Source organism: Pantherophis guttatus, chromosome 2, assembly GCF_059756535.1.
Source record: "Pantherophis guttatus breed Tessera chromosome 2, ASM5975653v1, whole genome shotgun sequence".
Classification (NCBI taxonomy): domain Eukaryota; kingdom Metazoa; phylum Chordata; class Lepidosauria; order Squamata; family Colubridae; genus Pantherophis; species Pantherophis guttatus.
The window spans coordinates 31,172,246-31,316,424 of record NC_142064.1 but is presented as its reverse complement, the minus strand read 5'-3'; the positions used below and the strand labels follow the sequence as shown (position 1 = coordinate 31,316,424).

At 38.5% G+C, this 144,179-nt stretch overlaps 1 long non-coding RNA gene across 2 annotated transcripts; it reads left to right on the top strand.

Moving 5' to 3' along the window:
• The first annotated feature begins 62,901 nt into the window (after window positions 1-62,901).
• Window positions 62,902-118,356, top strand: LOC148115064 (uncharacterized). Of its 2 annotated transcripts, XR_015731880.1 has the most exons (4): window positions 62,902-63,034; window positions 66,052-66,345; window positions 96,898-96,991; window positions 115,987-118,356. It is a non-coding gene; the product is annotated as an uncharacterized LOC148115064 (long non-coding RNA). The 2 variants fall into 2 exon arrangements; XR_015731879.1 differs by lacking the exons at window positions 96,898-96,991; window positions 115,987-118,356 and adding an exon at window positions 71,783-71,914.
• Window positions 118,357-144,179: the final 25,823 nt, after the last annotated feature.

The following is a 144,179-nucleotide window of genomic DNA, read 5'->3' as shown; positions in this document are numbered from 1 at the left end:
AAAAGATGTAACACAACAGATTTAAAGAAATGCATTAACATTTTAGCAGCATATGTCTAAATAATTATCCACATGAATCTGGTGATGGATCTTTATAAGCAGTTAAACCTGGAATATTCCTTGCCATGGTTGTTAGTGCTAAGCCTTTAGCTCTCTAATGAGCTCTGCGTACATATGGATATGCAAATCTGCAACTGGACTACCATTTTCAAAAAGGTACATTATTAATCTGTTCCCTGTTGTGCTTGCCTTTTCCTGCTGTTTGCTGCCAAACAAATGTTTCAGCTCCAAAAGACCTACAAAGATCAAAACACCTGCCTGGCTGGTAACAGACAGATTGGCTATCCACTATTTGTTTCTTATATTTTCAAATTCGTGAAGCTCACTTAGAATAATTACATGAAAAACACAGAAAATCAACAACCAGATGTTCACTAGCTTATGTCACAATTTTATAGATTTAGCCACTGAAAACCGTGTCTGCGGGTAAATATAATAGACCTCCACTCTTAGTATTTTTTTTTTTTTTAATGTGCAGAAACTCATTATAAGCTACAGGTAGATCTTGACTTATGACCACAATCGAGCCCCCTATTACTGTTGTTAAGTGAGACATTTGTTAAGTGAGTTTTGCCCCATTTTACGACCTTTCTTGCCACAGTTGCTAAGTGAATCACTGCAGTTGATAAGTTACTAACCTTGTTGTTCAGTGAATCTGGCTTCCCCATTGACTTTTCTTGTGAAAAAGTCGCAAAAGGTGATCACATGACCTTGGGACACAGCAATGGTCGTAAGTTTGAACCAGTTGCCAAGCATCTGAATTTTGATCACATGACCATGGGAATGCTACAAAGGTTGTAACTGTGAAAAATGGTTATAAGTCACTTTTTTTCAGTGCCGTTGTAACTTTGAAAGGTCACTAAATGAACTGTTGTAAGTCGACGACTATCTGTTCGTTTGACTACCGTGGCTTTTTTTTTTATTGCTCCCCATAAACCCTTCCCTGATTTAAAACCAGTTTGCCTACTAATTCTACAGAGAATGCAGTATGATTTATACAGTTGATAATTTTTCCCCATCAACATTTCAAAACATTTGGAAGATTTTGACATTTTATGAAAATATTATGTAATTGTATAATGATTTGCACTTGCACTGCTATGTGATAAGACTGACAATGATAATTCCTCAGGAAAAATGTATACATTACAAATTAGTAGCTATGGTTCTTTCACCAAACAAAATATCAACCGATTCTAAAGGAACCGGCATCTTGATAATTTAAAATTATTTTTTGCCTCTCTTTTCACCTGACTAGCTTATATAACATTAGCAAATGCCCACAAAAGCAACACATTTAAACCAATGGAGCCAATCAAACATATGGGGGAAAAAAACAGTACCAAAGCTGGCACATCAGTTATTGTAGCTTTATTTTAATTTATTCAGTTTAGCCACTGCTCAAACTCCAAACTAACTCTGGCTGGTGTATAATAAAATCAAACAAAGTAAAAAATACAGAGAATGCAAAGGAAGAAGAAAAGGAATAAAGAACTAGAACAGATAGTGAGTTGTGCAAATGAAAAAAAAAAACTTTGATATCTTTATTTTGAATTCCAAGAATGATGGTGGTATGTGTTGTCGTTAGTTTGGTCTTTCTAGTTAATTTCAGTTTTATTTTTTTTCACTATCTTCCATCTCCTTCATTACTAGAGTGTGCAGATCCTGTCCATTTTTCATTCTTGAGTTATGTTACCAAGGGATGTTATCAATTGATTGATTGAGCAGATGGGCATTGATGTTCCTTCTTCCAGTTTTAACTCATCTTCTTCCAATGCTCATCTTCTTCCAATCCAACTTCCTTTAATATATAGGCTGAATAAATTGGGGCAGAGCATATAACTTTGCTCTCGTTCCTTTGTCAGTCTGGACTTGGTCTGTTTCACCATGTTCTCTTTTTAAATATAATTGTATTGAAAAAATTTTTAACGAGGTTAAAAACAATACAAATATTAGCACAGAAACCAAGAGATAAGGAATAATAATGAATAATTAAGAAAGAAGTAGAAAAAATATATATAGAAAAGAAAACATGAAGAAAAAAGAGAGAAAATATTACAAAGAACAAGCTTTGGATCTTTTTGACAGCAGTTATAAATGCATTTATTTATACATTTTTATCTCTCTCTCTCTCTCTTCTAGGATTACATAATAATTTCTTTCTTTCCATAAGATATCCCTTTTGATCTCCAGATCAAAAAATCTTAAATTCATTTGTCTTCTTTTTTAAGATCAGTGCCATTAGTACTCCAAAAGATCCACAACTCATTGACAGTGACAAGCCATTTTCATTAAAGTGATCACCTGCCTCTGACATTTTCCTATATTGCTATTGTCCAATATAAGTGCCTGCTTGCTTTAGCTGGGCAGCTGGGATAACCTTCACAGTCAAAGTCAGAGGTGTCAAACTCGATTTCATTGAGGGTTGTGTTTGACCTCAGGGGGGCATGGTAGGCCAGGGTGGGTGTGGCTAGCTTGATGTCACTTGGGCCTGTGGTGGCTCAAGCACTCTGCCAGTGCAACCGGGCTCCTGAGTTCCATTTTTGGCTGCGATGGCCTCCTGCAACCCTCTGCCAGTGAAAATTGAGCTCTGTTTTTGCTGGCAGAGGCACCACAGGCCAGTCCTAGCTGTTTCCAGGGCTCCCGTGGCTCCCCCCCCCAGGCCAGATCTGACCCACTGGCCCTGAGTGTGATACTCCTGGTCTAAATGATTCTGCTGTGAATATATATCCTTGTCATACATTCCTTACATTCTTCACTCATCCTCATAAGTATCCCTCTTGCACAAGGAGGTCATACAGTGGGATTTGGGGGAGAAATAAAAAAAAAATAGCAGAAAGAAATCAGAAATATTTGCGATGATAAAAATGTTGAGATGACAGCCATGATCATGACTTTCTTTGTGCCTGCATCATGATGCACCTAAAAAGAGGGCTGGGCTTCGTTCATGCAGTCATCACCACCATCGTAACTGGTTTTACCCCCCACAGGGGAGATCCTTGAAAAAAATATAAATAATGCATCAGGTGAATCTTTCTGGAAAGATCTTATAAAGGCAGTGCCAAAAATGACAGAGCTTGAGAGAGTTAGTGCAACAATCTCATTTATCCCATAACATGTTAAGCTAAACATGCATGATCTTTGACCTAGGTTCAAGGAGGTTGGATTGCAGCATTGTTGGCTTTATAATCTGTTGTTTCTTTTTTGGTCAAAACCAGTGGTGGGTTGCCCGCGGTTCGGACTGGTTCTCAAGAACCAGTAGTAAAACCAGTGGGAGGCTCTACCCACTGACCCAGACATCATCATAAGTGATCTGCACATGTGCAGAAGCTTCTGTGCATGTGCAGAAGAGCGCGTGCAGGCACGATGCGAATCAGTAGTAAAGGTAAGTGGAACCCACCTCTGGGTCAAAACTATATTTCAAAGTAATGTAGACACTTAACCATTTTAAACACCGTTAAGCTACCTTGCAACTTATGATGCAATCAAAATAGCAAGCAACAATAATTTCTTAAAACTAGGCTATGATCTTGTATAAGATACAAGGGGCACATTTCCAGGCTGTGCGCTGAATGTATCTTGCTCTTTGCTGGGTTTTCCTTTGTAGTCTGTTTCAATTTCCTTCTATGTTTTGAATATGTTTCCCTAATCTTCTCTTTTTTTCCTCACAATGTTTTTTCCCCTTAACTTTGAAGACTCCCAAATTATAACACCTTATTTCTGTTCTGTCTTCTTATTTCTTCTCTTCATCACTCTATTTTATCAAAGCTCCCAGGGTTAAAATAAGAATAAGAGCTTTTTTTTTTTAAAAAAAATAGATGTCTTCCTTCCACTTTTTGCCTCTGCAAAGCTCCCCATCTAGCCAGTGTAGGGCTTAATTTGTACCAGTGCTCAGAATCAAAATCCTTAGAAATGCTGTTGTATTGAATCGCCTGCTGTTTTGTTCCTCACAGAGCACTAAGTGCTCAGAATAATTAAATACAGCACAATGCTTTTATTAGTTAGTATTCTCCTGCCAAAGAATATACAATTAATTGTGGACCCTCTCATCACCACTCTGGTCACCAGAGTCCTGCCCTATAGTACTACAGTGGCAATCTGGTGTAGTGGCTAAGGCATTAGTGAGACTCAGGTTTAGTTCTTTCTTAGATGTAGAAGCACACCTTGGAATTTTAGGCTTGTTACTTCTCTTTTCCCAATGTATCACATATGGATATTGTCATAAGAGAAATAGGAGGAGGCCATTTTTATTTTTATTTAATTTCTATAGCCAGCTATCTCAATCAAGCAACCAATATAAATAGAATTCTTTATTGGCCAAGTGTGATTGGACACACAAGGAATTTGTCTTGGTGCATATGCTCTTGGTGTACATAAAATAAAAGATATATTCGTCAAGAATCATAAGGTACAACAGTTAATGATAGTCATAGGGAAACAGTCAATATAAATCTTAAGGATACCAGCAACAAGGTTACAGTCATACAGCAATATGGAGTGGCATATAAGCCTCCCATAAGTGGGAGATGGGTAATAGGAACGATGAGAAGATTAATAGTAATGCAAACTTAGTAAGTAGTTTGACAGTTTGAGGGAATTATTTGTTTAGCAGAGGAGAATATAGAGGAGAATATTTGTAGCTCAGGGTTGAAATGAGAGGTCCTTTATGTTTTCTTGCCGACATTTCATTAGCCAGTATCATGATGATGTTATATAATTTAGTTAATGAAACGTCGGCAAGAAAACAACCAAGCTAAGAGAGCACCAAAGACCCCTCAGTCAAGTGACTTTGGGTGACGAATAGTCATTCAAGTGACTGGGTGGAGCAAATGATTCTGGACAACGAACTCCTGAAGAAAAGGTAGAATAGTAAAGTAATAAATAAGCATAGCCAAAAAAGCAAAGATATCAACTGTAAAGGGGCCTGACAGCCAAGTGGTTAAAATGCCAGTCTTGTGGACTGGAAGGTTGGCAGTTGAGACTTAAATACTACGTGATGGAGTGAGCTTCTATTATTTGTCCCAGCTGCTGCTAAAATCTTGTAAATGCAATTAGACATTTTTCCCACCACTTTGGTGGGAATGTGCACCTTCAGCATATAGTTATATATAGCATATATCTGGTGGTACAGTGGTTAGAATGCAGTATTGCAGGCTAACTCTACCCATAGTCTGGAGTTTGATCCTAATGGGGTTCAAGATTGACTCAGCCTTCCCTGCTTCCATAGTCAGTAAAATGAGGACTCAGATTGTTGGGGTGTCAACTTGCAAAGCATCCGTGGCCTGCTTTCGAGTTGCCTTAGGCAAGGGGATTGGGAAAACGGCGAAGCAGCACAGCAACGAAAACAAAATCACATTCCAGATATATATCTCTCAAGGCTGTCTCCCAGGGTTACCCACAGCGGCCAGAGGGGAGTGATCTCTACAACCCGTGAAATTGCTCCATTGGCGAATGTGACTGATGACACACCCTGGGGGGGAGGGGGGAAACAGGGTCATGCCTGGGCTGTAAATTATGTGGGATCAGAGTTGGCTTCACTTGGAATGTGCCAACATGAAGCTCCTATAAATAACTGGATTTCTTTTGAAGATTGACTCGAGGCTCATGATTTAATTAGCGTATCCGTTGGAACCCTGACAGCAAAATATCAGTAAAATGAGGACTCAGATTTTTGGAGGTAATATGCTGCCTTTGTAAACCACTCAGAAAGTGCACTATGGAGTGGCATCTAAGTCTAAGAGCTATTGCTATTGCTATAGTCATGCCGGCAACATGACCATGGAAGTGTCTTTGGATAATGCTGACTCTTTAGCTGTGAATAGGAGATGATTATAGCATCATCCCCATGGGACTATAAAAGTCCCATATCACAAGCTAACATTTAGTTTTTCTGTATTTTAAAATACAGAAAACTGAATATGGGTTTCACTAATTTTTTAAGTCTGTCACTTTCTACATGCAGAAGGATTTCAATTTCCGTGCTGGCTAGGTGTCAAAGTAACAACATAACTAGAGAAAGTCAGAGAAGGTAGGCAACGCAATTGGGGTATATACCGAGTAAGTTTTAGAGACATGGAACTTCTGTCAGGTCAGAAAAATAAAAGGCCTTTAAAGGATTCTTTGAGCATTGGAAAGGATTGTTAAATGCTGAGCTGAATTCCTTTTGATCAGTTTGATTGATTCTAAAGGTTATTCCTAGACGAGTTTTCTAAAGCAGTGTTTTTCAAGTTGGCAGTGTGCTGGCTAGTGAATTCTGGGAGTTGAAGTCCATCCATCTTAAGCATGCCAACAACAACCCTTTCTAAAGGGTTTGTAGGATTTGTAAATTTATGATCCAAGCAAAAAAAAGAGTGTATATATTCTTTTCTTTCAGACTTTTTACATTATTTTTTGTTGGATGCTAACTAATGATAGCTAGTCTCTGCCAAATACCCTTGATTCAGTAGAATTCTAAAACCCATCTGGTTTTTTAAAACATCTTAAGAACTACCTGCCATTTTCTTTCCACAAATATCCTTGAAGTATGCATGTTTAAGGCATTCTAGTTTAAAATTTCCTGCAGTGAAATGACATCAGTCCTTTGGCTCTGATTTCTGGTCATAATTCCAAGCTCCCAATTTTCCCCTTAGTGCTGCCAAAAATATGTGTTATGTAGGTGTGGTGTAATGAATATGATAGCCTCATTATTGCACTGGAAGATAATTAGGAGAACTAGAATTAAAGTCCTAAAAAAAGAGACCAAAGGAAATGGGGATAATTTAGCCTTAGGAAGAGAAGACTGGGGGACATGGATATGACAATCTTTTCAACTACTTGAAGACAGTAAAGATCTACAGTATTCTGTACTATTTCATAATTTAGGACATGAAGGTATTAGAATTTTGGAAACTGGTTAGCCTGAGATGTTTTGCTGCCTGAGGTAAAGTGTGAAATATGTGTTCCCAATTGTCTATGTAGAAGCTGATTAGACATTACCATGAGGGTAAAGTAGAAAACATACCAATGTCCATGAGGTTTGACCTCTGAGAGAAATATGAAAAAGCTCAACAAGAATATGTGGAAGGAGTGGATACAGTTCTGTTTCTGCTGCCTAAGACAGGTATCTTTTTTGTTCTGATGGCAGGCCCAACACTGCTGGGTTATCCAATACTGTACCTATTGCCTATAGCTTTCTCAATTTTAGCAACTAGTGGGGAATTCTGGCTGGCAACCTCTGGGAGTTGCAGTCTCATACTTTCAAGTATGTATGTTTCATCTGATTTAATATGAAAACATGATTTTTTTTTAAATGAAAAAAAAAATCCTGTGGATCTCATAATATCTTATCAATCTAGTTTGAACATACTTGATGACACATTACTTTGGATGTAGTATTTTTCAGGCACAGAAATCTTTCTAGCATTTTGTATGCCTTCTGCATACAAAGTACATTGTGTATGCTGTTTGTGCACATACAAAAAGTAATGCATTGTTAAAGAAATGGGGGAATACTGTAGTGATTATCATGATGCTAGATTTATGACACTATATATATATTTCCTGAATACATATTATTTTAAGCAGGCACTTGCAATAAACAATCACTTAATGAGTTCTATGTGTGCTGCAAATTACTTTTTATGAGGCTTGTTTGAGATGTTTTAGGCTCCAGAGGAATCTACCAGAACTACTTGTGCTAGCAATGTGGGTTGCAACTAGAGCCCAAGGCAAAGCAGACATCTGCCACCAACTGTCATAAAATATGCTTTGCAGTTATGAAAACACCATAACAGGGTTGAGAAGAACTTATACATCACACATTATTTATGTCTTTTAAGAGAATCAGAACAATGTATCTTAGACCTTCCTAGACCATGAATGGGAACAACTGGAACACACAGTGAACTTGTACATAGGCTGTCTTGGCCACAGCTGCTATATGATTCTTGAGTATGAACCATGAGTACAAGTGGATACCCAAATTAGGTACTGCTCTTCATGGTGAAGTACAATTCATTAAAGATTAAAGATCGAAGATTTTTAGAGCTAGAGCCAAACAAAGCTACTCAGACTTGTCAGGATTGAGCCTGAGTCTTTTCCTCCCCATCCAAACCTATAGAGCCTCCAGGCACTGGATGAGGACTTTGTCAACATTGACACCACCACCCCTGGTTCTGTCATACCTAGCTAGTCCCTACCCTTCATAGTCCCAGTGCTCCTGCCTACCTCCTATCCTGCCCTCAGTTCTTTGCTACCCCTCACATTTTCCTCCAAGGCCAACACATCTACTCACCCATATATATATAACATACCTACCACCCATGCCACAAAACACCCACTATTCCATTCACTTTTATTTCAGATATGGCTAGCGATGACCAGAAGATTGGAATTTACAGTAATTGTCCTTCTCTCTTGACAAAAGCCTTGTTGTTGTTGATTTAAAAACTACATATTTGCTATGTTTCCAAAATGGGTATAAGAGTCTGGCTGACAAAACTGCTTTCAGCACTGATATTTTATGTGGTTGAATTAATTTTTGCTAAGATTTGAATTATATTTTTACATAAATTTCTTTGACAACATCTAATCTAGGGAAGACATGAGAGCAGTCTTCCAATATCTCAGGGGCTGCCACAAAGAAGAGGGAGTCACGCTATTCTCCAAAGCACCTGAGGACAGGACAAGAAGCAATGGGTGGAAACTAATCAAGGAGAGAAGCAACTTAGAACTAAGGAGAAATTTCCTGACAGTTAGAACAATTAATCAGTGGAACAACTTGCCTCCAGAAGTTGTGAATGCGTCAACACTGGAAGTTTTAAAGATGTTGGATAACAATTTGTCTGAAGTGGTGTAGGGTTTCTTGCCTAAGCAGGAGCTTGGACTAGAAGATCTCCAAGGTCCCTTCCAATTCTATTCTATTCTATTCTATTCTATTCTATTCTATTCTATTCTATTCTATTCTATTCTATTCTATTCTATTCTATTCTATTCCAATCTTGACAGCTCTCTATTTTAGATGTAACTGATAGACAAAAATCAATTATCCACCCCATCAATCATCATTCAATAGATTCTATTATTCCATAGATAAGAAAATAGTGGTGAACACCACCCATAATATTGTAGGCTAATACTATAAAATACAACATTATCTCATTATTAACAAATAACTAAACAAACAAACAAATAAACAAACAATAATATTGAAATCTGAAGTACATTTTTTTTTAGGAAAAAGCCCCTTGAATATCTAACTCAATATGCATGATTCATATTTAATCTAGCAACAGATAGTTTACAATGTTGACAACAGACCTTTAGGAGTAATGTACTTCCTCTTGGAGAATGAAATGTTTCTTATAAGCATTACTTTATTGGTCTTTGAATACTGTACAATTGTTTTATTATGAACCCGACACACAGTAAGCAAGAAGTAGAGGGCGTATGCAGCATTAGTGCTTATGAAAGAAAGAGATAACCATTTAATCTCCAAAACAGTAGCACCTTATATCATTACACATGGTATGAAAAAACTGAGCTACTATTGTATGTCTACATTGCAAAGATCCAGAGGAAGTTATTGTTTTCTGATTCTTTTTGTTGCCATCTAGGGGTCATCAAGATTTTTATTGCTCAGCCATATGTATCTAATTTACACTTTTAATTTACAGGTGGAAGAAGAAAGTTACTTGAAATTCTGATATCCATGGGGACTTTGATGAACTTGAGTTATTTGTTGAACTTTCCATTTTAATTTAAACATATAGACATTGATAAGATTAGTTGACTTTAGCTGATTTCAAAAAGGGAAACAGGATCAGTTCTGGTTTATTCTTGGATGAGAGACCAAGAGAAAATTCCAAGTTAGACTGTTTTTTTTTTTTTTAATGAAGAAGGAAAAGAAAACTACATGGATGATCATGTAGCCATTGAGGCATCAGGATTCTAGCTTTATTCAAAAATCTCTTTGGATTTATATGTATCTTTTTATAAGAGTTACAAACAGTGGTGGGATTCAGCCAGTTCCCACCACTTCGGGAGAACCGGTTGGTAACTTTCTGAGCAGTTTGGTGAACTGGCTATTGGAAGAAATCATTAGGGTAGAGAACCAGTTGTTAAATTACTTGAATCCCACCACTGGTTACAAATATAGGTATGAAGCCTTGAACAAATCAGTCTGTACCTAGTTTCTGTGTCAGTTTAAATTCCTTATTTCCTTGCTTCATCAGTAAATATCAATTATTTTCATACACATTTTTTTCCTAATGGATGCACTGATATATTTATAATTCATTCTTTAGTAAATTACTTTGAAGCAATTTTCTCTAATATATGAATTGGAAAATAATAAAGAATTAGCTTGTAAGCAAGTTTTGAGCTGAGAATTGGTTTGCAAAATTTGAAGCAGCTTGCTTTCTAAAAATTAATTTGAAGAAGCTTCAGTCTAAAAGTTAATTCACACATTAATACAGGACATATAAATAAGATTGGTTTGCTTAAAAATAAATTATATCTCTGCCCACTAAATCTAGCATTATTTCATGACAGAAGTGTGACTTATGTGAGTTGAATATTGAATGGGTGACCATAGGTATGAAAAAAGTAAAGTGGATAGTTCATATTAATAAAATGAAGAGGACAAGTTGTAAAATACATATGTGAAAGAAGAGAGAGAGGGGGGAGGGAGGGAGGGAGGGAGAGAAAGAGAGAGGGAGAGGGAGTGGGAGAGGGAGAGGGAGAGAGGGTAATTGCCACCATCATGTATTTTGGTTCTCTGTTGCTGGAATTATGGCTGCTTGGAAAAACAGAAGCAACAGTCATAGATTTCCTACTCATTAAATAGGTAAGAATGAGATGAAGCTATGAGGAGGCTGCCAGAACTTGAGCATCAACCCCAATAGTGGAAGTGATGTGCTCTCATCATTTACCTCAACTGTATGTCTTTCTTTGGCTCTTCCTTTCCATCCTCTTTGGTGCAAGGAGGAGGTGCAAAGTGCTTTTTAAAAAAAAAAAAAAAAAATTCCCCTTCACACATTTCCTACTTAGCCTTTGGAAGACAAAGCCACCTTATGAAAGAGCAACCTGGGCATGGAAGAGGTGAGCAGTAAACAAGAAGCCTCTCTTGGTAAAAGGAGGATCTGATCAGAAACTTTCTGTAGGGGAAGTGTTGGTGATGGGGGTCAAGTGGCTAATTTTTTCCTTCTAGTTGGGTATTGAGAAGAGTTTCTGTATTGGGTGTAAGGACTCAAAAGATGGAGGTGGGAGAAGAAATCCTTCACTTGTTCCAGTTCTGCTTCCAGTAGCAAGGGGTTTGGAAGTGTGACCAAAGACAGTGTGCATTGCATGCATGTAAAAAGGGGCAGAGTTTTGATTGCACATTTACCTTGATTTTCTTGACTTTTTGGATTCTCCTCTGGGAATGCCTGTCTCTGTTGATTTTGCACCTGCTGAAGAATGTTTCTCCAGAAGGAATGTTTCCTTCTGGAGAAACAGCTGTATTCAGTATTTTCTGCATGTGCAACTGTGGGCAAAAGAAAAGCCTTCTTCTATTTATTAAGACTCATAAGGCCTTCAAACTTGATATAGAGAATGAGGTGGCATATAAATTTCATTCCTTCTGCTTGCTTTAGGCTATGGAAATCTTGGCAATTAATATGTTGACTTTAGGACCCAATACATCCTTAAGTTCAGTCAGCTAAACGGCTAGATCATACCTGCATGCATGTTGAAGGTTTCCTTCGTGAGCAAGGCCAAGGCCGACTTTAGGTGGGGATTTTAAAGAGTGAAATCAATGTCTTGAACATCTAGTGGTTGCAAAGAGCCCATTTTGCTCTTTAAGGCCCTCCAAAACTTCCAAAAGGCAAAAAAAAAAAAAGGCCTGCATATTGATCACACATTGTATGATCTCTGGGATACCAAAGGGTTTTCATTTCAGTGTTCTTCTTAGTTTTGCAAGTCCTTTATCTAATTTCTATTTTCTGTGGAGTTGATTCAATCATTCATAGGAAGAGCTCTTTTGCATTTTGAGAAGGGTTTTTATTTTACTTTTCATTTCAGAGGTCAGTGGCAGAATACTGGTCTTCTCTATCATCCCATTCATCAGATTACTCTCTTGGCAAAAAACTTATTTTATAGTCAACAGATAGAACTAAGGTTGGGGAATGGGGACAGAACAAACAATGACTTATTTTCTTTCGGCTGGTAGATTTGTAAGCAAAGATTGTTTCCTGCCTATTTCCCAATTCTTTTTTCAAAGTGTGCAGCAGACAGCAGAGTTATATGCATATGAAGTAAGAGAGACTTAGAAAAGCAGGGAATTCTAAAGGTTAATGCATTTTCAACCTGTTGAGATCTAACCTTTGCTACTATTTACCCACGAATTTAAAGTTTCATTAAAAAAATCTGAGACAATCAACCAGTCATAAAGTGTTCATTTTTGATGTGTTATTTCCACAGGGTTATTTCCAGGTGTAATATATATTTATGTAGTCAGGGCCTATGCTGTTTCATTCACGGACATTTCCTTGATATAGACATAACTGGGAATGGTGATTGAAGGCAGGCAATTTGGAAAATTCCTGAATTCTTTTTCCCTAGACACTACAACTCATGTAGTCCCAAAGCAGTTTTTTTAAAAAAATAATTAGATAGATGGGTTATTTCTTTAAGCAAAAATTAGGTAGTTAAATCTCTCTTTTGGTTCATGGAAGCATGATAATGAAAGGGATTTCTCTTGATCTTCTATTCATTTAAATGGAAATTATGTTCAAGCGAGTTTCTGTTTGAAAATTGGACTTTAACCATTCAAAAATTGATCCAGATAATACCCTTAAACTTTGCAGCTTTGATATTCTGCTATCAGATAAGAATGAAATGTACTCATTTGTCTATTCTACTTACTACCAATATATTTAGTTTCAAAGTAATCATGACCATAAACTTTGAAAATAGGAAAGATAAGGTGAAAATAGATGAAGATAAACAAGACAAGACTGATTAAGGACCAAGAAAAGTAAGTGATTAAAAATTAAATATGTGCACACCTCTTAATAAAAATATATTGTCAGTAATACATTGTGTCAATGGATTTGGATTCTCTAACATCAGAAGGAGCTTTATTGTAATGGACTATGAGAATAACTTGAGGAATAGGAGGAAAAGCTGCAGCCAAGATAATGGTTAGATAAGAGAAATCTGAGTTCAAAGCAGAAATGTAATTTGAGAAAGTGTCTCGGAACTGACCCTCCCTAGTTCACATGTAGATAAAAGCAGGGCACTGGGAAGGCACTTTCAGTTTTGCAAGATAATAGCAGTAGCACTAGCAGTAGCACTTAGACTTATATACTGCTTCACAGTGCTTTACAGTCCTATCTAGACAGTCAATCTAGGCAATAATCTAGGTCCTCATTTTACCAATCTTGGAAGGATGGATGCTGAGTCAACCTTGAGCCTGCTGAGAATCAAACAGCCAAACTGCAAGCAACAGACCATCAGCAGAAGTAGCCTGCAGTACTGCATTCTAACCACTGAGCCACCACAGCTAATTATCAAAATAGAGCTGGAAAATACCTTGGAGGCTTCTACTCCAACCCCCTGCTCAAGCCCTATATCATTTCAGACAGGTGGCTGTCCAGTCTTTTCTTAAAAACCTCTAGTGATTAAGCACCTACAGCTTCTTAAGGGAAGCTGTTATAACTCTATAATAAAAGTACTTTTACTATTCATAACTTTGGTTTCAAGGCTTGGTGTACCTCCAAAGCCTGACAATTATAATTTGTATTAGTGCTTTTTTTTCTTTGTTAAACTATATATGTGTGTGTGTATTCCAGTCTCCCTTGAGAGGTGAAAATACAAGGTATTGCTGTTTTTGTGTTTTGTAGTTTCCTCCAGTCTATTACTGGAGGAAATGAGCTCAGTAAGTAAGATTCATTCATTCATTCATTCATTCATTCATTCATTCATTCATTCATTCATTCATTTATTTATTTATTTATTTATTTATTTATTTATTTATTTATTTATTTATTTATTTATTTATTGGTTTGATTTATATGCCACCTTTCTCCGGAGACTCAGGGTGGGTTACAATGTGTTAAGCAATAGCCTTCATACTTTTGTATATACCTGCTTAGTAGGGCTTTCGCCCCCCCCCCCAGCGGTGTTCTTTTTTATACAAAGTCAGCTTATTGCCCCCACAGTCCAGGTTCTCATTTTACCTACCTCGAAAGGATGGAAGGCTGAGTCAGCCTTGAGCCTGGTGAGATTTGAACTTGCAGTAATTGCAGGCAGCTGGCATAACAGCACTTTAGTCTGCTGCGCCACCAAGGCTCCTCAGATTTACTGCCATTGGTTCACTTCTCATCACACCCATCAAAAGAAAAAGAAGTTAACAGTGCTTAGAGACATTCTCTTTAAGGAGTACCTGACATACAATCTCTGCTCTGCTTTCACCTCATCTTTACCCATCTGTCTTCATTTCCACTTTCACTTTCATGGCCATCTCCATTTCCAGCTCTATCACATTTATCAAGCACAGCGCTATTCACAAAGTGGTAGTGGGGGGTGGGTAAAAAAAAAATAAAGCGGGTGACCATGACTCTGTGACACATGTACAAAAGGAGTGGACCTCTGATTGAATGTCCATGGCTGCCATCTTGACTGTTTCTCCCCACAGATGTCCCTGTCAACCACTATACCTTCCTCTTCCTTAATGCTTATAAAGAGAAGAATGATCTGAATTGTGAAGTATTTGGGTCTCTATGAGTATATATTTTTTTCTAAGAAAAGTTCAATAGCAATAGCACTTACACTTATATACCACTTCATAATGTTTTACAGCCCTCTCTAAAACAGTTTACAGAGTCAGCATATTGCCCCCAACAATCTGGCTCCTCATTTTACCAATCTCGGAAGGATGGAAGGCAGAGTCAACCTGCCGGTGAGAATCGAACTGCTGGCAGAATTAGTCCGCAATATTGCCTTCTAACCAGTGTGCCACCACAGCTCTCAAAACATCTGAGCTTGCAGACGCATATTTCTGTGATATAATATAATTCCCTGTCCTCAAATAGGTTCTGAAGAGAGCAGGGAGCTACCCCTATTTTTCATCATTCAGAAATCTTTCCCTTTTGATTCTGAAATCTTTCAATTTTCCTTCTAAATGTAAGCAATGGAACTTAAAATATTTATAATTTGGAATTCATGGGTTCTCATTTTACATACAAATAGAAGGTTTTATGGATTTTGATATTTGCCTCTTTTGTTTTTTGTTTCTTTTTAATTTAATTTTTAATTTAATTTTTTTGGGGGGGGTTATTCTAATCTATTTAGTGCTCTTTCCCTAAAATATTGATCATCATGAATATAAGAAGCTCAATAAATAAGTAATTAAGACATAAAATGTAGTCATGTTCTTCTATCAAAAAAACAAATTGTTTCATGATGTTCCTGAAGTTATTCAGAGCAGTTCACAACTAGTTCCTCTGAAGAATTTGAGGCAATGAAGCTACAAATCTTAATGCCTAATTTTTCAGAGCCCGGAATGTAATTTTCCATCTTAGTGACCTTTAGCTAAATATTGCAAATGCTCTCCAAGAGCCACAACTTGTTTTGTGCAGAAGCTGTTCTAACCTTTCAAAGCATTATTTCAATAAATATAATCTTTTTCAAATAAAGATTTGTTATAAAGACAATAGAAGATGAGAAAGAAGCAGACTGGAAAGAGGAAAACCTTGCATCCTAAAAGAAAATATCTCCCTCACCATCTTCTATTCCCATTCGCCAAGTATTTGTTCTCATCAGTAGCTTATTATTTTCCATTAACAGATTATAGACAACATAAAATGCTAATAAAGAAAACAAATACATGTTAAGTGTCTAGCAGTGAACATTTAGCTAAGTGGATGCTTTTATATTGCCAATATTTTTCTTCACATCACAAAAAGAGATGCTTGCATTGAAACAGAGGTCTTTCTTTGTTTGCTCCGTCTCTAGGAAAATGGAGAAGAATTTCCTAAATTTGTAAGATATAAAACAAGATGGTTTCCCTCCGAGGTTAAAATAGAAGGAAACTTTTCCCCAAGGAGAGTCTGTAGGAGGAATGTAAAAAATGTAAAAGGCAGCCCTGATTGCATGATTGAAGCTCTTGGTATGCAACCCAGGGGTGAAATGCTACCGGTTCGCAGCAGTTTGGGCGAACCGGTAGCGGTGGTGGTGGTGGTTCGGAGAATTGGTAGCGGCAGCAGCCTGAGGCTCTGCCTGGACGTCATTACTTCCTGGTTTTAACCAGGAAGTAACCTGTTTTTTACCCTTTGCACATGTGCAGGAGGCTTTGCGCATGCGCAGAGGGTCCAAAATCACACGTGATGCACGTGCACACTTCTGAACTGGTAGGGAAGGTAAGGAGATTTCACCCCTGATGCAACCCATGTAAAAACAAAAACAAAACAACCACAAAAGGCAGGGCTTTAACTATAGAGGTTTTACTTAATTATTTATCAAATTTTGGTACTGTCCATTTCACAGCTATCTTCTTGATATTTTTACCCCTCTCTTCTGCTCTCAGCTGCCCTTGCTTTGAAATGGATATGGAAAAATACAGGTTTGCCATGTTCACAGGATATGAGTTTCTATATACCTTTTCCCAAGAATTGTCATTAAAAGCAAACGCCTTCACTGGGATGGATAAAAGGTTAGAAAACGGATACATACAAGGATGAAATCAGGATAATTGGATGAAATAAGCTGCATGGTCTCATACAGAGTAATCATACAGAATGAAACCTATTTAGATGAAGACCAGCAGGTAAGGGGCCAGTGAATGGAAGTTCTTTATACAATCAGCTTGCAAAAATTATGGGGAAGGCACACTCTACACTTATGTAATATAGTGCACTGTGAACTTGATCATCAGCGTATTACATTTTCAGTTTGGTCTGGTTCATGTAAAATGGATTGTTGGTGGAAAAATGACAGGCTGGATGTAAGGAAAGACTGTGCCAAGTTAGGGCAGAGAGTGGTGAAGGGTATTCAGGCACAGAATTAGGGTAGCAAAGGATTTGGGGGAAGGGAGTGTGACATGCTTGGGGGTTGCCATTTCTCCCTGCTGGCTCATCATGTATCCAGACATCTATATTGCAATCCAAACAAATGTTTTGGCACTTGCCTGTGTCAGCTTTAGTGATAAAAAGAAACTGGGGGAATTATTTATATTCCCATAGGAAAGCTTCTTTCCCTAGGGACAGAAGGAAGTACTGTTGGACTGAACTGGCATCAAGGATAAAGTTGTAAAAAAACTGCAGACATAACTCTTGGGTACGAATTGAAGTAGAAGCTTGAAAAATGGCCGGCAAGTAAAATAGAGTAGACAGAAGATGGATGTTGAAGATGTACTATTAGTTTTAGGACAAAGAGAATTTAGCTTGTGATCCTCAAATGGACTGGCAGTTTTTATACTTCCGAAAGCGTGTTAGTTCCGGAGTGGTTAAAAATCCATGAAGGAGAGTTAGTCATGATAGAGACAAGATCAGAATGGCATGAAGAACAGTGAGAAACAAACACAAACCAATACACAGAGCATATGAATGAATGCCGGAACTTACCAATCAATGTCATTTTGAATTATGATTTTTGTACTGTAAAGTTCTAGCTAGGTCTCCTTGCTTGGTGCCAGCTGCAAATTTGATAATACCCCTTCTGTTTCATGATGTAGGTTTAGACAAGAAAAACAGGAAGAAAGAACTCAACAAAGTGTTTCAGAGAACTATTAAAAGAGACAAGAATTGGTGTTGCAACACTATCTGTAAAGACTTTGAAGATTGAAATAGACATGGAGAAGCAGAGAAAACAAAAGATCTGTGGTTGTGCCCCTGCCTTATAGAATACCCTTCCCCTATCAATCTGGCAGCCCCCACCCTGTTAGACTTCCAGTAGTCCATTAAAATCTGCCTCTTCTACCCAAACACTGGAGTAAAGGGGTGGAACCTGTGGAGGGTTGTATTTTTGACTGAGAAAGGAAGGAAGGAAGGAAGGAAGGAAGGAAGGAAGGAAGGAAGGAAGGAAGGAAGGAAGGAAGGAAGGAAAGAAAGAGAAGTTCCCTGAAGATGGGCTCAGACATGAGTTTGAAAGCTCAAAAGAGTAAACCTCTGGTCCAGTTATCAACCTAGATTTGGTACACATGTATTTGTCTTTATTCATAAAAGATCTCTGAACTAGGAGGTTCCAAGTACAAATTGGTAGGCTAAAGGACACCATTTAGAAAAGGCTAAGGAGCATGAGACATTATTGCTGATGACCACTGGATAATGGAAAAAGCCCAGGAATACCCCAGAATAGTCAGTTTGGTTAGCACCAGGTTAGAAATCAGAGAACTGTGAGCTCTAATCATGAATTTATACAGGAAATCCAATTGGGTCACTTAGGCCAGTTACTCATTCTCAATCCAAGTCATCTCATAGGATGAGAAAGGAGTACTAGGTATGTTCACAGCCTTGAGTTATTTATAAAAATATTATCTAAATTTTATAATTTCATTTAGGATATTTTAGGATAAAAAATAATCTATAAAAAGGAAGCCACTGGTTATTTTATTATTTTTTTTATTATTTTTTAGATTTGTATTGCTGCCCATCTTAAAAAAAGTCTGGATGGCGCATAACAATAAAACTATAAAAAAGCATAAACATATATAACAAAAACTAAAATCCTGGCACCTCAGTCAACCTAGTACAGTCAACGTAACCTAACAACCCTCCATAGGTTCCAGCCCTTCACTCAGGGGTGAAATCCAGCAGGTTCTGACAGGTTCTGGAGAACTAGTAGCAGAAATTTTGAGCAGTTCGGAGAATCGGCAAATGCCATCTCTGGCTGGCCCTAGAGTGGGGTGGGAATGGGGATTTTATTTATTTATTTATTTATTTATTTATTTATTTATTTATTTATTTATTTATTTATTGGTTTGATTAATTCGATTAGTTCGATTAAGGATTGATTCGCCCTTTTCCGGAGACTCAGGGCGGCTCACAATGCGTTAAGCAATAGCCTTCATACTTTTGTATATACCTGCTTAGTAGGGCTTTTGCCCCCCCTGCAATATCCTTCCCCCAGGAGTGGGGAGGGAATTGAGATTTTGCAGTATCCTTCCCCTGCCACGCCCATCAAGCCATGCCCACCAAGCCACACCACGCCCACAGAACTGGTAGTAAAAAAAATTGGATTTCACCATTGCCTTCACTCCAGTGTTTTGATAGAAGAGTCAGTTTTTAATGGCCTTCTGGAAGTTTAACAGGGTGGGGGCCTGCCAGATTGATAGAGGAAGGGTGTTCTATAAGGCAGCGACAGCCACAGAAAGGGCATGCTTCCTAGGTCTCATTAGATGGCAATATTTTAGAGAAGGGACCTGGAATGTCCCTAACTGATTTAGTAAATTGGGCAGAACATTGGGAAACAGACTAGCACCAATTTAGTAAAGTCACAAAACAAAAGGCTGCACATCCTCCACTTTTTAAAATTTAATCTACAGTATTGTTGTGATCTAGGCTTCCTGAGTCATTAAAACACATGAGTAGTCCCAAAAACCTCTTTTATTGCAACAGCTGTGAATTACGTTCATTCACAGCTGAGTCCCAATTAGTTGCAAAAAGTCCTTTGGGAGAAGTTCTTCGGGATAATCACCAACCTTTATCTCCCTTGACACGCTGCCAAAGATCTACTTGGCAAAGCCACATGGAGTCCAGAATCAAACAGAGATGCTGACTGGGAAGAGAATTAACAACGTTGCTTTCCTGCAAAGGGCCCATGTGCCTTTGCTCCTCTTTTAAGCCTTATAGGAGGGGCCAATCATCTCCTGGCCTTACTCCCGATAATTTCTTTTGTTTTAACTATTCTTGCCTTCTGGCAGCTCAGCACATGCGCACACTAGGAACAGGCTCCTCCTGTTCCTCTGCCTCTCTGATGCCCGAATTTGGAGGCTCCAGAATCTGAGCATAACTACCAGATGGCCCTGGCCCCATCTCTGCCTCTGACGCAGAGCCCTTGTCCGAGCCTTCCCCTGACTCCAGGATTGGCTCATGTTCCTCCCCAGCTTCCTCACTGTCCAACTCCGCTGCCAGCTCCTCAGGCTGCTGGCGGACCACAACAAGTATATGCTGAACATACCTTAAGGGAAGTAGATTAGAAGATGAGCATGGTTTACAATTAGAGGAACAGCCATCAATAACTGCCTCATACTGATAACTACTAGCTGAAAATGCAAAGGATCTGCATGTTCCAGTAATGAAAGACAAGGAAGACAGTAAAAATTGGGCTAACATTACATATTAGAAAGCTAAATTAATGATAACAACCAGTTTTAGAAATGACAATGAAGATTTCAAAGTACTAAATGGATTCCTCCCTTTAGGAGTCACCATCAACAGTAAAGAAACAAGTAATCAAGAAATATGCCATGGACTAAATGTCTATGGAGATTCTCAGTCATCCAGAGCTGAAGAAACTTCTAGGATGAGAAGCAAAACGTCTTTTAAAAAAAACATCTGTCTGACAGCTCATCTGTCTGGAACCTGCACTGCATATCAGACATAAATACAATTGAGAGAGTCCAGAGATATTTTACGAGAAGAGTCTTCCATTCCTCTAACTGCAATAAAATACCTTATGCCACCAGACTCCAAATTTTGGGCTTGGACAACTTAGAACTATGCCGACTTCAGTCTGACCTAAGCATAGTACATAAAATTACCTGCCACAATGTTCTTCCTGTCAATGACTACTTCAGCTTCAACTACAACAATACACGAGCAAATAATAGATACAAACTCAAGGTAAACCATTCCAAACTTGATTGCAGAAAATATGACTTCAGTAACAGAGTGGTCAATGCCTGGAATGCACTACCTGACTCTGTAGTTTCTTCCCCAAACCTCCAAAACGTTAACCTTAAACTGTCTACTGTTGACCTCATCCCATCCTAAGAGGTTTGAAAGGGGCGTGCATCAGTGCACCAGCGTGCCTACCCTCCCTGTCCTAATATTCCTTTTTACTTGCTCTTTTCATGTATTCAAATTATGTTTACTTTTACCTGTTATCTTATACTGTATATGCTTGACAAATAAATAAATAAAATAAATAAAAATAAATAAAGTCCAGTTGCCACTTGAAAAAGCACCTTTGGTGGACTAACACTTGGTAGAGAAATCATAATGACCTTGGAAAAGATACTCAGATACTGTGAGATGTCTATACCTAGATTAATATAATGCAAGCAATGTGACACTAAACGGAAGTGAAAGTTGGACTTTGAAGAAGTAAGATAGAAAGAATATTGATGCTTTTGAACTTAACATTGAGAAAACTGCTGAGAATACCATGGACATGGAAGAAAAAAATGGATCATTGAACAAATCAATTCAGCATTCTCACTTGAGGCACAATTGACCAGGCTCTTAGAATTCATGGGTTTTTCTTTGTGTTAGATTTCTCTATGAATAAGAGATATTCTATCCCACTTGACCCCCTGCTCAGTGTAGATGGATAATCTAATGCGATTCCATTTTTAAAATATAACTTAGATAAATCAGACATAGAATACAAAATAGAAGAGAATGAACTTGAAATTCTCTATTGTAAAGAATTTGAGAGATGATGAGAGTAACAGATTTGCTTCCATAGAAAAAGCAAGATTCTGCTCCCGGATCCTTATATTTTGTAATTACTTTGCCCACCACTGAATCCTTTCTTTGACTACAAGTAGTCCTTGACTTACGATCACAATTGAGCCCAAAATTTCGGTTGCTAAGGGAGACATTTGTTAAGTGAATTTTGCTCCATTTTATGACCTTTTTTGCCCCAGTTCTTAAGTTAGTAGCATGGTTGTTAAGTGAATCTAGCTTCCCCATTGACTTTGCTGATCAGAAGATTACAAAAGGTAATCCGTGACCCCAGGACACTGCAACCATCATAAATACTTGCCAGTTGTCAAGCATCTGAATTTTGATCACGTGACTATGGGTTCCTTTTTTCTTCTATCGGCAACATTTGTAAGTGTGAAAAACGGTCATAAGCAGTAGTTGGTTTCACTTACTTTCGCTACCGCTTTGAAACTGTGAGTGCGCATGTGCGTGCGCTCGCCTACGTGTGGCACTTCTGCACATGCGCAGAATCTTCTGTGCATGCGCAGACCGTCTGTGATGACGTCTGGGTGGGCGGGCGGAGCCTCCCGCCGCCGTCACTACTGGTTCACTGAATCGGGGCAAACCGGTAGAAACCCACCACTGGTCATAAGTCACTTTTTTCAATGCCGTTGTAACTTTGGTCACTAAATGAAGTGTTGTAAGTCAAGGACTATCTGTATTAGCAAACAATGTTTCCTTAGAAACAATGATGCCATTTAAGATGCCCAGGAAGGACAGATAGTTTTACTGTACTATTGTTCTGCCGCAGCTATGGACCCCAAAGAACACAGCATACACAAAGTCTGTACCAAATTTAAATTTACTAAAATAACTCAGTCTTTTCCAAACAAAGGCTGTTAAGAAACTTTCTTAACAGCCTAAAAGAAACCAAAGATAAAGTAATCACAATCTTACTATGGTTGGCAGAAAGCCCAGAAGCAATTTGCAGAGAATCCAGATACGAAGGAGAGTGAACTAAAGTTGTTCCCTACAACTTGCTTCAGTCGGCGTTCCTCCTTAAATAGGCTAAGGGAGTGGCCAATTAGCCCCAAGCCTTACTCTCGAGGAGACCTCCTCCTGAGGAGCCACTCCTGCCTTTTGGCAGCTCTGTGCGCCCGTGCATTGAGAAGAGGCTCTTCCTCTTTGTCCTCTTCACTTAAAGGAGCTTCTAGAGGTTCTGGCCGAATCCCTGCCTCTGCCACCCATCTTCTCCAGCCTCCTCATTATCTGACTCGAGTGCCAGCTGCACAAGTTGCTCGCGCAGCACCACACCAGCCTCCTCGTTGTCAGAATCAACTACAATCCACACAGGCCGCTGATGGGCCACAACAACTATGTTAGGCTTTGTAAGAATGTGTGAGATGGTAAAATAAAAACAACGTATGTATTTATAGATTTATTTTGGGGGTTTGAATATTGCTGTGAAATCTCTTTTCCTTCCATCCTAGCATTAAGTGCCAGCTGTTCCTGGCCAATGTAGTAGGATTGTATATGTGTTAGATAAAACAGGCCAAGGAACAGAAGGAGTTTGGGTTGGTTGTAATTTTTCAGGTAATTTAACTTGCCAGCAATTCAGGCCAAATGAATTAACTTGCTCCTCTAATAGATAATCACCACCTGCCTTTAAGAAGCACTACCATTCTTCTAACAATAAAACGGTAGTAAATATACCCAAGCATGCTGTTGAGCTGCACTGTATATAAAGGCACAGCACAGTGTTTCTCTTAAGGTTTCAAGAAATAATTTGTACTTTCTTCTAAAATGGGAAGAGTTGCATTTGACCTTAATGACAATATACATGCAATTGAAAATACTGTATACATGAAATATGTATTAAGGGGGTTAAATGAAATTACTTGGCCCAAGGCATTAGGATAATAAATCTGTGAAAATGGAAAGCAAGCAATGCTTGGTTGATCTCAGTAGGGAAGAAACATTTTTAACAGTTTATTTTAAGAGTCTTAGGGAAGAATAGGGACACTGATTCTTAGCATATAAACTATGGGGAAAACAAAAGGGCCTTTTGGGTGTCTTTCTGAAGTAACAAGCTTTATACAAGAATGCTGATGCAGGTAAATTATGTTTCCTGGCATTGTTCTAGAGAAATATCCTAGATTATCATGGTACCCTCGAGCATGTTTTATTAAAATGCATCTTCCTCAAGGAACTGAATGCTTTTTACACAGGCAATATGTGCATATAAATTAGATAAACTAAAACGGGTTGGTTTCAATGGGAGAAGTACATTACATCTTTTATACCTGGGCAGTTACCGTATTTCTCTGAAAATAAGCTCTCCCCAGAAAATAAGCCCTCCCCAGAAAATAAGCCCTCCCTGAAAATATTTAAATGCATGCGCAGCTGGTCCCTGCCATTTCCTCTGGTTAGGGTTAGGGAGACAGAGCTGGAAGTCAGGTAAGACGGCAAGAAGATCCCCGTCTTGCTTCACGCACCCCAAAATAATAAGACCTCCCCGAAAATAAGGCCAAGCGCTTATTTTGGGGTTCAAAAACAGGGTCTTATTTTCAGGGAAACACGGTATATTTGTAATCATACATAGTCCTCAACTTACAACCACAATTGAGCCCCAAAATTATGTTGCTAAGTGAGACATTTGTTAAGTGAATTTTGCCCTGTTTTACGACCTTTCTTGCCACAGTTGTTAAGTGAATCACTGAGCTGTTAAGTCAGTTACACGGTTGTTAAGTGAATCTGGATTCCCCGATGACTTCGCTTGTCAAAAGGTCACAAAAAGTGATCACATGACCCTGGGATGCTGCAACCGTCATAAATATGAGGCAGTTGCCAAGCATTTGAATTTTGATCACGTGACCGTGGGGATACTGCAACGGTCATAAGTGTGAAAAAAGGATCATGTCACTTTTTCAGTGCCCTTGCAACTTTAAATGGTCACTAAATGAACTGTTGTTGACTATTTACTTATTTATTTATTTATTTATTTATTTATTTATTTATTTATTTATTTATTTATTTATTTATTAGTCGCATTTCTATGCCGCCCAACTCCCTAGGGACTCTGGGCGGCTATTTGTCTATCAACTGACTGTAGTTATCCTAGAAGACCTAGTCGTACAAAATAATTGATAAAACAATTAAATGAATGCTCCATTAGAATAGATATATCAGTTTAAGCCTGGCCTGCATTGCTGTGCAGAATTTTTTGTATATTATTCTCTTCTGTCACATTTATTTTATTAAAAACAAATGAAAAAAAAAATCCATACACATTGTCATTCTCAGATTTCTCAGATTTCTCTAAAAAGTATACATTTATATACAACCTTCTGGGTTATATGACATTTTCTATGCATGATTGATAAATACTGTGTATGAACAATTGTATGTGAATTTCCTGTGAAACACATTTTAAAACACATTGCTCCTAATACAGGCTTATTTTAAATGCATTTTCCGAATATGTACATGCTATACATTTCCCCCATAAGAGAATGTACCATTTGATTTCTATTGATATTGACTGGCTGACTGACTAATTAATTAATACAGAATGGAGAAAAGAATTTTGACTTTAGAATAATTCAAGAATATGATAAAAATGCATTCAGAATCTTAAGATCCTCTGCTACCATAAAAACTGATTTAAAAGAGGAAATAGAAGAGGATACAACTGAAAACCAGGCTGTTTTCAATATAGATTTAAAACTACAGTAACTAGTTACACGGATGATATAAAAAAAGTATTATACAGGATTTTCCAATGAAACCAGCTGATTTCTTAGTACTTTAAAAGGGTATACAAATAGTAAATCAGAAAAGACAGAAGTTATTGATATAACACCTTAATGGAAAGAGTTCTCTTACTGAACCCTAGGGTTGTCATAGGCCAGGGGTCAGCAACCTGCAGCTCTGGAGCCACATGTGGCTCTTTCACCTCTCTGCTGTGGCTCCCGTCACTCAAAATATGTGTCACAACTGCTAATATGCGACACCCACCAGCTTTTCAACCTCCGATAGGCCAACCATGGATAAATCCAAGAAAATAAAAGTTTCAGAAGAAAACAGAAGGTTTCATTCAACTACATACGCTAGTTTTGTGGCTGCTCAAGAAATAGTCAGGCACAGGAAGGGTTTTGTGGCTCCCAGTGTTTTCTTTTCTGTGGGAAATGGGTCCAAATGGCTCTTTGAGTGTTTAAGGTTGCAGACCCCTGTCTTAGGTATTTATAAGTCATTTAAACAAGCAATTAATAAGTCATTAACTTTAGGCTAAGTGTAGTATATTGGGCAATGGACAATGTTCAAACAATATACCGGTATATATGTCCATAAATTCGTTATCTCTTTCTCTGAGTCACATATACAAATACCCCAGAGATAAGAAACCTTTTCCTTCTCTTGAGGTCTACGTTCTGTTGAGTGCTGAGGAACATGGAAAGCTTAGAACAACTTTTTCAGTTAGCCAAAGGAATAGGAACATGTTGATCGTTTGAAAATAGGCCACAGTCTTCAAAAGGAGATTGGACAGGAGTAGATGGAATTTTTAAACCTGATGGGAAAAGACTGATAGCAGTGTTCTATTTTTTTTTTTTTAGAGAAATCTTATCACACAGGCCATTGGGCAATCTAGTATTTTCTATTTAACTGGCAGCAGATTTTTAGGGACTTTATCAGATTTTTTTTTGTACAGGGCTGCCTGGCATTATACTTGAAACTTTTCTGCATCTCAGATGTGCTCTGACTATTATTGAACGCTGTTGGCATCTTAGGCATCAACAAACTGAGATGGACAGGAATTAGACAATGGCTGTCAGAAGATTGGACTATTCACTACTCAGGGAATTAAAAACAAAGAAGGAACATTCTTGATTTTATAATCAGGAAGAATATAATACAAATAATACTAGGATACAATGCAGTCAGTGACCAAGTAATACCGATTAGATTTTCCAGACAAGTCTTTATTATGGTGGCTATTTATTCTTCAACTACTGATGCAGAAAAAGAAAAGGCTGATGAATTGTAGGATCAAGGTCAATGAAATCAGAAGAACATGTAAGATGTGCTGCTTGTGACTGGAGATTGGAGTGTCAAATTTGGAAATATTAAGGAGGAACATGTAATTGGATTGTATGGTCCAGGAAACCAAAGTGAAGCAGGCAGTATACACAGTTTTCAAACAACCAAATATTCAAACAATCAAAATGATATACTGTATATATGGAATATATATTGTAGAAAGCTGTACTGGAAGATTAATATACTGGAAGAAGATTAATGTGGTTTTAAAACTGGAGGAAGAAAAATAAATAACCTGTGCTATACTGATCAGCTGTTCCATAATGATGAAAGTCAAGGAGCACAGTGAAAATATGGGGCTAAAATTATATATAAAGAAAATCAAACTAATGATAACAGATACAATAACCTGCCTTAGAATCAACCATGAAGATATTGAAATAGTGAGTAGCTTCTGCCTTTTAGGCTCAATTATCAATAGGAACAAGCAGTCTAGAAATATGCTCACCCTAGCACTTAGGTGAGTTGCGATGAGGACCTTGGGAAAAAAAATTCAAATGTTGTGACGCTTCTATACTGTATCTACAAAGATCAAAATAGCGCAAACAATGGTGTTCCATGTGATAAACTATGGAAGCAAAAATTGGACTTTTGAAGACGTAGGAAAGAAAGTATGAATGCTTTTGAACTTTTTAATTGAAGAAAATTGCTGAGAATACTACAGATAGGCAAGAAAACAAAGAAATGGATCCCTGAACAAATCAACCCAGAGTTTCCAGTTGAGCTCCAATGATTAGGTTCAAATTATCCTACTTTAGACACATTGTGTAAAGAGCTAACTTTCTAGACAAGGCTCTATGTTGGGAAAGATAGAAGAAAAAAGAAAAGAAAAGAATGACAAACAGCAAGAAGGATAGACTCACAGTGGTGATGAGTGCACTGTTGGTAGACTGAAAAAACAAACAAACAACAGTTTAGAGGCAGATTGCCATGGAAAAAAATTATCTGTATGGTTGCCAAGGTTTAACAATGATTTGAGGGCACATCATCATCAATCATCAAACATAACTGTGTGTAGATATATTTAGTACTTTGAGAATTAGATTACAAGGAATTTCACTCTACCTTCTGTCATCTAACCGAATAAAAATTGTGGAGTTCTTGGTCTTGAAGATATTACCTAGATTGGTAACAAAACATCTGTAAGGAAACAACTAAGCTCAGAGAGCACTGAGGACTCTGTTCAGCCCTGAGCGACATATATTCTCTTCTAAAATTAGTGTTCACCTAATTATTAGGAATCAGGCTTACCTCTAGGAAGTCTTTACCTTTATCATGCTTGAATGCTCATCCCTATCATCAGTTTGCCTAACAATATTAATATCTGAAATGAGGCCATAGTTTATTTAAATTCAGTGCACAGCAGGATTGACAAAGTTCAGTCCTTGCAAATAATAGACCTGTTTCCATAATACCTTTAGCCCAACCAACACTGACTCAGTCAAATCTTCTTACTACTGTTAAAAATCATTGTTTGAGAGACCATAGAATCCTTGTCCAGTTTTTCAAGGAAGTGCCTAATACAGTATATTGTGGAGTAGCATATAGTGGTTTATACTAATCATAGAGCAGTATTACAAAATCAGTAAATATGTCCATATAAATGTGCACTGAGAAATATAAAATTTAAAAATACTAAAAATGCACAAATAAATGGTAAGTAGAATAAACTTTTCTGTGGTACAGGAGTCTGAACTATTAGTTTTTGTATGGTAACACCAATAGCAGATAACCAAGTTGTGAGTTGAGAACTCCGAGTAGGCTTGCCAGGTGTTCACTATTTGAGCGGACAGTCCACTTTCTTCACATTATGTTCACTATTTTTTTTCACAAAATAGTGGACATTTTTTTTATTCAAAAGCTTTATGATGAAATGGTACGTAATCTAAAGCTGTACAGTCTAAGAGAATAAGGATAGGAGAATCGTGTTTTGTCTTTTTTTTCATAAGTTAGAATGAGACAAAAAATACGATGAGCAGTTTTTTCGAATGAAAGTTTTATTTATTTTATTTTATTTTATTTTATTTATTTGATTTGTATACCGCCCTACTCCCGAAGGACTCAGGGCGGTGAACAGCCAACAATAAAATACATAAATACACAAAATTTGAAAACCCGATAAAATCAAATTAAACTTTTTGGCCCAGACAAATTAAAATACCCCAATAATTTAAAAACAGATTAAAATTTTCATGTTTTAAAAAGGGAAGAGATCAGGCCAAGCCCGCTTGATGGAATAAAAAGGTCTTCACAGCACGGCGGAAAGTTTTATTTGCCTTACGTAAAAAACATTTGCCTGAGAATGCCATACAAAAGTTCAAGAAAGAAGCCATCAACGTGTATCAAAGAGCCATTGCGTACTTAGAAAAGTGGTATAATTTCACCGATTCAGTATATGAGACGCTAAGTTGTTTCAATCTAATTGATCGCAATAATCCTCCAACTTTAGAAGAAATGATGAACATCTGGTTATTATCACCATGGTGAGAAGAACTTCCACCCAACACTGTCTTCGATGAAATTTCTGCCTTAGAAGAAGTTTATGTTCATCTGCAGGGCGATTCATCCCTTGATAAGTCGACGTACTTTTTCAAGAAAGAGCCAGAGAATGTGAGAATGATTTCTGTGCTTCTGTGCCAAGATAGAATTAGAAATGGGGTTTTGTGATACCTATTCCAGTCCTTTAAACCATTAACTCATACAACCTCACATACATACACACATACATACATACACACACACACACACACACGCATATTAAGACTTTGTCAGCATTTTGATTATATATGTTATAAATGCCTATGATTTGTTGTTCTTGATATTTTCATTTATTATTTATTTATTTATTTGATTTTTATACCGTCCTTCTCCAACAGGACTCAGGGTGGTGAACAGCTGAGATAAAACATAACATATAAAATTTAAAAGCAGTTTAAAAGACATTAAATAATTTCGGCCCTCAATTTAAAACAACCCAGTTAAAACCAATTTCAAATTAAAACCGAAAGGATGGGATCAAGCCAGCCCGGCTAGATGAAAGAGATGTGTTTTCAGGGCCCAACGAAAAGTCCGGAGGTCTGGTATCATATAAAAAAATCATTTGTATGCTTTTTAAAATAAGGAATGCAAAAAGTATAATAACAGCTTTAAAATAGAATAGGACGTCTATGGGGAGTTAAAATTGAATATTCAAGAAGATACTTAGTCAAATCATTTGGTTATGCAGTGTAGAATAATTGCTAAGCATTCTAATACGTAGTGATAAGCCTGTATTACTGCACAAAGAACACAGTGCATAATGTAGGAAGAAATATCCTTCTGGGTTCTGCTCCAAGTGGGGAAAAAGACACTGGAAACATGGAGACTGCTTGGAAAGATGGTTTAATGGTGGACAGGATCACATGGCTTGAGTTCCTGAACAGAAAAGGGTGGAATACAGCGAGTCCATGGGTTTTTATGCTCTCCCTGGCTTTGAACTTCCTGGGGCCCAGAAAGGGTATCCTGATTGGTTGTCAGACTCCCATGGGGTGGGTGTCTTAGCTAGCCTTGCTGGCTGATGTAATCTTCCCAGGTGCCATGTGGTGAGTTTCTGCTGCTAGATGGGCCCTATTGTGTTAGTTTCTGTGCTAGATGGGCCCTATTGTGTTGCAGATGAGTTTCAAAGATTGAAAGATTGAGTTTCTGCCTCTTGCCCATTGACAAAGGTGTGGGGGGGAGGAGGCAGGAAGCTGCTTTGTCTTTAAAACATGTTTCTCCATTTCTCATCCAGGGAAATATAATATTCTGCCTTTTTAATATTTCCTAAAATATTTCATTCTTCCAGGAAAGGGGTGGGTGCTAACTTCCTACAATAGTTAAGCTTATTGTAGATACTATTTCTTTAAGCTCTACACACAATGATTCAGATAAACTTTGTAAAACCACTCAAAACCACCTTATATGCACAGAAGTCATAAATGCGTGAGGCTATGATACTGAACAGCAGGTGTAGACATGGGTAAGCTTTGTACGTGACAAATTTTGGAAGAGGCACATCACAAGCTATTTAAGCGAACAAATATTAGTAATTGGATCTTACTGACTGGATCTCAGTCAGTAAGTTAATAATTTAGTTAAAAACAAGGCTATAAGGCTCTGGCTTTCTCTCTTATTATTTTCTTAAAGAATGGCATTCCCATCTCGGGGGTGAACATGCTAGATTATTTTTAACTTTTCCTTAGGAATAAATACCAAGTTTGGGGAAAGGATACTCTGTAGTTTTCATTAGAATGTCATGGTTTTAACTAGAGATGTATTATCAGCATCTCACTGAGCTTCCCAGGAGCTGATGAATGTCTTTATTATGAGAAAAACCATGGTAAGATGAATGCTAGTAGAAATGAAACTCATTTAGCATGTGTCCTTCTTAGTTAAAAGATCAATTTCTTAAAGTATTTCAAGATAGGCTCTTGATTCCCCCCCCCTCTTTTCACAACAACAGTGCCCTCAGAGATCTTCCACTAATTTTGCGTATCAATAGGAAGGGCACTATATTTCTAGCTTCTTGCCCAGGGTCTACACACAATGAGAAACAGCAAAATGATTTACAAAGGATCCATGGTTTTATAGCATAGAGGTTTCTGGAAAAAATCCCAAAACTAATATATGTCATAGCAATAGAAGCATTACAGGGAGTTCCCAGAAGGAAATATTGGCTGCCAAGTATAACCTCGTGACTGAGCCTGAAGCTCCAAATGTTAACAATTGTTAGCTGCTTGATCCATAAATCATTTATAACATATTTTATTGTGTCTTAGTTTGTACTTTGGTCTCCCTTTGAAAGCTAAACTAGATGATATATAAATTGTGCCCTGTTCTGCTCCAATTCTGAATCACTGCAAAGGGATCCTTCTTTTTGCCCTCAGTTTTTTTGAAGGAAAATTCATTCATTCATATATTTTTTTTGAGAAAAATTCAGGGTCTCTTCCCAGAATGAGAATATTATGCTGTCACTTTCTTTTTTTGTTACTGCAATACTAGTAATATTTATTATTTGTAAAATGCCACAGACATTAGACATTAAATTATACAACAGATACAGACCTTAGAAATCTGGTTTTGTTATATGATCATCATTTATTTAATAATGATACGTGAAATTCTAGAATAAACTATCCTTGGGATTGTGCTCTTGCAATAGATTTGTTTGTTTGTTTGTTTATTATTTATTATCAGACTTCTTAACCACCCATCTCCCTCATAAATTTATTTAAGTGCCTTTGTTTTTAAAAATTAATCATCTACAACAGGGGTGCCCAACCTGTGGGCCGTGGCCCACTGCCGGGCCATGAGCTAATCACCACCAAGCTGTGTGAGTGGCTGGCCAGTGCGAGGGTCTCTGTATACATGCATGTCCCTACTTGCATGGGCATCATCTTGGGCACTTAAGTGAACCTCATAGTGGACACTTGTGGCCTCACTCGTACGAGCCTCATCATGGGCAATCAAGGTCCCACTCGCACAAGCATTGCTGTGAATGTCACGGGAGCTCATGCGCGTACATGGAGGTGCACATGCACTTGCCCCTCCCATAAAATCATCACCCCCTCTTTCCACCCTCCCCTGCTCCAGGCCACCAACCTGGAAAGGTTGGGGAACTCTGATTTACAATAACAAGGAGTTATGTACTGTTATCAAGAGCTGTGGGGGTTCAGTGGTTAGAATGCAGTATTGCAGGCTAATTCTGCTGACTGCCAACTGCCAGCAGTTTGGCAGTTCAGTTCTCACTGGCTCAAGGTTGACTCGGATTTCCATCCTTCCGAGATCAGTAAAATGAGGATCCAGATTGTTGGGGAAAATATGCTGATGCTGTAAAACGTTTAGGGAGGGCTGTAAAGCACTATGAAGCTGTATATAAGTCTAAGTACTATTGCTATTGTAGCTAATAAATTCTGTGCATGACAGATGAATCTGAAGCGATGTGGAATGGCAACTGCAACGTTTATTCAACTATACTTCTGACAGGCATGGCAACAACATCTCCCGCGCTTGACAGCTCCCTTTTATACCCTGAGCTGTCATGTTCAACCAATCAGAACACAGGAAGTAATTAACTCGGCCACTAGGGGTAGCATTAAAATTAACTCGGCCACGTCGGTATAGCATTAAAAATAAATGTTTATCATCTTTTCAGAAATGAAAAGAAGAAGAAAAATTTAAGCAATAGCAATTGGAAGGAAATGTATGTTATGTGACAAGCCACAGAAATACATTTCTTAATTCCCTTACAATTTAGATAGGCAGCAGAAATTGAAGGTTGTTATACCTTCCACTGATTAATCAAATGTAAATTGGCCACATTTCTTGATAGCAGCCGAGTGTTTCATTACATTAAAAGTCCCTTTATTAGCAAAGAAAACAAACCCATTGATTATTGAACAAATCAACTCAGAGATCTCACTCAAAGCACAAGTGATCAGACTCAAATGATCCTACTTCAGACACATATGGAAAACACTCTAATGCTGGAAAGGTGGGAAAAAAAGAGAAAAGGATGACAAGGGAAAAGATTACAGTGGTGCTAGGTGCACTACTGGAAAATCTGAAAAACCAGGTTAGGATTCAATTATCACTGAGAAAATCTATGAGGTCACTAAGAGTCAACAATGAACTAATGGGATATAATCGATTACTTTAGGATCATCAGAATTGACAGACATCAATATATAATCTGTAAATCCATCAGTGTAATGTATATTATTAAATGTACCTACCAAGGTAAAATATTCATCATAGAGGTAAAACAATATACAGTAAATCTCTCCTGTGATTTTCAAATCTAGAATCTAGATTCTGACTCCAAAATTAAAACCATCTGTTGCAAAGCAATTAATTCAGATTTCTGACTAATTGCAGCAGGGATATAATTTGCAATGCTGCCAAAAAGAAAAGATGTTTTAGTGCAGGGACCAGATACTTTTCAGACCCCAGTCTCCACAGCAAGGGTAATTCATTATGAATAAGCATAGGAAAGAAGACATGTTTTAGATTGTTTTCTGGAAAAACTCAGATCATGTGTATGATCTGAGATGATTTAATATCTTAACAAGAAAAAAAGAAAGAAAAACCACAGCACAATTTTGTTTAATATATTTTGAAAAGAATTTTGTTAGTAGAAAAGGTATAGTAAAGGGCAACCAAAATGATCACTCATATCACGAAAGATTGCAATACATGTTTATTTGGAAAGATGCTGTAAAAGGAAGATGTAAGAGCAGTGCACAAAAATATGCCTGTATCAGGAAGACATTAGAGTGGGATATAAAAAAAAGACTTGTGTGAAGAAAATAGTTGAAAAGATATTTATCCTTCTCGCATATTAGAAGTTGGAAGAGCTGAAGGAGGTGCAAGGATTTGGGCAAAAAAAAAAAAAGGGGGGGGGGAGGGGAAGAATTAAGTTCCTTTCTAGGAAATTTAATGATCACCACCAACTTTGAAAGAGGTTTAGCCAATTTTGTTGAAGAGGAAACTCCCTCGGTCCTGTGGAAATCAGTTTCTTTAAGCTTCATTAAAAAAAATACACCCCACAGAAATGGCTTTGGAATGAATAATTAACAAAGCTATCAAACTTATTTTTATTCTGGTCTTTGTGCCAGAAAACACAGTACCATATATACTCATGTTTCTCCTCTGCAGAAAAAGCTTCCTTGAATTTTTAACCAAAGTACCATAAAAAGTATGACATGTGGATAGGCTGACCTGCATTTTTCATGGTATTTTGGTTAATAGATGGGCTTATACATGAATATTTATTGGTTTGATTTATATGCCGCCCTTCTCCAGAGACTCAGAATATATACAGGATATACAAATACTTTAAAAAATTGTGATAAACCCATGTGTTTATAAGCTGAATCCAATTTTGGGGTACATTTTAAAATTCTTGGCTTACCCCTGAGTATACATCAAATCCTTCCCTGGACCCGGCTATATTATCAAATTATCGTCCAGTCTCCAATCTTTGCTTTGTTGCAAAGGTTGTTGAGAGTGTGGTGGCACGACAACTACCCCGATACCTGAATGAAGTTGTCTATCTGGATCCATTCCAGTCGGGCTTCAGGTCACGATACAGCATGGAAACGGCATTGGTCGCGTTGGTGGATGATCTCTGGAGGGCTCGGGACAGAGGTTGCTCCTCTATCCTGGTCCTATTAGATCTCTCAGCGGCTTTTGATACCATCGACCATGGTATCTTACTGCACCGGCTGGAGGGGTTAGGAATAGGGGGCACCGTGCTTCGGTGGTTCTCCTCCTTCCTCTCTGACCGTTCGCAGTTTGTGTTGGCAGGGGGGCAGAGGTCGACCTCGAGGCACCTTATTTGTGGGGTGCTGCAAGAGTCAGTCCTCTCACCCCTTCTGTTCAACATTTATGTAAAACCGCTAGGCGAGATCATCCGTGGTTTTGGGGTGAGTGTTCATAAGTATGCTGATGAGACACAGCTATACATCTCCACCCCAGACCACCCCAAAGATGCCCTTGCTGTGATGTCCCATTGCCTGGAGGCCGTGCAGATCTGGATGGGGAGAAACAAGCTCAGACTCAACCCCTCCAAGACCGAGTGGCTGTGGCTTCCGGCGTCCCGGTATAGTCAGCTGGTACCATCACTGACAATAGGGGATGAGATCTTGCTCCCCACAGAGAGGACCCGCAACTTGGGTGTCCTCCTGGATTCACAGCTATCTTTAGAAGATCATTTGTCACCCGGGGCCAGGGGTGCCTTTTATCAGGTTCGCCTGAGCCACCAGTTGCGTCCCTTTCTGGATCAGGATGCCTTGCGCACAGTCACTCATGCCCTAGTTACCTCCCGTATGGACTACTGTAATGCTCTCTACATGGGGCTCCCCTTGAAAAGCACCCGGAGGCTCCAACTGGTCCAGAATGTAGCCGTGCAGGTGATTATGGGCGCAGCTCATTATGCCCGTGTAACACCTCTCCTACGTGAGCTGCACTGGCTCCCGGTGGTCTTCCGGGTGCGATTCAAGTTGTTAGTTATCACCTTTAAAGCGCTCCATGGCTTAGGACCTGGGTACCTATGAGACCGTCTTTTGCCACCAATAGCCTCCCACCGACCAGTTCGTTCTCACAGGGAGGGACTACTCAGGGTACCGTCAGTCAAATTATGCCGACTGGCGACTCCCAGGGGGAGGGCCTTCTCTGTGAGGGCTCCAACCCTTTGGTATGAAGTGCCCCCGGAGATATGGAATATCCCTGATCTCCGTGCTTTCCGCCGTGCCCTCAAGACCCTGATGTTTCAACAGGCGGGGCTAAACATATGAACATGTGAATGATTTTTTTAAATGTTATCTAATTCTGGGTTTTATTTAATTGACCAAACTAAGTAATAATTTTAATTAGCAATTTTATGATGTTTGTGTGTCTATATTTTTCTTCTTGAGTCCTACGGGAGAAAGGCGGTATAGAAATATAATAAATAAATAAATAAATAAATAAATAAATAAATAAATAAATAAATAAATAAATAAATAAATAAATAAATAAATAATATAGATATATAAAACACATAATGCCTAACAGCTATAGATATAAATGAGAATAATATACAATAACACTACAACAAAAAACAATAAAAAACAATACACACAATATTTATGAACTGTTGGGTCCTTGGTGCTCTCTGAGCTTGGTTGTTTTCTTTACAGATATTTCATTATACAACTATCTAACATCGTCAGTACTAGAAGGCAGAAGGTTTGCTTTCTGTTTATATAGTAGTGGCTCGCCCTGTTAGTGTTGGTGGGAATATTCTTGGTGGTTCCTTGATTAGGCTGTTTTCAAACTTTGATTGCTTGTCTGGGTTGGTAATTCCTAGATCGAGTTATTATTTACAATTTGATTGTTGGTTTAATATTAATACTGGTGTTAATCTCTGCTAATTTGGGTGTTGATTGTTGGTGAGGTGGTGTTTTGGTCCTTTCCACCCCTTTCTACCTTTTTGATTGTCTCTTTTGAGTGGTATGTAAATGTAGTTTATCTCAATTTGCCTGTTGATGGCTGATTTGTCTGAGCGCCAGTCTTCCAGGAATTCTTAAGCTTTTTTTTTTTGGACTTGGTTTGGTCTAGGACGATAAATAGGTCATTTTTGAGACATTCCAAAGAGAAACATACCTGTGGGATGCAATGTTCATACAAAAGAGTGGAAATTGTATCTTGGTGGTGCCACTGGTTTTTTCTTTTGCTCACTTGACTGCCACAGAGATATCTCTCCCTCCTGGTAGACAGAATGATTTTTTTCTGAGAGTAAATAGATGAATGATCTAGGAATCAGCTTTGAGCCAGTTCTCTTTCTCAGCCCAACCATTCTCACAGAGTGATTATTGTGGAGAAACAAAGGAGAGAGAATTTTTTTTAAAATTTGTCCTATTAATTAAATAACAATTTTATTTATTTGTATCCCTCCTCCATATTCATTAATTCATGAATAATTGAAGGCATAACATGCCTAATACTCCTTCCTCCTCCTATTTTCTCCACCACCACAACTCTGTGAGGTAGGTTGAGCTGTATGTCACCTTAAATGCCACAATGAAAGGTAGACTATAAACCTAATAAATAACCAAGACCATAAAGTGACAGTTTTTCATATCCAGGAGAGAATAAAAAAACCAAATGAGCTGGCAACCCGAATCAATTTCATTACCCAAATGAAAAGCATGAAGAGCTTGTGCCTTAGTCATGTTTATCCTATTGAAAACATAACTGATCTATACTATCTATCATTTTTGCCATCTCTTCTAATTCAAATGGATCCCTGCCCAGCATCGTTGGGAAGGAGAAAGACTGATGGGTTAATGGCATAGAACATTTAATACGAGTTTGATTACATTAGCAACTCAGCCACCCTCCGAGAAGCTCGTGACCCTAACTGCGGAGTTGCTCCATTACAATCAATTTCTGATAATACTGTATCAGGATGAAATGAAAGATAATGGCTTGCTCCAATTCTTCTTATAAATGAGTTCATCAGAAAAGGAACAGCCACTCCTTCCTCCTTTTCAAAAGTGATTTTTTTTTAATCAAATAGAAAAGAAAAAGTAGGAAGGAAGAAAAGAACCTCTAACCACATTTTGCTTGATGTTTCCCCACCCCCATCCCATGTGCTGGCAGTCCCTGCACTGCTGTCTTTGAGAAAGAAAAACTAAGTATTTAAAAAAATATTTTTTTTAGATGCAATGGGTGGATAAGAAGCAATGGATGGAAACTAATTGAGGAGAGAAGTAACTTAAAACTAAGGAGAAATTTCCTGACAGTTAGAACAATTAATCAGTGGAACAACTTTACAACTCCAGAAGTTGTAAATGCTCCAACACTAGAGGTTTTTAAGAAGATGTTGGATAACCATTTATCTGAAGTGGTGTAGGGTTTCCTGCCTAAGGAGGGGGTTGGACTAGAAGACCTCCAAGGTCCCTTCCATCTCTGTTATTCTATTCTATTCTAAAAAGAAACCAGTGTCTTCCAGTAGATCCCAGACTAGGGCAATTGGCAAATGTACGATTTTATAGTTCTTTTTGCATTTTTATTTATTTATTTATTTGAGTTTTATCCCTTATAAAATATTATTGTTTATATATAACTCAAGATGACAAACATACCTAATATTCTTTCCACTTCTTATTTTTGGAATTTAATATGTTTTCATGGACTGTGATGATGACCCTCTTCATCATCATCAGATAAGAATTTTGTTTATGCTGGAATTTAATCATGAAAGTTGAAAAAACAACTTGTGAAATAATGAGGAGACTATAAATTGTCAAGAAAACATTTTTAGACATAAAGAATATTCTGACCTTGAGGGAATTGGATTTAAAACTAAGAATGCGAATGATAAATGTTATCTTTGGTCAACTGTCCCTTATAACTGTGAAATATGGAAGTATACAAGGAAATTGAGAATAGGCTACAACCTTTAAAATGTGGTTTTGAGGAGAAACTTATGGAGTCACAAAAAATCAAATCTACAGGAGAAAAAAATGTCTCATAAAAGGTCATCATACAAAGAAAACTTGGATAAAACTGAGACACAACTTCTATGCAAAAAAGAATCCTGTTAGAAGGAAGAGTGGAAGAAAACACAGCAGGGAATCACAAAGAGAAGCCTGGAATAGCAAAAAAGTGGATGGGTATCAATCCTGGCCAATGTGCAACAGTGGCACAATGATGAACACAATGGAGACTCATGGTCATTATCTTTCTGAAGAAGACACTTGAACTGAACGGATGGATTGAGAATCACCCAGCTTCTGGTGAATGAGGATAAAACATCACCGCAAACATCATTGCCATCATTGAATAACTTTAAGTCAGTTGCCCTTTCTCTCAGCCCAACTAACTAAGAACAGGAGAAAAGTATGGGATAACAATAGGAAAATTATTCCCCCCCCCAAAGAAAATTCCAGTTGGCTAGAAGGGAGCTAAACATAAGAAAATCTTTATAATGCAGGAATTTGAGCTGATCTTTTCGACTCAGCCCTTCCTTATAAATTCAAACAAACACTCATTATCACATAAAGCTGTAATCTTAAAAAATGCCTTTTGAAGTCTGAACCCAGGAAGCATCATTAAGACTTCAGTACATAAATAGCTTGTCACATTTTGCCTTCAAGCATGCATGCACCTGCAGAACTGGAAAATAAAACAAAGCACTTCAGTGTTTCAGAATGCAAGCACTCAAAAAGTAAAATACTTACTATAAGTCCATCCAGGAAACATTGCTTTGGTGTGAAAGATATAAAGGGAGGGAGAGCTAACTGATTTTTCTGTAGCTCATTATCAGTTTATAGCTGATACAGTAGATGCGAATAGTGAAGAATAAAAAAAGTTCTTTGAATAAAATAATGTTCTTTTCATATGCAGATGTCTCTGCCTTGCTTGGCCTTCTAATTAGCTTTGATTATAAGAAGCAGCGGAGTGGCAATGCTTGGTCATTCTAATTAAAATGATCCGTTTCCATATTGTAAGCCATTTTGTGCAACAACAGCAGAACAGCATAATGGTACATTTTCATGAAAATATTTGCCTAGGTTCACCTACTCAACATTCAGGAAATAAAGGCTCTAGATTGTTCTTTTGGCAAATTTCCACAAGCAAACCATGCAAATTTTAGTTCCAAAGAAATGTTTTCATAAGGTGGATACCATGGCAACAAATTACACCATCCACAAATTCTGACACTATAATACAGAGTCCCAGCTGGAACACACTTGTTATACTATTGATTGAAAAGTAGATCAAAGTTTTATATTGGAAGTTAGGTGATGTGGAAAAACATCCTAATGGTGAGTCATCTGAAGCCAATGAAAACATACAATATAAATGTATTGAGATGCTCAAACTCCCGGCATGTGGGCCAGATGCATCATGCGCTGGCCACGCCCATGCTGGGTTTAGCGAAGGGGAAAAAAGCCCCGATACATCACGTGATGCCGCCATGATGACATGAGTTTTACACCGCTGCTCTAACTATAACACAGATCTCGATAAAGATAAAGGACTCAGGACAGAGTAGAAACTAGAGCATTAGATTTGGCCCAACAGAACTGAGGATCAAACCCTATATGTTGTGTAAAGCTCACTGGATGGACTTTATGAGGTCATTGTTATAAGAATAATAGTCTCATAAATGTTACCTTGAGCTCAGGGGTGAAATCTACTTACCTTCCCAACTAGTTCGGAAGTGCACACGCTGCGTGCATCATGTGTGCATGTGGACCCTCTGCGCATGCGTAAACCCTTCTGCATATGTGCAGAGGGTAAAAAACACATTACTTCCTGGTTAAAACCAGGAAGTAACAAAGACCGGGTGGGTGGGTGGAGATTCGCGCCATCATCACTACCAGTTCTCCAAACCACTGGCAGCCATCGCTACCGGTTCTCCAAACCACTGACCGCCATCGCTACCAGTTCGGCTGAACCAGTCTGAACCAGGAGCATTTCACCCCTGCTTGAGCTCCTTCAAAACACACACACACACACACACACACACACACACACACACACACACACACTGGATTTTCCTTCCTTCCTTCCTTCCTTCCTTCCTTCCTTCCTTCCTTCCTTCCTTTTTTCCTAACACCCTTCTGTCTTTAGTTGCTCCACCCACCTCTGCCGCCAAAATCTTCTGGAATAGAAAAGTAAAGAATTGGCCTAGAACCTGAAAATGAAACATCTCTTCACTATGTTGCATAATTAGTTTTACTCTGAAATTGAAAGGGATCGTATGTAATAAAATGCTAACTTCAAAGCAAAGGAAATGGCATAAAATTGCTTACAGTGGTGGTTAGCCAATCCTCCACAAAGATGCAGCTTTTGTCTCCAATGTGAATGAATTTATTCCTTTTATGACATTTCATAGTGTCTTTTTATTACCATTTCCCCCTATATTTTCTCACATGCTCAACCAGCATGATTGGAGAGTCCTTCACTTGTTTCTATCTTTTTTTGCCTGCATTTCTGTTAAGGATTTAATTTTGCACTCATTTCTATACTTTCAGTATGCTTTCTGCAGCAACATTTTTTTATTTTACTTTTGATATGGGAAGTGTTTCCCAAACCGAAAGACCTTGTGGAAGGATTCAGAGAAAACTGTCTTCTAGTTGCCATCTTTCAACCAACTCTTTCTTCCCTGTGGTGCTTGCTGAATATAATTTGCCACTGGAGGTATAAGTTACAAGACTACTCCTGGCTTTGGATCATTACCCCATCAAGCAAGGTAGACAAGCCACTACTGAAATCTTAGCTGAATTGCAATAAATATTTCAACATTAAGCAAATATACAGGAGTGGGCTTCAAAATTTTTAGCAAGGGGTTCTCTGCCCAGTTGCTGGGTAGGTGTGGCCATGGTGGGCGTGGTGTAGTCAGCCTCCTGCACCATGGGGGGCGTTTTTGCCCTCCCTGGGCTCCAGAGGCTTTCCTCGAGCCTCCAGGAGGGTGAAAACAGCTCCCGAGGCTCCAGACGCCCTCTGGAGGCCTGTTTCCTGCCTTCCTGAACTTCCAGTAGGCCCTCCTTGAGCCTCTGTGTGCGCCCTGCACTTACCTGCATCCAAAAGGGGCAGCATGGGGACTCCTAGGAGGAGGAGGTGAGAGGGCCAGCCAGGAGTGGGATTTGGGGGTTCTCTGAACTGCACAGAATCTTAGCTAGAGGTTCTCCCAAACCCCTGCGAACTCCCAGCAGCCCACCCCTGCAAATATGTTGTCTTTGCCCAGCTTATTAGGATCTATTTGTGCAGGAATCCTAAGAGCTGTAGCTCATAATTGTCTTTGGCCCATAAAACACTGTGGTTCTCTTATTTCTAATTCATACATTATATGCAATATTCAGAACAGCAAGTTGCAAATCTTTATAACCGTTACTTTTCATTTGCTTATATTTATATACGAATAATCACCCTTACGATTTTAAAGGCCATATTTAATTGCCTTAATTTATAATGATGAACACAGCAAGAATTAATCCAGATGCTGGTGTGGAAAATGCTGTTGGATAGTGAGCACTTCAGCTTTCAACGTAAGTTCTGTTTAAAAGATGGCAGCTGGAAGTGGAAGATACCAAGTATGAAGGTGGCTGAGCCATAATGAATTATTGTATTGCTTTTTCTTGTGCTTATCCTCTTCTATATAAATCTGTATTATCATGAGCACCAGCTTGCATAGCAGAGGAGGATACTAAAACATATCTATAATGGGTCTCCCTAATGGGGACATAAGCCTTTCTGTTTATCTCATTGCGAAAGCAATATGATAGCTAGAACCCAGGATTTTGGAAGTTTGTATTGAAACTGACAAGCGCACACAAAAGGGTAAATGTATTGTAACTATTAGAATAGTTACCTATTGACCAAAGCTGAGAGCTGCTACTGTGTTTCCCCAAAAATAAGCCTGAGTGCTTATTTCCTTTTAGGCTTGAAAATAAGCACTCGGGCTTATTTTTGGGGAGGTCTTTTTTTTTTTTTTTGACATGCAGGAGGTGTGGAGCGCGCTTACCTCATAGCTGCTTGGCTCCTTAACCGCAGATCAGCTGAGCCAGTGAGGGCCGGTGAGGTAGAAAGCCATGCAGCCCATCAGAATCGGCTCCCCCCTGCCTCTACCCAGCTGCTGTTGCTTGAGAAAAAGACTATTCTGGAAGATTGTGGGAAACATGTGCTTACAGTAGAAGCAAATGGCAGCCTATCCCTTTCAAACAATCAAATCTCTCTCTCTCTCTCTCTCTCTCTCTCTCTCTGTGTGTGTGTGTGTGTGTGTGTGTGTGAGAGAGAGAGAGAGAGAGAGAGAGAGAGAGGGAGGGAGGGAGGGAGGGAGGAGAGAGAAACGGCAGAAAGGAAAGCCTTTCAAACTGCGTTGCCTGCAATTCTTGTTACTCCCCTATATAGTCCCTACCGTCTGTTATGATTGCATAAGTATGTCCAATGGTAGGGTCATTTCATAAAACATACACATTGTTCTTATTCATTAAATCTCCACTGACAAAACTAGCTTAGAGGCTGGTTCTAGGAGAAAAAGTCTACCCCTTCATTTCCTAGCAGCAATTGCTCCTCAAAACTTCCCTTCCACTGTCTTTCACATGACAACAAAGCTTTGGTATTTTTAACATTAGGGACACACATTTTTTAAAAAACCCTGTTGGCTTTTAAAAGCTTGAAAGTTTGAAGTTTGAAAAACTTCATTTGAGACCTCAAGGTGTTTAATGTCTATGCACAAAGCTTGGAAGTATAAAAAGAAATCCTGTGTCTGAACTCATGAAAATTCATAAATCATTGCCTATTTTTATGCTAAATAATGTAAAAACAAAGTCTGGATGTCAGCGAATAAGTCTGGAAAGTTACTAGAATCAAGCATTTAATATAGTCCCAGCCACCCACCTATTCAGTTGTGCATATACACATCGTATCTGGCTTCAGAACAGCCAATGGACAAAACCGGAGAGTCAGTCCTTTCTGTATGTCTAGTCTACTCCCATCTAGGGTCATCCAGATTTTTATATTCCAGTCACAAAATGGCTCATTATGCACATTTAGATCTTCTCATGATACAAGTAATTAGGGAAGTTGGTTAACTGCAGACCATAGGTATAGCTGAATCTCTACTGGGTTAGACTGATGAGTCAACTAATTTTCAGGGATTCAGTTTAATCCAAGCAATCACACTATGTGCATGTTAAGCTAAGTCCATGCAATCAGTCATATTATAGGATGAGCTATATCAATTATCCTGTTTTGACTACCCAACCATCCCTCCCCGCCCCAAAAAATAAGACTGAGAAAGAACAGTTGAAAAAATTCAGACATCTTAATTGTTTGTTGCTAAGGCCTAATAGGCACAGAACATACAGAACACACTTTACAACAAACTGATTGGTTGCAGGGTCAAAACCATAGCTAGTGCTGCCTTTTTTGCCCAATAAAGAGAGTGCTAGTGAAATAATGAAGCTTTGACAGTATTTTCATGGCACAAAGTACAGCTATTAGATCTGGTCTGCAAAAATCCAGATCACCACCAGATAACATCAAAGAGATTTTCTCTGTGTCTTGCTGCTATTCAGTGGCCATCTAGAACATCTTTGGGGATACCAGACAGTTCCAGATAGGCAAGAATCTAGTTTTTACAAAATAGTTATTTTGACCTAGTGGATTATGCCTAGCCTCTATGTTTGGTAGGATTCAGGGAAATAAAAAAAGAGGAAGAACTGACACCTGAATGCACAAGATCAAATAAATTATGGGGCTATCCTTGAAAGAAGTATAAGTCAATACTAGAGACAGGTTGAGATGGAAAGCATTTGTCCAGGCAGTCACCAGGGATCACAGTTGACTCAAGGACACCCAACTCTGTCATAACAGATCAACTAATGACTGATTTGGTGAACTCTATTGTGATAGCAGGTTTTAATGTTCTTATAGCAAGAATAATAAAGTTAACAATTACGTTGACACTCATCAATAAATAAAAAATAGAATCAAAGTCTGGCGCAGCAGGAAATCAATTTAGATAATTTGTCTAAGTAAAGTGGGTCTCCACTTGCTTGCAGGGCAACAAAGATTGAATAATTTTTAAAATTTATATATTTATATATATTTTATATTTATTAAATTTTTATACCGCCCCCTCTCCCGAAGGAGTCGGGGCGGTGAACAGCCAAGATTAAAAAACATACAATATAAACATTAAAATACATTTAAAACAAAATTAAATCCAAAATGGCTCCCCAATTTAAAACGCCTTACCCGTAACCCTATAATTAAAACAAATTTAAAATTTCCACATTAAAAGGGGGAAGATTTAGGCCAGGCCAGCTTGATGAAATAGAAGAGTCTTAAGCGCGCGGCGGAAGGTGCGCAGATCCAGGATCCTCCGTATCTCCGGGGGGAGCTCGTTCCAGATCGTAGGTGCCTCCACAGAGAAGGCTCTCTCCCTAGGGGCCGACAGCCGACATTGTTTGGCCGACGGCACCTGGAGGAGCCCCTCTCTATGGGAGCGTACTGGCCGGTGGGAGGCTATTGGTGGTAGCAGGCGGTCCCGTAAATAACCAGGTCCTAAGCCATGGAGCGCTTTAAAGGTGATAACCAGAACCTTGAAGCGCACCCGGAAGACCACCGGGAGCCAGTGCAGCTCGCGCAGGAGAGGTATTACATGGGAACTCCACGTCGCTCCCATAACCACCCGCGCGGCCGCACTCTGCGCCAGTTGGAGCCTCCAAGTGCACCTCAAGGGGAGCCCCATGTAGAGAGCGTTGCAATAGTCACATATAAATCATATAAATTTGATTTATATGCCGCCCTTCTCCAGAGACTCAGGGCGGCTTACAATGCGTTAAGCAATAGCCTTCATACTTTTGTATATTTGTACAAAGTCAGCTTATTGCCCCCACAAGCTGGGTCCTCAATTTACCTACCTTAGAAAGGATGGAAGGCTGAGTCAACCTTGAGCCTGGTGAGATTCAAACTTACAGTAATTGCAGACAGCTGGTGTTAATCACAATGCTATCAGTCTGCTGAACCATCAGGCCCTTTTGATCTCTTCTAGCAAATAATTCTAGGAGATGGGAGCAAACATGAAAACGTTATTTGGCAATTGTGACAGATAAGCAAAGCTGTGTTTACCTTCTGTACTTTACTCAATCAATTAAAGTTCAAGAAGCTGACTTTGTAAAACATATGAACCTTGGTTAGTATAAACTTTGATTAGGTTGGCGTTTTTTTCTTTTTCTTTTGATGTTTTAATGGGGTCCCAAATACAAACTCTTCATTATGATTTAAAGAAATTGTGCACAGGAAGAAAATGAGATAGTGTAATATACTGTACATGTTAATTGATAGAAATGATTGCTGTGTAATAATAGTGACAAAACAGAGCAAAGATATCTCCCGAAACAGATACATTCGTAGGCTAATCCAGGGATAGTAAATTTTTGAGGGAAGCGAATTTATTTGGAGTTTTTGAGAGTTGGCTGCTATGGTGTGTCTGCCCAATCATCGCATACACCTTTTCCTCATGACAGATGAATATGTTTAGTCCCCCTCTTTTCCATCTTCCATTTTCTGTCCACTAATGTATGATTTATTTTGTCTTTTGCTGAACAACTGGGTTCATTTCTGAGCAAAGGCCTCAGGTGCAGTCACCCCATCATTTAAAATTTGTAGGATATTGGACCTATATCATGATATAACTTTAGAGAGAGAGGTTAAAATGTACCTATAACTGTTGTGAAGAAATATTGGAAGTCACTGCATATATCTTTTTTTCTTTCTTTTCTGTTTTTCTTTCTTTCTTTTTTTTGCATGTTCTGCTTTCTCATTGCTTTTTCTCTTTTCTTCTTCACTTTATATTAACTGATATTAGTTTTTATCTTCTTTTTTAAAAAATTAAATAACATATATATAGAAAAAGATTGAAACAAGATGTGTTGTTATTTCTGGTAACCTTTTTGCTGACGCTAATCCTGAGAAGATGACCTTTTAGAATAGAATAGAAGATAATTCTTTATTGGCCAAGTGTGATTGGACAAACAAGGAATTTGTCTTGGTGCATACACTCTCAGAGTACATAAAAGAAAAGATACATCATCAAGAATCATAAGGTTTTGTGCATTTTTTTAAAAAAAGTTTGTGCATTTATTTATATATAAGAGATGGGGTACAGGATCTCTCATATATCTCTTCTTTTTTTTAAGCTTTGATTGCATTTACAGTTTGCTATTATAGCAAAAAATATTATATATATATATATATATATATGTATATATGTGTTTGTGTGTGTGTGTAGATAGGTGGATGAATGATAGATAGAGAATAGTCTACTTTCAGAAACTAATTAATTCCAATTGATTTTGGAGAGTGTCTTGTAATTTTCTGACTCAAATGCTGGACTTTGAAGACTTGGTCATTCTGTGAAATCTGGACATGTCCCAGATCTTTTAGTCAATAATTTTGAATATTTCCCACTTTGTTGATCTCTCCAGCAATGATATTTTTATAAAATCTTGACCCTTCGTAAAAAAAAAATTAGCCTGTTGCTACATGGACTAGAATATCTATAGGCACTTTTCATTAATAATGATTTATTTGGATAATAAATGTGTGGTGGCACAGTGGTTAGAATGCAGTACTGCAGGTTATTTCTGCCAATTGCTAGCAGTTCGGCAGTTTGATTCTCACCACCTGAAGGTTATCTCAACCTTCCATCCTTCCGAGGTCAGTAAAATAAGGACCCAGATTGTTGGAGGCAATATGCTGACTCTGTAAACCTCTTAAAGAGGGCTGTAAAGCACTGTGAAATGGTATATAAATCTAAGTGCTATTGCTATTGCTACAAATATGTGCTTCAAAATGTATTGTTCTGATTTTCTGAAATGCATCTATGGGCAAATAATATTAGATTGGGTCAATTTATCAACAGTCTTGTCCGTTGCAATTTTTATTCCAAGCACCCAGTTATGATCTTTAATTAGTTCTACTTCCTTTGGGTGTTTGAATAAGTATCATCGAACCTCTTGCCATTTAACTCCATTAGATGACCTACATTTCTAGCAATGTTTGTCACTAACTAGTTTTCTATACTTTATCGAATTGCATAAGAATCTTCAATGCCTGTTTCTTATCTTTTCCTAATATCCTCCAAAGTAATTTTTTTCCCTAGTAAGGGCAGGTCCATGTTGCTCCTTTCTGAGTTACTTCCAGTTCTGCTATGTCTATTTTATGAAATGCAGCAATTGGATATATATCCATATTTTAAATGCAGGTTTGCTGTATACTTCTGCATTATGGTATTGTAAGTGGACATCATGCACTCTGAAATCAAAACTGGGTCTACACCAGTGGTGCGATTCATCTGGTTCTGTCTGGATCGCACAAACCGGTAGTGGCAACTGCAGGAGGTTCACATTTGTGAACCGGTAGGGAAGGTAAGTGAATACCACCTCTGGTCTACATGGGATGTCCTCCCCGACAACTATGCAGTTGTCTCAATCGGGCTCTTGCTCTGTTGATCAAAGGCTGCTGCTCGATCTGTTTTTACACATCTGGTGGGAAGCTTATAATCTTGGTGTGAATTAAATTTTTGTGCTTCTGTTGTTATGGACAAACCACTGAAAGTGAGATTCAGAATCATTGAGAGTCAAAACCTTTCCAGAGACTAATGAAATCTTGATGAGGGTTTAGGAATGTTTCAGTCAAAATCACACACTTCTGTTGAGGCTTGGTTCAGCATTGGAATAGTTGATCTCTGCAATGAGAAAATGGGCAAAGAAGTTTAAATAAGAAAACATAACTTCATGCTTAGACAGATTTACAGTCAACCATCTCCAATTTTGAAGCATTCTTCAGGATTTGCCTTTTCCTTCATAAAATATATAGGGATTTTTTCGGAGATTACTTGAACAACAAAAATGAGTAGAATGAGTAGAGGAAAGAAAAGCTTCTGGTGTGGAACGGAGAAATCAATTTCATTTCTTTTTATAACTTAACACAACTGAGGAGGAGATTGTAACAAGGTTGTATTTTGCACTGTTTGAAATCTCATTCTCTGATTTTCTTTGCTAGGAAATTGTAAATTCAGATGCGTACTGTGAGCTCAAGAGAAATTCAGCATTTCTCTTGAGATTGTTCTTTTATCTTTCAAATTCCAACCTAAATTCCCTTGGAGGCATAACAAGCGGCTAACGAAAGCCTCTGCCTCTACTTCCATGCTTTTTAAAACTTTGTTTTTGAGCTTGCAAGTACCTTGGGAGAAATTAAATAGGCTTGGTGTAAAGAAAAATAAAATCTCCATGTCTTGCAAAGCCAGTGATTATGTTTGCAGATCAGAAAAGTCATATGCTGACATGCATACACATTTGTGTACGCAGTTCTTCAAATGAACTTTGCTGAGAAGCATTGCTTCTCAGAAGTGTATAATCTTCCATCTGATTAAGGGAAAAGTCATAAAGATGATAACTATTTATTTATTTATTTAACCAATTTAGTCACCCATCTCACAAACAGATTACTCTGTGCAGCATACAACAGGGCTAGAAATAATATTAGCATCTTTAGTCTCCCCTAATCTCCAGAAGGGGAGAAACGACAGTAAATAAGGAAATAAATAAAGGAAGAGAGAGTAGCCCTGTGAAAAATGATAAAGACACAGAAGAGGGGGAAAAGACTGGGAAGAATGGTGCAGTAAGATTCATTGAGAAGAAAAATGTGTTTGACAGTGCCACAGAAGATGGCAGTGAAATCAGTGCCACAAAATGGTGCCATATTCTACAGAAACACTTGAGCAATTTCAGAGGCATGTGAGGGAATTCCTGGAAAAGGGGTGAAATCCAGCAGGTTCTGACAGGTTCTGGAGAACCGGTAGTGGAAATTTTGAGCAGTTCGGAGAACTGGTAGCGGAAATTTTGAGTAGTTCGGAGAACTGTCAAATACCACCTCTGGCTGGCCCCAGAGTGGGGTGAGAATGGAGATTTTGCAATATCCTTCCCCCAGGAGTGGGGAGGGAATGGGGATTTTGCAGTATCCTTCCCCTGGAGTGGGATAGGAATGGAGATTTTGCAGTATCCTTCCCCTGCCTCGCCCACCAAGCTATGCCCACAGAAACGGTAGTAAAAAAATGTGGATTTCACCACTGGTCTGTTTTACAGTTATGGGAGGCAAAGTACACAGCTTATTCTAGTGGTGGTTTAATAACCGGTTCTGTGAGTGCGCACTCTGTGTGCACGTGTGCTTAATGCACATGCACGCAGCATTCAAAATATAGCAATTTGAAGTTCAGCTGCTTACCTTTTACGGCAGCCCCGGTAAGTAGAACAGTGGAGGCACAGAAATCAGCTGTGTCTTGCTAATCAACTGAGCCAGAAAGAAGGAAATATAGGATAGGCAGGGGTGGGTGCGTGGGGCCAGCTGATCATCAGAATTACCGATTTGCTAGAACCGGTCCGAACCAGCAGCAGCCCACCACTGGCTTATTCTGAAGTGTAACTGCCTTACAGAATCACTTGCCCTTCAGCTAGCAGAAAGAGTTAAAATAATGCATGGATCTTTGGTGCACAGACCATGATTGATTACAGAGTTTCTCATCTTTCCTAAGCACAAACAGAAAATAGGAGAGTCACAGCGGCATATTAGCTGAAATTCAGAAACTGTCTAGACACCAGTGTCCATGGAGCAGGAATTGGAGCTCAAAAACAAACGTTAATAAAGCAAGATGGCAGTCACAGCAGTACAATTGTACATGCACAGATGTTGCACAGGGCTTGGATCATATTACTTCAACCACCATCTTTCCTGGTTTGTCCCCTACAGAAGTTGGATAGATTTCCACAAACAATTGCCTAGGCACAGAAAGACGTGCCCCTCATAGAAGCTCTGAAAAGGCAGGTCTTTCATTGTGATTATACAACACAAGCCCCACCCTCTATAAGAGTGATTGCAGAGTGACATCATAATTCATATTTTAACTTCTCAAATATAGATCTCTTATTTATACAAACAATCGCCTACTTTCTGTGATTTCCATTTTATATTTACTTGCTTTGTCTTTCCTCATACTTGCCCATCCTGCATTGACCATAGCTGTATCCTTAGCAGTTACTAACCATGTTTAAGATGTTACTACTCTGACAAGATGAAAGAGAAATGTTGATGTACTCACCAAAAACTTCAACTGGAAGGTATCCTGGCTTGTTTCATGAAGCACTTGGAATACAAATAGCTTTTAACATTACCATTCATGCTGCTCTTGCTCATATACCGTAAACATACTGTAAACATCATGGATTACATGAAATAAAAGGACTCTGTGTATCACAATGAAGAGGCTTTTGGAACAGTGTCCCAAACTTGCAGAAAACTCTTTACAGGTGTGTGAAACAGCAAAGCCTTGATGCATAATGGCATAACCACTTGTAGTGAAAGGAGCATGGGTCACTTGAATTGCCTTTGTACCAGGGGTGAAATGCTACCAGTTAGGTCCGGTTCTCCCGAACCGGTAGTAAAAAAGGCTACTGGTTTGCCGAACTGGTAGTAAAAAAAAAAAATTCTGACGATCAGCTGAGCGACACGTGATCGTTGGAACTTTTAAAAAACTTTTAAAGCATTTTTTTACTACCAGTTCTCTGGAACCAGTAGTTAAAAATGCTTTAAAAAGTAAAAAAAAAAAAAGTTCGGAAGATCACGTGTCGCTCAGCTGATCGTCGGAATTTTTTTTTTTTAACTTTTTAGGCATTTTTTAATTACCAGTTCTCTGGAACTGGTAGTAAAAAATGCTTTAAAAAAGAAAAGAAAGGCTCCGACGATCACAGCTCTGCTGTGCAATCATCAGAGCCTTTTTTTTTACTTTTTTAAAGCATTTTTTTTTACAGTAAAAAAAGGCTCTAAAGATCACAGCTGTGCTGTGCGATCATCAGAGCCTTTTTTTTACTTTTTTAAAGCAGTTTTTTATAACCTATTCGGCGAATAGGTTGTAAAAAATGCTTTTAAAAGTAAAAAAAGGGCTCTAAAGATCACAGCTGTGCTGTGCGATCATCAAAACCTTTTAAAAAACTTTTTAAAGCAATTTTTTACAACCTATTCGGTGAATAGATTGTAAAAAATGCTTTTAAAAGTTTAAAAAAAGGCTCCGAAGATTGCGTGCCATAGCTGATCACCCCACCACCACCATCGTGTGCTGTTCTGCTTACCCCATGCCTCCTTTTCGTGTGTACTGTGCACCAGTGGTGGGTTCCTCCCAGTTCGGCCTGGTTTGTGAGAGCCGGTAGCGGTGACGCTATTATGTCACCGAACCGGTTCTCTGTCTTCGGGAACTGGGCCCTCCCACCCACCCCTGCATTATTCTGACCTTATATGTCAGCTTTTTTCGCCCAGCTGAGAGGTGTGGCAGAGCAGATTGCCACACTTCAGCTGGGCAGATTCACAATGCACTTGCATGAAGCGCAAGTTTGGTGTGCCTGCGAATGCACGTGGCGATCGCGCGCAAAGCGCACGACCGAAGAGGTGATCGCGCGTGAAGCGCGCACACAAAGAGAACCAGTAATAAAGCCGGTTAGAACCCATCCCTGCTGTGCACATGTGTGCACGTGCACTTCGCATTTGTGCATGGTGTGCACTGTGCATGTGCTTGTGCAGCACGCATTTGGCGTGCAGTGCACATGTACAGCCAGAGAACTGGTAGTAGACCACTGCTTTGTCCTGCTCTAGAACACAGTTTTTTTTCCTAGGATACCATGACTTTAGTCTTTCCTAATACATGTGGATCTGTTCATAGTCTCAATCATTTTATATCATTCGGATACATAATGCACTCTTGGGGTGAAACAATGGAAAACTCATCTCTTCCAGGGAAAGGAGGTGCTGCTCTCTTTTTTTGGCTTGGCCTCTTCTGTGATGGGTCTCTTCCTCCTCCCCAGACTTGTATTTGGGCAATAACTTTCCAACTTTTGTCCCTGGATATTAGTTCATAGACAGTCTCCTAAGTGACATGCAGAACAACAAGCAGAGATTAGAAAAGCAATGTAAGAAGAAAAAATAGTTTTTTGATGTGAAGAAATTTCATAGAAGATGTTCTACTCTCAGGGGCATCTATATTTCAGTTTAATAGCTGTGGTTAATTTGACAGCAAATAAATCCTTAAAACTAATGTTGTCCCATAACTGTACCAAAACAAATAAAAAAAATCATATCCTCCCAAATGAAACTGATCAAAATAATGCTGTATCATCAGGTAGAGTTATTGCAATAATATGTTAGGATCAGATAGAGAGATTGATTTACATTCTGTCTAGCTGGACATTCTTGTATTATCAGTTAAGAGAACAGCCTTCTTACCATTTCACACAGGAGCTATGAGAAAATCTCTGCCTTAGGAACGTGGGAGATAATTGAATTCTAAAGGAGAAAAATGATTCAGTCTCTGTGACATTATCCTATCGTCTTTCAAGAAATCTTGGTAAAGAAATTCTGAAAGAGTTTTGCTTTCTGAGGAGTGAAATGGCCAAGAACAGTTAATGGAATGGCAGAAGTGTGAGAAGAGAGTTATGCTAATCTATGACAGCCAAAGGTCAGGAGGAGCCTGCTAGAACCTTTTCAGACTCCTATATCAAATTTCATTTAAAGGCTGTATTTTATTTATTTATTTAAGAAAATTTATATGGCCATTCAACTCATTCTCAGTGATTCCAGATAGTCTTCAAAGATAAAAACCCAATAAAAAAACAATAACTCCAACCCTCTGGGGACAACAGTCAAATGGGCTCCATCCCATTCTGACATGCCCAGGCCCATTGGTAAAACCAGGTCTTCAGGGCCTTGCTAAAGAGAGTCAAATATGATTTCCTGAATTATTTAGCCTGAGCATCTCTTCTGTGTTTCACGTCCTAGTGTATTTGCTTGTTGGTGTAGTGCAGGGGTGGGTTCTACGTATCTTTACTACCGGTTCACCATGGGATTGTGCACAGGATCTACGCATGCACAGATTGCTGATGATGACATCCGGGGTGGTGGCCAGGGACTCCCGCTGGTTTTACTACCTGTTCTTGAGAACCGGTCCGAACAGGGGGGGCAACCCACCACTGGTGTAGTGTGCAACAAATTATCTGGAAGACTTTGCATTAGTTAGTTATCATTTTTGTATCATTTAGGATTAAAAGCTCATCAGCAATCTCATCAGCAAGCCACAGCTAGCTGTTATAGCCGACAAAGCGAGGAGAGCCCATGGCTTAGAGGTTAATACATCTACCGAATATACAAGTAGCCTGGGTTGAAGTCCCAGAAAGGGTATGGCTAGCTGATGAGAGCTAAATAGCTTGAAATAGATCTATACCAGGGGTGAAATGCTCCCAGTTCGGACTGGATCGCCTGATCCGGTAGCGATGGCAGTGGGTGGTTTGGAGAACCGGTAGCAAGAATCCCTGTGCCCTGCCCCCCACCATGCCCAGCTGAGCCGCACGATCATCAGAGGCTTTTTTTTTACTTTTAAAAGCATTTTTCTACAACCTCTTCCAAAGAAAAAATGCTTTTAAAAGTTAAAAAAAAAGCCTCTGATGATCGCGCGGCTCAGCTGGGATCATCAGAGGCTTTTCAAACCATTTTTTTCTGCAACCTCTTGGCCGAAGAGGTGGAAAAAAAAATGCTTTCGACGATCCCAGCTGAATTGCCTGTTGGGCAGAGAGGTATTTTTTAAAATGCCTCTCTGACAATCCCAGCTGAGTTGCCTGATTGGCAGAGGCTTTTCAAAGTATTAGAAAAAATGCTTTGAAAATGCCCACCCAGTCACATTAACCCCCCCAAGCCACGCCCACAGAACCGGTAGTAACAAATTTTACATTTCACCCCTGATCTATTCTAGTCTCCCTTTACTTCTTTGTTGGTAAAATATAAATTCAACACAAAAATAGTTTGCCGAGAAAGCAGCTGCCCGAAGCTGTATGCTCAGTTCCACATTTGGGTAGACCAGGTTGTCCTGATAGACCGGTATCACTGGAAAAAAACATTTTACCTGAAGATTTTCCTTTACCTGACCTAATACAAACGGCATTACTGTACATTATTTTGGGGGGAAATGAAGGAGAAGGAAAATAAAGGGATGGTAGAGACTGGGGAAAGTTTTCTTTTTTCTCCTAGCTACACATCCCACTTCAGTACTTCAAAACTGAAGCTCAAGAGTGAGAAAGAGAGAGAACACAAGGATTTGGAAGTATGGAAGTGCCATACTTCCATACAGCAGTTACAGGAGCAGAAAGGGATGGTAGGCACACTGGTACGCTTATGCACGCCCCTTACAGACCTCTTAGGAATGGGGTGAGGTCAACAGTAGACAGTTTAAGGTTAAAGTTTTGGGGGTTTGGGGAAGAAACTACAGAGTCAGGTAGTGCATTCCAGGCATTGACCACTCTGTTACTGAAGTCATATTTTCTGCAGTCGAGTTTGGAGTGGTTTACCTTGAGTTTGTATCTATTATTTGCTTGTGTATTGTTGTGGTTGAAGCTGAAGTAGTCATTGACAAGTAGGACATTGTGGCAGATAATTTTATGTACTATGCTTAGGTCAGATACTATACAATACTTAGATACGATTAACATCCATATCTCTCTGCTTTGTGACCTTAAGGTAGAGGGTCACCAACCCCAGTCCACGGAGTATGCCACACTCCATTCCACACAGATCAGTCCAGTTCCCCACGCATGCACAAATGAAGCTTTGCGCCATCACCCACCACCAACATTGAATGTTGAAAGTATGTTTGAAACAGGGATATTTACTACATATTACAAATACAAAAGTTTTCTCCAACTTTTATGTACCACAGGTAGATTTGAATTATTAATAATCTGATTTAATTGGGCAAGCATATTTATGTAGCTGAGCTCCACACTTTTTCCAGTATTTGCTTAATAAATGATTGATTTCCATTATGTTATTTGTTACACAGTAGAAAGATACATAGGAGTTTACTAGGTCTGAAAGCAAGCATATTTACTCTAAACAGAATCCATTGATTAAACGTTGTAAGTAGTTTGTGACAACTTTGGGTCATTTCTTGTAGTTTGTAACAACTTTGGCCCAGTTTTGATTCATGCCTTATACTATATAATGCACTAGATAAATCTACATTTATATTAGATTTTTCAGGAGAGGACAGTCCTTTGCATGAAGGAAAACCTAATCTAAGATGATATGATGTTAATATTTACAAAGCAATAGAACTGAAAATAAGTGGCAAAACTGGCTTGAATTAAATTACAGTGGAGTTGCACTTTAAAAAATAGCAAGAAATAGCAAATTCAATCACCCACCCTTAGTGTGACAGACATGGTGCTCTCTTTGCAATGTCTCAAATTAAACAATGGAAATTCAAGGTCCATTGCATATGGAAAGCTTCTTGCTCCGAGACTGCCATTAAAAAAAAAGAGAGAGAGAAATACAATGGAAGTAAATCTGTAGAGATTATCAGTCATCCAGGTCATGGTTGTCCCAGAGGTGCAACTGGACTGTTTTTTTCTTTGAAGACATTTCACTTCTCATCCAAGAGGCTTCTTCAATTCTGACAGGATAGTGGGGAATGGAAGGATATATATTCCTTGCAGACAGCTGGTCATTTGCATCCTTTTAAAGGGTCATTGAAACACTTGGACTCTTGGAGGCTTATCTCTGTCATCAGGGTCACCTGAGTAGTGCTCCTGATTCCTGTACTCTGCAATATTTTTTCTCTGGAAATTCATTCCTACTTCCACACCATTCAAAGGATGTCCATTCCAAATTGTATAGCTAAAAGTTTATAGAGATTCTCAGTCATCCAGGTCATAGTTGTCCCAAAGGTGCTTTTTCAGGAGGCAACTGGACTTTGTTTTTTTTTTTCTTTGAAGACATTTCACTTCTCATCCAAGAAGCTTCTTCAACTCTGACTAAAAGTCTCTACAGACTTTTAGCTATACAATTTAGGATGAACACCCTTTGAATGGTGTGGGAATAGGAGTTTCTTATGGTCTGTTTTGCTGCTCAAACCTTCCTGGAGCTACTATCTTACTCAAGGAATAAACAGAGAAGGAGTTAAATATTTGATCGAGAATTAGAAAAAAAATTTGAGGCAGAAATGTGAAAATATTCCCCCTGTTCTTTCACATTTGTTCACAACTTTCTACTGCTGTTATTGATGGACAATTGTAGGCCTACACTATCTCCCTTGTTATATATTGTTGTTGTTGTTGTTGTTGTTGTTAGTCACAAAGTTGTGTCCAACTCATCGCGATCCCATGGACAACATTCCTCCAGGCCTTCCTATCCTCTACTATCCCGTGGAGACTATTTAAGCTCACGCCTACTGCTTCAGTGACTCCATCCAGCCACCTCATTCTCTGCTGTCCCTTTCTTCTTTTGACCTCAATCTTTCCCAGCATTAGGTTCTTCTCCAGTGAATCCTTCCTTCTCATTAGGTAGCCAAAGTATTTGAGTTTCATCTTCAGCATCTGGCCTTCTAAAGAGCAGTCAGGGTTCATCTTCTCTAGGACTGAACGGTTTGATCGCTTTGCAGTCCAAGGGACTCGCAGGAGTTTTCTCCAGCACCATAGTTCAAAGGCCTCAATTCTTTGACACTCAGCTTTTCTTATGGTCCAACTTTAACAGCCATACATTGCAACTGGGAAAACCATAGCCTTGACTATAAGCACTTTTGTTGGCAGGGTGATGTCTCTGCTTTTTAGTATGCTGTCTAGATTTGCCATAGCTTTCCGCCCCAGGATCAAGCATCTTTTAATTTCTTGGATCACCCATCTGCGGTGATCTTGGAACCCAGGAAAATAAATCTGTCACTACCTCCATTTCTTCCCCATCTATTTGCCAGGAATTGAGAGGGCCAGATGCATGATCTTAGTTTTCTTAATGTTGAGTTTCAAGCCAAATTTTGCAGTCTCCTCCTTCACCCGCATGAAGAAGCTCTTTAGTTCCTCTTCACTTTCTGCCATTAGAGTGGTATCATCTGAATATCTGAGATTGTTGATATTTCTTCCAGCAATCTTAATTCCAACTTTTGATTCATCTAGCTCCGTCTTTCTCATGATGTGCTCTGCATATAAGTTAAATAGGCAGGGCAACAGTATACAGCCTTGCCAAACTCCTTTCTCAATTTTTAACTAATCAGTGGTTCCACATCTAGTTCTCACTGTTACTTCTTGACCCACATATAGGTTTCTTAAGAGACAAATAAGGTGGTCTGGTTCTCCATCTCTTTAAGAACTTGCCCCAATTTGTTGTGATCCACACAATCAAAGGCTTTAGCATTGTCAATGAAGCAGAAGTAGAAGTTTTTCTGGAACTGCCTAGTTTTCTCCATGATCTAGCTTATGCTGGCAATTTGATCTCCTCTGCCTCTTCAAAATCCTGCCTGTACTTCTTGTAGTTCTCGGTCCACATACTGCTGGAGCCTAGCTTGTAGGATTTTGAGCAGCATAACTTTACTAGCATGTGAAATTAGTGCAATGGTACAATAGTTTGAACATTCTTTGGCTTTGCCTTTCTTTGGAATTGGAATGTAAACTGACCTTTTCCAATCCTGTGGCCACTGTTGAATTTTCCAAATTTGCTGGCAAATTGAGTGTAGTACTTTTACTGCATCATCTTTTAAGATTTTGAATAGCTCAGCTGGAATACTGTCCCTTCCACTAGCTTTGTTGTTGCTCAGATTTCCTAAGGCCCATTTGACTTCACATTCAAGGATGTCTGGCTCGAGGTCAATGACCACCCCCTCGTGATTATCAGGGACGTTAAGCTCGTTCTTGTATAGTTTTTCTGTGTAATTTTGCCACCTCTTCTTAATCTCTTCTGCCTCTGATAGGTCCCTGCCATTTTGGTCCTTTATCATGCCCATCTTTGCATGAAATGTTCCCTTTATATCTCCAGTTTTCTTGAAGTTTTCTGGTCCTCCCTATTCTATTGTTTTCTTCTATTTCTTTGCACTGTTCATTTAAGAAGGCATTCTTATCTCTTCTAGCTATACTCTGGAATTCTGCATTCAAATGGGTGTATATTTCTCTTTCTCCCTTGCCTTTTGCTTCCCTTCTTTCCTCAGCTATGTATAAAGCTTCCTCAGACAGCCATTTTGCTATCTTGCATCTCTTTTTCTTTGGGATGGTTTTAGTTGCTACTTTTTGTACAATGTTGTGAACCTCTGTCCATAGTTCTTCAGGTACTCTGTCTATCAGATCTATTTCCTTAAATCTACTGTATATTCATCAGGGATATGATTTAGTTCATACCTGAGTGGCCTGGTGCTTTTCCCTACTTTTTTCAATTTAAGCCTAAATTTTGTGATGAGAAGCTCATGATCTGAGCCACAGTCAGCTCCTGGTCTGCCAGGACAAGGCAGTAATCCATGAAGGGGACTATCTCCCTAGGGGGCAGCAAAAAGATACAGAAACTCCTTTGGCACCATCTACTGGTTATTTTAATTTTTACAGCCTAGGTATAACAAGCCTAATGTGGAATTTGTATTTGATGCATAACATTTAGCTAATCCCTGAGCGTGAACCCTAATTTTGAAAATAATATTGGGATAGAAATATAAAAAGGAAAAGCTAGTTTTCTTGACTCATTGGGCACTGGGTTGAATTAGGCAGGGTATAAGTTAATGTTAGTCCTTTCAGAGGTAAATAAAAAAGGAACCAGTAAAAGGGAGCTAAACGTAAAGATGACTTAAAATGCATGAAGTAATTACATCCTTTGAGAAGTGAGGAGGAAAGGTAAGGAGTTAGACAATTAGGACCTAATGAAAGCCTTGCAAACACAGCTGTTGATAAATCTCAGATAAAGAATTATCTAAGAAAGCACACAGTCTTAATTATCTCCAAGTGCCATGATTAATGGTCAATATATTTGGAAATGAAGAACCTGGAGACTATTTCCCAGTAAATAGGGTCTTTTTCATTTCTTGGGGATTCAAATTAGGATGGAAAAGATGGCAAGGCTCTTATATCGGTAACAGCTTCTGGGAAAGAAAGGGAAAACTTTTGCTTGCTTTCTCCTAACTGTGAAAATATTTGCCTCATTCAATTTCATCCAGCCTCAAGGGACTAAATCGCAAGCCGTCCTCCCAGAAAAAACTGCTGAGAAGAATAGCAGGTTAAGCATCAACACTTGAGCCCCTTCCAGTAAATATAGTTCATAGGCTTTCCACAAACAGCCAGTCATGAACTGTGGTTCATCTTAGAATGAAAAATATTTGCCCACGGTCTTTTATATAAATTCCTTACTTTCAGTCAAGATTCTCCATGAAACACGTGGCTTGTTTGCAACTTACTCCGTTTTATCAAAATAGCTAAGGCAATTTGGGAATGATTGATTGTTTTAGCATGTTTGAAGCAGTAGTGAGATTCCAAATCTTTTCCTACCGGTTCTATGAGAGAGCCCTTTGCGTGTGTGCACAGCGCTCAAAGTCTGCCCTCGGTGTCAGTGCTGGTGAGCTGAGCTGTTGTTTAGCTCAGCTGAGGCATGGCAATCCGCTCTGCTGCGCGAGTCAGCTGAGCTAAAAAACAAGAGAATATAGGACAGGGAACTCTGGGGGTGGGAGGGCAGGGCCAGCCAGAGGTGGTATTTGCCGGTTCTCCAACTTACTCAAAGTTTCCAGAACCGATCCGAACCGGCTGAATACCACTTCTGGTTTGAAGCCAACAATTATTACTTCCATAAATAAGCAGGTTGAGCATACTGTATATCCATTTCTTTCTGAAAACAATTTAATTTATTTATTTATTTATTTATTTGTTTAAATTTCTATACCGCCCTTCTCCAATGTAGGACTCAGGGCGGTGAACAGCCAAAGTAAAAACAAGACATACATACAAAACATACAAAATCTAAAATCTGTTTAAAATAATTAAATAATTTTGGCCGTAATTAAAACATTCCAATTTAAAATCCGTTTAAAATTTGACTCAAGCCAGCCCAGCTAGTTGAAATAAATGGGTTTTTAGGGCCCGACGAAAAATCCGGAGGTCTGTTATTGTACGTAGCTCTGGGGGGAGGTTGTTCCAGAGGGTGGGTGCCGCCACAGAGAAGGCTCTCCCCCTGGGGGTCGCCAGCCGACATTGTCTGGCGGACGGCACCCTGAGGAGGCCCACTCTGTGGGAGCGTACTGGCCGGTGGGAGGCTATTGGTGGCAGAAGGCGGTCTCGTAAGTACCCCGGCCCTAAGCCATGGAGCGCTTTAAAGGTGGTCACCAACACCTTGAAGCGCACCCGGAAGACCACCGGGAGCCAGTGCAGCTCGCGCAGGAGAGATGTCACATGGGAGCGCCTCGTCGCCCCCAAAATCCCCCGCGCGGCCACGTTCTGGACCAGCTGGAGCCTCCGGGTGCACCCCAGGGGGAGCCCCATGTAGAGAGCGTTGCAGTAGTCCAGGCGGGAAGTGACGAGTGCCTGAGTGACTGTGCGTAGGGAGTCCCGATCTAGAAAGGGGCGCAACTGGCGTATCAGGCGGACCTGATAAAAAGCCCCCCTGGCCACGGCCGCCAAATGATCTTCTAACGACAGCCGTGCGTCCAGGAGGACGCCCAAGTTACGAGCCCTCTCCGTGGGGGCGAGTGATTCGCCCCCAATAGCCAGCGATGGCGTCAGCTGGCTATATCGGGACGCCGGAAGCCACAGCCACTCGGTCTTGGAGGGGTTGAGTTGGAGCCTGTTTCTCCCCATCCAGGCCCGCACGGCCTCCAGGCACTGGGACATCACTTTAAGGGCATCATTGGGGTGGCCTGGGGTGGAGATGTACAGCTGGGTATCATCAGCGTACTGATGGAACTCCACCCCGAAGCCACGGATGATCTCACCCAGCGGCTTTACATAAATGTTGAACAGAAGGGGCGAGAGGACCGACCCTTGTGGCACCCCACAAGCAAGGTGCCTCGGGGTCGACCGCTGCCCCCCTGTCAACACAGATTGCGACCGGTCAGAGAGGTAGGAGGAGAACCACCGCAAAACGGTGCCTCCCACCCCCAACCCCGCCAACCGGTGCAACATGATACCATGGTCGATGGTATCAAAAGCCGCTGAGAGGTCTAACAGGACCAGGATAGAGGAGCAACCCCTATCCCGGGCCCTCCAGAGATCATCCACCAATGCGACCAATGCCGTTTCCGTGCTGTGCCCAGGCCGGAAGCCGGACTGGAGCGGGTCTAGATAGACAGCTTCATCCAGGTACCGGGGAAGCTGTTGCGCCACCACACTCTCAACAACCTTCGCAATGAAGCGAAGGTTGGAGACTGGACGATAGTTAGCCAAAACAGCCGGATCCAGAGAAGGCTTCTTGAGGAGGGGCCTCACCACCGCTTCTTTCAAAGCGGCCGGCAGGACCCCCTCACTCAAAGAAGCGTTAACAATCTTCTGGAGCCAGCCTCGTGTCACCTCCCGGGAAGCCAGTACCAACCAGGAGGGTTGTCAAAATTCATGTCAAAAGATGAATTTTGAGGTTAGCAGCTGCCCAAATGCCATTGTTTCCCTATATACAATTGACCTGACATTGAGGACTATATTTTTAATACAATAATTCAGTTCCAAGACAGACAAGAATGCAAGTTTGTTATTTCAAAAGCAAAGATCAAGGAGATCTATATGTGAGAAGTCACCTAAGTATCAGACAGCAGCATATTTATTTATTTCATTGAATTTTTATAGCCACTTAATCCAACAGATTCTGGGCAGTTTACAAAATCCAATACAAGATTAAAATTACAAACATAAAACAAGACAACCTGGATCAAAAGCAGCCAATAAAACATGGCATGACAGGGATGTTTGAGTGCCAGGCGCATTAACCCCAAACTAGACAATGGCCTTACTACAGCACTGAGGTCTAGGAGACAGAGAACCCATCTTCTAGAGTAGGGTGTCCAACCTTAGCAACTTTAAGACTTATGGACTTCAATTCCCAGAATTCCCCAACCATCATGTCTGGTTGGGGAATTTTGTGAGTTGAAGTGCATAAGTCTTAAAGTTGCTAAATTTAGACATCCTGTTCTACAATGTTTTGAGCCTCAACATAACCCCAAGGCTCAGCTGCTGACTCTTGCTCATTCTTGCAGGATTTCTACATCTGAGGAGGGAGGAGCAGTAGGAGTCCTGCTTTTAGTTTCATACATTGTCACTACTTTCCTGGAAGCGAGGGCTGCATCAAATTGACCAAAGATTCATTGGCCATCTTGTGAGCAGAAGAAGCCCTCACTACAAACCAAGGAGAAGTTATGGCAAGATCTTTTTGACAAGGTGGGTTTATCTGATTTATTTTTATTTGTGAACCTTCTTTTTCTAAGAGGGGAATGAAAGCTACTTTGAAATCTCTTGGGTAAAAGCAAAGTACATATCCTAATAAAGAAATAAACAAAAAAAAATAGTGTTGCAAAATGTATGTTCTCTTCCTACATAATGGAAATATTTCCTTTAACATTTAGGAGAAGTTATTATGTTCAATTATATTAATCGAAATATTCTTATTTTGCTCCCAATGGGAGGAAAAAAGTTTATTGTGGTTTCTAAATGTAATAAAACTCTGAATCCTATTGATTTTTTAAAACATTCATTATTATTTTTGAACACTTTCCCATTTCCTTACCATAACGTTTTTAGTAAGGTTATCTTCTGTCTTGGCTCCCTCTACAATTATTACATTAGTATGGTTTTCTTTGTAAAGAATTAGTAACCAGAAAATTGTCTCTGTATAAATTGTTTGGGGGGTGATATTCAAACCTCACTAATAAAATCTGTACAAATTATACATTTTCTTTGTATGGGGATTTATATAATGAAGTTAATGGTTTTCTTTCTCGCAAAATTCTCCTTTCAAAATGCATTGCTAAAAAACATCTGCCTGTAAGATTTTTCTTGCTTTGTAATTTTGTATTTTTGTTAGTAAACAAAACTTTGTTGCTCTCTGACATTCTTATTTATTTAGTTATTTGTTACATTTATTTAGCCATGATAACTCTGGCATATAAAATTAAGCAATTGAAATAGAGCCAAACTAAATTCAAATGATTTTTAAAAATGGCCCCCAAACCCTCCATATAGAAAGTACATTCCAAGTCACCATTGTGTAACCATCTAGCAGGCTTTACTCTATCATGAGATCCCCAGGCCAGTTGACAAAACCATGTTTTAAGAGTTTTAAACCCAATATATTTGAGATACCGAGTGCTTTTTATTGGATAAGGGTGACATAAAAGTATACATTGAGATAACTGTAGGGTGCCCTCTCTTGATATATAAACAGGCAATATTCTACCCGAAGTCACCCTACATTTAAAAAACTGTGCAAAATTTGGTTTTTAAAAAAGCCATACAAGACTTCAAAGTCAATAACAGAAAGTACCTGGTGGCCAGCGTGTCCTTAAAGCAGGGGTGAAATCCAGCAGGTTCTGGAGAACTGGCAGCGGAAATTTTGAGCAGTTTGGAGAACTGGCAAATGCCACTTCTGGCTGGCCCCAGAGTGGGGTGGGAATGGAGATTTTGCTATATCCTTCCCCCAGGAGTGGGGAGGGAATGGGGATTTTGCAGTATCCTTCTCTTGGAGTGGGATGGGAATGGAGATTTTGCAGTATATTTCTCCTGCCACGTCCACCAAGCCACACCCACCAAGCCATGCCCACAGAACCGGTATTAAAAAATTTGGATTTCATCACTGCCTTAAAGTCATTTATGTGGTGCTATTTCCAATTCTTCTAAAGCAGTTTGAAGCAGGTCTGCTGATCATCTTCACTCCTCCTGAACTGAGAATGCAATGGGACAATTAATGTCTTGATTGTAGGTAACAAATATTAAACTCTGCAAATTCCATCATTAAGTCATGGGTCATGGCCCTGCTCTATATCTCTATGTATCTATATCTATAGTATTCCACATGAGATAAAAATTAAATAATTGGCAGCGTCCTCTATCTATATATAAAAACTCATTTTGGACACCTGTCTGATTGTTACTGGTTTCAAAGCTATTATTCTTCCAGTATAAACAGTCAGCTATCGGCTTCACTAAATAAATCAGACCACGAAATCTATATGTTATTGGCATTGGCCATAATAACAAAATCTTGCAAGTCCGATTGTATTGTTCCTCTCTCTTTCTTATATTCCAGTGCCTGAATTGCTTCCAAATAATATTTTCAGAACTTTAAATAATATTTCAGTCCTTTATAAGTTTCAGTTTTGCATACAGTATTTCCACCAAGGTCCATAAACATCTATTTAAATAATTTATTATCTCTATGGAGACAAGCTATCTTGGAATTTATGTTAGATATTTATTTTTATGAATACATTCCTGACTCTTTATTTTATGATTTTGGGGCAGCAGAGAAGCTCATTGTAGTCAATCAACTCTCCTCTCACTTAGAAGCAGCTGTTTTATTAAGACATCTGTATTTCTCTTCTTCAACAGGTAAAAGTTACATATTAATATCTATTACTTTACTTTACTTTACTTTATTTTGGATTTATATACCGCCCTACTCCCGAAGGACTCAGGGCGGTGAACAGTCAAAAGATAAAACACACATAATACAAAATTTAAAAAACAATGTAAAAACACACTAAATAATTTGTCCCAAACAAATTAAAACACCCCCATTGTTTTAAAACAAATTAAACAAATTAACAAATTAACAAATTAGTTAGTTAGCAATAGTTAACAAATTAACTATTAATATTAGTTAACAGATTAACTAAGTTAAAATGAGTTTTATAATTGATCTTTTTCTTTTTAATAAACGTTTATTTTGCTCTGCTGTTGTGAAATTCACTTATCATCCCAGGAAGGGCTGGACCATTTTGTCACACATCTTTGTATTCTACAACTAGGAATTGATACTATTGCAATCAATTCACTTTCTATATCTTTTTTTTTTTTATTACCAGAAAGGTGGCACAGGTTGTTGAAAATGCTAACTTGTCCACATACCAAGATTGCAGGGAGAACACCAAGTTAGGTGCTCTTGGAAGTGAGATATTGGGAATAGCTGATCCTTTAAACTAGGGGTCCCCAACCCCGAGGCTGTGGCCTGGTACTGGCCTCTGACTCGGGGGTGAAATCTAATTATTTTTGCCACCAGTTCTGTGGGCGTGGCTTGGTGAGCATGACTGAGTGGGCAGGGCCAACATGACGTCACTCACATCACTCTTTCTTCTCTCTCTCTCTCTCTCTCTCTCTCCCTCTCCCTCCCTCTCTCTCTCTCTCTCTCTCTCTCTCTCTCTCTCTCTCTCTCTCTCTCTCTCTCCCTTCCTTCTTTTCAGGTTAAAACCAGGAAGTAATGACACCCAGGCGGGTGGGCGGAACTTTGCTCTGCCATCGCTACCGGATTGCTACCGAACCAACTGCGATAATCGCTACTGGATCGCCCGATCCGGTCCGAACTGGGAGTATTTCACGCCTGCTCTGGCCTCTGGAACTGGGCCAATGGATGTGCAGAGTTCTGCTTGCATGCAAAGCTCCATTTGGGTGAATGGTGGGTGCATGTCCATCCCCACCCCTCCCCCGCCGGTCCACCACCCAGAAAGGTTGGGCAACTGCTGCTCTAAACCAAGCAGGTGAGGCCAGGATATAAAAGGGATCCCACTTATTTGCAAATATAAAACTAGGGGGTCATATGTCAATCCCTTTCAGGCATGAAAGAGAGTTAAATTTTATCCATTGCAGTGGGCACAATAGTTAACATTTTGCCAATGACCACTAATCTTCATCACCATTTCTTGCTTGAGATTGAGATATTGTCACACAGAAGAATTAACTGACAGAGAAGGGAATGAAACTCCTAATTACACTCCTTCAATTCCAAAAATTCAAGATGATGATTATTAAAGTAGAATTTTGATTGAAATAATTACAATGATCTGATGCAGCAAAAATACCATTGTCTTTGATGTCATTTTAAAGACTAGAAAACATGTTATTACTTAAGATTTGTGGATTGTGAAGAAATGTTTGCTTTTCTCTTAAAATAAAAAGCAATGGTTCTCTTTTTCTTGGAGGTAAGGGCAGAATATAGCATCTCCTATTTAAAATTTCTATTAAATTTAGGCGATTAACCATGCTTTTCAGACCACAACAGCTGAGTTCACACATCATGCTAAACCCAACCCAAACAATATTGAAATATGAGCTATGTGTACCTTATATAAATACATATCAATTTTTATAGGCATCTTTGAGTGCAAAAAAATATAAACATGTATTCAAGAAGCTCTCTGAACAAAGTCTTTAGGCTGAATCAGTGGTGGGTTTCAAAAATTTTTATTACTGGTTCTGTGGATGTGGCTTGATGGGCGTGGCATTGCTTGGTGGGCGTGGCTTGGTGGACATGGCTGGGGAAGGATACTGTAAAATCTCCATTCCCACCCCACTCCAGGGGAAGGATACTGTAAAATCTCCATTCCCTCTCCACTCCAGGGGAAGGTTACAGCAAAATCCCCATTTCCTTCCAATCAGCTGGGACTTGGGGGGCAGAGAATAGATGGGGGTGGGGCCAGTCAGCATTTTTACTACCGGTTCTCCGAACTACTCAAAATTTCTGCTACCGGTTCTCTAGAACTGGTCAGAACCTGCTGAAACCCACCTCTGGGCTGAATTTAACTTTGAATCTACAGTGCGCTACCTCCATTACCAAATTTCTTGTTGGAAATATTCTTCATTGTACGAAAACCTTATATATATATATTTGTAATTGGTTAGCAATGCTGAAGAAAAAAAATCTTGCAATAAATCTGCAGCTTTATAAAGACTGAATTCTCTGATGAGCAGTAGTTTTAGCTTCCTAAACAAAAGCTGATGATGAGAATGAAATATATAGATAACAAAAGGACTGCAGCTGACAACTTAATCTATGCAACCAGTTCAGTTAAAGTGCTGAGCCTAACAGCCCTTGATTTTTCTTGCACTAGCATTTTAATGTCCATTATAACCTGAAGATCCTTGTGCTAAGAAGCCATGTCCAAAGACAGCTGCTCAGGATACACTGAGATATACCAGCAGAAACTCACTTCAAGGATAGTTACATGATGCAGCCTATAGCTGGATTTCTTATATATTCTTGCCTTGGATATAGATCAGGGGTATCAAACTCGATTTTATTGAGGGCCACATCAGCACAATGTTCCGGCATTGGCATTGCCTTGCCTTCTACAGGTTCTGCTATGCCCATCTGACATTTGCTGTTAACAAGACATGCCCAACCTGATCCTATTTTATGTAAGGCAGTTGCCAGCCATTCCAGGCCTTCTTCCTAAGACTACTTACACCATTCTCCAAATCATGTCTTCAAATAACAGGCTCCATTTTCACAATGCTTCAGAAAGTTATTGGAAAGGTCCTGAGGGGTCTTCCCCAGTTCTCACGAGAATGAATGTGCTATTTAGAGAATGGGAGACACCCTGTTCTTGTGATGCTTCAAAATGCTTCCCACTGGGAAAGGCAGGAAGCAATTTCACCCAACAGGAAAGCATCAGGAATTGACTTAATATAGCAATTGCCAGAGGAACCACTTCCAGCTGCTTGCCATGCCTTAGGAAGCCAAAGTATGGCACAAATACTGTAAGAATGCCAATCAAAAGGGAAGTCGGGAACCAAGTTGGCAATGGCAAGCTCCCTTGGCGCTTTCCCATTGGGCTAAGCAATTTCACCCAGTGGGAAAGCACTAGGTGCTTTCCATTGCCAGTTTTGCACAAAGGGACTTCTTGGTGTGAAGGGCCAGGATGAATACATCTTGTCAGCACTGGGAGCAAGAAAACAACAAGGTGAACTGGGACAGTGGAGTGCAGGGTTTCGGGAGTGACTGGAATTGGACTGGGGCAAATGTGGTTTTTCTGGATGTGGAAAGCAGCCTCAGAACCACATAAATCTGAGGCTGTTGGCCACCCCATAAGTCAGGGTGCAGAGCAGCCAGAAGAGAAGAGATGAGTGGGAGATACATGACTGGGGGAGTAATCCCTTATATTTTTCAGGCTTGGGACTGGAAGAGACCAAAATGGCTTGGTTTGGTGGCGGATATTTAGCTAACAAATGGTAAAATTAGTTTAATGATGGCAATGGGGGATTGTCACAATTGTAGTCACTAAGCGATGCAGTCACATGACACCTCTCTTTAAGACCACATTGCTTAGTGACCAAAATTTTGGTCCCAGTTGTGGTTGAAAGTCAAGATCTATCTACATTGATATGTTTTTTCTGATATTTCTTAATTTGTCCAAAAGTTCTACATGATTTACAGTAAAATTCACCCCCTGTACAATAAAACATTGCCCAAAACAATCACATTAAAAATAGAAAAGCAAAATATGATTTAATAAAAAATAGATCACAGAAAAGGTCAGCCCATAATCACCACTAGCACCCTGTAACAGAATGGACATGTTAGCTTACAAAAGAGAAGCAGGTTGGGAACTCTATCACCAAGAAGAACTTCCTCTGGCTCTGTTCCCTTAACAATAACGTTTTAGGATGAACACATGGGATGAGCAAAATCTGGTTGAGGTGTTTCTGAAATTACCTAAGAGCCAAGCCCTGCAGGGCTTAATAGAGTAATACTGGGACTTTGAACTGGACCTGAAAATCTATTGATAGGAACTTAAGGACTATTGTTATACTCATTTCTGTTAGCAACAATTGCATTTTGGACCAGTTGCAACTTTCAAGTTGTCTTCAAAACCAGCCTCCTGCACAATATGTTGGAACAATCTAATTGCACAGTGAAAAAGGCACAACTCTTGTAAGGGCTTCCAAGTCCCCCCCCTCCCCAAAAAAGCCAGCAGGTGGTGAACTGGCTGATACCGTAAGATATCTAGCAGTAAGAGAGGATAAGACTATGTGGTCTAAAGTTTATTTGCATTAGATTATGACAGTCTCAGACAGAGGCAACTAGGGTGCTAAGAAAACTAAGTATCTTGAAAAAGAGCTAAAAGTATTTAATTTATGTTTAGGCTGGCGGGTTATTTTCCAAGATCTGAAGTCCTGTCATATAACAAATGGATAAGATTATTTTCTTTGCCTATCAAGATAGGACTAGGATAAATGAGTAGATCTAGCAATGGATTGTGCAAAACATAAGGGAAAAATTTGTAACACAAAGAGCTAAACCACAGTGGAACACATTGCTCAGAAGATGAGGGATTTTTCTTAATTGAAGTATTTCAATATATTTAAAAGGATTGCTCTTTGCAAGTGGTTCATCTGGATGACCCACAATATTTCTTCAGATCCCAAGTTTTATAGTTCTATGTTTAATTTGATTGTTAATAAATATATTCACTCTATCTTCCCTTGGGGTTCATTGAAGTTTTAATAGGGCAGCTGAAACTTAATATATACCCAGCAATAGCCAAAATAAGGGGTGGGGGGTGGGAAGTTGATCTGAGTAATTTGTAGCTAATTCAGCAATTTGTAAATATTACAAAAAAATGGTTGATGCTAATGAGGTAAAAGTATAAAAGAACATAAATATTATTGAATGTAATTGTCGATTCCTCACCTTCAACTAATTCACAGTGACAATTTTGTACCAATAAGTTATAAAAATTAACAATTTTCTCTAAAGAGTTTGTTTCAAAAGGTCTTTTAACCATCACTACCATAAACAATCAAGATTACTTGATTATATAAAATTTGTATAAAAAAGAAAATTATATACTACTTATTGGTTAATATCCTAACATAAGCTTTCACCAAGAGGCTATGCTACATCATAAGAGAAAATACAGGTTAACTCATCTAATCCCTGATAGCAGATCCTTATTCAAACAGCTTCCAGCAATCTGGTAATATTTCCCCAAGGACACATATAAAACTGAAGGCCTACAGGCAGACCTTCAGCTGCACACAACAACCATTATATTAAGTTTTCTTGCACACACACAGACATCCTTAGATCCCTGTGTAGCAGTGGTGGGTTGCTCCCAGTTCACACCGGTTCACAAGAACTGGTAGTAAAAATTTGTAGTAGTTTGGAGAACCAGTAATAACATTGGCTGGCCACGCCCCCGAACCGGTCCCCGGCCTAGTCACTGCTCGCTTACCCTGCCCACTTCATCAGAGGCTTTTTAAAAAAACTTTTAAAAGCCAAAAAAAATGCTTTTAAAAGTAAAAAAAACAAAAAAACCCTCTGATGATCGCGTGGCTCAGCTTGGATCATCAGAGGCTTTTAAAAGCATTTTTTTTTCTGCAACCTCTTCGACCGAAGAGGTTGTAGGAAAAAAAATGCCTTTAAAAACCTCTGGCGATCCCAGCTGAGTTGTCTGATTGTCAGAGACTTCTAAAAGCATTTTTTTCTGCAATCTCTTAAGGTTGTAGAAAAAATGCTTTTAAAAGTAAAAAAAAAAAAGTTGTCCATGCCCACCCAGTCACATTACCCCCACCAAACCACACCCACAAAATAAGCCACGCCCACAGAACCGGTAGTAAAAAAATTTAGAACCTACCCCTGCTGTATAGCTAACAGAAAGGCCGTGTGGAAAATTCAGCAGACCATGACACTTCTTTGAAACATGTTTTCAAGATCTGATGTATCATTTGGATTTTAGTCCTGCAAGTAACAGAGGCCAAATATATATTTTAGAAAATACTGATTTATAGTCATACTGGTCTCATGATACATACTTTTTATCTAGTGTCAAGTGACTTGTAGCTGGTGCCAGCAGCTGTATACAAAATGGGGATAATGGAATGAGTGTTTTAGACACAAGTATTGTAATCAATTTTACCCCTTTCCAAATCTATGTTTTTATGACACTTATCAAAGGTCTGCCTGTGCATTCTGTGTGAATGTTCTTTTTTTTTTCTTATCTTTAGATGTTTCATATCAAAACTTTAAATCTACTATCATCTTATTTTATTCTAATATTGTCCTGTAATTATATAGTCTCATTAAGATTGAATTATACTTAGTACATTCAGCAAATATAAAACCTTTCTTTGAGTATACTCTCAAAAGATCTCAGGAAAAGAAGCACTATTGTGATGTTATCCTATTGTTTATAGAAAATCCACAGGAGGAAAGAAGCCACAATTGGGAGAAAATTAGTGGAAAGCAGCAGAAGATTGAAAAAAACAATCAGACAGAACACACAGTATATATTCAGAAAACAATGTAGAATAGGAACTATTTCTCCCCTGCTGAAATCTCATTTACAAGAATGTTAAACTGAGAAATTAAAATAAAGGTTATAAAGAAAATTAATCCTAGCTAAGAATTTGAATTGTGTGTTTGGAAATGGTGTAAACAAATCAATCAAAGGGGAATGTCAGTCATGATAGCATTCTAAAAAACATTCAGATATGGTGTTCTAATCCTTTTTAAGTAGATATTGGAGTAAATATATATTTTGAGCATATTTTGTATGGTAGATAGAAAATATGCTCAAAATTATTATTTTTTCTTTTGCTAAATGTACCTATGAATTGATGGGAAGCAAGTAGAAGGGCTTGCAAGGAAGTCTCCAGATTAGAGTTCCTACCTTGCATGATTAACTTGATGATCTTGCTTAAGGTAAAACTGGCTTTGACTATGCTTGTGTCTAACATTTGCTAACTAACACTGTTTCACATTTTTCTTATAATCACCAGAAAATATTTCAGGTGACATGGGAATTACGAAGGCTGGTATGCCAGTCAATACCATGTTCACCTTATTAAAAATAGGGCTGGGTATGATGTAGCAGTCTCAAGAGTAGATCTTGGGGAAAAGGAAAGAAGTGGAAAGACATGAGACTGAAAGCAGAATGGCTGCAGGAAAAGAAAATAACAAGTTTGTGAAGAAATATCAGAAGGTAGGTTAATCTCCCAACAAAATGAATGGAATGAGGTTGTAAGGGTGGAGGATGAAGAAGCTAATTGGAACACAGGGAAAATAATTATGTTAAATAGTATGTGGAATAATACTAATGGGACATATGAAAACAGGATGTTTGGGGGAATGATGAAAAAGACTATGGATGAAAAAATCACTTAAGGAAATACTGCAGGAATGAAAATATTGTATGATGTTTATATGCAGAAAATGATAAAACCAAGAAGGAGTCAAAAAGAAGCAACAGTTTTGATTAAAAGTGAGACAAAAATGCAGAACAATGTCAGTGGAGATAAATAATTTTGGGGGACGTTAGTGAAGAGGGCTAAATAAGGAGGCTCCAGAGTGAATACAATCAAAAATAAAACTAATAAAATAATTTGGGAAGAAAGTGAAGGGAAGGGATGATTTAAGATATACTTTAGATTTGTGAATGATGCATAATACGTAATGATGCATTGAAGATTGATGAAAAGAATTAAAACAAATGCTAACATTAATGTTATTAGAGTTGTAGGAAAAACAGGAAAAGGGAATATTCAGTGCATTGTTCAACATTGAGCAGGGGTTGAAACAAGATTGTATGAAATCCCCTTGATTGTTATGATATTTCTGGATAAATCCACAAGAAATCCTTTTGATTCTAGAGGTACACTATTGGGGATATGAATATACATTTAATATTGTCCACAAATTATGCTGTGCTTTTTGGCGAGACTCTATTTTTTGCAGCAAGCGACCATGGGAACATAAAAGTTGAATGTGGCAGGAATGAGATACTTAAAAAATGTGTCTGGGAAAACAAGAAAAGGTAGGATCAAGATTGAGTGTTGCTGAATAGAGAAAGAAAAAAGTGATTTGGTTATGTAAGGAAAACAATAAGGATCAAATATATGAATGAAGATTGAGTAAACTGAGAGGAAGGAGAAGACAAGAAAATCATGGATGGATGGAGCTGATGAAATCCTAATCAGGGAAGTTGAAAAATAAAAGCAATGTATGAAACTCTGTACGGTCATGGTAGAGGATAGAATCATTTGACAGAGAAAAATATGGGGAGATGTAGCAAATCATATTGATATAACTAGATTTAACAGTATTCCCTTGCATTCTAATTTTTGGGCCTACTAGTTCTTATGTTCAGTCTGCACTTTGCATAATGTTGCTTACCTCAAAAGGGAATACTGTGATAGGTAATGAATATAGCTACGCATGTTGCCTTATATAGTCTTATTTACAATATTAATACAGCTACAGCTAAGATGGGACTTAAAACTTATATTATTGATCTTGGCTGCCTAATGATTGTGCATTTCTAGTGCTTATGGCTTTTAATACCTGTTTTATATCTGTTTTAATATAATCTACCTTGATGTATACAGAGAATGGACACTAAATAAATAAAGAAGCAATTCTTGATAATATATAAAAAAAGAAAGAAAATTCATGTACAATGATTGTATATAACTTCTACTAAGTTCAGGAGTATTTCTTCTCAAAAATATATAATTGGATTTCACTCTGAGCTATACAGCTGCATTTAATGGTATTGCTCACAGCAATACCACTAAATAAAATATTTAACAGAAGGCAAATGAAAAGTTCACTTTTTTAGCCATGTATAATAAGACATACATGACTGGAATCTTCATTGTATTTATTTTTAAACAGTATTGTAGCATCCATTACTTCCTTGGTGAAAAAATATCCAACTCTAACTATATAAAAGGAATTGTGCAATTTTCTTAGACAACTGGTTTCTCGTTGCTTTTTTGCAAGATGTTTTTTCAACTTTTTAGACTAGCCCTTCCCTTGCAGTCCTCTGGAGGTAGGGCTACAGGGCTGCAAAACTTGATATAATCACAAAATGCCAAGCAAGAAATATAGAAGAATCTAACTATTCATGTATTGTCAGTCTTTTGCAGCCCAGATCTGGGAGAACTTCATGGTGGCTGCCAATTAGACTCTACTTTGCTTTCAAGACCAGTTCAGGGCAGTGCTGATGTGCTGTTACCAAGGCACTTCCTATACAGCATTTTTAAAACATCACAGTAGTTTTTATATAAAAACACAGTAGTTTTTATATTATACTCTACAATAAAGAGCATTTCTGCAGTCCTTGTGGTGTCTGTTTTTGCAACATTTCCCTTCATTTAGTGCACCAAGAAATGGATTGCAGTCTTAGCAACTGCTAGTATTTTTCTCTGTAAGAAAAGAAGCATTTTTATACAGAGTAACTTCAGTGGCAAAAGTTTTTGAGTGAAAGAATTAAGCTTGCATTACAGGCAGCACATTGTATTAGCATTTGATCAGGCCAAATGTGTTGTTTATATGTACTCCAAATCTCTGTTGGGATGAATGGAATAAGATAAATTGGATGCTTTATTGAAGTGCAGATCTGGACTTTTGAACTGTCCAGAATTCCAGAGGTAGCAGTTCAATGAGATACAGAAGAATTATGGATACACACTTATTATTGTTATTACCTGCTATGATTTGTCAACAGAAGCTAACAATTTACTTATCAGGCCAATTTATAAAAGTAATAGTATAGGCAGTAAACTATCTGCATGTCCTATCAAAACACCTCTATGTAGATTGAGTCAACAATAGACATTGTTGTTCATTGTATCTTTTGTCTTATAATTACCTCTGATCAAAGCTTTACAAAAATTTACATTGCTTTTTAACATGGGAAATATTATAATGAGTGTACAGTATATGCCATATAAATAGCATCTCTGTCCACTATTTACTTATTTCATGTTTTTTGTTGTGGCCCATCAGCGGCCAGCAGAGCTAGTAGCAGATTCGGACAGTGAGGAGGTTGGGGAGGAACATGGGCCAGTCCTGGAGTCTGGGGAAGGCTCTGTGTCCGAGGCAGAGATGGGGCCAGGGCAGTCTGACAGTTATCAGTTGCCTTTGGAGTCAGACATCAGTGAGGCAGACAAACAGCTGGAGCCTGTTCCCAGTGTGTGCATGAGCAGAGTTGCCAGATGAAGGGAACAGCTGAGGAACAAGGGTTGACTTGGGAGTAAGGCCACAGGTGGACAATGAATGGCCCTCCCATAGGGAATAAAAGAGGAGCGAATGGGGAGGGAAGTTTGCAGGAGACAATTAGTTTGCTTAATTGGTTGGTGACTCTCAGAGAATCCTTGCCAAGTTTTGAAGATATCGGCCTAGCAGATCTCCAAGCCAGATAAGGTCTGTGACTGTAAATGCTCTCTTGAAAGACTTTGTTGGATATGAATGTGAGAAATTCACAGTAACTTAATAAAAAGGGGTTTTTGTCGGCACAAGGAGTTTGCGTTGTGATTTGGGAACACCTTGGTCAGAACAGTTTTCTACTATGGTTTTCTATTTCCATTGGACTCAAGATTGTTTATGAAATGAAACATAAATACAGTAAAAATGAAAATGGGTAGCATTTTTTTTTTTTTTAATTTGATTTATATGCCGCCCTTCTCCGGAGACTCAGGGCGGCTTACAGTGCGTTAAGCAATAGCCTTCATACTTTTGTATATTTATACAAAGTCAGCTTATTGCCCCCACAAACTGGGTCCTCATTTAACCTACCTTAGAAAGGATGGAAGGCTGAGTCAACCTTGAGCCTTGGAGAGATTCGAACCAGCAGTAAATTGCAGGCAGCTGTGTTAATAACAGGGTGCTTTAAACCACTGTAGTACCAAGGCTCATTAACTTATTATCTAAAATGCAGGATGTATATGATTGGGAAGAGCCAGTTTGGTGTAGTGGTTAAGGCTTTAGTCTGGAAACGAGGAGATCCTGAGTTCAACTGAATAACTTTAGGCCAGTGACTTTCTCTCAGCCCTAGAAAGTAGGCAGGGCAAACCAGCTTGACCCTAAATGCTTTGCAGAAAAGTCAGGTCTTCAACAGTTTACAAAAAGCAGGAAAGTTTGTGGTGTTTCAGGAGACAAGGAGTTCTACAGCAACTACAGAATAGGCATTCAATGGCCTCCTGTCCCTTGATTTCATGTGGAGTGGGAACCCTTAGTAATTCCTCCCCCTGAAAGAATTCATTGGGAGCAACAATTCTTGATGTGAGAGATGTTTCTGTTAACTTTTCTCCCTTTTATATTTTTCACAACCTAAGGGATTTACAGATCTCAGATAAAGATGGAAGCAGATTTGTGTTAATTGATAAACATGGTGTTTTTAAAAATGGGGAACAACAATTAATTGTCGATCTTTCCTCCATCCCTTTTATAGAATCCTGATCGCAATTTAGCAACAGTCTGCATCTGATCAGACTTAATGTTCATGTCTGTAATCCACCTGAGATACTTTAACTGATGCAGACATGCTGTAAATATCAACCATTTTCCTATTTGCTCCCACTGCTTTCTGCATTTTTAACCATTTGAATATGACACTCAAAAGTTCTCACATTGTTCTACAATCTTAATATGACAGATGGTGAAAATAAGAGTACCGACTAATCTTCCCAAGATAGTCTTTATAGCACTAATACCATTGACTGGGTTTTATAGCATCTGAGTAAGCAATAAGACACACTGCTTCTATTTAGAAATAGAAATAGAATAAAAGAATTGGAAGGGACCTTGGAGGTCTTCTACTCCAACCCCCTGCTTAGGCAGGAAACGCTACATCACTTCAGACAAATGGTTATCCAACCTCTTCTTAAAAGCTTCCAGTGTTGGAGCATTCACAATTTCTGGAGGCAAGTTGTTCCACTGATTAATTGTTCTAACTGTCAGGAAATTTCTCCTTAGTTCTAAGTTGCTTCTCTCCTTGATTAGTTTCCACTCATTGCTTCTTATTTTACCCTCAGGTGCTATGGAGAAGAGCTTGACTCCCTCTTCTTTGTGGCAGCCCCTGAGATATTGGAACACTGCTATCATTTGAAATATTTAATCTTGATTTTATAACCTGAACTTAGTTGTTTGTTCCTAGTGAGTAGCTAAAGCTCACTGTTCTATCCCCCTCCCCACACACACAAACAGCCAGCCGGGGGTTAAAGAATTACTTGGCACACACAAGGTTCGTTAACAGGAACTTGGCAGCAATACGATAACCATCTGCCAAGTGCTTTACTTCAAGAAGAGGGAGTTTTCCTCCACCAGATAAACACCAACAAATACACACAGTTTTCAAAAACAGTCCAGCTCAAACAGAAACCTTCAGCAGATTCAGGCGTTGTACAAAGTGACTAGCCAGAAGTTAGCTTTGTCCGTCACAGAGTCTAAATAGCCACCACACTCTCTTATATAGCCTGTGGGGTGTGGTCCAGTGACTCAGCTTAATCCCTGGCACGCCTCCTCATCTGCTGCAAACGTTTATCTCACCTTTGTTGGTGTGGATCCAGGAACGACGTATCACCGTCATCGCTGTCATCTGAGACACCTGGCTCCTGGCCAATCTCCTCTCCCTCGGCAGACACCTGAGGCATAGCCAGAGAGGAGGGGCCTGGAGAGGGAGGCCTGGCCGGCTCCTCTCCTTCATGTTCAGAGCCTTCTCCCTCCAATAAAATGGGCTCGGGGATCGGAGCCACAACACTCACCAACCATTTTTGCATTTGTAATTGTATGAGTAGAAATTTGAATAATACAAGGGAGGCATTTTTTCATAACTATAAGTGGCACATAAACAAGGGGAAAAGAGCAAACTCTAGGCATATTTCTAATTCTACTATAGTTTACATCTGGAAATATTTATCTCACCAGGTGTTTACCAGATGTTTGGGAGGTGCATCATCCGATATTACTCAATCACCATGCAGAAAACTCTGGAATACATCTGGAGAATACTGGGTTGGGGGGAGCAATTATAATTATTCATATTATAAAAGGTTTCATATTTATTTATTTTCATGCTAAATATGCTGCAAGATCAGCCAGGGAGCTGTAAAAATACAGGAATTAAAATTATATTAGAAAAGGCTGCTTCATCCAGTGTTTTTAAAATAAGCTCATGAAAGGTTTTATTTGCATTCCAATAGACAAAATGGGATTCTAAGAAAGACATTTTGGAAGTATATATGTATACACTCGGATGGTGAAAATGAAATGGATCTGATGTAAATTAAATGCTTTGGAAATTTGGATTGCTAAAGCATTTAACATACATTTTAGAATAAAAACATATAGGATATAATATGCTTACTCCTTCATAATATGATAGATTGAAAGATTGGACAACCAACTATAGAAGAGTCCACTGGACACAAAAGGTAGGGAGGTGGACTGCAGAGTGGCCATTCTAAATTCATTTCCTACCTTTAGAAGAAACCTATTTATTTTATAGATGCTTACTTAGTCCAGTTTCACTTTTAAATTCCTAAATGGCTTGAACATATGAATATGTATGCATTAACAGCACATATAAACTGTCCCAATCCTGAAGGATGCTGAGTGGTGTACACCAACACAGAAAACAAAATATCACATCGAAACATAAAGGATATCTAAATTAGTACATCTTTATTTCCAGCTCTCTCAAGATTTTGGGCAGTGTTGAACTTCAATGCCCGTGATCAATCCTGAAGTTCAACCATTACCAACTATGAAACCAGTATATTTCAAGATTTTCTTCTGAGTTTCAAGTCTAATGACATATTTGCGTTTGTTTCAGCTGATCCTGTGCTAGATCATGCTGGCTTGACTTCAAGTTAGGACAAACAAAAAAAAAACCTGTCTGGATTGAAACACTTTGTTTACAAGATCTTTCATCCAGACTGTGGGCTACCACATCCTCCCATTGGGCAATTTTTCTGCTGCTGTACCTTCCAACTTTCCCTTCCAGGAAAACAATGGGTAGTCCTTTTGGTGGGCAAGTTGTCCACAGTTGCCATAGGCTTTCTGAAGTTGAGGACATTTACTGGAAGAAAGGTAGTGTCAGCTAGTGTTATAATATCCCTTTACTTCTCCCACCAGAGATTATTTCTTTTTATTGAAAATTCTTACACCAGGAAGATTCAGTAGAGGTTGGATGGAGATTGGAAGAGAAGTTAGAAAGGGAGGAAAGTCTAAAGAATATTCATCGTTTTCATTCTCAGCCTGAAATATGATAGAATTTAGACCAGTTTGAAAACTAGCCTAAATATAATCTCTTTTTCAAAGGGACCTTAGGACTGAAAGCATTTGTGAAAATGATAAAAATGCCATTGCAACATCACAACTGTGAGCTCTGCTTTTTGTATATGTATGCAGTATTGTATGGTAAGTACAAAGTGATGGAACTTGCATCAGATAGCTTTACGTAATGAGGCTACTTGTGTCATTTGCACTGTGTCATATACATCTCTGTAAACACCTCTGATTTTTCTTTGTGTGCAATAGGAAGGAAACACTTTTTAAATTCAGCTATATATTGTCAGAAAACAAAACAAAGCATGAAGACCTAGCCATAGAAATGGAAATCCATATACTAAAAAAGGCTGGATAAGAAGACATGTCTTCATTTGTTTAAAAGTGCCATATGGAAATGAAATCAAGTTTGTAACTGTATACATTTTACCCAGAAATAACTCTCGTTATACACAGTCAGTCCAACAATTCTTCTTATCTGAATAATCTCCAATTGCCATGAAAGAGTAAGAGCACATTCTCTTATCAGCAGAATAAGTTTGGAAAACAAGAATGACAAAGTCAAGGAGGTTAGCCTATCTTTAACCATAATAAATATCAGAAATCGGATAGCCACTTTAAAACAGGATAAGAAATATATCAGGTTTCTAAATATTTGATTATTCAAAATGTTTTTCAACCTGGCTTTGTCGTGGTACAGATCAGTTAACATTTAATATACTTTGATCTTTTTGTTCACACAATAAGATAATAAAAGTTAACACATTTTATTGCTTCCTTGATCCTATCTGAGTTCCTGGATTAAATGAAAAATCAGAATTTTTAAATTCTTATTTTCAAGAGAAATTAAATCAAAATCTGAGAATCATCCAGCCTGTAGGCCTCTTCCTTCCATATGCATACCAGTCTCCTGTTGCTCTTGGGATTGTGATGAGAAAGATGGAGCAACGTATCACTTATTATTCTCAAGCTGCCAATTAAAAACTATAGGTTTCCAAGCTACTATCAATGAAATGGGCCTTTGGAAAAATGGATTTCTCAGGAGCAATGGTCTGACAGTTTACTCTAACTGCTAATGGAAAAATGTCAGTAGCCAAGCAGAGGGGAGCTGTAATCTCATTGTATTAAAAGAAAGTACTGTGGAAACCTATTCTGTTGGCTGACTGACTGTTCTGGGAGCCTAGGAAATTCTTCTCTTTCATAATTAGGCTGGTGTTTACTGCTTGATTGTTTGTCTGAGTTGCAGTTGCTTAATTAGGGTATTGTTTACTACTTGACTGTCTGGTGTTAATGCTGGTGTTAATGCTGGTGTTGATTTTTGCTTATCTGGGTGTTCATTGCTAGTGTGGTCTTTTGTTTCTTTTTTTAAATCCCTCTTTTGAATGGTGTGTAAATATTGCTTATGTTTATGTGCCTGTTGATGGCTGATTTGTGCTGAATGCCAGGCTTCTAGGATTCTCATACTTTGGGTTGATTGTCCTGTAGTGGGTTGAGTTGTGTATCCATTTTGTTGTAAGATATTGTATAGATGGCCTGTTTCATGTTTTGGTGTTTTGAGTTCCTGCAAGGCATTTGTGCTCCTCTGAATGATGTTCTTACACAAATCCTCTTGTAGGAGGTTGGGTTGTCATTTTGGTAATGGACACTTAGTTAGTGTGGATGGTTTTTCAATAGCATTTTAAAATCGACTATCAAGAAATTAAGAAATATACTGCAGAGTAGCCATTGGTAGAGCACCATGAAAAATATATTTGAAAAGTAATTCAGATGCCATGATGTATCTGTAAATATCAAAATAATGTTTTCTCTGTCATAATCAATGGAAAGGAAAGTTGGACTTTTGAAGAAGCAGGATAGAAAGAGTGTTGACATTTTTTATGACATTGGACAAGATACCAAAGAATACCACAGATAGTCAAGAAAACAAACTAATGAGACATAGACCAAATCAAATTAACATTCTCACTTAAGGCACAAATGACCAAACTCAATATCATATTTTGGACACATTATACCCATGATGGTGAACCTATGGCACACGTGCCAGAGGTGGCATGCAGAGCCCTCTCTGTGGGCAAGCATGCTGTCACCAGCTGCTCTTCTTTTTTTTAAAAAAAAAATTGATTTATATGCCGCCTTTCTCCGGAGACTCAGGGCGGCTTACAATGCGTTAAGCAATAGCCTTCATACTTTTGAATATTTTTTTATACAAAGTCAGCTTATTGCCCCCACAATCTGGGTCCTCATTTAACCTACCTTAGAAAGGATGGAAGGCTGAGTCAACCTTGAGCCTGGTGAGATTCAAACTTACAGTAATTGCAGACAGCTGGTGTTAATCACAATGCTTTTAGTCTGCAGAGCCACCAGGCCCTTTCTGCTTTCTGGTGCACGTGTGCACGCCAGCCAGCTGGTCATCACATGCGCCAGAGTGCTGGAAACCCAAAGACCAGCTGGCCGGTGCGCATGCACCTGGTCTTTGGGCACGCGCCAGTCAACTGGTCATCGCATGAGCCAGAGTGCCGGAAACCCGAAGACCAGGGGGCCAGCACCAGCCAGCTGGTCTTCGGATTTCCGGCACTCTGGCGGGTGCCCAAAGACCAGGTGCATGTGTACCGGCCACCTGGTCTTTGGGTTTCTGGCACTCTGGTGCATGCAATGACCAGCTGACTGGCACATCCCCATAGACCAGGTGCATGCGGACAGGTCACCTGGTCTTTGGGTTTTCAGTGCTCTGGCACATGCGCGTTCCGGTTTGGGCACTCGGTGCCAAAGAGGTTCGCCATCACATATACCTGTCATGAAAAGTATATAATGCTAGGAAAAGTGGCAGGGGAAAAAAGAAAGAAAGAAAACAGGTAGTACCAAGATGGATACAATTGCTTTAACTCATGAAAATAATTTTCTCATATTTTAGAACAGTTAAGCAAGAAACTCCAATTTTCCCCTTCTTATCCAGGAAGAATGGGAGAAGATGTGAGTTTGAGACTTAATTTTAATTGTATTGAAAATGTTGGAACTTTTTTTTTTTTTAAATTTGATTTATATGCCGCCCTTCTCCGAAGACTCAGAGCGGCTTACAATGTGCTCAGCAATAAGTGCCTAATGAATAATTTAGTTTGTATCACTTCCTTTTTTAAATAGAACTTTATGTGCATAACCGGGGTTTATGGATGAAAATTTCTCCCAATTTTTATATGCATATATACCTATTTAATTCACAAACCAGAAACCAGAGACTTTAGCATTGCAATCAATGCCCCTTAAATCATAAAATGTTTAAATTGTTGTAATTATCTATGTGTCCAGCATTTCAAGGATATTTTTGAAAATGGAGGTGGAGCTAACTGAGAAAATAAAACTTTTCTAATATTCATATTTTCATCATCCACATTCAAATGAATATCAAGCTACTTTATGTCTTTGATGCTTTGATTTAAATGTTAGAAGGATAAATATCACTTCCTAAATTAATTGTGTTTGATATATGATGGGCAAAAATTGGTGTTTAAGGAATTAATATGACTGCTGATACACTCTGTTAAAACTAGGAAGGAAAAAATAAGCCAAATGTATGTATTTTATTCTTTTTTGAGCAGTGCAATATAACTGAGGTAAAGAAGATCTAGCAATGGCAATAGCAATCGCATTTAGACTTATATATTGCTTTACAGTGCTTTACAGCCCTCTCTAAGTGGTTTACAGAGTCAGCATATTGCCCCCAACAATCTGGGTCCTCATTTTACCGACCTTGGAAGAATGGAAGGCTGAGTCAACCTTGAGCCTGGTGAGATATGAACTGCCAAATTGCAGGCAGCCGAAAGTCAGCAGAAGTAGCCTGTATTACTGCATTCTAACCACTGTACCACCAAGGCTCTAAATTCTGGTTAAATTATCATCTCAAAACCAAGCAGTGAATAATTATAATGTGGGCATAGAAGACCAATATGGATTCCATCTCTAATAGCTGGTTGGTATGCAGTAATAAATTGTTTTAGTTTGCAGATCTACAATGTAATAATGTAATGTGAACAATCTTTATTTTTTTTTTAATCTCACATGAATTGTTGTGAGGATTAATTAGTTGAAGAGGAACTCTGAGAGATTCTGAAGATTTAAATGCCTAAATGAATCTCAGGGTGAAAGCAATAAAACAATAACTGCTCAAAATGGAGCAATCCCCAGTATATTGCTGCCATGTAAAGCAATAGGATTGATGAATGAGCAGTAAGAATGCCTCTGAGAATGAATTGTAGATTTTGTTGAAAAAGAAGTGCAAATTTATGCATTCAATTTTTTTTATATGGAATTCTTGTAGTCTGGATTAGAATGACTTCAAGAATCAAGAATCAAAGGTAGAGAACTGATTTTTAGAGCTTTCACAGGATATAGAATAGAATAGAATAGAATAGAATAGAATAGAATAGAATAGAATAGAATAGAATAGAATAGAATAGAATTATTGGCCAAGTGTGATTGGACACACAAGGAATTTGTCTTGGTGCATATGCTCTCAGTGTACATAAAAGAAAAGATACGTTCATCAAGAATCATAAGGTACAACACAATGATAATCATAGGGTACAAATAAGCAATCAAATCATATTAGGAAACAGTCAATACAAATCGTAAGGATACACGCAACAAGGTTACAGTCATACAGTCATAAGTGGGAGGAGATGGGTGATAGGAACGATGAGAAGATTAATAGAAGTGCAGACTTAGTAAAATTTATAAAACAAAATATAATTTTGTTAGTTTCTAAGCTGCATATATTATAAAATCTTTCTGGTTTGAAAACCTTTTAGAGAAGACTCTAATTGTTGTTGCTGTTGTTTTTGTAATTGGTTTGTTCTGTCTATTGGCAATCTGCTTTTCCAACCCAATATATTTTACCCAAATTTCAACTCATGTACTATATATTCACAGTGGCATATTTGGCGGCATTATAAATATAATATATCTTCATCACCATCATTGTGGAATTGCATAAGCTTTGTAAATGTTGTAATACTCTGCATTTTACAATTCCCGGTTCTTTTCAGAGCAGTTCCTGTGAATTATCACAATTCAATAACTGTTCTTTTCTTGAATTCTTCCCTTCACCCCAATTTTCTTTTCTTTTTAATTCCTGAAATCTGGGAACACAGAATGGAATAGCACCTGAAGCATCTACCAGAAAAATTCATCTCCCAATTTATGGATTTTATTGATTATTTTGAAAAACAGAACCTTGTCATCGAGTTACTACTAGTATTTCATTCCAATCAACTCCAAAATGGCTTCAAGTGGCTTAGATTGACTTTTTTTTCTTATAGTAAGGAAGTTTAGGTGGTTTTTAAGGACAACCTAGACCAGATATAAATTTCAATTTTACAACTGCTTTTGAATGAAAAATACACAATAAATGATCTGCCATCATTACTTTGTCTGTTTTGTCAATAAAATGCATTAAACCTTGAGAACATGCCATATCTAAGATGTATCCTTCTTCTGGTTTTCTTAGAAATGATTTTTGGATCCATGTCTCTATCAAGAATGAACCGGGAAAAGAAATTTCCTTCACTTTTTTCTTCTACCAGTTTTATTCAAGAGGGTTTGCTTTAGAAATGCTTTCAAAAGAAAAGCAAATTCCCCGGAAAATATTATAAGTTTATGTTTTTCTTTAATGTATGATCCATTTTACAATCACCAGAAGTTACTAGGCTTCTCATCTCTCGATTAAAATATTAAGAAATGATTGAAGATTTTTTTTCTCCTATTGGAGAATTTTGGGGAAAACCAGTTAACCAATGAGAGGATAATGGATATAAAAATTTTAAAAATCTTATAAACTGAGAGCATTTACTGATTTTTTTTGGTGTTGGGGTATCCATTAAAAGAGCCTTGATAGTACAGTGGTTTAGTGCACCCTGTTATTAACACAGCTGCCTGCAATTTCTGCTGGTTCGAATCTCTCCAAGGCTCAAGGTTGACTCAGCCTTCCATCCTTTCTAAGGTAGGTGAAATGAGGACCCAGTTTGTGGGGGCAATAAGCTGACTTTGTATAAAATATACAAAAGAATGAAGGCTATTGCTTAACGCATTGTAAGCCGCCCTGAGTCTCCGGAGAAGGGCGGCATATAAATCAAATTTAAAAAAAAAAAAGGATGGAAATATTAATGAGAAAATTTTAAAAGAATTTTAAAAGAATGGTGCATTTAGCCAGCTTTAAGGTTAATAAATAGAAGACAAAAATGGTAACAAAAGCAGAATTAATGAACAAAATGGGTTTTAAGTTTGAGAAAAAAATTAAAATACTTGGGTGTTAATTTGACAAATTTGAATTGTATGTGATTTCAAAATAATTATGTTAAGACATGAAATGAAGTTAAAAAAGATATGTCAAAATGAGAAAAATTACCATTGTCATTGCTGGGAAGAATTTTTATGAATAGATAAATGTTTTATCTAGAATCTTAGTTTTGTTTCAGACAATATATGTTTTGACAGCTGATGTACCATTTAAATAGTGACAGACAGACATATTTAAATTTTTATGCCAAGGTAAAAAACTGAAACAACTGAAATAACTGTGCTACAAGACATTAAAGGAAGATGAGGCTTCGGTCCACCTGATTTGAAACTGTATTTTGCAGCTTATTTAGTTTGGCTGAAACAGAAGGTTATTGGCAGCTAAAGGGAATTATTTGAGATTTGGATGGCACATCTATTTATGGCATGACAAAGTTAAGGTTAATGTAGATTTCAAAACTCATTTGATTAGATGTGCCATATTGAGAGTGTGGTATAGATAGAAAGTTAGCTTATGTCCAGAAATACCTTATGGCCACAAGAAGCATATTATACAAGAGAAGTGGTAACTAAGCATAATTGGTTAACATGATAATGTATTGAAATTCTTCTAAGGCAATTTTAAAATAAAATCAAGAAATTTTATTTATTTGAAAATTTTAATAAAGGTATAAAAATTGTCATATGAAAAAGTTTTCTTCTCATTAAATGCAATCTCAGTAGAAATGTGTGGATATTAAGCGAGGTTTCTGTGGAGATTCTCAGTCATCTAGACCATGGTTGTCCCAAAGGTGCTTTTTGTGCTTTTTTTCAATAGGCAACTGAACTTTTTTTTTTTTCTTTGAAGACGTTTTACTTCTCATCCAAGAAGCTTCTTCAGCTCTGACTGGATGGTGGGGAATGGAAGGAGTTATATTCCTTGCAGACAGCTGGTCATTTGCATCCTTTTAGAGAGTCATTGAAGCACTTGAAGGTTTATCTGTGTCCTCAGGGTCACCTGAGTCATCGAGAAGTTGGAGTGGTGTTTTCTCCAGGATGTTTTTCTGTCCTATTTCCCTTCACTGTTGAGCATAGGTGCAGGCTGTTGGGGATGAGTCTGTGTTGTCTGCATCTCAAACTGAAGCACATATTAAGCAAGGAATTTCATTTGGCATCTTTTGTTTTCTGATTTTAATGCACAGTGTGTAAGTTATGAGATCACCCATTTCCTGAATTTTCCCATCCCTGAAAACCTAAGAGTAAACATTCATGTGTGTGTGTGTGTGTGTGTGTGTGTGTGTGTGTGTGTGTATGTGTGTGTGTTACTATACATCTGAGGACATTTTAAGAAAATGTTAAACTCGGATTGATTGATAATGCAGATGTCTGTTTTTCTTTCGAGATAGCATGACTGCATCCTTCTTTGAAATATGGAGGATGTTTTCATGTTTGGTATCTGGAAACGTCCTCTAGAGAATCTCTGCTGTTTTTATGATTTAGCAAGAACTATGAGCAAGGTTTTTCTATAGCTAATATAAATCCAATATATTAAATCAAAGAAAATGCTAGACTCCCTGCAAAACATCTAGAGACATTAGCAGGAAGTGAATTGTTGAGAAAAGCCAATTTACTACGAAAACCTTGTTGTTGCTATTATTTTGGGACCTTGGGATACATTTCCTTATTACTTTAGAACATTCTCCCTGAGAAGGGAAGTAGATTCTATGGGTTCCTCTGTATCTTGAACCCAAACCAATCTGTTCTTTTCTACAATATATATCAGTTCAGCAGTTATCTGAAGAGTCCATCAGAAATACCATTAGCTTACAAGAATTATATTCACACAATACTGGAAAAATGAAGAAACACCCCGAGATGAAGAGATAATTAGGAAGATACTAGATTGTACAGAAATGGATAGACTTATATTGAAAATTAAACAGAAAGAAGACACAGAATATTATCAAACAGGAAAGTTATTTTACCAGTGGTTGGAAAAAAAGGGTGGAGATTAAGAATGTAATCTGTATTTGAAAATGTTATATTAAGATAGAAATATTTTAATGTAATGAAGATGAAAAATTATATGGGGGAGGGAGGGGTTCAAGTTTTGTACAAAGGGTTTTTTTTTTACTTGACATGAGTATATTGTGTGGAAGTCCGGGGGGAGGGGAGGGCTAGGGAGGGTTAGGGAGGTTGGGAAGTTTGGGGTGGGTTGAGGGGGGGGGAAAAGGGGTGAAAATGTAATTGTAAAACTTTTGCAATAATAAAAAAAAAGAACGTAATCTGTATTGCTAAGTAAATTAAATATCCAGACAACACGATGTTTATTAAGCACTAACAAATGTAAACAATAGATAATTATATATATATATATATATATATATATATATATATATATATATATATATATATATATATATATATATATATATGCATATATATATGCATATTCTTTCTAGCCAGGTTTTACCTACGTAAACTAAGTTGTTTTTCAGCTCTGGTTTACGTAGGTAAAACCTGGCTAGAAAGAATATGCACATAAAAGCCTACGAAAAAGAAAAAGACATATATATATATATATATGTCTCAAGCTCCACTTACAGGACCACTGATTTTGTAATGGATCTCTCTTCTGTCCTTCACAGCCACTCCCTATAACCTCTTTAACCTATTTATAATAACTAAAACCAAGTTGTATATTTGTATATTTCTGGTTTTCTGGTTTGTAGTTTTGTTCCAGAATATTAAAATGTCCTCATATGTTTCAAAGTTGTATGGGGAAGATTCCTGCTCCTCCAATCATTTTGCTGAAGGAATATGTATGTGATGGGGAAGAAGCATATCCCTTCAATGGTGTCATCATCATTTGTTATTTAGCCATTATATAGCCTATTATATCATCTAAATGTATACCAAATGAAAGTGGCTTTTTAGGAAATGGATTGAAAAGTGCCATAGTAAATCCCCTCATCTGGTTTATTGACCTCTGTGTGCTTCAGACACCACAGGACTGCTATTTCTAGTCATTGCCTTAATTTCTATAAAAGTTAGATCAGGAGTTTTGCAGGACTTTTAGGGTCTGTGGCTCGGTTCAAGAACCTGTACTGGTTGGAATATCAGATCATGTGTCTGCCAGACATCAGCAGGGGTCCCTGCCAAGTTCTCTATGCCTGGCAGTTGTCCAAGTAGTGGGGCAGATCCTAAACTCAGGTCAGGTATCCCTTATTGTTCTATCATATCAACATTTTTCAAAATGAAACATTTATTTTGGCTCCTAACAAAGTAATTCTAATCTTCAGCAATATGTTCTTTATTGTTAGCTCTACTAAGCCACCTTTGCTTAGCAGGCTTCATTTTTAGTGTGTCATTTTTAGTCGCTACATTTTTAATGTGAGTAATTTGGAGGCCTCACTGGGAAGCAAAATGGAATGTTGTTGCTTAAAGATGACTCTCTTTGATTAGGCTGGAAAGCTCTTGGAAATCCATGCTGTTTTCTGCCTTTGAACACAGTTGCAATTCTCAGAGGGGACTTGATGGAAAAATTATTATTAAGCTTTGATACACCTTTTAATCCCTTTCCAATGACCTCAATTAATAACCAACTTAACCTTTCCACAGAGGAAGCTAAATTATATTTCTAAAACCATGTTATCTCACATGCCATTTTATTACCTACTGCATAATTAAAAAGCAAAAGAGCAGAACTTGACTGACATAATCTTGAACTTACAATAGAGCAGAAAAACCTTGCAACTAAGTACTGTAGGTATGTATGTATTTTGCATTGATAATAAGATCTCAAAGCAAAAATGCAAAACATCTTTGCTAAAACAATTTTACAATAGAAGCCCATAAAAAAATACCCATATTAAAAACCACAAAGTGGCTTAAAATTTTGCACAGACTAGTAATATCAGAATATCAATAGTAAATCAGAAAAGGCAATTACATAAATTTACCAAACGACCTGCATAAAATAGATGTGTCTTGAGGTTGTCACTGAACAATTACACAGTTGGAAGCAACCAGCCATGTATTTTAACTAAGTAACTCAATCAAAATGAAACTCATCACTCAAACCCAGTAGAAAGAATTAGGAAGAAATACAAAGAAGACTGAGCTAAGAAAAATAGGGCATACTACTCCACAATTTTCCTCTTAATTTACTCTTGACAATATATAGCACATCAACAGTTTAGAAGACTTAAAATATACTATGGATTGGAAAGTTGAAAAACATGCTACATAGGCTTAATCAGAATTTTTTAGTAGAAAGAAAACTAAAATAAGCTCCTTTCTTCTTTCTGTTAATTGCTCAGTTAAATTTGAAATCTATTGCAAATGCGAGGAAGTAGCCACACACAAGAATTTTGAATGGAGATAGTATACCAACGCTTGGGCACACATCTGGCATCTGAACTGTACGACCAGGGTAGTCCAGCCATATTAATTATATAGCTAATGGAATTGGGGCTTGGGGGCTGAACCCAAAATATATACCCATTATTTATTTCACATTTGCCATTGTTGTACAAGATCCCTCCCTCTCTATTTTGTTATTCCCTTGTCTTCATCTGTGCCTCTCCCTGCTTAAAATTGGTGTCCCAGTCCTAAATCAGATGCCATCAGTATAGCTAAGTAGTAGGAATACATGATGCATGCAGTGTATTTGTGTAAAAAGTGGAATATATAAATAAAAAAAGCACATAAATGTTCTTTCTGCGCCAACTCAGGAAGCTCAAACAAGGAGCTGCTGATACAGTTCCCCAGAGGAATTATTGAGTCTGTCACCTCTATAACTGTCTGGTTTGGTTCTGCAACCCAACAAGACAGACACAGACTTCAGAGGATAATTAGAACTGCAGAAAAAACAATTACTACTAACCTGCCTTCCACTGAGGACCTGTATACTGCATGAGTCAAAAAGAGGACTGTGAAAATATTTACAGACCCCTCACATCCTGGACATAAACTGTTTCAACTCCTACCCTCAAAACGACCCTATAGAGCACTGCACACCAGAACAACTAGACACAAGAACAGTTTTTTCCCGAATGCCATCACTCTGCTAAACAATTCCCTCAACACTGTCAAACTATTTACTAAGTCTGCACTACTATTAATCTTTTTATTGTTCCCACCACCCGTCTTCTTCCACTTATGACTGTTGCTATATCCCTACGATTTATATTATTTCCTAGTATGATTCGATTGCTTCTTTGTACCCTATGACTATCATTAAGTGTTGTACCTTATGCTTCTTGACGAATGTATCTTTTTCTTTTTATGTACACTGAGAGCATATGCACCAAAGACAAATCCCTTGTGTGTCTAATTACACTTGGCCAATAAAGAATTCTATTCTATTCTATTCTATTCTATTCTATTCTATTCTATTCTATTCTATTCTATTCTATTCTATTAAAAATTAAATATTGCACAGTATTAGGGAACATATGAAATAGCATTATACCAGAATCTTGGCCCATCTAGCTCAGCATGGTGAGCGCTACATGTGGGTTTCAAGCAAATATTAAATTCTCTTTGGCCATTGTTGCAGATGTCGGGGAATCAAATCTGGGACATTTTGACTGCAAAGCATGTACTCTGCAACTGCACCACTCTTTTCGGAGACACGGTTCTTCTCACTGAATAAATTTCAGCTGCTACTTTTCAGAGACATTAGAACATTATGGAATCAGCTATGACATTCCTTCATTCTTGACATGGCACTTTATGGATGACATCACAATTCAATGAAAGGATTTGTGTAAAAAAAGATGCTTTCTAACCAAACATTTTCTTCTTAAAGGCAGCCTGAACATTGGATGATAAATCCCAGCAAAAGTCTTTTTTGAAACTAGAAAATCAACTCCTTCAAAAGCTAATGGGAGAGAATTGTTACTTTTATTTTTTCCCATGCTCGTTTTTCAGAGGCATTTAATTAGCAATTGAAGGAATTAGCATGCAGAAATGAATTGACCCTTTGTCAGATCCAGCAATTTATGTTCTTAAATTGTGGCAAAGTCCTAATGTTTGTACATTTCTCCCTATTTGTAAAATGTACAGTATGTTGTGTATAAACACAGATGTTGCTTCTATAGCAATATATGAAAAATATCTGATGAATGGTATTAAATTCTGATTACGTGTACATTCCCTTTAAAGCAAAAACAGCCTTAGTGCATCTGCAGCAATTTATGGTTGTTTACAGCTTGTTGGTAATTTCCCTTTTCACCTGGATCGCTTCCCTTGGAGTTTAGGAGATAAAAACACATACTGATTGATGTCAAATGAAAAATATTATTAGCGGGAAGGGGGGGGTGTTTACCCAGCTGGAATGTGAATATTAGTCATTTTCATTTTTCACTTATAATTAGGCAATTTCATCCAAGGAAAGCTTTTTGAAAATAAAAAGACAGACAGAAAAAAAAATACAAACTCACCGTTATTAACTGTAGTGGATTTTTTTAAATTCTTCTTTTATAAAACCTGTCCTTTATTGTATTCATAAAAAAAAGTGTTATGTTGTCATTTGGCCTTAAAAGGAGGCTAAGTCTGTCAAAACTCTTCCAATGAAACTTTTTCTTGTGAACAATATTTTTTATTAAAATATAAATATTAAATATTTCATATGATATTATTGAGGATACATATTTGGCATGTAACTGAAAATGAAATCCGTGAAAGCTATCTTGAATTTGTGAGTGCAGATACTTTTCAATTAGAACTACAGTACATGGAAAGGGAGGAGGTGATAATGCCCTCCCTTCCTTTTATTTTCCCAATGAAGAGCTTTCTTGTCAACATATTGTCCTTTCTTGTCAACATATTCTGGTCCATATTAACCAGAAAAGTAAATATTCGTTTCTCAGTATAAAAATATAAGCAGTGTTTTGCTGAATTGGAGCCGTGGCCATCTAGCCCAGCAGTCAGTGGCCAACCAACTGCACAAGGCAGCTGAGTGGTCCCCAGTGGGTGGTCTTCAGAAGTAGTCACACTGCCATCATGGATACATGATACTAGTAGGTTTCATAAATCCATGAATTGCTCCCATTCCTTTTATCCAAGCTGGTAATCAGTCATATCTCATAATCATGCATTCTGAATTTAATTATGCTTTGTGTAGAAACAAATTCCTTTTGTCTGTTCTGTTTTATTTAGTACTGGTAGTCCTCAACTTACAACAATTCATTTAGTAACCATTCAAAGTTACAAAAAAATGACTTATGACCATTTTGACTATGGTCATATGATCAAAATTCAACCACTTAGCCACTGACGGTTACATTGACCTGGGGTCATGTGATCAGCTTTTGTAAACTTCTGGCAAGCCAAATCAATGGGGAAGCCAAATTCACTTAACAACTCTGCTAACAAGTGCAGTTAGTGATACACTTAACAACTGTGGCAGAAAGCTCATAAAAAGGGGCAAAACTCACTTAGCAAATGTCTCACTTGCCAACAGAAATTTGAGACTCAATTGTGGTCGTAAATCGAGGATTATCTGTATTGCATTTCATTGGGTGAACTCTGCTTCTAGTATTTTGGGAAAGGGAAAATAGCTTTTCCTTGTCTGCTCTATCAATAGTATGTATAATTTTGTACGCCTCAATCATGTTCCTCTTGTTCACCTTCTTTCTAGATTCTAGAAAGCCCCAAATGTTGCAACCTTTTCTCATGGGAAACTGTTCCAACCCTATGACCATCTTAGTTCAACTCTGAACCTAGAACTACATACCATATTCCAGTTTTGATTGTACCATCGATCTATATAAAAGCATGATGATATTGGCATTTCATTTTCATTGCCATTTCTTATCATCCCAAACATGCTATTGGCCTTTTCTTACAGCAGATGTCAACATCTTTTTTGAGCAGTTTACCCTACTTTCCTCATCAGTCACCACTAATCTGATCCACTAGTCACATCTAATCATTTACAAATATATTAAAAAGCACCAGTCCTAGGACAGAACCCTGGAGGAGCTCAGTAGTAACTTTCCTCCATTGTAGGAGAAATACATTTACTTCTATTCATTTTCATTTTCTACTCTTTAGCCAGTTGCTTACCCACAAAAGGACTCCATGGCTGTTAAGCTTTCTGAGATACCTTTGATGAGGCTTTTTCAAACACTGTTTGAAAATCTAAATAGATGTTTACTGCTTACCTTTATTCACCCTCAAAAAAATTCTAGTAGAATATTTAAACAAGACCTTCTCTTGCAAACATTCAATAGTAGTTTCCATTATCTTCCCCAGAATAGAAGTTAAGCTGACAGGCCTTTAGTTTCCTAGATCTCCCCATGAGCCCATCTTAAAAATTGGCCACTTTCCAGTCTTCTACAGAGGCCAAGTGAACAGACAGGTTGCATATTTTATTTAGGAGATCCACAGTCTCAGCTTTAAGCTCTTTAATAAATTTGGAAGAGATTCCATGGATGTTCATCCATGAGGTCACACACATATGCAGTGGAGCAGAGCTTTGGTTGCTATGCTATGCATGTCATCTTGCCATCTTTTGATTTCTTGAAGACACTGTTGATGAATATATAAAAAGATTGAGATCAGGATTGTGTTTACTAAAAATTGGAAAAATGAGAAAATACCAACGCAGGACGAAGTTATTAAGAAAATAATGGAATGTGCTGAAATGAGCAAATTGACATTTGAAATTAGAGAACAAGAAGATAAACAATATTATAAGATATGGGATCTATTTTATCAATGGCTAGATAAAAAAACATGGAAATGAAATATGGTAGAGATTTTTATAATACAAGAATTGTAGAACTATGTGAAATTTAACATATAAATGTATGGTTATTGAATAGATTCTGGAGGTTGAAATGAATGCTATAAATAAAAATTAACTCAAATCTTAGAATACTTAGAATGATAATGAGGGAAGAAATAGTCATATTCAAATAAATGATTAATGAGGATAACAATATATAGATATATATTAGGTCGAAGATATGAGAATCTAGGTAAACTGTAAATTATAAGCTATGAATTTGGTGAATGATGCACAAAAGACTTGTAACCAACCGACATGCTGTTTGTAATTGAAGATGGTTTTATGTTTGTTTGTTTAAAAATAAAAAACTTTTTTCAAAAAAAAAAAAAGATCGAGATCTAAAACCAAAACTTTATTTTCCCCTTGAAACATGACTAAACTATGGATTATGGATTGTAAGATAAATCATGGTCTTTTATTTGAAGTGATCATTTATCAAACAAGAAGAAACATTCAAAAACTATCTATCTATCATCTAACTATATATCAAGACAAATGGTTTCACTCACTCTTTCATATTTCAGTTTTTCAGTTCTTTCCATTTTCATATCAGTTTAAGACTGCTTTCCTAAAACGACTTTTGAATTTCTTTTTAGAAAAAATACATGGAAATGTATTTTTTGTGGCCATTTCTCCTAAGATACTCATTTTTGCATGCATTTCTGCAAGATATTTCTCTGAGATCAGGTGCATCTTGATATCAACAGTAATTCTGACCATTTATGTGCATCACAGGTTTTAGAAAGGGGCAGGTCTTTGATTGTATAATTATAGCTGACATCTTAACCTTTTTAACCTGTTGGGGACGCCTCCGCCTGATATAATGCAATCTGCTACATTGGTTTCATTGAGGCAGTTATTTCTGTGTATGTTTTTCTCTACTATACCTGATAGGCTTATTGTATGCAAACTTCTTAGACTTATGAATATGAAGGAGAATTTAAGCTTTCTTTTTACCTGGAAGTATGACAGTGAGTTTGTATAATGCTCCTGATTATACTAATCTCTTTTGCTTGAGGATGGCAGGACAGATGACAATTGCCCTAAGATTAAATTGGGCATATCAGGAGGCATCAAAATAGGCTTCTATAATCTGATTCCGTCAAAGCCATTCTCTGGATCTGAAAGTGAGGTGGTTATTGTTCGCAGCAGGCTTATTTGAATGACAGATGCAATAAGAAGGAACTGTTATTAAAGGTGAGCTGGCATGTGCTTGTTGCGACTGAATATCACAACTGTGATCAAAAGGCCATACCTCATGTTTCCATTTTTTAATCTTTCATCCTGGGTTTTGATGCAAATACTCTTATTTCTCAGCAGATGTGATAAACAATTTGATTTCTTCTATCATAGACTTAAAGAGATGAAATTTCTTGTTAATTAGGAAGGAGGGACTATGCTAATATCAAGCCAGTAGCCATACTAAGTTAATATAACAATAGTAATGGCACCTAGATTTATATATCGCTCCATAGTTCTCTGGGTGGTTTACAATGTCAGCATATTGCTTCCAACAATCTGGGTCCATTTTGACTTTGGAAGGATGAAAGGTTGACTGACCTTCAGCCAGTCAGGATCGAACTCCTGGCTGTAGACAGAGGTAGCCTACAATACTGTATTCTAACCACTGTGCCACTGCAGCTGTCTGAAAATATGATTTCAAAGCTCTCTCCAGTTATTACAGTCCTGTTTTTATTATGATGCACAGCTGGCTTATTCATCCCATGCATGTGATTTATTGTGGTAGGAGACTGATGAATATATATTCATTGTGCTTATACATTGTGCTTATACACTGGGCTTATACATTGTGCTTATATGTTGTGAAAGGTAGGGGCCCCAATTTTCATACTACCGTATTTGTTTTTGATTAATTTAGCTATCATTTCTAACACTTGTTTGTGGTAGAGTAATGAAAATCCAGGGAGTAATAAAAGGGAATATAGTACTGTGGTGTAGTGGTTAAGGGGAGACCTAGGTTCAAGTCCACCTCAGCTAGAGATATTCACTGTATCATTCTTTCCCAGTTCAACCTATCTCACAGGCTTTTGCTGTGAGGAGGGACCACTATATGCCAAGCTCCTGTTTTTATTTAATATAACTTTTATTTATTGTTCAGGCATATCCCAAAACCTCTGATTTTTTTTTTTTTTTTTTGTCTTCCAGCTGGACTAGGATCAGTGAAATCTTCAAATAAAGGCTGCCCTCAGTATAACAACTATCCTTTAACAACTTTTCAGGAATGACTATCCTGTGTCAGGTAAGAAATATGGTCACTAACTGGACATGGCAGATATATAATCATTGTATGAACTTTATTAATCCCTTCCAGAGAGGATGGGGACAAACCTACAAACATACATTCTGCTAGAGAAAAGTTCCCTGAGGATGGGCTCCAGCAAAAGTCCGAAAGCTCTGAAGATAAAAACCCCTGATCCAGTGGTGCTATTCTGCTGGTTCTATCTAGTTTGGGAGAACTGGTAGTGGCGACTGTGGGAGGCTCCGCCCACCCGCCCGGACATCATCACATCCTGCGCATGCTTATTCCCATTTGCGAACCGGCAGCGAAGATAAGTGAATACCACCTGTGCCCTGATCCTGGTGACCAACCCAGATTGGATCCTGCAACAAACATACATGTTCAGGTGGTCTATAACAGAAGGGAGTATGTCATGAAGTGAAGTGTTAATACCATTTTATAATGCCTTGGTAAGGCCACATTTGGAATATTGCATTCAGTTTTGGTCGCCACGATGTAAAAAAGATGTTGAGACTCTAGAAAGAGTGCAGAGAAGAGCAACAAAGATGATTAGGGGACTGGAGGCTAAAACATATGAAGAACGGTTGCAGGAACTGGGTATGTCTAGTTTAATGAAGAGAAGGACTAGGGGAAACATGATAGCAGTGTTCCAATAACTCAGGGGCTGCCGCAAAGAAGAGGGAGTCAAACTATTCTTCAAAGCACCTGAGGGTAGAACAAGAAGCAATGGGTGGAGACTAATCAAGGAGAGAAGCAACTTAGAACTAAGGAGAAATTTCCTGACAGTTAGAACAATTAATAAGTGGAACAACTTGCCTGCAGAAGGTGTGAATGCTCCAACACTGGAAATTTTTAAGAAGATGTTGGATAACCATTTGTCTGAAGTGGTGTAGGTTTTCCTGCCTGGGCAGGGGGTTGGACTAGAAGACCTCCAAGGTCCCTTCCAATTCTGTTATTCTATTCTATTCTATTCTATTCTATTCTATTCTATTCTATTCTATTCTATTCTATTCTATTCTATTCTATTCTATTCTATTCTATTCTATGTATTTAATGAACTTGAAATCAAAATAAAGCCGGCCAGAGATAAAGCCAATGATTAAAAGAATGTTCCTTACATGAATATATATTTTGACTATTTCCCCATTTCAAAGCTATTTCCTTAGGTTGGATTGTCCACTTGACTAAAGATAAGATCAGTAAACTTAAACAATTTTTTTAATGACATTATCAGAGAGTCTAGTTAAGTATTACTCAGAATTTAATTTCTATCGGTATTAATTTTAGATAGACATTTGAACAGAAAAAGCTTTTAGCTCTTTCAAGCACTTGACCATTGCCTGTAAATGTCAGTGAATGCCCACATTTCCCTTTTTTGAACAAGCTGAGATAAATCTGGAATGAACAATGAGCGATCTCTACAATATGAGAATTTATTACAATGAACTTGTCCTAGCTTTTGTGACAGAAGAAGATACCGTGAAAATTTGTCTTAATGCTAATAGGAATATTTTTCAAAATATGGGGAAAATGTAACTGGCAGAAATTGAAAGAAATATTACTTATAAAACATTTATGTCTTTTGTTGTATGGAAAGAAAGAAATTTCAGAATAACAGTCTCCCTTTTGGATAACTGCACTCTAACTTTCCCTAATTCCTGTCTTTGACATATGTTAATAAATCTCATATAATTACAAAGTATGACAGTGACTTTACTCAGAAAAAGTGAAAAGGTGTAGCATTGGGGAAACAATCAATGAACCTATAGATGATAATATATCATCTATAGGTTCATTGATTGTTTCCCCAATGCTACACCTTGCAAGTCCTTGACATTTATTCTTTCTTTCCATAAATTCTGATAATGAAAGAGCATATTTAAGAAGACAGATTTCAACATGTTGTAGAAAGCTACAATCTTTAACAATTCTATACTAGAACAATGTGCTAGTACTTATAGTTCTCTAAAAGAAAACTAGCAATATGTGCATAGTTATGTAACACAAACTCACCATCTCCTCAACAGATTAATTCTATTTATTAGGTCAGTGTTTCTCAATATTAACAACTGGAGATGTGGAGTTCAGTTCTGGAAGTTGAAGTCCATGTCTCTTCAGGTTGCTAAGACTGGGAAACACTGCCTTAAGTCAATAACAACAACAGCACCGTACAATGTATAGAAAACTATGGAGATTCTCAGTCATCCAGGTCATGGTTGTCCCAAAGGTGCTTTTTCAAGGGGCAATTGGACTTTCTGATTTTTCTTTGAAGATAGCAATAGCACTTAGACTTATATACCACTTCACAATGCTTTACAGCCCTCTCTAAGCAGTTTACAGAGTCCGCATATTGTCCCCAACAATCTGAGTCCTCATTTTACTGACCTCAGAAGAATGGAAGGCTGAGTCAACCTTAAGCCTGGTGAGATTTGAACTGCCAAATTGCAGGCAACCAGCAGGCAGCAGAAGTAGCCTGCAGTACTGCATTCTAATCACTGCACTTCCGCAGCTCTTGAAGAGAGCTGAAGAAGCTTCTTGGATGAGAAGCGAAATGTCTTCAAAGAAAATCCAGAAAGTCCAGTTGCCTCTTGAAAAAGCACCTTTGGGACATAGAAAACTAAACTTTACTTTTTACATCACCTGTGATATGGAAGCTAAGAACAAAGCCTATGTAGAATGTGTAGTAATTAACCTTGATAATATGGTACATTAATTCAAACTGTGTGTTTTGTGTATGATGTGACAGTACTGAGAACTTATCACAAGTAAATGGGTCTCTAAGAGACAAGTGCTAATCTTTTTTTCCACCTGACTCTAATTTGAATTCACAATTACAGGTAAGTGTCCTTATAAAATACTTGAGGTTCTATGAAAATTGTTGTGACATTGTACAGTCAGACAAGTTGTAGGAAAAGGAGTGGATAGCAATACAGCAGTAGTTATTCTATTTAGTGATGAAAAAAGCTACCATGGGCTTAAAATCCATTACAGCAGTACAAGTTTTAAACATATTTAGTATGTTTCAGTCATTTTTGGAAAGCAATCTCCTTGCATCTGAACAATAATAAAACATGCACTTGCTATTTTCCAGACTCTCTTAAGATTTTCCCATTATAAATTTGAAGAGCTTGTATAGCAAGAGGTTTTGAAATAAGTTGTTTTATATTATCTCCTTAAAATGAAGATAAAAATTCAACAGAAAATTGTTAGAAAATGGCTTACAAAAAAGAGTTCTAAATAAAATGTGCAATGCAGAATATTCTGGGAAGTTTTTTTTTTTCCTAGGCTACATATCTTGATTATCAAGAGGTTTTAATGAAGCTCTTAACACTTCATGAAGACAGCTGTGCTAGTTAGTCTCCTTATGTAAACCTTTGGGAGTTATAGTCCCAACACATCAGAAGAATGTCAGGTTTGGGAAAGCTGCCTTAGGAAATGTCACCATTCATATATCTGAAATGAAGCTGCGTATTGTAAAATGTGAGTGGATTTCAATTTCTTGATTTTTATATTTGTCGTCTCCACCAAGATATTGCTTTTTTGTGTTCAGATTTTACAATGTTATTTCACTTTACTTCTTAAAGCCTGTCTATTTTTCCCAGACTCTACACCTCATAAAAACAACTGTTATGCATTCTTTTATCCATCACTTTAATAATTCAGAGACATACACCTTGTTTGGAGAAAGGCTGAGTAACTCTTTGAATAGTAAATGTTCCATTTTTAAAAATTATAGGAACTTGGAAAAATGCAGCAGCGAGAAGGCTTATTAGAAGAATACCAGGAATATTCAGTTTTGGTTTGCTGAAACATTTTGTTAAATAATCTTGCTGTAAACCAACAGTATGCAATTTTCTTTCTCTTGAGGCTCTATTCTCTTGAAAATACGCTATAATAGCAATGTAGAGTAGAACTCAGGGGAAAGGTACATTTTCTAAACTGACATCCTTTTTTATTGCCTTTCTGCCTTATCTTTTCTCCCTCTCTCCTGCTTGTCCTGCTAGAAGCTTGAAGAGAGACAGTTTGCAGAGGTCTTCTGAAATTAGGCCAAGGTTGGCCACCCCTGTTCTAAATACAGAAGACTTTTCTTATGCTTAAGATAAATCATATTCTACAATAGTCCAGGTGCAAAAACAATCTGATCCCTTCTCTTTTGGGTGGTCAGACAATTTAACACTATGAGCAGTGGTGGGTTGCCCCCGGTTCGGACCGGTTCGCAAGAACTGGTAGTAAAACCGGCAAGAGACTCCGCCCACTGACCCGGATGTCATCATAGGCGATCTGCACATGCACATCGTGCGTGGGCACGATGTGAACTGGTAGCAAAGATAAGTAGAATCCACCCCTGACTATGAGCTTCAGGTTTAGGAAACTGCGTACATTCACGAAGCCTAGCAAGCTGCAAGGAGAAACCACCCACCTATATTTCTGCCAACAACTGAGAGTATACAAAAATGCATTGAAGAAAACACAGGCTAATACCATCAAAGAGATGTTCCAATCGGTTGCAATTGTCAGTTTGTACAGTAACACTATCTGGATGAAGATGATGAAAAAGTTAATGTTATTGCATCACATGTTTAGTTTATGAAGTACCCAGAATCGTTTGGTAGTGGAGCAGCCTAAAATTGTGATGAATAAATAGATAAGCAAGCAAACACTTTCCTTAGAAAAGGGAGGCTGAAGACAGGTCAATAACTGCATAGAATATTTGGGCTGAGCGATGGTTTCTTGAGGAGAGGATACACCAGTGGTGGGATTCAGCTGGTTCAGGCGAACTGGTAGTTAAATTTCTGGTTGGCCCCTCCCCTCCCTGCCCACCCCTTCCAGGAGTCCCCACGTGCCCCATTTTCACTCCCAGGAGGCTTCAGGGAGGCCCACTAGGCCCAAAAAGGGCCTTGGGGGGTGTGGCGCATCCCCCCCCTCCATGGTCCAGTTTTGCTCCCAGGGGGATGCAGGAGGCCGAGTGCTGTCTGTCACATCCCCTGGCCATGCTCACCATGGCCATGCCCACGCAGCCGGTCATTAGGGCAGAGAACCAGTTGTTAAATTATTTGAATCCCACCACTGGGATACACCCTTGTCTTTTGTAACAGTAATATTCTCTCTCCCTGAACTCCATCATCCAGGAAGGGCAGGGATCCCACAAGTGGCTGAGCTGAGATCAAAGAACATTATGTCTACTTTCTCAGGATTCACAGGTTTAAACTCATCCCAGATATCCAAGAGTTCATTTTGCAAAATTATCTCTTTTGAATCTGCCCAGCTAGTATGAAGTCCAAGTGAATCTGAGTGATTCTCTCTTCTCTCTTTGTATTCTATCTTCCAGATTTTTGGAAAATTACACCAGTCACCTTAGAAGGTCTTCTTTTCCATATTTTCCATCTGTATCCAGTAAAGCCCCAGTCTCTTTAAACATAGCTGTTGAATGGCAATCTGTGGATGCAAGAACAGTAGAGAAATAACATTTTTCTGCTCTTATCACTAAGCTGCAGATTCAGATATTGGCTCTATTGGCTCTTGTTAATGCTCATTGGATTCACTCCTTGTTTTATACCAGAGGCATTCTGGTATCTCACTTCATTCCCCAGAGCTACTTGGAATACCATACAATTCCCTGGGTCAAATTGTTTAGGTACAATTCCTTATAAGGCTAGTGCCAATTCCATATTTTAGTAGGTGGCTAAGACCTCAAAAGAACTGTCTACCATCAGTTCAGACAATTGGCTAAATATACCATGGAAGTCAAGCAGTTATGTTTAAACTGTGATTGGTCAAATAGTTCTGTTTTTTCCATGGATATTTATTGTATCAGACAGCTCTAAAATGATCAGGGAATAATCTGACTATCCCAGGGGTGGGCAAATGTGGCCCTTGGCTGTCTCAGGAATTCTGGGAGTTGAAGTCCAAAGGTTGTAAAAGGGCCACATTTGCCCACCCCTGGACTATCCAAAGGACAGATGTTAATATTAACTTAACAAATCTTAGATCCCAAATCTTAGAACCCATCACAACTATTTCAAGGTTTTAAAAAAAACAGCTCTACTGTGCCATTCATCTATGATTTGGGACAGTTATGTACCTATCATGGTCACCACAGTCACCTCTAAATCTCCTCTGACAGTTAAATTAAAATCCTCCAGAACAATCAGCTTTGAGAACTCTACCACTGACCCTATGATAATTCCAGCAGCTTAGGCAAAAAAGATGGCCTGCAATATGGAGGATGGTACATGAACAGCATTTCTACCTTGTCTCTAGAACCTAGCTTTTACTGTAAGGTCTCACATCCAGTTGCCTGCAGGATGGTGCCCTCAATGCTGGCAGACAATACCCATCCATTTTCCCAGCTCATGGTTGGTGCAAAAACTGAATCCCAAACTTTCTCACATCTGAGCTAAGTAAGTAGTAGTATAGAAATGTGTTGTCTTTGGTACTAGAGTGACTACAGTACATCTGGAGTGCAAAAGTCCAGATGACCACTAGAGAGCAGTAATAAAGAGTTACATTTTCTCTATCTTGATTATTCAGATGTGTCTACACCCATTATAAGATCTTCTGTTCCCCTAACCTGATTTTTTGTTTCTGATAAATAATTTAAGTGAATATAACATATGGAAATTGGCTGCTACAGCACCGTTACCAGGTGATGTTTGCCAAAATATTTTGGAAAGCAAAACAAATACAATAAGCTCTGTAAATTATTTGTTTTAATTTAGTAGTGTGACAGGATTTACAATAATCTTAATTGTTATTGAGAGTTTTATTTTCTACATTTTTCTGCATTGTTTGGATAAATGGTTAAGACAATAGGTTAGCTCCAGACTTTACAATACTTAGATTGATTTAAATGGATGTAGAAAAAAACTATTTTTTTTAAAAAAAGTAACATTTAGTAGATTGAATATCCCATTTATGTAATGGAAGAAATCACACTTCTACCCCCCCACTATAATATTACTGCAACCATGGTACATAATTAATATTTTTAAAGAACAGAAATTTATGGTATTAATGATATGCTTTGTTTCAAATGTTATGGCTTTTCATATTTTTCCACTATGCAAAATCATAGATGGTTATCAATTTTTGAATATTGATCAATTGAATATTGATAATTACAATATCAGCAAAAAATGGACCAAAACTGCAAGTTGATTCAGTATATTTTACATTATTAAAATACATTAGTTAATGCAGTTAATGTGCTGTGTGTGTCTGTGTATTTGTGTCTTCAAGAAGCTCTTAATTTCAGAGAACTTCTTGGGCAAGTCAATGTAGTTTTCTTGACAACATTTTGCCAATGCTTTCTTTTTAGGACTGAGAGAGAATCAGGGCCCCCAAAATCACTTAGTTGGCTTTTTGTCTAAAGCAAAACTAAAACCCTCAATTTCCAGGTTTCTAGTGTGGTGCCTTAATGACTACACCAAACATGCTTATTCTTGTATTTAATAACTATTCCCTTCCATTACATTAACAGTGCAGTTTGGTGGCAACTTTTGAAGTGAATCTACAAGCTACTTCCAAGAATGTATAGACTTCTGTGTAAACCTCTGAGTACGGACAAGCCTTCCCCAACTTGATGCCCACCCAGCTAGGAATTCATTCCCATTTTTTATGTGTTTTCGAACTGCTAGGTTGGCAGAAGCTGGGACAAGTAACGGGAGCTCACCCCGTTATGCGGCACTAGGAATTCGAACTGCTGAACTGCTGACCTTTCGATCGACAAGCTCAGCATCTTAGCCACTGAGCCACCACATCCCTTTTTCCTCCTCTCTCTCCCTCCTTCCCTCTAATTCTTGCACAGTCACTGGCTAACAAGATTCCTGAGCAAACTTCTCACTCTCAGTGTGTGAGCAGTAAACATTTTACATATGTTTCTTTCACCTTGTACTCAGCTTTACCCTAATGTATTCACCACCACCCTTGCTATTTTAGGACAAACATTCTATTCATTTTTATGCAAGTTTAGCCTTCATTTCAGCAGAATTTTTAATCAGCCATTTAACCTTTTCCTTCCTTATCTCTCTGGTCCCTGGCATTTCCATTAGGTTAAAGTAAGCACTGATAGTCTGACACTTGACATTATATCTTTTAGCAAGAAGTTATGAATGATGCCACCAACCATATCTTCTCAGAGACATTAAGACCAAAGGCACGGTCTGGTCATAATGGTATAAAAGAACAAGTGCCCTCATAGGAAGCTGTTTATTGTTCTCCTTCCATAATAAGGAACTATATTATACGGATTAGCTTTTCCATTTCCTTTGTTGACCTCCAGGCCACAGCAATTAACTAGAGTATTAACAGGGGAAAAGATAATGATGTGAAGATCGATGCCTGCATTCAGATCAAGGTGATTTAAAACCAAATACCGAGGCTGTAAAGACAATGATTGTGCCCCCAATTGGATTTGTAGCCCAAGATTCAGGAAGCTAAAGCTCAAATGTTAAATCCTTCAAAATTTATAAGACATAGGATTTTAAAGTCCCCACTCTTAACAGGCGAATCGGTCTTTCACTGCATATCAGGGGTGTCAAGCTCAATTTCATTGAGGGCCATATCAGGGTTGTGTTTGACTTTGGGGGGCCAGGGTGGGCATGGCTACCTCGACGTCACTTGTGTTGGGAACACCTGCGGTGGCCAAGCACTCTGCCAGTGAAAACAGAGCTTGGGAGAGTCACACATGGCCCTCACAAGCTCTGTTTTCAGCTGCGATGGCCTCCTGCAACCCTCTGCCAGTGAAAATGGAGCTCAGGAGGGCCACCTGCAGCCTTCTTGAGCTCTTCTTTTCACTGGCAGAGGCACCCCAGGCCAATCCTTTGCTGTTTCCTGGGCAGCCCCGTGGGCCAGATCTAAGCATCCCACAAGCCGGATCTGACCCCCAGGTCTGGAGTTTGACACCCCTGATCTATAGTTGGGCATTTATCAAGAAAAGAAATGGAAACACACTCCAACATGAACTAAATTAAAATGAATCAGAAACTTTGGAATAATAATAATAATAATAATAATAATAATAATAATAATAATAATAATAGTAAGAATAATAATACTACAACCACCTTACTCGGAACAGCTTACATCCTCCGACGATACCTTAACAGTTCCTAGGTCCTTGGTTAGGACTCGAGCTGCTGAGCTATTAATCAGCCTCAAAGGCTGTGAATCTCACTAAAGATTTAATAATAATAATAATAATAATAATAATAATAATAATAATAATAATAATAGACACCCATTGTCATCAGACACTTGGTACCATGTCCAAGAATTTTAAAACATATAACAGCAAATTGCAGCTTCCTACAATAACACCAGCGGAACTGCAAAAAATTGCACTACTTGGAACATCATACATCTTAAGAAGGTACTTGGTTGATACCTAGGACGCTGGCAGCAACCCGTATCAACCATTAGCACCAGTCAATGGTATTTGTGATGCATTTTTAAATGTTCAGTTGACTAAGTTTCATGTTTAATGAATAAAAGATAATAATAATAATAATAATAATAATAATAATAATAATAATAATAATAATAATAATAAATAAAAAAAAAGAATGAGAAACTCAAGATCTTGTGGGACTTCAGGATTCAGACTGACAAGCACTTGGTCCACAACACACCTGACATAACAATAGTTGAAAAGAAAAAAGTATGGTTCATTGACATTGCAATACCTGGTGATGCACGGATTGAAGATAAGCAGCAAGAAAAAATCACAAAGTACTGGGACTTGCAAATTGAAACTGAGCGACTCTGGAAAAAGAAATTGTGTGTTGTCCCGATTGTAATTGGAGCCCTTGGGGCAATACCCAAAGGGCTACCCCGCTATTTAGAAATTCTAAATTTACCAGACTTGAACATTTTGACTCTACAAAAAGCCACTTTACTCGGAACAGCTTACATCCTCCAACGATACCTTAACAATTCCTAGGTCCTTGGTTAGGACTCGAGCTGCTGAGCTATTAACCAGCCTCAAAAGGCTGTGAATCTCACTAAAGATTAACCAAATAATAATAGCATTTATTGTCATTGTACATCATGTATACAATGAAATTGGTTACATATACATATGGGTGGGAAAAGAAACAGTAGTCTCTTAAGCTATTATAGGTCTGAAATAATAAAATTATGATAAATGTTTGTCCTGGAAGATTGACCTTTCGCTCTAGCATTTCTCATAAGACCAGGGACCATGAGAAAGATGTGCTGTTTCCTGAAGCTAAAATCATAGAAAGATGGAGTTCAAATTTCTGTCCTCACCATTAGTGAAGGGAGGGTCATGCAGTTTCAGCGATGTGAATTTGGAGGTACTTGGGAAGAGAATTTAAAACAATGATTTGCTTGTGAAAAGCTTGGAACCCGAAACCTTGCTCCCCCTCTTAACTAGTTGCTTTTCTGTTTTCTGTTAGCTTGCAAGCAGGGAGAGGGTTGTTCTTTTAAGTGCTAGTGATACTCATCAAATTATAAATTTTAGTTAATTGGTGTTCACAATACTATCAGCAATTATTGACTGCTGTGTTTAGGTTACATCCAATACAATTTTTAATCATTATATCAACAATAGTAATAATAATTTTAGGTTGCCACAGATTGTACTTTTCCTATTTTGTTGGATGTTGGAGTAAACATTTTACAATTTACAATACTGCACATACAATATAACTTTCCATCTTCGTTTTACTTATCTTCAGTGATGGGTTTCAAATTTTTTTACTACCGGTTCTGTGGGTATGGCTTGGTGGGCGTGGCAGGGGAAAGATACTGTCAGGTGTGCTTCCTTCAAAGTCCAGGAAAAAATGTCCCAAACTCCATTGTTTATAGAGAAAGGTACTTTTACTAGAAGATGAAGTAAACGCAACCAAAGGAAAGCAGAATCTAAGGCAAAATGTGCGAAAATTGCATATAGAAAGCATCTCCTCCTACTGTCCACCGTAAATCATCCAATCCAAAGGTCTCCCAGGGGTCAGGTGGAAGCACACGTCTGGCAGCGTCATCAATCAGGAATGCCACGACTGTTGGCCCGATGGCAGCTTCAAAGGTACAGTCCGGTGGCTTAACTATTGGTTTCGTTTTCCTCCAGCATGCTTCCCCCCTCCCCATGCTACCCAGCTCTCCCCCTCCTGTTACTATGGCAGCCAAAGCAGAAAAGGCGGAGGCTGACAGATACTGCAAAATCCCCATTCCCTCCCCACTCCAGGGGGAAGGATACTGCAAAATCCCCATTTCCTCCCGATCAGCTAGGACTTGGGAGGCCAAGAATAGATGGGGATAGGTCCGGTCAGAATTTTTACTATCGGTTCTCTGAACTACTCAAAATTTTCACTACCAGTTCTCCAGAACTGGTCAGAACCTGCTGAAACCCACCTCTGCTTTACTTCCTTTACTTCCTGCTAAAGATAGGAATATTTTATGCACCTAATAATGTTACCTCTATTCAATTAAACATTATTCAATCTTTTTATATGTGTTAAGTTTTAAAGATTCCACATGTCCTTGCTCCTTTCTCTTAGTCATTTCTCAAGGCGCTCAATTTGTTGAACAAATAATTCAACATGGCTTCAGTCTAGATGCCCCACCTGTCAAAATGGGAGAGAAAATCATGACTTTTCTAACAACAGAGACGTTTCTGCTTTCCTTCTGTGCAATTAAAACCCTCAGGCAGCATGCTGAGGATCTGTCAAGTTAATAAATTGGCAATCTGTAAAATTTAGCCTGTTATGTAGGCTAGAATGTATAGTACAGTGTTTTGTATTGCTGAAGCATTTTGTGGCAGTAACTAGTAGAATTTACTCTTGTCACATTCTGTGCTATAAAGAACTTGTGCAATTTTGCCAAACACTTAAGCCCTGGAGCCTGCAACGTATTTCATAGTTGCAAGTTCACATAACTGTGAATTGCCAAGTAGCAAGAAAAAAAAGTTGCCTTTTTTTTATTATTATTCAGGTTGCAATGCAATTGTCCTAGATATGTCCCAGCCAAGGAAGCAAGCTGGCTGTCCTGAAAGGGTATGTCAGTTTTAAGAAGCCAAAGCATTTCCACCACCACCACCTCAATTTTCTTTTCCAGCTAAAGAAAGATACTTAAGCCTCTCCACAGCTGTGTTGGAGGATTTGCATTTCTGCAAGATGGATTGGAGGGGGGGTGTTGGATCCCTGTTATTCCTAGTAGGCTGTATTTTGAATTCATCTGCTGAAACTTTATTGCAACTCCACAACTACCAAATGGGATTGCAGTGGACTTGAATTTTATTTCAGTTAGGCAATTCATCCATGGTGATAGGAAAGCATGACTTAGTTAACAATTCTGTTGATAATTTATTAAATTTATATGTTTTCCCACAGCAACTGGTATTGGCTATGGATTGATATTCAATTCTCAGAATAGCTTGAGTAGAGGTGCTCCATCTCTGGAGGTTTGCAAAAATAGACTGGACAACCATTTGACCAGGATATTATAAGGTCTTCTGCCTTAAGCAGAAGATTGGAATAGAAGACCTCCAAGATTCCTGTCCAGCCCTATGTTTCATACATTTTATGGTCTGGGATGTTTGGTCCCATTTTTCCTGTGCTTTGTAGCACAATCTTTTACATTTTGTTGCAAAACTACCATGGATCTTACTTTTCTCCATATAGACATTATCTTGTTTGAGGGACCATGACACTGCACTTGTGTTCTTCTGGGCTTTTGGTACATGTTAATATTGCTGTCTGGCTTGTTTTAAACAAAATTCATTGTCTATTTTTAATTTCCTGTTGTGATTTTATTGCATTATTTTATTGCTGATTTAAATTGTGCATCACTTTATAGCCTCAGGCAGGAAAGAACTTCTTAAGTAAGTAAGAAATAGTAAAGACAAGTGCAAAACAGGCGATATTTAAAGGTAACCATTTATTTTTATTGATTTTTAAAAAAATAAGAGAACAACATACTTTTTGGAAGAGTTATCTTTAACTGACCCATAGTGAATGTGGACTTTAAGATGTACACAGAAGTCCAAAACAGCACCATAGAGAATGCACCTATTTGCATATACATGAAAGACTTTTGTAGATCCTACCAAACATTGGCACTGTTCTGAAGCAGTGATGGTATTCAGCTGGTTCTATCCGGTTCAGGCGAACCGGTAGCAGCAGCTGTGGGAGGCTCCGCCCACCCGCTCGGACATAATCATGTCCCATTTATCCACATTTTTGACGCTCTGTGCATGCACGGAAGGCCTTGTGCATGTACAGAGGTGGCGCGTGCTCACATTTGCGAACCGGTAGTGAAGGTAAGTGAATACTACTCCTGCTCTGAGGGATCGGGAACTGTAGATCAATATGGTGGCAGGGAAAGAAACAAGTTTCTCTTTATTCCCAAAATCGAAAGATGAACAGAAATTTGAAGGATAGGGAAGTAGATATGCTCTCCTGTCATAGTTTCTATGGAAACCAGTTTAAGTGGGTTTCTTGCACCTGTGCTTCTTGGAGATGTAGATTTAACATCTAAAATGGAATTACAATTGTAAAAGTTGTGCTCGGTCAAAAAACAGGGAATTAGGTCAAAGTTACAGACATTATTACAGAGTTGTAATAATTCTGAATGCAAAAGTGTGGTCAGGGGCCATACACATCTTAGCAGTTGTCCTTTTATGTTCTCCAAGCTTCCATGTTGGAACAGGAAAGTTTTCTGTGATAGGAGAAGATTTTAAGGGAAATGGATTAAGTCTCACAAGAGAATGAGATCACCCATTTCACTGTTATGGAAAAAGCACAACTTCTCAAAACAGTGGAAACTATTTCCCAACATAATGTGTGAACCAGAGGTGGGTTTCAGCAGGTTCTGACCAGTTCTGGAGAACAGGTAGCGGAAATTTTGAGTAGTTTGGAGAACCGGTAGTAAAAATTCTGACTGGCCCCGCCCCCATCTATTCTCTGCCTCCCAAATCCCAGCTGATTGGGAGGAAATGGGGATCTTGCAGTAACCTTCCCCTGGAGTGGGGTGGGAATGGAGATTTTGTAGTATCCTTCCCCTGCCATGCCCACCAAGCCATGCCACACCCACCAAGCCATACCCACAGAACCGGTAGTAAAAAAATTTGAAACCCACCACTGGTGTGAACCCCAGGCAAAGCTCTCGGTCTACCAGAAGCTGTACATCCATGCATCAAATGAATGGAAACCTGCTAGAAATTGGGAAGGTCTATTTTTTTCAAGAATAAATGTTCTAGAAAGAAAGCTTCTAATGTGATAAGTGTAAATGGAGAAAATGGAGGTGTTACAGCTTTGTTCAGAATATAGAATAATAGAGTTGATGGACCTTGGAGATCTAGGCCTTCTAGAGACTCTATATCATTTCAGACAAATGGCTGGCCAGTCTCTTCTTAAAAGCATCGACAACTTCTGAATTAATGGTTAATTGTTCTCACTGTTAGAAAAAAATTCCTTAGTTATAGGTTGCTTCACTCCTTGATTAGTTTCCACTATTGTTTCTTGTCTTGCCTTTTGTTGCTTTGGAAAATAGGTTGACCTCCACTTCTTTGTGGTAGCTTCCCAAATATTGGAATTAATTAATTCCAATATTTCAATTAATTCTGTGCATAAATCTGCTTTTTTTTTTCTTTCTCCCTGAGAAAGAAGCTTCTATTTTATTATGAAAATGATGAGAATGTCTTTCTTATTTTTCTTGGTATATTATCTAATTGTTGGAAATAGAGGATGGTACTAAAATACAGTTGCTTTCTGTACAGTCTTCTGTACAGAGGAAAATGAGTTTCCTCATGGTTTGCTTTTTCCTTTCTTGGGATTCCACGGAAGTGTGCAAAGAAATGATTGTATATGATATGCACATATACAGACACACCTTGGCTATGCTGCATAAATGCAAGGATCACACTTCACCTATGATAATTTAACATAATTTTCCTTTTCCTTGAAAGAATTTTTGAAAGTCAATTTTTTTCATCAAATAGAGAAATGTTTGAAAAATGAAGAGAATTAGTCATGGAAAAAACCCCTCCCACCCAGGTAAGTGGGTCTGGGCCTTCCAGGAAATGGTTTTATAGGGAAGGGAGGAATTTTCTGGTATTAAACCTAAACAAAACTAATTGTATCACCACTTTTGAGGAATTTATTAGTGCATTTTAGTGGCATGACTTATGGAGGATTTGAAGAGCTAGAAAAAAGATGTTCAAAGCTTCTGAATGAAAATACGCATCTGCATTCTTCTGTATTAATATGTATTTTGGAGAACAACCATCCCAGTCAGGTGAAGGGCTCAAGCATAGGATTCATTAAGTAAATACAAGAGCTCTCTCTCTCTCTCTCTCTCTCTCTCTCTCTCCCCCCCTCTCTCTCTCCCTCCCTCCCTCCCTCCCTCCCTCTCTTACACACAGACTACCCAGAATGCCTCTGAGCCTTATCTAGTCTTTCCCAGGTCAAAGCTGCCAGCTTGGAAGGTTCCAAGGAAATGAACATAGTACAATAAAACAGCTACTTCGAACTCTATACATACATTCTGAAAGAAAAAATATGGAAAGATACTCAGTTGATTAACTGCCCTCAACACACCTTTTTTTTTTTCCATGAAAGAAGAAAAGGAAAAATATGTTGGAGAAAAGATTATGTGGAGACTGTTCATCTGCAAATTCTTTAGCTTTCATTAAGCATGCTGAGCTTAAAGACAAATCTCTCTCCCCCCCAATTCAAAGTAGATTCTTACTGATAAACTGAAAAATATAATCCAAATTCTATATTTTATGGATTTGGGTAGCAATTTTGGAACTTTTATGCTGAAGACTCAAGTAGCAGATTCTTCATGTTCCTTTTAAAGGGGAAAAAAAATCAAGCCCTGATGGAGATGATTAAAAAACTGTAGAACTGCTGCCTTTTCATGGACCACAAAGTTAGTTCTCCTGACACAATCTAAGGGGGAGGCTTGAGACTTTAATCACTGCAAAAGAGAAGTTTTATTAAGTGCAAATCAGCTTCTGGCTAATCAACCAGCAGCAATTGAGGTCCTCAAGGTTTCCTGCTCAATCTAAATGGAGATTACTGTGACAGGAGAAACTGTTTCTATTTCTATTTAAATTACTCTCTGCAGCTCAGAAAGGGTTATTCATGAAAATGAGAATTTGGACAGTTAGAAAATAATATGATTTCTGATTTCCACGAACATTTATGAAGGTATATTTCTCTGTAGTTATTGGTCCAACTAGTCCAATGCTTTTCTGACTTTTTAATCTAATCTATAGTCCAGCCAAAAACTCTCCCAAATTCATAAATATGCCAATATCTATGTCATCTGGAGATGGTGGGAGTTAAAGTTCAGCCCTTCAGGATGGGATGAGGTTGGGAAAAATTGATTTAAAACCCTAGTGAATAAATGTAGAAGTCATTCTCAGCTTCATTTCTAATCTCTTTCCTTCTCCTACTCTTTGGATTACAAGTAGCCCTCAGGTACAATCTTGATTGAGACTGGAATTTCAATTGCTAAATGAAGTGATCATGATGCTTCGCATGACCAGATAGCTTAGCAGTGGCAGTTCCAATTGTTCCAGTTGTGGGGACTGGCCAAAAGTGACCTAATGGTTTTCTATCTAAGGCAGTGTTTCTCAACCTTGGTAGCTTGAAGATGGGTGGATTTCAACTCCCAGAATCCCCCAGCCAGCAGAAGTCCACCCATCTTCAAGCTACCAAGGTTGAGAAACACTGATCTAAGGCATGTAAAAGTAAAGTCTTACACTTAGGCAAGAAAAACCAAAAGTACACATATAGATTGGGTGAAACCAGGCTTAATAGCAGTAGCTGTGAGAGGGATCTTGGAGTCATAGTGGACAACCAGTTAAATATTAGGCAGCAGTGTGCAGCCGCAGCTAAAAAAGACAATGCAATCCTAAATTGCATTAATAGAGGAATACAACCAAGATCAAGTAAGGTACTAATACCACTTTATAAAGCCTTAGTAAGACCACACCTAGAGTACTGTATCCAGTTTTGGTCACCACACTATAAAAAAGATGTTGAGACTCTAGAAAAAGTGCACAGAAGAGCAACCAAGATGATTAGGGCAGTGGTGGGATTCAAATTTTTTTTACTACTGTTTCTGTGGGCGTGGCTTGGTGGGCATGGCATGGCATGGCTTGGTGGGTGCGGCAGGGGAAGGATACTGTAAAATCTCCATTCCCACCCCACTCCAGGGGAAGGATATTGTAAAATCTCCATTCCCTTCCCACTCCAGTGGGAGGTTACTGCAAAATCCCCACTTCCTTCTGATCACCTGGGACCTGGAAGGCAGAGAATAGATGGGGGCAGGGCCAGTCAGAGGTGGTATTTACTAGTTCTCCAAACTACTCAAAATCTGCTACCGGTTCTCCAGAACTGGTCAGAACCTGCTGAATACCACCTCTGGATTAGGGACTGGAGACTAAAATATATGAAGAACGGTTACAGGAACTGGGCATGGCTAATCTAGTGAAAAGAAGGACCGGGGAGACATGATATTAGTGTTCCGATATTTGAGAGGCTGCCATAGAGGGGAAGGGGACAAGTTATTTTCCAAGGCACCCAAAGGCCAGACAAGGAATAATGGATAGAAATTGATCAAGGAGAGATTCAACCTAAAAATAAGGAGAAATTTTCTGACAGTGAGAACAATCAACCAATGGAACAGTTTGCCTTCAGAAGTTGTGGGAGCTTCATCACTGGAGACTTGCACGAAGAGATTGGACTGCCATTTATCAGAAATGGTGTAGGGTCTCCTGTTTGGGCAGGTGGTTGGACTAGATCAGTGGTGAGTTTCAAATTTTTTTACTACCGGTTCTGTGGGTGTGGCTTGGTGGGCGTGGCATGGCTTGGTGGGTGTGGCTTGGTGGGCATGGCAGGGGAAGGATACTGTAAAATGTCCATTCCCACCCATATTCAGGGGAAGGTTACTGCAAAATCCCCATTTCCTCCCGATCAGCTGGGACTTGGGAGGCAGAGAATAGATGGGGGCAGGGCCAGTCAAAATTTTTACTACCGGTTCTCCGAACTCCTCAAAATTTCCGCTACCGGTTCTCCAGAACTGGTCAGAACCAGGGGTGAAATGCTCCCAGTTCGGACCAGATCGCCCGATCCAGTAGCGATGGCGGCGGGTGGTTCGGAGAACTGGTATCGAATCCCTGCGCCCCCACCCCCACACCATGCCCAGCTGAGCCGCACGATTATCAGAGGCTTTTTTTTAACTTTTAAAAGCATTTTTTTCTACAACTTCTTCCACCGAAAAAATGCTTTTAAAAGTAAAAAAAAAAAGCCTCTGATGATCGCGCGACTCAGCTGGGATAGTCAGACTTTTAAAGCATTTTCTTCTGCAACCTCTTCCAGGGAAGAGGTGGTTAAAAAAATGCTTTGAAAAGGCTCTGCTGATCCCAGCTGTGTTGCCTGATCGGTAGAGCCTTTTTAAAGCATTTTTTTGCATTTGCAGAAAAAATGCTTTGAAAAGTTAAAAAAAAAAAAGTTGGCCGCACCCACCCAGTCACATTACCCCACCACCATCACCAAGCCACGCCCACAGAACCGGTAGTAACAAATTTTACATTTCATCCCTGGTCAGAACCTGCTGAAACCCACCTATGGACTAGATAGTCCCTTCTAGTCCCTTCCAACTCTGTTAATCTAATTGGTCCCTTCCAACTCTGTTAATCTAATCTAATCTAATCTAATCTAATCTAATCTAATCTAATCTAATCTAATCCAAACTCACACTCTTCCAGTTTCTAGGCTGGTGCCTTAACCAGTGCACTAAACTGGCTCTCTATGTTTTCCTTACCTCAAAATAAGTCCTTTTCCTGGCAATTGTTGCTGGAAAATGTTTATTGCCATAAAAATATAAACAAAAATCAACACCCCACATGCCTGGTTAGGGATCGTTTGTGATCCTGGAGCCTCAGTTTGCCGATGACAATAAAGAGTTTACTTGGAAGGAACATACAGGACTATATTTTCTTTATGCTTCTTTTCTTCTTTCAGGGACAAGCCTCTGCTTGCAAAGAGGAAAACACATGAGCAAGAAAATAAATCTTTTTGTCATATCCTCAGAAGTGAAGGGGAGAGCTGTGGGTACAGTTATGGTCTAAGGATGAGGCATTTACCTTCCTAAAACTCCACCCATTGGGGACCTGAATTCAACCTTGACTGGATTTCCCAAAATGCATCAAAGCATCTAGCAAATGTTTGTATAGGTAGTCCTTGTTTCATGACCACAGGAGAAATTTCTGGACAGTCAGAACAATTAATCAGTGGAAGAACTTGCCTCCAGAAGTTGTGAATGCTCCAACACTGGAAGTTTTAAAGAAGATGTTGGATAACCATTTGTCTGAAGTGGTGTAGGGTTTTCTGCCTAAGCAGGGGGTTGGACTAGAAGACCTCCAAGGTCCCTTATTCTATTCTATTCTATTCTATTCTATTCTATTCTATTCTATTCTATTCTATTCTATTCTATTCATTGAATAGAAGCCTGGAGCTTCCTAAGCTTGTTCTAATGAATGAGTTGTAATGAACGAGTGGTGTTTTCACAATTAGGACTGAAGTGGTTGCTAAGTGGAACCATAATTATGTTTATCATCTTATTTCAACTTCCCTTTGCCTTATAGATCTGCAAAGGTTATAAATCAATGATAATTTGCAATGCTATTTTTTCATCCCCGTTGTTAACTGCAAATGGTTGCTAAACAAGACAGCCACTAAACGAGGACTACCTGTAATGATACAAAGTATTTGTATTTATTGCATGAAAAGTATTTGCATTCAGTTGCTGAGGTATGACCTTGCTCCGGTGGTTGTTTGAAAGCCATTCTTTTGCTCTCAGATGCCCTGTTTTTAAACAAACTATTTGCCTGCTTATCATTATTTTGCTGTAATAGCATTTTATAAACCAGCCATCACTGTCAAAGCCTCAGCTTTCGCTTTCGCTGCATCAGTAGAAGTCATACGCAAAGAAATCTTTAATGACATGCAGGCAGCTTCTAGAAAGGCTGGTGAATGGAATATTTTGAAAGTAGTTCTGCCAGTCAAAGCATGGTTTATAGATCAATAGGCTATTCACTTATTTATATTATTCATTCAGATAAATTCCCTGGCATATTTTCTTCGGGCATGGAAATTGCTCATGACAATAACTTTGACCTGAAAATGTAATGAGAAGGATAAGGATAAGGATAAGGATAAGGAGGAGGAGGAGGAGGAGGAGGAGGAGTTCAAAAAAAGAGTTGAGGGATCTTTTAGCTTGGTTGTTTTTTGGTAGATGTTTCATTACCCAAACTAGGTAATACCATCAGTGCTGTTCTACAATGATAACTCCAGTTTAAATAATCTCAGTGAGAAATATAAGGGATAATACTACAGTCAAGCCCATCTTCACATCTCGTCAACATGTGAAGTGAGGACTTTAAAAAGGGCCATCACAGATTAGGTTGTTACAGTACAGAAGTGGCCCACTGCCAAGGCCAGGGTGGGGGGAGGCAAATGGCAAAAATGGAGGGTAAATAGCAAACATGTTTTGTGTCAATGTAGTCCAAGCTTCTTCTCTGTTGTATGTGCATTGATATGCTATATGCTACGTATAAAAGGATGGTATTTGGATCACATTAGTTCACTAATGTTTTCAGCATTTTGACAAAAATGGTGGCTCCCATGTACATGTTTGATTAGAACATCAATGTTCCCTGTCTTGTCAAGCTATGACTTAAGGGCAGGCAATGAAATATCTGCTTCAGCAAGGAGATAAATTACACCCCCACACATACACACATTTCAGAGTGAAGGTAGAATCAGACTTTTTTATTCTTCTATATTCTTACCTGTATTATCTACAGTATGTGTATAAGTAGAAAATCCTATTGGATCATCACATTCTTTACATTAACTTTAATTGGCTAGGCTAGTTGAATTTCTTAAATGAGATTAGAAATAGCCATTCCTAAACTCTGAGCCTTTTTGTCTGAACTGACTGAAATATTTAATTTTATCTTACTTTAAAACTCTCTCTCTCTCTCTCTCTCTCTCTCTCCCCCTCCCTCCCTCCCTCCCTCCCTCTCTCTCTCTCTCTCTCTGATGTATATACTACAGTTATCCTTATAAGGCTGTATTCAAGTATATGAATAATTCATGAATTCAAAAAGTCATTTCTTTTTCATCTGAGGCAGTTGATTTGATCAAGACAACTAAGCAAAGATCGGACAAGTAAGTATCTGTCAGGGACACTTTATGTATTGGGGATTTTGTCTTGGAGCAATCTATTTATGCACCCTGAAAATCCAATTTGCCCTATTTTCCTGGAAATGTATGTAAAAATAAGTTTGTACCTAAATGGAATTAAATTGTTTGGCTAGCCAACCACAAGCTATGAGTTACATGTCTATTCCTTTAGAAGGGTTCCAAGTGATGAATACATTGGACAAGAAAATCCATGTCTTCGTTTTGTTGTCAATATCAATGAATTGGATAGAGATATTCCAAGGACTTTAAGTAGATCCTCACTTGATTGGTTGAAAGGACAAGGTTATTCATGAATAACGTATTCATAGCATTTATGGGATTTGAATAGTTGATAGAATATTGTTCCCAACAAGTTATTTCCAGTCAATGTTTTATCTGAATGAAATATTTCAAATAAAAACACTCACATTTTTTTTATTTTAAAAAGTTTACCATGTTTACTATAATCTATTTCCCACTTACAGGTTAACTAGAGTTTAAGTTTTATTTATTTATTTATTTATTTATTTATTTATTTATTTATTTATTTATTTATTTATCATATTTGTATACCGCCCTACTCCCGAAGGACTCAGGGTGGTGAACAGCCAAAATAAAATACAGAGACATACAAAAGTTAAAAACTATTAAAAACAGATTAAATAATTTAGACTCAAAAAATTAAAAACATCCAATTTATCTAAAAAACATTTAAAACCCAATTTAAAAGCCAATTTAAAAGGGAGAGTTAGGCCAGACCAGCCTGTTGGAATAAAAACGTTTTTAGGGCGCGGCGGAAGATGCGTAAGTCTTGGATCCTCTGTATCTCCGGGGGGAGCTCGTTCCAGATGGCAGGTGCCCCCACAGAGAAGGCTCTCCCCCTGGGGGCCGCCAGTCGACATTGTTTGGAGAGTGTCCCAGGTTTTTGCTCACCTCCAACACTATTTATTCATGATGATGAATAAATCATCATCAGCCTTTTAAAACTTTCTGTACATGTTGTGCCTCTGATTACAGTCATTATGATTGGGAATGCCTACATCCTTCGCCATTGGTTGCTGCAAGGAAGGTTATTACAGTGTTCAGTCTTTCTAGATTTGCCAGAATAGGTGCGTTAATGATAACAGCAACATTTAATTATTCCCAAATGGTTGCAGTACCCCTCAGCTATGCTTCAAATACACAGTGCTAAAACAGGCAGCCTTCTTTCCTGAACTGCATATTTAGAACTATGGGGTATTTGGTTCTGAATGCTTTTTATAAACTCAACCCTTTCAAACAAAGGGAGACTGCTTCCCACACCTAACGCTAGTTTTACAAAGTTGCATTTTAATGGCAAATCACTTCTCTCAGGAGATTCAAGATAAGTTATAAATATATTTTCTGAATAAAAAGGAAAGGAGGTTAGAATAGGGCAATTTTCATCTCCCACGAAGACTGCAGTTATTCACATGGGAATGTCTGGGAATACACATTCTGCCCTGTACACATTCTACACAGTCTGCTAGAAAGATGTTTCCGGAGAATGGACTCCATCACAAGTCCAAAAACTTGGAAGACTAAACCTCAAGTCCCAGGTGACTGACGTAGATTGGATCCCGCAGCATTATCCTGGGACACATATATTTGCCTTCACTCATGTCTACAAATAGCCATGCCATGCTTGTATACTGTAGCAGTGTCCAGCCAATCTGGGCAGAAGTTGAGAAACCTAAGTGGGCATTGTATGAATGTCTAGCAAGAAATCCCAGAGCTGTAGGCTACACTGGAAAATCACTAAGACATCCTGTAAGAGGGCAGTGGCAAACCATCACACATACACACACCGCCCCAAGAAAATTACTGTTCTGACCTAGGCTTCCCATGAGCATGAAACAGACGCCTTGTCCCGACAAAAACCCCTTTTTATTAAGTTACTGTGAATTCTTCTCATTCACATCCAGCAAAGTCTTTCAAGGGAGAATTTACAGTTACAGACCTTATCTGGCTTGGAGAGCTGCCAGGCCGATATCTTCAAAACTTGGCAAGGAGTCTCGGAGAGTCACCAATCAATTAAGCGAACTAATTGTCTCCTGCAAACTCCACTCCCCTTTCACTACTCTTTTATTCCCTCTGGGAGGGGCCATTCATCGTCCACCTGTGGCCTTACTCCCAAGTCGACCCTTGTTCTTTAGCTGTTCCCTTCATCTGGCAACTCTGCGCATGCACACACTGGGAACAGGCTCCAGCTGTTCATCTGCCTCACTGATGTCTGATTCCAAAGGCAACTGATAACTGGCATACAGCCCTGCCCCCCCACCCCCCGCCTCCAATGCAGAGCCCTCATCAGAGCCTTCCCCAGACTCCAGGGATGGCCCATGTTCCTCCCCAACCTCCTCACTGTCTGAGTCTGCTGCCAGCTCCGCTGGCTGCTGGCGGCCACAACAATTACATGAAGAGGTTTCTTCTCCTCCTCAAGGTGAGACAAACTCACCTTGAGGAGGACTTTATATTTAACTACATCACTGGTAGCATTTCCCCAGACAGGAGACTCCCAAATAAATTCCTTTGGATGATCTAGGTCTAATTTCCCATTCCATTGCTGTGGTGGCGCAGTGGTCACATGCAGCATTGCAGACTAAATCTGCCAACTGCCAGGAGTTTGATCCTCACCAGCTCAAAGTTGACTCAGCCTTCCATTCTTCCGAGGTTGGTAAAATGAGGACTCAGATGGTTGGGGGCAATATGCTGACTCTGCAAACTGCTTAGAGAGTGCTGTAAAAGCACTATGACGTGGTATATAAGTGTTATTGCTAGCACTTTATATTGCAACTCCTGGGTCAGCATGAAGAACAAAAACATTAGCCAGTTTCACTGATAAGAAAACAGAAGATATTTATTCCAAAACTATAAACATGTTTCTAAAGTGATTTTTGCAACCTTACAATATGTTGAGCCCAGGAGATAAATTCCAAACTGTACCATGTTCAATTTATTTGCTGTTAGTTACAGTGAATAGCTTCCTAAGGGACAGTTTAATAATTTGTAGAGAAAAAGACTCACGAAGATAAGGCAGCAGATTTATCTGAGGTCTAAAGGTATTGGCTCAGTTGAGAGATAAAAAGATTGATTTTCTTTTTCCTAAGGGTTGGCTATGTTAGTCATTTGCAGCAAAGCAACAAGGACCTTTTGTGGGATAGAGTTCCACAGCTGGCCATAATAAGTAAAAATAAGACATGTATAGTGATAAGGATGAAAACAACACTTTTCCATACTTGTATCCTAACACTAGATACAAGGATGCAGGTCACAGGATTTGCACTAAAATGTCATTATGTTCTATCACCACTTCCCCTCCTTCTCCCAAGAAGCATGACTTTGTAATACTTTATAGATAAAACAGGTAAACGTTGCCTATTATGTTTTTCTGGAATGCATTCTGTATTATCAGTTGCACAGAACAGTGGCCTGAAAAACTGCCTATGCACCAAGAAAGTGTAGAAAGTCAGCACCTACCCCCCAGAAGAATGAAGTATTTTGGGAAATATTAAAAAGTCAGAATATTATATTCTCCTAAAGGAGAAATGGAGAAACATGTTCACAAATGGAGAAAGCAGAATCTTTCTTAATAGCCCCCAGCAGATATTTGTGCCCATTAAGAAAGAGCCTATTCAGAAACCAGACTCAGTTTCCCTGCCACAAGCAGAAACTGAGGAGGCCAACTTTTAGAAAGGCAGATTTGGTAATCCATTCTGAAAGACTGGGTTAAGACAGAAACTCAGGTAAGCAACAAACAAAAGTTGACAAAATTAGCTCAGACAAACACCTAGGATTTGCATTTCCTCTTTTGTCTATAGAGCCAGCTATGACTCCTACATAACCTCTCCATGACCTCATAGGAATCTGACAACAGCCAATAGAATATTAAAGGACATCTTGCACAGGAACAAGAAGCTCAAAGAAGATATAACCGCCCACCGCCCACTCTCAACTCCATTTTGTCAGCTGCACCAGAACTATAAACACTGGTGGTTCTGTTCATTATTAAACCATCTTTCTAATCAGTCTCCATGTTTCCAGTGTCTTTACCCCAACTTGGAACTGAACCAGATGGATTTTTCTTCAAACAAAAGAAAAAGGAAAAGTGCTTAAAAATATTGTAAGAATATTCAAGTCGGAGAATCAATTCGAATCACTTAGATAGACTCCGCCAATCAACTTTCCAGATAGAATCAGGAAGTTAATTTGAATCACTGTACTGAATATAATGTTTCTGAATTAATTTGAATACTTCGCACTTCAGCACATGTGCAGCAACAGTTTGATAATCTGAATTGAATGCACTCAAGCCAAATATTTGATCCAAAACAGTTTGATAATCTGCATTAAATGCACTCAAGCCGAATATTTGATCCAAAACAGTTTGATAATCTGAATTGAATGCACTCAAGTCAAATATTTGATCTGAACTTCCAAGTTTAATCAATGATTTAAACTGCACTTGAACTGATTTGCACATAATTAGTTGAAAGAAAAAGAAAAGACTGACAATTGGACAATGACTATGAGCAAAACAGTTAATTACTACTGGAAAATTAAATTATTCATTAGGGGACTTTTTAATATTGGCATCAAAATAAAAATTCAGCTTTAAGTAGTAACAATATGATTTCACCTACATAAATAATTGTATATAGTACACAAGATGTCAATCACATCTTTCACAGTAGCAATAATTTCAAGTTTATAAATCAACATTTAGCTACGCGAATAAATAAATAAAGCAGTAGCTAGATGTGAAACAGATTTTTACTGAGCTTTCTACTTACATTACCTATGCATAATTCATATAGTCTCTCATATCTTCTTTTATCCCTGCATATCTTTCTTGGCACCCTTCAAGTTTCTATACCAGGAAATTTAACATCTTAAGAAAGATAATTGTGCTAAAAATGGGAAGCTGTCATTTCAAGCAAGGTACCACCACAATCTCCATCTACAACAAGGCCTTTGGGACTCACACAGGCCCCAGAGGCATTATTTTAAAATTGCAATGATGCATGGCTGTGGTCCAATGCTTTCTTTAGAAATATGCTTAAATGTCCATGAGAAGACAATGACAAATATGTGTGCGAAACTGAATGAGAGATAGTGAGAGATTATTGAATGGTAAATGACTTTTTGTGATTGTCTATGGTCCTCAGCAGCCATTTTGTGAATGCATAATATACATAGAAACCAATAGTGGGTTCTACTTGCCCTCATGTGCACTTGTTTCGCTCACGTGCGGCACTTCTGTGCATGCGCAGAACGTCCGTGATTATGTCTGGGTGGATGGGCAGAGCCTCCCACCACCGCCACTACCGGGGTGAACCAATAGAAACCCACCACTGATAGAAACATATAATTAGTCCTTTTTTTTAACCAATAGCACTGTATCTAAGTTCAGGGGTATCCACCAACCGATTTAACTATTTCTGGAAGACGCAATTAAGCAAAAGATGAAATATATAATCAATACCCTTATTTTATTCCATGTTTCTTGCCTCCCTAGAGCATTTGGGGATCACCTCTGCTGAGACCCAATGATTAATCTGCTACAAAAAAGACTTTTGAAATGGCTATGCTCCAGCCATTCTTCATTTCTCTGGGAACTGGCAATCTATTTCCATTATGTCTGCTGAATGTTAAAGCAACTTTCTCCCTGCAGCTTTTATTAGGAGTTTATAAGCTGTTGAGAAAAATAAAAAGCATTGCCTGAGCGACTCCAATGCATCTCCATTTACTTCCAATTCATTCGTCTCCTGGCATTTCTTAAAACTTATTGCCATATTATAAAAGGTAGAGATAGATTGGACTGACAGGTATGCTGCCAATGAATTGAACCTTATCAGTGAAGAGTCGTAATGAAGATTCAAATGTTATACTGAAAAGCAATCTCTCCCAAACTCAGCTGATAGTCCAAAACATATGAAACTGCAGAATAGTCTTTCTACCCTAGATATTTGAAAGGATTGGGAGGGAGGAGGATTGATTGATTGGATTGATTGGATTGATTGAATGGTGATTGAATCAACAACTTCAGGAAATAAGAGCTTGCCTAATGAGGACAAAGGCCAATCCAATCTGGCATTCTGAATCAGACAGTTGTCAATCACACAGTTTTGAGAAACTAGTAAAAAGAGAAGGACAATATAACCCCTTTCTCCTGTTCTAATCAATAATTAGTATTTTCTCCATGATTTAGGAAGCAGTTTTCCAATCCTTTTAAAAAACCATCTAAATTGGTGTAATTAAGACCTTCCTTTTGTCATTCCTGGATGTCCCTGAATTTACAATCAGAGGGCATAATTCATATCCATTTACATGACAGACTGTGGTGAATCCCCATTCAGAGACCCATCAAATGTGTCTTTCTTTTCTTGAAGAAAAGTGGTTAATTTACTTTATCTCAGGACTGTCTGAAGCCCAGGAATGCCCTTCTTTCCATTTGGAAAGAATGTATATTTCTTCCTCCAATTTATACATTTGCAAGGTCTTTTTTTCCAGGTACATTGAAAGCAAATGTGGATAATAGAATGTTATAATAATTTAAAAGATTAGAAATTCAGGGAGACCAACAATGGGAGAATGGAGCTTTCAATTTCCCTATAATTGCCACAGAGTTGTGATATATTAGTTTCCGGGAATGTATTTGCCCCCCTTGCTCTTGGCATTTAGGAAAACACTGAAAGCACATCTTCTTAAACAGGATATGACATTTAAATGGAATGGTGGTTAGGCAGCTTTAGGTGATGTGATTATTACTGGGGGTTTACAAGTGGTTCCTTGTTGGGAGGAGTAAAGCTAATTAGGAAAGGCTGAAGGTTTTCAAAATTGCATCTCCAGTGATGTTTCAAGAGAGCAGCTTAGGAATGGTGTAAAGAAATGGCATGTGTATGCATGTGCATGCATATTTTAAAGAAAAATATACAGAAAAAGAAAATAACGACTACAGAAGATGGTTTTCCCACTGTGTTGTGAAGAGGTGTTCAAGCAGGTGACAAAGTGCTCCTGATACATTGGCAATGGACAATAATAAATTTGTTAAAACTGAAGACTCCCAAGAGCCTCAATTAAACATCCTTTCAACAAGAGATAACCTGTGGCCTTTTGTACATAATCAGAAAAACAAGATTCAGCAGTGTCTTGTGTGTTCTCCACCAACACCACAGAGTACAATTTACTGATTTCCAAAGTTGATACATCCACGAATGACCTAAATTACCAATTTAGATTGGCATACATGGGATGGCATGTATATATTATGGGGTGTGTGTGTGTGTGTATACAAGCAGGAAGGAAATATATATTTATATTATGCCTTTTGTGGTTCATGATCAATAGAAAGAAATTTCAAAAAAATCTTCCTGAGATCCAAGAGTATGCAATATCACGGAATCTATTGATTCAATTAGTTCTGTCCTTCTGCCTTCCCCCCCTCCCCCCCAATATACCCAAGAATACATTTAGAGCAGGGTGTCAAAGTCGCAGGCTGGGTGCGTCACATGCTGGCCACGCCCATGCCCGGTTTAGCAAAGGGGGGGGAAAGTTGCGATATGTCACGTGACACCACTGTGATGACGTGAGTTTCACACCCCTGAATTAGCGTAGATTTGCACTGCACTCTTAAGATGCACCTGTCCTATCCTGGTGCTTACTTGATTATAAACTCACTTAAGAAAATACTATGTAGATACTTTGACAGCTATGTTCAAGACCCAATTTTGTCTAGTGGTTAAAGTACCAGGCTAGAAAGCAGGAGACTGTGAGTTCTAGTCCTGCCTGAACCATGAAAACCAGCTTGGGCCAGGCACACTCTCTTAGCCCAATTCACTGTTGTTGTTGAGAGAAAGTAGTAGTAGTAGGAAGGTGTGTTGGATATGTTCGTCACCTTAACTTATTTGTAAAAATAAAGGTGGAATGCAAATAAATGTATAAAATTAAACAATTCTACACTGCTCTTCTCTCCTCTTTGTTCCAAGAGTAAAAATGGCCAATTGATTTCTTGCATGGATGGGATACACACTTACCCAAAATTAAACTGAATTTATAGATAGAGTATTAAAGTATAAACATGGAGGAAAAGCAACCAGTTTTAAAATAAAATCTAATTTCTGGCTGCCCTGTTTTTCTCTGCTGTCTTCTTAACCTGACTCATACTAAAATAGTACAATAGCACATAGCACATGTGTCTTATATGTAGAAGACTGCTGATTTAAAACATGGAATTTGTTTTAAAAATTATTACAACTTTTCTTTCTGTGAGCTTGCAACTTTTCTCAGGCATTTTTAAAATAAGTTTATAAAATTCATATATTTTACATTTTACAAAAGTAAAATTAAATGAATTTATAAAATTAAACATGAACTTTTGAATCAATTCAGCTCAGCATCAGCTCAGATCAATTTTCCAATTCATATTGATCTCTCAAATTGGATCAAATGGACAATTCAAGGAAAAGCAATTATTTGAATTGAAATGGTAAAAATTCGCTTATTGATGATGATAGTGACAATTTAGATTACATTTATTAGGTGATTAAGGGGCATTCAAATCCGGAAAAGAAACAAGTAATTTCAGTTTCTTCAGTAATTAAAATCCCAAGTTCTCTCCTCCTTTTTGGTTACCCTAGGTGTTAGATCTGCATTTCAAATTGCAAGAACTTTAAAAAAAAAAATCAGACTTTCTATTTAAAAAAATAGATATTACTAACATTTATTTAGTCTTTCAGAAAGATAGAATTTTGTATGTCTATTGTCTATTCATACTAAACAGCAATACTCACAAAATTTCTTAGACTACTAACCAATATTGCAGTAACTGAAGTCAAAAGAAATTGCCTTCACTTTTTAAAAAGCTAATATAGTTGAAAACAACCTTTTGATGCCAGAAGCTTTGATCTTTATTTTTGTATATCTGAATTCTAAACATCTTAATATGAATACTTTGAAATGATGTGGTTTACGACATTGTTTGACTTAAAAGTAGGCACCTGAAAAAACATTTTAAAATGTAAATATAATGCACTATTGATATACTGTACTGTTAAATATTATATCAAAGGTATACCTCTGTCTTATGTCAGTCTGCGTGAAATACATCCCTGTTTTTCCTTTCTCAACCTTTTCTCTCTGAGCAAGAAGTCCAAAGAGGACTATACTTTATCTTCTTTGTACATAGTGCTACAGTAATGATAAGCTGCAGTCAAAACCAGTTGGTTTGAGTATCATATTCATGGGAATAAAGATAATCACATTGTGTGATGTTCTCTTCATGCAAATACTGCAAGAGAAGAAAATATTTGTATTTCAGGGTTGAACCTGTGGAGTCCTTGGCACTTTCTGAGCTTTGTCATTTTCTTTCAGGTGTTTCATTACCCAATTAAATAACATCTGAAGCAACTAGAAGGGAGTGGGGCTTTCTCTTTTTTAATATATATCTATCTATATCTATATCTATATCTATATCTATATCTATATCTATATCTATATCTATATCTATATCTATATCTATATCTATATCTATATCTATATTAGTTGGCCTGCCAGTGCTGGTGGGAGTATTGCTTTTTTCTTGGTAGTTCCTTAATTACGTGGTTCCTTGATTAGCAGCAAGTAATGCTCCAATCAAGGAACTGCCAACTCAGCGAACCATCATACAGTAAAGAACAATCTAATCAAGGAACTACTAAGAATAGAACAACATTCCTATCAACACTGACAGGGCAAGCCACAATTGATAAACAAAGAGCAAAGCCCACTCCCTTCTACAATCGAAGATGTTACCTAGTTGGGTAATGAAACGTCTGCAAGAAAACAAAAAATAAGTTTATGTAGTTGCGTCAGATATTACAGTATGCCACTGTTTTTGTCTAGCTGCTTATATCTAATTATTTTTCTCAGCTACTTAAACAATTTAAATAATATCAATATAAAAAGCAGTCTCTTCCAAGTCAAGCCCGCATTCTAGGCACATGTGCAAGATAACATGAGGAATAATGGGGTTTGATTCAGTAAATTTTGCAAGCGTGCATTTTCAGTGGGCTAACCAAAATTTCATCTCACCAGTTTTGATACACTGTACTGGTGAAAAAGGCAGCAGGAACTAAGCTCAGATTAGCTATCTCTTAGACAGGGCGCAGGTAGAAAGAAGGGACAAGGAATAAGTTCTTTAATCTCTGTCTAGAGCAGGGGTATGAAACTCAAGGCCCAGGGGCCAGATCTGGCCGAGAGGATGCTTAGATCTGGCCCGCAGGGCCAGCCTGGAAATACTGAAGGATTGGCCCATGGTGCCTCTGCCAGAGAAAATGGAGCTCAGGAGGCCACAAGCAGCCCTTGTGAGCACCATTTTCACTGGCAGAGGGTTGCAGGAAGCCATCACAGCTGAAAACGGAGCTTGGGAGCCCATCTTCACTGGCAAAGCACTCCAGCCACCACAGGCATCCCTGACACAAGTGATGTTGAGCTGGTCACGCCCACCCTGGCCACGCCCACCCCAGCCCCCGAGGTCAAACACAACCCTGATGCGGCCCGCAATTAAATTGAGTTTGACACCCTGGTCTAAAGTTTACTGTTCCCTAGTCAGTAGGTCACAAGGTGTGAAGAATTAGCACCGTTAGTTTGGATCTCCAACTGGGTTGGAATGAAAAGACTCAGATTCATGTCACCATTCAGTCATTAAACTCTCAAGTCACCGGGTAGACCTTTGTTATCCATTTTTCTTAACTCAAAGGATTGTTGTGCAAATAAAAAGGTAAATCATAGCTTCTGCCATAAGTTTCCTGGATATAGATGAAATTTATTACATATATCTGTAGAAGCATTGATCTCATATGTGCATGTAAAAGTGTATACATGTACACACACAAAAGTGATGAAGCAATTACTAGCTGAACACAGAAGCTACTCCTTTTTGGTTACTTTCTCACTGTTGCATGGGTTTCTCAAGCTTAACACTGCAGAACAGCAATCTGCAAATATGCACACATTTCTATGTCAAGCTGCCAGAGCATGGATTGATGTTGTTCTTTTATTTTACTGCCAAAATTGCAGCCAGCAGTTTGCAGATGGAGAGCATGTAATCAGAGTTTAAATTGGCCAACTTAACAACTGTTGAGGTACCATTGTGACTATTTGGGAGTGGGCTTAATGTTGGCAGAAATCTTGTTTGATATGCATACAGGCAATCTTGAGGCAGAAATACAAGCTGCATTGCAAGAAAATTCTTGGTTGATATTAGGACAAAGCAATACTAGGTACAACAAAAAGCTATCCCCAAAAATTAAAATTACAAAAATAAAAAGACTATTTAGAGATGGTGATTTGCAGCATCTCATGATAATCATATTAAAGTCTCAAAGAAGGGAACATCTGATATATGATTTCTTTCACAATATTTATTGATTTTAAATATGAGTGGATAATTAAAAAATCAAGAGGTTTTTGCTTAGTATTTTTGGTTATTTTTGGAAATAAAAGTAAGTTCTGAGATTGCCATCTGTCTAGGACAAGAAGGGAAATGTTTTTCAATGTAGCTAGTCAGATTGCCTATATGTCCTGTAACTATAACTGCAGTCCAGTAGAAGGCTGCCAGCGTAAACTGAAAGAGGCTGGATATACTGGAAGTAACCTATACATAAGATTGTTGTTTTCAATGAAGTCAACAGCTCCTGCAATATTAAACATTAAGAAAGGATCATGGCACTGTAGCCCTGTGCCATGAGCTATACTTTCATAGGGATTGTAGCATTTGGTCCAAACACCCGAAGGATATCAAGTTGCAAAGCCCTAATGAATGCAATGGCTGTGTGTAAGAGCAGGGTGCAGTCATCCTTTCTTAATTTGATGCCCTACAGGTGACTGACTGTCATCAACTTGCATGACTTTCAGTCTAAAGTTGGAAGGGCTAGCATAGAAACTGCAAGATCATTGTTGTTGTGGCTGTTGTTTTGATTCTGTTAGATCTGCCTGATTCCAAAAGACCTTTGGGCAACTCACAATATAAAGAAAATAAGATTTAAAAAATATATTCAGGTAAATGAAAATACAATAAAGGAAATAAATAAGATGCAAAAGCTTGCCAACCATTCTCAAAACACATGCAACAGATGATAAATGCATTTAACAAGGGGTTCCTGCTCCAAACTTTGGGGGCAGCATCCTGATCTTTAAGGTCTTCTGGAATGCCACCAGACTGTGCAAATACAGATCTCAGGGAGACCCTCATTCTTCTGAGAAAATGTCAACTGTGCATGGATTATAGACTGAATATTTATCTGACTATATTTGGCAATGCTGTGCCTGGAAATAGAAGTTGAGAAAGAACACTGCAGAAGAATCAAACAAAAATAACTGCATGGAAATGTTCCGTAGCTTTGTAAGCTCTTTATATCTTTATACCAAGAGCCTTGGTGGTGCAGTGGACTAAAGTGCTGTTGTTGTTGTTGTTGTTGTTGTTGTTGTTGTTGTTATTCATATTTCTATGCCGCCCACTCTCTGAGGACTCTGGGTGGTTTAAGTAGCACTTAGCTGCCAGCTGCCTGCAATTACTGCAAGTTCAAATCTCTCCAGGCTCAAGGTTGACTCAGCCTTCCATCCTTCCAAGGTAGGTAAAATGAGAACCGGATTGTGGGGGCAATAAGCTGACTTTGTATGAAAAAGAACACCGCTTAGGGGGGCCTGAAAGCCCTACTAAACAGGTATATACAAAAGTATATTGAAGGCTATTGCTTAATGCATTGTAAGCCGCCCTGAGTCTCTAGAGAAGGGCGGCATATAAATTGAACCAATACATAAATAAATAAATAAATATCATCTTGGTTTTTTTATTGTTTGGTTGATATATATCAGGGGTCCCCAAACTTGGCAGCTTTAAGATTGGTGGACTTCAACTCCCAGAATTCTCCAGCTATGCTGGCTGGAGAATTCTGGGAGTTGAAATCCACAAGTCTTAAAGCTGCCAAGTTTGAAGACCTCTGATATATATCCTTCTTAGGGAAGATGGCTGGCATGAAACTTGATTGTACAATTATATTTAAGGTGGTAGACCAAGTGGGATTTATGGAAAGTCATTCCCATCTGTTGTAGGAAAAGAAACACAGGCAAAGGAGAACATCTGTGAACATTTTGAGTCACCAAAAACTCATTCTTGAGAGTGTCAATTCAAGGATGTGTGAGGAGATAACACATTCTTCTGGGATGAATTTCTCACCTATTTAGAGTCATAGGGTTTGTGACTCAGAAAAGATTTGCTTAAGGCCTGGCGAGAAGGAAAGTACAGTATCGTATTACTTTTAGTACTTGCGGTGGAAGAAGACATTGCCTGCTGCTTCTTTGTAGTCCACAAGATTGTTTCTTCTTGACTGAGAAAAAGCAGCATCTAATGACCTCTCACTTTGCAAACTGTAGGTTTTTTTTCCATCTCAAAAGACCAATCAATGCATTCAATAGAACCTGGGAACCCTGGACTGAAATGAACAGATGAAATATAACAGGAGAAATATAAAGATCTGCATCTGAGCAGGAGGGGAAGATGCAAGTATTGGATGAGAGAAAGTTGTCCTGGCACAATAGTGCTCATGAAAAAGTTCTGAGTGTTCTACTTAGAATTTATAAGTATAGCTACATATAGGTTATATAACTTTAATTGAAGTGGCCTGTAGAGCAGCACTAAAATGACTGTTGGAGGAGGTTTCAATGGTTCTGAAGGCAATTTATTCCCCTTCCATTTCTGGATCACGAAGAAAGGACGTCCATGAGGATGTGGGGTGAATTGAGAGAATGACTGAGGGTTGAATTGCAAAACAAATATACAAAGAAAGAGCAAATGGATTGAACAGAAGGAAAAAGTTACAGAAAGAAAGGAGAAAGTAAGAGAGAAAGGAAAAAGGATCTGAGTAAGCAGATTGTCAGGAAGCCACAAGAGCAAAGCCAGTAAAAGGCAACATTCACAAATACAAGTGATTCTACGTTGATGCACAGAGTATGCAGAAGATAAAAATGGATCTGTTAACCTGGTGTATTTACTGGATAAGTTCTTAAAGATTCTTCAATGCATATACAGTATTTCAGCATTAAGATAAAAAAAAAAATCAACCCTTAACAAGGACCAGAAATGGACTGTCACAAATGAATAGTGGCAGACTAACTTCATTTTTTTCTTGACAGAGTCACTAGCTTGATAAATTGTGAAAATGTCATACTGATATTGTATGTTGACTGCAGCAAAGAATTCCACAAATCTTATGTCATATTCTCACAGAAAAAGATGAACTAGGTGACAACTCGTGGCGTCATGTGGCCATCGCAACATGACATATCGCAATGTTTTCCCCCTTCATGGAGCTGGGGTGGGCGTGGCCTGCACGTGACACATCTGGCCTGCGGGATGCCAGTTTGACACCCCTATAGCTAAATTGAATTGTAATTAACTGAAAACTGCATCTAGAGAGTATCCATAAATGCCTATGAGTAGTAATGAGTTCAAAATGATTCAAGATGATAGCCACAACAGTGCAATCAAACCACCTGTTTTATAATGTATGTGCCACCTGTGTAAAACACCTAAAAACAGCAGAACTTTGATTGCAATTTCCCGGCAACCATCTTAACTTTTTAAAAACATAACCTGCAGATACCCCTTATCAAGTAGAATGCCACAGGATATCCTGAATCTAGTGTTGTTCAGTAGGCCTGACTGAAGTGGTTGAGAGGATGATAACTAATTTGGCAAATGATGAAAAAATTAACAAGAACTGACATTTTTGAAGAGAAAGAGAAATTCAAAAAGATCTAAATAGGCTTGTTTAGTGGACAGCAAAGAAGAGGTGAAATGTAACAGGGAGAAATGTAAAGATTTGTATCTGAGTGGGAGACAAAAAAAATAAAAGAGAGAAGGACACAGGAAAAGTATATATGTACACCTTCTAGCAATGATTTAACTTGAGCCAAATGTTATGCAGCTGCTATAAAGGCAAGTGATATTTTAGGATGTATTAAGAGAAGCAAAGGGCATAGACTGTAGAAAGTAACTGCCCCCCTCTACTTTGCCGTGGCCATGCCCCATGTGGAATTCTGGGTCCAATTCTCAGTGCTGTTGGCCAGAAGGCTAGCTAGCCATGGAACCCAGTGTGAAGAAGCCAAAGTCTACACAAGATCCAAAAAGACTTTCTGTACAGAAATAGACGAGGATGCCTGTGGATTTCATGCCCAAGGAGTACACCAGAAGTCAGGCATACTTATTTTTATACAATTTGCTACAGGAAACCAAAGTAAGAATTGCTGCTCGGTTACAAAGTTACATAACAGTTGCAGATATTCACAATACAAAGCCATCCCATAATACTCCATTATTTAATTCTACTTCAGTATCACACAACTTGACTATCTTTGGGTATGTGTTTAAACTAGGCTAAAAATAAATCTTGCTTACCTTTACCTTGTTGTTGTTGTTAGTTGCAAAGCCATGTCTGACCCATCGCGACCCCATGGACAGCATACCTCCAGGCCTTCCTGTCCTCTACCATCCTCTGGAGTCCATTTAAGCTCACGCCTACTGCTTCAATAACTCCATCCATCCACCTCGTTCTGTGTCATCCTCTTCTTCTTTTGCCCTCAATCGTTCCCAGCATTAGGCTCTTCTCCAGGGAGTCCTTCCTTCTCATTAGGTGACCAAAGTATTTGAGTTTCATTTTCAGCATCTGGCCTTCTAAAGAGCAGTCAGGGTTGATCTCCTCTAGGATTGACTGGTTTGATCACCTTGCAGTCCAAGGGACTCACAGGACTCTTCTCCAGCATCATCGTTCAAAGGCCTCAATTCTTTGACGCTCAGCCTTTCTTATGGTCCAACTTTCACAGCCATACATTGCAACTGGGAAAACCATAGCCTTGACTATACACATTTTTGTTGGCAGAGTGATGTCTCTGCTGTTTATTATGCTGTCTAGATTTGCCATAGCTTTCCTCCCCAGGAGCAAATGTCTTTTAACCTCTACCTTAGCTTAAGCTAAATATTGCATCACCCTCCTTGATTCCAGTAACAGGTTCGCTTATAAGGTATCTTGGCCAAACGTCAAAGCCACAGTCTGTCAGCTAGTCTATCTATAGGAGACATTTGTGGTCAACTTATGGAGTGTTTGTGGTCAACCACTCTAGCTCCTGTTGATAGGTACTAATGAAATGTTACTTCAAGCAGGCAAAAGAGCCTGAGTGGCGTAGGAGGCTAATGCCTCCTAAGGCAGCATTTAACATCCAGCTGCCTGCAATTACTGCGAGTTCAATTCTCACCAGGCTCAAGGTCGACTCAGCCTTCCATCCTTTCTAAGGTGGGTAAATTGAGGACCCAGTTTGTGGGGGCAATAAGCTGACTTTGTATAAATATACAAAAGTATGAAGGCTATTACTTAACGCATTGTAAGCCGCCCTGAGTCTCCGGAGAAGGGCGGCATATAAATCAAATAAAAAAAAAAAAAAGCACGAATAAGCTACCATATTTTTCGGAGTATAAGATGCACCTTTTCCCCCCAAAAAAGAGGGTGAAAATCTGGGTGTGTCTTATACTCCGAATGCAGCCCCACCCAACTTCTTAAACGGAGGTTTCAGAGGCTGAAAAAAGCATCAGAAAAGAAGGTTCAGAAAAGAAGCCCCCCAAAAAGCTTCAGAGGCTTTTTTTCTGAAGCTCTGTTTCGGAGGCTTTCAGAGGCAGGAAAAAAAGTTTTTTCTGAAACAGAGTTTCAGAAGTTTCAGAGGCAGAAAAAAAAGCAAAGAAAAGCAAGGCACAGAGCTCACAACCAAGGAATCTGTTGCTAAAATTCACCTCTGGGAACAGTTGATTGGGAGTATTCCGGGAGGCCGATCCACCTGCCAATCAGCATTTTTCTGATTTTCCTTCCCAAAAACTAAGGAGCGTCTTATACTCCAGTATCAGGGGTGAAATCTAAAATTTGTTACTACCGGTTCTGTGGGCGTGGCTTGGTGGGGGGTAATGTGACTGGGTGGGCATGGCCAACTTTTTTTTTTTAACTTTTAAAAGCATTTTTTCTACAACCTCAAGAGGTTGCAGAAAAAAAATGCTTTTAGAAGCCTCTGACGATCAGGCAACTCAGCTGGGATCGCCAGAGGCTTTTAAAGGCATTTTTTTTTCTACAACCTCTTCGGCTGAATTTGTGCCCTAATTTTGAGATTAATGGAAGGCACTTTGGTGTAGTGGTTAAGGCATCAGGCTATAAAGTGGGAGACTGGGAGTTCTAGTCCCACTTTAGGCAGGAAGTCAACTGGGTGACCATGAGATGACTCTCAGCCCTAGAAAATAGGCAATGGCAAACTATGTCTGACAGCTCACCAAGAGAATTGTAGGGATTCTCCAGCTAGTACCCAGGAGTCAAGACTGATTTGAAAGTACAAAAGAAGAAGAAGAAGAAGCAAATATAGGGATAATCCCTCTGTGCAGAAGAAAATGAGGCAGATCATGGTTATCAGATTTATATAGACAACCATCTCCAAAATGTAACTCTGGGTGGTATATAATAACAGTCAGTTAAAACAAATAAAACAGTCAAACCAATTAAATTTACAAATAAAATTAGAATAAGTATAAAACCACAGGAGAACAGATTAACATTCTTCCTAATATAAATATAACCATCTCATGGTTTTACCATTTCTCTGGGATCCCCAAGCCTGCTGGAAAAAAAAAGTTTTCAGGAATTTCATAAATGCTAGTCGGTCAAGGCTAATCTTACCTTGGGCAGAATGATGTTTCAAAGGGTGAGTGCCATTGCAGAAAAGGCCAGCCTCCTGGGTCCTATCAGATAAAGCTCTTTAGTAGATGGGATCCATAAAATGCTTGTCTTGCCAGACCTGATGGGACAGGGAGATAACCTGATCCCATGCAAACTAGCAATCAATGTAGCTCACAGAACACAGTTATAGCATGTGCCATCACCACAGTTGAAGCGTCTGAATGCTCTTCAAGGACAGCCAAATGTAGATTCTATACAGTAGTTCCTTTGAGAGATGACCAGGGCATGAGTAACTATAAGCAGATCCTTATGATCCAGGAATGGGGGCAACTGGCGCACAACATGAAGGTATGCAAAGGCCCTCTGCTCTTCAAGTAGGAGATATGAGTCCAGAAGATTATGCACAGATGATAACCCCCAGGAGTTTCATCTAGATGTTGATCAGGAGTAAAGAGAGTATCAAATGCTGTGGCATCTCACATAATAGGAGCAAGGATGGAACTTCTCTCCCGCAATTAACACTGACATATATGCCTTGTAAGAAGGAAGAGAACCAGCCCAATACAGTGATGTTCACTCCTAGTCCTCAAGAAGGTAGTCCCCAGAAGGCTACCATGGTCCATAGTATCAATGGCTGAGAGTTCAAGTAGAACCATTATGGATGTATTACCCCTATCTCACTCCAACCAGAAATTATCCAATGCCATTTCCATCACAAACCCAGGCCTAAATCTTGACTTAAAGGAATCTAGATAATCACTTGACCCAGGATCCACTGAAGCTGTTGCACAACCACTATCTCTGCTAAGAAAGGGAGACTGAAAACTGGACAGAAATTGTCCAGTATATTTTCTTGAGGAAGAGGCAAACCATTGCTTCCTTAAAAGTCAGAGGAACAACTTCTTTTCTCAAGGATGAATTCACCATTGCTAGAGGCCACCCACATAAGCTTTAGCTAGAGAGAAGGGGCATGGATCTAATGAGCAAGGGGCCAAGCTTACAGTCATGGGGACCTTGTTCATGTCCTAAGGCCCAACAGGTTCAAACTGTTCCCAGAAAACAGGGGAAATTGTGTCTTGAGGAATCTTCATCAGACCTACATCATCTCAGAATATATTTGAGTGGTTTTTTGTCCAACAAATACTTTGAAAATTCTTCCACACAGCCTTCCACCCTCTTTTTCTCCCCAAGGAAGAGCAAAACTGCCTCCTCTGCACTCCTGCACTTACCTTCAGCTGGCTCACCCTTGTTGAAACCACTGTAATTGAAGAAGCTGAAGTATTTGGAGCAGGAAACCTATGCCAACCACTTAATAAGCAGGCTTAAATGAATAGATGTATTCATCAATTTATATTTCCAAGAACATTAAGCATTCCATTTCCCACATTCTGTTCCCATTATGGCCAAGCAGGAAACCATAAGTAGACATGAGTACGAAACATTACCATCCTGCTAATGTTTCCCAGAAGCTGGTATTTCACAGCACACTGCCTTTGCTACTGTCAGTAAAATGTAGATATTATCCATAGGTTGCTTTAGATAGCTATAAAACAGTTATGTCCTTAGATTGCTATAAAGTTTCCATAAACTATCTGGTGGTTGTGTACTTTACTACATCTTCTGTAAGCAAATCCCACAATTTAATTATGGAATAGGTGAAGAAGGATATTTTTTTCATTTTTTATGTGTCTCTTAGAATGTAGACTGGATTGGGTTGGATTTGTTTGTCTGTCAGTTTTTGGCTTTACTAATACTACTTATATCTTCCTCTCAGGGTATTTTGGCATGCCTTATTTTATGCTTGCATTTATTTGACCTTCCTATTATTTCCATAGAATTTCCATATTCTTCAAGAAAGCTCCTTTCTATTTTCTTCTCTTTCTCTCTCTCTCTCTCCCAGATTCTTTGATGTCACTCAATGCTGGAAACCTTCTGGACATGATATGTTTCTTGACCTGTAGTATGTGTAGCTAAACTTCTCTTGTGGTAGTTTTGGGTCATCCTCAAGGGTCCTAGAAAGGTTTGATCTCTCTTTTCTATCAAAGATATTGATGAAGCAACTAACAAATAGAAAATAGGAATGCATTGATTAAAAAAAAATCAACAAAATGGAACAGTAAAATAAATAGAAGGGTAAAAAGGCACATTTTCACAAAGAGCTTATGACTTTCAAACTTTGATTCTGTGTTTATGAAGTGACATAGCTACAAGATTTTTGAACATCAGAATATAATGAACACAGGGGTGGGCTTCAAAAATTTTAGCAAGGGGTTCTCTGTTCGGTTGCTGGGTGGGTGTGGCCATGGTGTGCTTGGCCTAGTCAGCCTCCTGCACCACGGTGGGGGGGGGGCATTTTTGCCCTCCCCGGGCTCCAGAGGCTTTCCTCAAGACCCCGGGAGGGTGAAAATGGCCTCCCGAGGCTCTGGAGGTCCTCTGGAGGCCAGAAACTTCCCAAACTTCCGGTAGACCTGTTTTACACCATCCCAGAGCCTCCGTGCGCATCCTGCACTTAGCTGCATCTAAAATGGGCCATGTGGGGACTCCTGGGAGGGGTGGGGCGGGTTGGGTGGGGCCAGACAGGAGTGGGATTTGGGGGTTCTCTGAACTGCACAGAATAAGAGGTTCTCCCAAACCTCTGCAAACCCCAGCAGCCCACCCCTGAATGAATATAAGACTTTGCCACAAAACCTGAAATGACATCATATTCATTTCTCCATTACTAGAAAAATTGCCCTAGCTAGCCACTGAAAGTTTCCATTCTCTATCAGTTCAAGCTATTCCATGATTAGTTATTTTTAACTATCTCTTTGTAAACTGACTTTTACCATTAGAGCTACCCTAATCTTTTCTGTTTAAGTTAAAGTTATTCCTTCTGATTCCTACATGTAAAATCATTAACCACCCTTGTAATAGAATTCCAACAACAAAATTGGTAGAGCATCTCCTGCAGCTGAAGGTAGCAGACTAGCTTATGAACTAGGGCTGTATAAGGTAGGCACAATTCACATTAATAAAGGTGAATATGCTCTGCCTTAGTGAATCATGAAGACAAGATTCTTTTCTTTACTGAAATAGTTTGCAATGCGTGAAATGCCATCGCCACTGTCTTTGTGAGTTGGAAAAAAATGTCAATTTCCTCTAGTACTTAGAAGTGAAATGGGCCACTTTCCTCAGCTGTTTAAGGTGGATGCATGACCACTAGATTCCTTTGTACAATGGCTTTATACACATCTTCTTTGAAGTGAATCACTCTCTTCAAAAATTTCCACATTCCATGGCAGGCAATGTGTCCGATTGCACAGAGTAAAAAAGGATGCCCTTGATAGACAGAGGGAAAATTTGTAATTGAGCCAATGAGAAGGGAACCATGGCTTATCTCCACATGATGAGAGAGAATTAGGAAAACATCACCGACACACATGTGAATATAAAGAAAAAAAAGAGAAGCACCACCAGATTTCAAGATTCTGTTATTGTAGACAAATTGGTCTACTTTATGGGACTGATATACATGCAGGTCTTTCCACCAATGTTTTGCCAAATTTCTTGCTCCAAGATGTTTATAGTCTACCACATGGGTGTCAAATTTGCAGTGTCACAGCGGCATCACGTGACATATTGGGACTCCCCCCCCTTTCGCTAAACCGGGCATGGCCATGGCCATGGCCAGCATGTGATCTGGTCCGCAGGCCCCGAGTTTGACAGCCCTGGTCTACCATTTGAATTTCCTCACTCTTGCTTCTTTGATCCTAATAATAGAGCCAGTCTATCTTGCTATTATCATTGCAGCACAAACATATGTAGTCTTATAACAACATTAACTCCTGGTTCCTAAACCTTCCAGCTGAAATATGTGTTCATACCAGGACATGAACCCTATATATAAAATATGTACAATGCCAGCACAATAAGTAGCTACCAGAATTTAAAAAAATAAACTAAAGGACTAGGAAGAAATGTGGGTGCTTTCTTGGGGATCTAAATGTAGCTTTTAATCTAGCACCTTCCAGATGTTTTGGGTTACAATTTTAAGCAAACATAGACAGTTTGGCTTGGGTTGATGGATATTGTCTGGAGACACCAGACTGGAGAAGGCCAGATGGGTTGCATATAATCCAAATTTGTCAGTTAGTGCCATCAAACAGGTTAGTGCCATCAAATGGTAACTGTGTGAACTAAAGTTTGTCATATTGACCCATTGTTATTAATAATTCATAGCTTTTCCAAGGACATCACAATTATTTCTTCAATCATCTTCTTCCATCTTATCCATTATTTTCTCCTTCTATTTCTCTCAGCCTTAAAAGTATAATCATTTTTTTTTCTAATCCATCATCTTTTCACATCACAAGCTTGTTGATCATGCCTCAAGGGATCAGTCAGTCTTTGTTTGGTTCAGGACTGATTGATTGGTTTTTGCACTCCATGATACTCTTAATAATGTCTCCAAATCCATAATTCAAAGGCATCTATCGTTTTCTCTTACCTTCTTTCTATGTCCAGCTTTACCAGCAATGCTTTACTGTTAGAAAGACCATTGCTTTAAGTATTCTTATTTTTGTTGTCATTGAGGTGTCCTTATCCTTCAAGATTGTGTTTAAGAATGGCATTGCCTTTCTTGCTGGGATTAATAAATTTATCCAGCATATTGTCCTTCTTGACCTATTCTTAAAGAATAGATCAAGATAAAATAAAATTTTCTATCTTGGTGGTTTACAATTAAATATAAAATAAAATTAAAATTGAAAAATATTAAAATCTATTAACAGCAACTGTTACATTTTAGGAATGTATTTTAACAGTTGATTTAAATCTTTTTAACAGTCAATCCAATTTAGCAAAGAGTATGTTCCAAGAACTAGGTGGCTACAACCTGCCCGCCGCCCCCAAAAAACAATTCTTCAATTGCACTTTAGTTGAGTTTAATGAGCAAAGAAATGAATAAATATTAACTGGTGGCTCAATTCCTCCATGTTGGGTGGGATCCCGACATTAAGAGCACACTTAGGTGGCTACAAATGACGGGACCTTGTACTTTGTATCCTAAAATCTCAATCTTGCCTGGTTTGCTTGGATTTCTTAATTTTTACATACACCCCAACCATGTTTTTCACTGACTCTATCACCTTGGCTATAGAGTTATATTTTATGACTTTTTTATAATATTATTTTAGATGGGGACTGCAGCCAAGAAATTAAAAGACGCTTGCTCCTGGGGAGGAAAGTTATGGCAAATCTAGACAGCATACTAAAAAGCAGAGACATCACCCTGCCAACAAAAGTGCATATAGTCAAGACTATGATTTTCCCAATTGCAATGTATGGCTGTGAAAGTTGGACCATAAGAAAGGCTGAGTGCCAAAGAATTGAGGCCTTTGAACTATGGTGCTGGAGAAGACTCCTGCGAGTCCCTTGGACTGCAAGGTGATCAAACCGATCAGTCCTAGAGGAGATCAACCCGGACTGCTCTTTAGAAGGCCAGATCCTGAAGATGAAACTCAAATACTTTGGCCACCTAATGAAAAGGAAGGACTTACTGGAGAAGAGCCTAATGCTGGGAACGATTGAGGGCAAAAGAAGAAGGGGATGGCACAGAACGAGGTGGCTGGGTGGAGTCACTGAAGCAGTAGGCGTGACCTTAAATGGACTCCAGAATATGGGAGAGGACAGGAAGGCCTGGAGGAACGTTGTCCATGGGGTTGCGATGAGTCAGACATGACTTTGCAACTAACAACAACAACATATATATATTTTACTGATAAAGAAATAAAGGGAGACTGATATAGATCTATTTCAAGCTTTTTAGCTCTCATCAGCCAGCCTCACCCTTACTTGGATTCAAACCTGGGCTGCCTGCATGTTAGGCAGTTGTATTAACCACTGAGTCACAAGTTCTCCTCCCTTCATCAGCCTGAGCCAGGGGAAAGATTAAGTGTTTTACTGAGACACCTGGTCTACTCCAACATGTGGGAGAAAGCATTCTGCTCTCTTTTGCCTTTCAGCTCCAACCCAGGAGCCCTCAAGCAGTTGCATCCACAACAAGCCATTTTGGAGTTTAATATAATAAAATATTACAACTAGTATTTTATAACATGATTTGGACCACCAGCCTTGTAGAAAATGATTTATGCTCTCTATCTCAATAGGCAGATTATTCCTCCACACCAATATTTTGATAGAAACTGAAGATCAAAATTCAAATCCTTGCCTAAAGCTTAATGAATGACATTATGCATGTGTTGCAGCCTAAACCACATCATAACTTTATTGCAGGGGGTATTAGTCAGAACACCACAAAGATTCGTAAAAGAAAGATGACGTATAAATTTACCAATCAACCAATAAAGAGTGAGTACAAGGTTATCCACTATGTTTCTACATAAAACAACTAAATTTCAATTGATTTCAATAGAACAACATTAAGTATATGTTTAATCTTTACAATAAAATTACTGGAATGTAATAGTTCTTTATCTTTAAGTAGTTTGTCCCTTTTTTTGGCTTGTCATCAATGGCACATTTAGAATTCATGTCAAAACATAAAATGCTGTTAAAATGAACCAAAAGTCATATAAAATGTCATTTGAGAATTATCCCTGTTGTTATAACTCAATTCATCAGAAGTTAATATGCTTGCTATAAATTAAATTGTGATTGAAGGAGAATAGATTTTTCCTTTTTTTTACTTGACATATGGACCTTTGATTAAGAGGTAATCTGTTGTAACAGGATTTTCAAGTGCATATAATCACAAAGGGAAGGAAGTCCTTGCAAGGAAGTCTATTTTCTATCACATCTATTGTTAATTTATTGGTTAGAAGAAAATTATTTCCAGAAGTTGTGGATAATAACGTTATTTCAAACTTAATAAGTTTTCTTCTTAAGTAACCAAAGTCACAAGGAGAGGCAAGTGCCTCAGTACAGCAGAAGCTACACCTCCCTTCAACTGCCAACTAGGTGGAAGATGCTACTGTTATTCTGGTTTAGTAGTCTAGCTCCAGCATTACCTGAATTAGTTATTACCTAAAACACTTTATAATTTAGAATTAGCATTTGAATATTATGTTTTTCCCTCTCCCTCTTAATAGCTTTTTCTTTTATGTTGTAATTTTTTCCATGGTAAGATTAAGATAGTGGCATAACTTTTCATTTAACCCTCACGTCAGGTTTTTAGATTACATGTTATTGTCAGGAAGGATTTCAATGTCTTCATTACTAAATAAAATCAGTCTTCTATCACAGACATCTGTGTTAATTGCCAAACATGTTTTGAAACTTGGACTACTGCTTAGAGAATAGAAAGAGGTTGAAACAATCTTTGATCCAATGGAACTAGTGAAAGAATAATATACTGCTCAAAAAAATAAAGGGAACACAAGCAGAAGACATCCGAGATCTGAATGAATGAAATAGCCTTATTAAATACTTTGTTCTTTACATACAGTAGTTTATACACTGCTCAAACAACTAAAGGGAACACAAAACTACTGTAATGAACAAAGTATTTAATAAGGCTATTTCATTCATTCAGATCTCGGATGTCTTCTGCTTGTGTTCCCTTTATTTTTTTGAGCAGTGTATATCAATCTCTATCAACATTCAGTCCCACCCAGGGGTGGGATTCAATTTTTTTTACTACTGGTTCTGGGGCATGGCTTGATGGGCGTGGCATGGCTTGGTGGGCATGGCAGAGGAAGGATACTGTAAAGTCTCCATTCCCACCCCACTCCAGGGGAAAGTTACTGCAAAATCCTCATTTCCTCCCGATCAACTGGGACTCAGGAGGCAGAGAATAGATGGGGGCGGGGCCAGTCAGAAGTGATATTTATCAGTTCTTCGAACTACTCAAAATTTCTGCTACCGGTTCTCCAGAACTGGTCAGAACCTGCTGAATACCATCTCTGGTCTCACCTATGTATGCATACAACCATGAATTCCTTTGGAGTTTTATTCCCAATGGAAAGGTGCTTGGTTGGAAAAAGTTAATCTCAGCCCTGGAGACCATCGTTTTCCTTGGATCTTCAGGAATGCCACACTTAGTGCTGTAGGAAACTGGGAGTGGGGATTGCATGGAACTGTAGAGATATCTAGCCATAATAACATTCTTTTCTCTGGGAGTCAAGGACATTTAGCCTGCACCTGGAGTGACGTGACTGGGAGGCATCTCCAGTTGGGACGGTGCATTGATTAGACTGTGTGATGGACATG